Source organism: Pinus tabuliformis, chromosome 6, assembly GCF_031772625.1.
Source record: "Pinus tabuliformis cultivar Carrire ecotype Pingquan chromosome 6, CPIR1, whole genome shotgun sequence".
Classification (NCBI taxonomy): Eukaryota; Viridiplantae; Streptophyta; class Pinopsida; order Pinales; family Pinaceae; genus Pinus; species Pinus tabuliformis.
The window spans coordinates 785,029,052-785,171,789 of NC_142292.1; the positions used below are offsets into that span (position 1 = coordinate 785,029,052).

The following is a 142,738-nucleotide window of genomic DNA, read 5'->3' on the forward strand; positions in this document are numbered from 1 at the left end:
CGAAATAGGTAAATAATGGTATGAAGGTGGAGCCCAAATTCGCAAAGATTGGAGATTACTAGGATGACATGACGATAGATAAGGTCACCAAATTGCTTCGCCAATATCAGGATTTTTTCCCTACCAGGTTTATAGACCTAAAGGGGATTATAGGAGACCCGGGCATTATGAAGATCACGCTAAAACCAAACGTGAAGCTGGTTAAGCAAAGACCTTACTGTCTCAATCCGAAGTATAAGGAGAAGGTCTACTTAGAGCTAGACAGGATGCTTGTGGCAAGCATCATTGAGCCCGTAGAAGAATCTGATTGGTGAGCTGAATAGTGGTACAGGAAAAGAAGCAGAAGGATGAGATAAGGATATGTGTAGATCTCAAGAAGTTGAATGTCACTTGCGTACATGATCCTTTCCTGACTTCATTCACTGATAATATATTGCATAATGTAGGTGGTTGGGAAGCGTACTCCTTCATTGATGGGTTCTTTGGGTACCATAATATCAAAATCACACCTGATGATAGAAGCAACACAACCTTCATGACTGAGTGGGGATGTTTTTAGTACACTGTAATGCCCTTCGGATTGAAGAATGCATCTGCGATTTTTTTCCATGTAGTTATCACTACATTCAAAGAATTCATTCATAATTTTTTGGAGGTGTACTTTTATGACTATACTGTGTTTGGGTTGCTAGAACGCTAGGTGGCAAGTTTGTGCCTGATGCTAGATACTTGTCGAAGGTACCAGATGTTGCTTAATCTAAAGAAACGCCTATTTTTCATTCCTTTTGGGACTCTACTAGGTCATGTGGTTTGCTGACAGGGATTGATGGTAGATGTTGGGTGCAGGATCCCCCAAGGGTAGTTTTGGGGGTTAAAGCCCAGATTTTGGTCCAATTTTGTAATCCAAATGTAAATACTCCGCATTTTGTTGTCGCGGAGTGCGAAACTGTTAAAGAGTCATAAGGTTCTCCGCCATTATTTTGAAAATGTATTGTCGGTTGTAGAAGATCCACCCATGGTCCACGGACCATGGGATTGTATAAATAGAGCTAAGCTCTAAGTAGATAGGTAGAGAGATAGATCAATAAGATAATAGAATTATGGAATGATGTATGAGAGATAGCTCTAAATAGAAGTATAAGTGTTGGTTCATAGCATAGGTAGAGGCTCTGCAGTTGAGTGCGTAGAGGCGTAGAAGTCCGCAGCTGGGTCAATGGACCCCTGCAGCTGAGCATGCAGGTGGGTCGAGTCTACAATCATTCATAATATCAATAAAGAGAAGTATTCTACAATTTATATGTCTTTACTTCCTATTTATGCATCTATTATATTGGGTATAAATTTCGCTTATAATGCTTACATGATGCACGAATGTATATAATTGTGTTGGATAAGTGACCACAAGTAGGAACATCTGTTTATGTGAATCTAACTAAGACCTGAGAATAAAACACTTAGCCTAGTTAGGAAGATATTGTAGTTTACTACCCTGGCAACGCGAAAGGACTTCAGCCCCTAGTTAGGGTTGTGCGAAAGACGATTGTTGTTGTTGGGAAAAGTATCCAATACGGAATGACCCTATCCCACTCTAAGGGTGATAGTTCCTTAGCAACAATCAAAGCAAAGCTATCTGAGATTACTTCTTTATGAGATGTAAGAGAGGGGAGAAAGAGATCCACTAACCAATGTCTTCCACTAATGATTGATCCAATCTTCTCTCTTTGTTGCTTGCCCTCAGTTCCTTGATCTTTCACTGGCCCAGCTACACCAAGATCCTGTAAAATGGCAAGAGAGGGAAACTACAAGAAGCATACATTCATAATTGATTCAAGGATTAGAATAAATCAAATACACACGTATAACAACACACCATTGAGACACATGCATATAGAAGAACCTCAAATGCTTTATTAATGGAAGAAGTAAGGTTCAGGAAGTGATACAGCCATAAAAGGCCCAATCCAGCATCACCTTCCCAGCAGAAAGAAATCTCCTCTTCACCTCCTTCAAAGCAAATCACCCAATAGTTCTAAACTCAAACCAACAACAATTCTTTACATTCACAAGATTCCAGCCTCCCTAGACCTCATGAGAGAGATCTATATATAGGAGTTTTGGAGAAAGGATGAGTCAGCTTGAGGCTGGCATGAAGCTGACTAGTGTCCTCTCTCACTTCAGTTATTCTTCAGTTCTTGAGTCCACTTGGAGGTTCTTGCTTCCACTTGGATATCTAGAGCCTCTTACTCATCACCAGTCGAATTCCCTGATCCAAGTGTCATTTTGGAAGCTTCCTGGGCATTGACACCTTGAGGAATGACTGTGCCACATGTCCAAACTCGCCCAGCGTAGGTAGCCTTCTTTGCAGTTGACATTCAACGCAGGTAGACAGTGGAGCAGTTGACATTCAGCGCAGATACTCAGTGGAGCAGTTGACATGATCCAGAATTGCCTTGTTTTTGAGTGTTTTCAGGTGGAGAACTTTTATTCAGTGTTGTGGTTTGCTGACCTTGTTCCTCTAGGGGTAGGAACAACATGTTTGGGGACTTTGGATCCCTTAGATTATGGACATTTCATGCTTCATGATGTAAGGCACAAAAATGTCTATAACAGTTGCCCCCTAAAGTATGAGGTCGTTTATCGGGTGAAATGCTTTATCAGGAGGATCCGAAGTTCATTCAATCACTGAGAGGTGACCTGTAATAAAATACAATACAATACATTATTTTTCATTCTGCTTTCATGATCTAGCTAAGGCGGGCATTCCCATGCTCAGCTTTATAAATTCATTTTGGTACATAGAACAGATGATCGTCTGATGATAGACTGATAATTTTGGTGAAAATTATCATCCTTTGAGTAGGATGATCATCTGCTGCAATGATGTACATGTCAAATGTCTTTATATTTCCTGAATATATATCGTAGCCCGGATGGATGAAACTAGATCTGGGGTCTTCAAACTCGTTCGATCTTCACTCTAAGTACAAGTCGATCCATGTGAGAATTGCGCTGAAGTCGAACATGGAAAGACATCGCTTGATTACCGGTCAATGATGTAAACCGTTAACAAGCGCGAGAGGAATCACCGATAATGATAATGACCCTCAAGGTACGACAGTACAATCCACGTGGTGTGAATAAAGGACTTGGCGTCGAACACCACGCAAAATCTTTTGGTCGAAGGTCATTGATGTATACCTGTCACCGGAAGTGAGAAACTTGCCATTGAGGCATGCAAGCTTCAAAGTACTGAGGGGGTTGTTCCTAGATCAACTTCTTGGATAATGAGCTGAAGTCGACAAGAAGCGATCCGTCAAAGGAGGGCCTTAATGAATCCCACATCAGTGACATGGAACGGAGCTAATGATTTTAGTGGAGGTGAAAACAATCTGTGACATATGATTCAGGGTGGCGGTCATGAATGGATGAAGTATAATGTATGGCAGTGGATGGGACACGGTTGACTCTTTCTGAACAACATCTCTTGAACATATAACGGCACTGATGCGATGGATCGGTAGCATTACCCCAAATGTGGATGGTTTGGCGAGATCATGGCGATGAGACTGGTGAATGAAACAACCCAACCCGATGTAGTACGGAGGAAAAGTGTCATGTTCAAGAGCGACTTGCTACCATTAAAGCTTTGAGGTTATCCCAATTTTTCCCCAGTCATTTCTGACCAGTACCTCTTTATTTTTGTCAAGCTTGAGGAGGATAACATATGCTTGTTCTATAACCTGCCCTTCGGGCAAGCCCATCGCTATGTTTTAACGAGCCTAGCGATAGGGAAACTCGTTCTCGTCTAAAGACAAGTTTGTCACTATTTAATCATTTTAACGAGTCTAACGACAAGGAAAACTCGGTCCTTTTCATTTTTAGAGAGTCTGAAAAGGTACATAAAGTTAACTCCAAAATTCCTTTTTCGTCATCTAATCCCTTAAGTCCGAAAAAGTGTAAAACAATACAGAAGGGATGAGTTTTCGATAACTTTAACGAGCCGAATAAAACAAGCGCTCAACCTTTTTGTGCAATAATCCCTCAAGTCCAAAAAGATTAAAATCTAGAGGAGGGATAGCTCTTCCGGTCCTTTAACGAGCTGGAAGGCCAAAACTCGGCAATCTTTTCATATTTTATGAGTCAATTGAAAAGAGCTCAAAGAAGACTCGTCTTTTGAGGAACGAGTGATAAACAGGGATAGCAACTGATTCCAGGTACAGGTTGGAATTTTCCAATCACGGCAGTGTCACAAGGATGGCTAGGTGAAATCACTCTTCGCAGCTGTTCCTCAAAATGGGTAAACAATCATATGGAGGTGAATGATCGGCCAAATGACGGTGGAGGTGGCAGGTGCAAACACGACCAAGGCTTTTATGGCTGATAAATTTATGATCACAGTGGTTATTTACCGGGATAGGTTCATTTTTTATTTAAAAATGAGCTTAAACTCTGGAGGAAACATTGCTCACTGCTTATATTTATTTTTTAACGAGCATGAAGACCGCGTTAAAACTGCTCGGATCTTGCGTTTATTTTTTAACGAGCATGAACTTTATGCTAAAATTGCTCGGATATACCAGTCATAAGATAAGAATGTCTCCTGAAAGATTCCATTTTTTATAGAGCTTGCGCCTTACCAAAGCTATGCTCCCTCTCATGCCTTTTTTTATGCAAGTTCGGAAACGGCTAATCTAAAAAACAGATAAATAACCGCTCTTTCCTTGCACTCCAAAAGGGTTGCATGCCCCCAGGTATAAAATACAATTTCAAGGCTGCCCCTCCTCCTTCCCACCTCTGCTTTTCTTTGGGTGTTCACAGCTACTTGTCGTCTTGCTAGTCCAATTTTAACGATACTTGTCTTCTCGTTAATTTTAACGGGTCTATACGATACTTGTCTTCTCGTCAGCCCAACTTTTAATAGATTTTTCGAAAGATCGCAAGAGAACAACTACTTGCGACAAGAGAGCAGCTACTTGCGACAAGAGAAGAACACTACTCAAAGACAAAACATTTGTGTTATTGAGGGAGGCTTGCCTCTTTCTGGTTACCCAAAGATTGTTTCGTTAATCTTTCAAACAAAACACTTCCTCGGCACTGTCTATCGAAATAGACAAGGGTGAATGACTGGTGCCAAACACGTAACTTTGACAAAAGAATCCTATTCTAGAACAACCCCTCTTCCATCCACAGATGGGGTACGGACTAGTCATATTCTCTCGCGAAAATTCTATCTTATACCCAGGGTTTTTTTCTGCCCAAAGCAGACCAGGATGCATGCCACCTGGGTTCCAGTCCCATCTTTCCGAATCACTCGCACTCATCGGGAAGAAGGACTGGGGGTGGAGACATTTCTTGATTGAATAGACCATTCAGGGTTGGTATGTGACTATTTGCGATGCGTGATCCTGGAAATGAAAGTTGGTCTACGAGCTTGACCATTCTTCCTTCGTGTGGAAAACACATTACTCTAAAGAGTGAGGAGACTATTGCTCCCATGCAATATATATAGTCTCGTCCAAGGAGTAGGTTATAATCCAAAGGTCCTTGAACGACCATCACGTTCATTTGAACGGTCTTCCCTTTCAATGTTACAGGCACATTGGGGAGGATCCCTAATGGTCGACTGGTTCCTTTATCGAAACCCGAGAGATTTCTTATCTCAGGAAAAAGCGTCGGGGAACCCAGTGCTTTCCAAGCAACAGAGGAAAGGATACTCACAGATGCCCCTTCATCAATGATAGTGCCAGCCATTACCATTCTGTAAATTTGGACCACGATTCTGAATGGTATACTGGCTGGCAACCGGGGTCTGCCTAGTTGGTTCCAATCAAAGGATACAACCAGGTTGCTTGGTGGTGGGACCGAATACACGGCTGGATATGACCCTGACGATGTTCCTTCCTGCGATAAAGGAATGGGCGCATTGCCCTGATGCCCGTCAGAATCTGTGTTGTTGAAAAGAATCTGGATGGTGTCATCCTTATTCTCTTCACTGAGGGTGTCATTTGAAGATGAATCTTCAGTGACGGTGTCATTTGAAGATGAAACTTCTGAAGGGAGAACCGGGTCAACTGCAGTTTCGACCTTTGGACTTTCGTCCGGTCTGGATTCAGTAGGTTCATTTTCAGTGACTGACGCTTCAGCTGACCACTTGAGCGGGCCAGCTGTATTCTCAACCAACGAAGGACTTGGCACGAGTTTTTTGTATCCAGGAGGAAGTCTCAACGGTGAAACCGGACGATCTTCCAAAACTCTCTTCGCTTCGTCTAAGAAGGGACAATGGTGGATGGCGTGATCGCCTTCACACAGTCTACAGGGGAATCTTGCTCCCCCTCTTTGTCTTGAACCTTCACTTTCGCTGGTTGACGGTAAGCATTCAACATGGCTATCAGAGGTTGATGCTCCCGAACTGTGCAAATGAGGGGACCAGTCCCTTAGTATCCGGGGAATACAGGGACAATCTATATGGAAGTGGTCTCCTCTACATATGACACATGGTGATTTAGGCCCGGTCTGTGCTGTGTGTGGATTTTTGTCAGATGTCTTTTGCTTGCCCCCAGTCACCTTAGGCTCCTTCTTCTTCTTCTCCCTCTTCTTCTTCTCCTTCTTCTCCATGGGAGCTTGGCTTTTGCCGGCTCTACCTTGCGAAGATGAAGGATTGGAGGAAGAGTTATAGGAAGTAGAAGGCTGGTGGGCAGCTCTAGATTGATCTAACTGTTGACTCGACTGTTCAAGAACCATGGTGTTCTGAACTACATTGGTTGAGAATAACCATATTGGCAGGCCAATTGTCAGTCCTGGAAGCGACAATGTGGCCATGTGGGGCGCACCAACTTCTCCCCAAGAGGAGAAAGGACTAGGATTTCCATCATGGGGAATTCCTTGGTTGGTGCGTTCCATGTTCTCAACCTACAGATCAACACAGGAATAGGAGGTGATTATGTTCCGTTTAAAATAAATTTTATAACGACGCTTTAGACACAACTTGCTTTTTCACTTTTTTAAGAGTCGAGAAAAAGCTAAAGATGACTCTAGTCTCCTTCGATGTTTTAACGAGCCTGAAGTGACAAATGCTCGGATGGACTTTTTCAGTTATAGAGTTTGAAAAAGGCCAAAAGAAACTGCTCTGGAGATCTAGGTAGAGGGTGTGCCAAACCTTTCGCAAAACCACAAAATACGTTTTACGGTACGGGTGGTCGATCTTCGTGAACGTTGTGTTCACTGCATTGCGATCAGTAGGGCGGCCGACACGGCTTCCTATGGATAAAGGCTTTGTTCCTATAGGGGTCTCCCAATATATACTCGACGGTACGTGGGAGCACAAGTCCGTATTGATACTTATCGCTTCACCGTGGAGGAATCACCCAACCACTCAACGCTAAGATATCACGTTTAACGACGCCGGAACACGTCTCTAGCTTAGACCTCTATGTGTTTGCATTATGTTTCAATGCGTTGTTATGTAAATTCAATTTATTTTAGGTTGATATTGTTTAGTAGTTTTCCTTTATGGATCACCACGAGATGTATGGTACAACTCCTAAATGTAGTCTAAAGATGAGAAGCAAGCTTTTTCAATCTTTTCAACTTATGAAAATCTTAACTACTGAGGGAAAAGAAAGACATCATCTTTTCACACAGATCATCGAGCACACACTAATGCACTTTTCCTAAATCAACATGCAAGCTGTCAAAATGCACATGCACAATGCAGGTATTTCTTTTCTCTTTCTTAATGTTGGTGTATTACAAAAAGAAAGCTGTTGTATAACTTTGAATTCAATTTCAAGTGGAAGCAAACAAGCTTTTGTCCAAAATCAAAAGACACCTTAAGATTTACTTGTTTCGACACTAGAAATACATAAACTCAAACCATATGATGAAAGCAAATGCTCAATCAGCTATGAACAACAAACAAACTAACTCTTAAGATCAGAACGACACTTATCACAGGTCTAGATCTAAGAGGCCACAGCAAGACTAGTTCACTTTCGTTATGGGAAACTGCAAATGATGTAAGAAATACACAAAGAACAAATACAGTTTCTTTATACAACCGAGGCGGAATAGTGGCAAAGAAAGGTGGTTTCAGATAGGTACATTGACTGATAACAGGATGCAAAAACAAGGATGAAAACAGGGCAATAGAAAGCAGAGAACCCCAGTTGCACAAGGCAAAACTGGTTCAGCGCAGGTAGAACACTGTCAGTTTGACATTCAGCGTAGGTAGCCCCTTCAGGACCTGCGATGAAATGCAGACTGCCTTCACAGTGCCTGCAATGAATAGAGAAACTCTCGTTTCTCTTGGTTTCCCGGTTACAGATTGCTCAAAAATCAATAGTTTTTGGCCAAATCAAAAGCTATCAATCAAGTACACACTAAAGGATGAAAAGGAGGATGAAAAGCTATCACTAAGAGCTGTTCAGAGTCCTTATGGATCAGCTCTTCAAATCATAAACATGCCCAGAAACTGAGCTAGAGTAGCTGCCCTCTACTTTGCATTTGAAAGATCCAAATGCAGTTCGATTCGGTACTCCCTGTGTTTAGGAAATGAATAGCAAAAACAAAAACAACCAACAAGATACGTTCCCCAACGGAGTCGCCAATTTGTTGTTGGGAAAAGTATCCAATACAGAATGACCCTATCCCACTCTAAGGGTGATAGTTCCTTAGCAACAATCAAAGAAAAGCTATCTGAGATTACTTCTTTATGAGTTGTAAGAGAGGGGAGAAAGAGATCCACTAACCGATGTCTTCCGCTAATGATTGATCCAATCTTCTCTCTTTGCTGCTTGCCCTCAGTTCCTTGCTCTTTCACTGGCCCAGCTACACAAAGATCCTGTAAAATGGCAAGAGAGGGAAACTACAAGAAGCATACACTCATAATTGATTCAAGGATTAGAATAAATCAAATACACAAGTATAACAACACACCATTGAGACACATGCATATAGAAGAACCTCAAATGCTTTATTAATGGAATAAGTAAGGTTCAGGAAGTGATACAACCATAAAAGGCCCAATCCAGCATCACCTTCCCAGCAGAAAGAAATCTCCTCTTCACCTCCTTCAAAGCAAATCACCCAATAGTTCTAAACTCAAACCAACAACCATTCTTTACATTCACAAGATTCCAGCCTCCCTAAACCTCATGAGAGAGATCTATATATAGGAGTTTTGGAGAAAGGATGAGTCAGCTTGAGGCTGGCATGAAGCTGACTAGTGTCCTCTCTCACTTCAATTATTCTTCAGTTCTTGAGTCCACTTGGAGGTTCTTTCTTCCACTTGGAGATCTAGAGCCTCTTACTCATCACCAGTCGAATTCCCTGATCCAAGTGTCATTTTGGAAGCTTCCTGGGCATTGACACCTTGAGGAATGACTGTGCCACATGTCCAAACTCGCCCAGCGCAGGTAGCCTTCTTTGCAGTTGACATTCAACGCAGGTAGACAGTGGAGCAGTTGACATTCAGCGCAGATGCTCAGTGGAGCAGTTGACATGATCCAGAATTGCCTTGTTTTTGAGTGTTTTCAGGTGGAGAACTTTTATTCAGTGCTGTGGTTTGCTGACCTTGTTCCTCTAGGGGTAGGAACAACATGTTTGGGGACTTTGGATCCCTTAGATTATGGACATTTCATGCTTCATGCTGTAAGGCACAAAAATGTCTATAACAATTGTACCCTATCGCGAAGGTACTATAAGGTGGAACAAAGGGCTAAGAAACCTGCGTGAAGACAGGTATAGCTAGAATAAAACTACATCACACCCATCTCAAGGGTGCAGAAACATGGTTCTAGGATCACCCCATACTGCTTCGGGTGAGACTTTAGTCCACGCTCTGCGGGCTGATGCCAAAAGGGCTAGTAGTGCAGGGATTTGTTTGGCTAACTATCGCTGAACTTGGGTCAAGCCCCCACAAGCCAACAAATAGTTCCATTGTTGGGACCATAATTTGCATAAATATGTGTAATGTCGTATCACTGGAATTAAACTAAGAAAGAAATTGAAGGTTGGTTCGAGAAAAGGATTCACAAGTTCACGGCGCAGGAGAACAGAAACCTACAATTATCAAAAGAACAGTGGTTGGACCAATATCTGTATACAGAGATCCACGAAATATTTTTCGCATCCTTTCCTATTGAGCTATACAAGTGGATCGTGGAGCTAGTATATAGCTAAGGGAGGTGGAAACTTGACAGTCCTATTGTGTGGACCCCAGATCTAGTGCGAATGTTGGAAGCATTAGGGGATAAGATCGTGCATGATGTCGATCATTGGCTTGATCACATTATAGGAGGATTTGTTACTGAATTCGTGGTCGATACCTAAGTCAACTATAACGAGGCAAAGTGATGCTTTTTCAAAGGACTACCAGGTAAGTAAATAAAATCTTTGAATACTTAGATTAAAATGTTGTTGTGCAAAAAATGGGTTGTGCAGCTACTTTGATGTTTGGGACTACGTGAAGTAGAAACAGTTACAGAAATGAAGGAAATAAGGGTCTAGAGTATAGCCCTTTGATTTCACCTCTGCTAGGGGATGAATAAGGGATAGCGAAGGTCTCTCTACGAAGTGATATTCATTTGGTAATACAAGGGTTTCTATGAATACCACCTCCACCCACACCACCTCTGTCTTCACCACCATCACCTCCAACTTCACCCACACCACCTCTGCCACCACCGCGATTCAGTATGGCAAACACAGTGAAGTTTCCTTTGTTCAAAGGTTTGGGAAATCAGGATTCGAACCAATTATGGTTTGTTGTAAGGGTTGTATGGGAAGCTCAAGGTGTTACATATGACCTTATAAATAAAGCGACATTGGTTGGCACTTTGTAGGATCGTGCATTGACCTGGTATACTAAGTACTCTAATGATAACTTGAATGCAAGAGTAGCGGACATCCAAGCGGCACTAAATAGGGAATTTAGCAGGCCTAAGTCCGAGTTAGAGTCGATTGTGGGATTTAAGGAAATCACAATGTGACCAGGTGAGACACTGTGGGAATTGGATCAAATATTGAAGTGTTATATTCGCGAAGCTAATATGAATTGGACAGATGGGCAGCATCGTGAGTGGTTTGTGGCTTTGCTACTACCCCACTTAAGGAGTGCGTTGTCGTAGTAGAAGCTAACAACTCGAGCATAGGCATTGGAGATTGCCATGATACTACATGAGACTTTGATGCAAGATCCTAATCTAGGAGTTTAGTAGATCCACACGTAGCTACAGAATCTGTGCCTTGAGATGCAAAGTTTGAAGTAGTACAAAATAGTCCGACTAGAGGTGCATGAGGAGGTATGGTGTTTGAAATGCAAGAGTTAGGGTCATGACAAAGACAACTGCCCGATCTTTACAAATTACCTTGTAGGAGGAGGACCGATTCCTTTAAGGCTAGAAGCTCAAGCAAGACCTAGTGCAATGCCTACTTTATGGTGTGCTATCTATCATGTAGCCAGAAAACATGTTATGGATAACTATCACTTCATACAAAAGTATGTGAAAATGCTGCAATAGATGTTCTGTAACTTTTACAGATCAGTAGGACATGATGAGTGTACCTAGAAGAGCTATCAATTGATGATGGATATAACTCCCACCTACAGGGTTCAGGCCAAAATGTTCCCCCTTGACTAGAATGCAGGGATGGCGCAGATAAGATTTGAGGGGTGTGGATGAGGCCAAGGCAGAGGAGGACCAAGTAGAGGTTGCAGACAGCTAATTTGCTACAATTATGGAGGACTAGGACACTATGCCCTCGATTGGACTAATCCAATGCACCCATCGTGCAAGTATTTCACACTTTTTGATTAAGAAACATAATATTGTCCTACGCTGATAGCTAGGATATGTCACAAAGGGGTGCTACCACCTCCCTTGACTTAGAACCTACAGATGATGAAGTTTGAGCCACGTGAGGAAGACGCGAATGTAAATATAGTGCTCTAGAGTGGAATTATGAGAGGGGATGACAAGGGAAAACAACCGAAAGATAGTACATGGGTTCAAAAATCCCCAACGAAAGAGGGTGAGTTGGATGTAGAGCACACTCGTGATGCATTCATGGAAGCTAAGAAGAGCTTTGTTCAGGCCTCCACTTCAGGAAGCAAGGATAAGCTTCAGCCGGAGATGGACCCATCCAGGCTCACAACTTTCCTAGAAACCTGTATGAATTTATTGCGTGATAGTAAGGCTATGAAAGGGCTATAGGAACTTATCAATAGATGTGATGGGACCATGCCAGGTGAACTGCCTATAGTCCACAAGATTGGAAACAATAAAACAAGGACGGGGTGTGAAATCAGACTCACCGTGCAGATCAAAGAATATGAAATGGATCGAGCCATTCTAGATTTGGGATCAGATGCGAACGTTCTACTGAAGCAAACATAGGAGTGAATGGGGAGACCTGTGCTGCAATGGTCTCCAATTTAGCTTGGGATGACAAATCAACAGAAAGTAATACCCATGGGATGGATGCAGGGAGTGACCATGGATATTAAGTGAGTGAGCACACTGACAGATCTCGATGTAATAGAGATTGTTGATGACAACAATCCCTACCTTGCACTATTGGAAATTGACTGGTCTACTGATATGAATGGGGAAATCAATCTAAAGAAGAGAAAAATGATCTTTGAGAAGAAATCACTATGCATAATAATACCCTTGGATCCTACTGAAGGATCACGCTATATGGAACTGGTCTGCGATTATGAGAGTGATGATGACTTGGAGTGCATCTATAAGATAACAGCGTCAGACCAAGAATGGATAAATCCCACTATGGATGGGTGGATTACATGGGAACATGAGAGCTCCTGCACTTTAGATTCTAATGAGGAAATAGAACGCTGGCAAAATCGATTACATGAAGTAACTACGCTGAATTACAATATGATGACCAGGCCGTTGCGCTATGTGTCGTTAGAGGTAAGAAATCTACCTACATACAATGGACTAAATGAGGTAGATATCTTTTTGGATGCATTCGAAAGGGAAGTGCCAAAAAAAGAACGCTTCCAGGCCTTGGACTGGGTAATGCATGCTATGCCCGCAAGATGGTGGGGTATGTACAAGGGGAGTTTTGATGATTTGCGCGAATGTAGGAAAATGATGTGAACACAGTTTGGGAAGCCTAAGATGCGAATGACAGACAAGTATGATGGGAAAAATGATCTGTGTGCACATCTAGCCAAGTGGACATAGGCTTATAGAAAAAGCCACAACCTGATTGGGTTCACCTATTTTTTCATACCTTGGATGTTATCCTAATGAATTGGTATGTAGAAATAGAGCTTCGCCATGGGATAAGTGAATGGGATATCCTACACGAAGGATTCATGATGACATTTAGTTTTGAGGATGGGTTTGACAGTATTGATGAAGTGCTACAAGAGGTGAAAGTAGCCATCTTTAGGATACCATAGGATGCTTTAGACCTAACACAGCCTGAATAGGATACTCAACTGAGTCGCGTGCTGGAATGTTATAATGTAATTGCTGAAGAAGAGTACAAGGATCCACGAAAGGTTAACATTCCATAGAGAGAAGGCCACCGCCAAGTTCAGGGACCACAGATTGAGAACCTTGATATAATCGCACCAGTGAAAACTAGACAAGTGAACATTGGTACGGAGGTAGAACCCAAGTTCGCGAAGATTTGGGACTACTGGGATGATGTGACGCTGGATAAGGTCGTTAAATTACTCTACGAATATCAGGACTTATTCCCTACCAAGTTTATCGTGAAATATCGCAGCAAGAATATTCCAATTTAATTTGTCCTTGAATGACAAATTAAATTGTGAACTAAAGTGGAATGTAGTCTTAACAGCTAGGAAATAATTAATTAATTTGTTTTAAATTAGTTAGTTGGAGAAATTCAAGTTAGAAGTATTTTTGAAGTCATGTAAGAGTTATCCCTTAAATTAAGGAGATAAGATTGAGTTATATTTGAGTTGTAATTAGTTAACTCAGTTTACTGAGCTAAGTCAAGTTAAATTAGTTCCAAACTGTTTAAGGAACTAATAATGAGTTAACAGCCAGTTGATGCATTAATGCACTCAACTAGTGCTACTCTAGTTAACTGAATATTCCTTCATCAAAAACTCATGCATGTCTATTCTGAGAAAGACCCAGTTGAGATTAATGTTGAAGGATAGTCTACTAACAATTGCATTTGATTTCTCATGGAGAGAACTCATGCATGCATTTAAGAATTCATCCTTGAGAATTGTGTAGTTTTGAAGGCTTGGTTTTCCACTTGGTAATGGGAAAGCCATCCACAAGGAATAACGTAAGGTAATAGGAGCTTGGAGGGCAGAGAGGAAGGCTGGAGAGAAGCTAAGATTTCCTGTGTGCATCTGTGAGGATTGTACTGAGACCTGGCTAGCTGTGAGAGCTAAGGCTTTGTATAATTCCTATGTATTTCCACCATGTATGATAATATAATATTGTGGGTTTTTTAGCTGAGGCTTTCCCAAAAGTATTTTCATGTGTATTGTGACATTGATTCTTCTCCTTCTGGCTATATTGTTCATCTCGATCTTTAAGCTTCTGAAAATTAATAGTAGAAGTAGGTTATAGTATTATGCTTTGATTTATATTGCATTATCGGGTTAACCTATCACAAATTTTCTACATGGTATCAGAGCTATGAACATTATACTGAGAAGAGAATTCGATGTTTGAAGCTCGGTGTTGCAGGTGCAAATCGAATTCATATCATATTTCAAGGTTGGCCAATGGCATTCTATGGCTTGAGACTCGAGTATGCCTTCGAAGCTAGCTCGAATTACATACCATGGAAAGATAGAATGGAGGTTGTATTAGAATTAAATGGCTTGAAGGAATTCATTGATTAAGAAATCCCAAAGCTAGCTTCAACTAATGCCAAAGAGTTGGCTGAGTGGAAGAAGTGTGTGGTTAAGGTGAGATGGATCATCCTTGAGGGAGTTCGAGAGCATATTGTTTTTAGTCTCCATGGGAAGGATACTCCATTTTAAATGTGGAAGACATTGAAGGTCCTCTTCTAGAATAGTAGAGAACAAAGGAAATTGGCACTCAAGGATAAGATTCAAAGAATCAAGATGGAGAAGGTCGATACTATTTCCACATATCTGAACAAGCTCAACACCTATAGAGATGAGCTTGGCAGTGTGGTAATATCTACCTCTGATGATGATATGGTGAGCCTCGCTCTCCTTGGCCTTCCAAAGAGTTGGAATAGTTACTAGGACTCTATGAATAGAAGGGAGAAACTGCCTGATTGGGAACGAATGTGGTCGAATCTTATGCAGGAGGAGATCAGGAGGAACACACTGTTACCGGGAAAAGTTTCTATTTAGAATTGCTCTATCCCACTAAGGTGTGACAGCTGCCTTAGAAACAAACAGAGAAAAACTACTTGTGTATTTCCTTCATGAATTATAGATAGAGAGGAATAGAAAGAACCAACCTATCTCTTGCGCTAATCCTTTGATCCAATCCCTCTCTTCTTTGATAGTCTCCAGTTACCTGCTCCCTTGCTTGCCCAGCTTCACAAAGTACCTGTAAGATCATAGAAGAAGAGCACTATACAAAGACATGGATCTATATTCATAAACAACTTAGGATCAGATTTAGGTTAAGCATACAAAATGTAACAAGCATCAATGATACAAAAGCATGGAGGAAAACTCAAATACCTTTTATTGATAAACAAGAAAAGATCCAGGAGGAGTTACAACCAGTGGTTCCAACCCAGCATCAACCTCCCAGCAAACAAGCCCCTCTTCACCTCAAACAAAGCATAAGTCACCCAACAATCTGATGTTTGTCTCTAGAAACCAACATCAATTCCTTACAATATGCAAAATTCCAGCCTCTGGATCTCTGGGATGAGGGATCCATATATAGATATATGTAAGGAGGATTAGTTAGTTTGTGATTTTATTAGTTTCTTCTCTCTGTCAGTTCTTGCTTCCACATGGAGACTGAAGGCCTCTTACTCATCCTTGGTCGAATTCAGTGAGGCAAGTGTCACAGGAGAAGATTCTGGAAGCTTCCATTGTCTCTCCACCTCGCGGAATGACACTGCCATTTGTCATTTCTCGCCCATCGCAACCCACAGAAGGGAATTTTGAAATGCAACGCACCCTCACAGTGTATTTGGGTGCAATGCAACGCACCTAGCCAGTGGAGCAGCTAAAATGATCCTGTTTTGACCCATTTTGAGCAGTTTCTGGTGGAGAACTTCTGGGAGAAGCTGTAATCTGTTGACCTTGTTCCTTTAGGGGTTAGAACAACACTTTTAGGGACTTAGGAGCCCTTGATTTATGGAAATTTCATGCTTGGAGTTGTAGGGCCCAAAAATGTCTATAACAGTTGCCCCCTAAAGTATGAGGTCGTTAACCTTTTGGTGTCGGGTGAAATGCTTTATTATGAGGATCCGAAGTTCTTTCAATGCTGGGAGGAGACCTGCAATAAGATACAATACAATACATTATATTCATACTATTTTCATGATCTAGCTGAGGCGGGCATTCCCATGCTCAGCTTTATAAATTCATTTTCATGTACATAGGACAGACAATCGTCTTAGTGTAGACTAATGATTCTGGTAGAGCCATCATCCTTTTGAGTGGATGATTATATGTGCAGCAATGATGTACATTTAATGTATTTATTTCCCTGAATATATATTGCAGCCCGGATGGATGAAACTAGATCCGGGGTCTTCAATCTCATCTGATCTTCACTCGAAGTACAAGTCAATCCATGTGAGAAATGTTTTGAAGTCGAACATGGAAAGACATCACTTGATTACCAGTCAATGATGTAAACTGTTAACAAGCGCGAGAGGAATCACCGATATTGATAATGATCCTCAAGGTACTACAGTACAATTCACCTGGTGTGAATAAAGGACTTGGTGTCGAACACCACGCAAAATCTTTCGGTCGAAGGCCATTGACGTAAACCTGTCGCCGGAAGTGAGAAACTTGCCATTGAGGCATGCAAGCTTCAAAGTACTGAATGGGGTGTTCCTAGATCAACTTCTTGGATAATGAGCTGATGTCGACAAGAAGTGATCCATCACAGGAGGGCCTTAATGAATCCCACATCAATGACACGGAACGAAGCAAATGGTTTTGATGGAGGTGAAAACGATTTGGTGATATAAGGTTCAGGGTGGCGGTCATGAAAGAATGGAGTATAATGTATGGTAGTGGGTGAGACACAGGTGACCTATCTGGATGACTTCTCTTGAACATATTGGTGACACTGATGTGATGGATTGGTAGCATTAACCCCAAATGTGGATGGTATGGCATGACCATGGTGATGTGGCCGGTGAATGAAACAACCCAACCCGACTCGGACATGGAGTGGAAGTGTCATGTTCAAGAGCGACTTGCTACCAACAAAGTTTCTTTGAGTTTTATTCCCAATTTTTCCCCAGTCATTGCTGACCAGTACCTATTTATTTTTATCAAGCTTGAGGAGGATAACATATGCTTGTTCTATAATTTGCCCTTCGGGCAAACCCATCACTATGTTTTAACGAGCCTAGCGATAGTGAAACTCGTTCTCGTCTATAGACAAGTTTGTCACTATTAATCTTTTTAACGAGTTTAATGACAAAGATAACTCGGTTCTTTTCAATTTTAGAGAGTCTGAAGAGGAACGTAAAGGAAACTCCAGAATTCCTTTTTCGTAATCTAATCCCTTAAGTCCGAAAAAGTATAAAACAATACAGAAGGGATGAATTTTCGATACTTTTAACGAGCCGAATAAAACAAGCGCTCGATCTTTTTGTGTAATAATCCCTCAGGTTCAAAAAGATTAAAATCTAGAGGAGGGATAGCACTTCCTATCCCTTTAACGAGCTGGAAAGGCCAAGGACTCGACAATCTTTTCATATTTTACAAGTCAGTTGAAAAGAGCTTAAAGGAGACTCATATTTTGAGGAACGAGTGATAAAATGGGTAGCAGCTGATTCCAGGTAAGGTTTGGAATTTTCTAATCACAGCAGTGTCACAAGGATGGCTAGTGAAATCACTCTTCACAGTTTTTCCTCAAAATGGGTAAACAATCAAATGGAGGTGAATGATCGGACAATGAAAAGTGGAGGTGATGGTGCAAACATGACCAAGGCTTTAACGGCTGAAGTACTACATTCATGATGGTTATTTACCGAGGAATAGTTCATTTTTTAATGAGCTTAAATGCGGGTGGAAACATTTGCTCATGTCTTATGTTTATTTTTTAACGAGCTTGAACTATGTGCTAAAACTGCTCGATTAATCCAGTCGTATGATAAGAATGTCTCATATAAAAATGACAACTTTTAGAGTTTTGCCCCACATCCTTTCTTTATGCAAGTTAGGAGACGACCAATCCTACGAATTTAAAGGGTTAGAGGTCCTATAAATTTAAAAAAATAAATAGTTGCTCTTCGCTTGCACTCCAAAAGGTTTGCATGCCCCCTGGTATAAAACAGAGTTACAAGGTTACCCCTTCTTCAGTCCGTTAAAACATTTGTTTTACCGAGAGAGGCCTACCTCTTACAGGTTACCCGAATATTGTTCTATTCACATCGCAAACAAAACACTTCTTCAGCGATGTCTACCGAAATAAACAAAGGTGAGCGGATGGTATGGCGTGACCGTCCCTGACATAACTTTGACAAGAGGATCTTGTTCCAGTCCAACTCCCCCTTCCAATCACGGATGGGAGTACGGAGGTCATATTCTCTCACGGAAACCTACCTTATACCCGAAGTTTTCCTGCCGAAGCAGACCAGGATGCATGCCCCCTGGGTTTTAGATATTTCCCCCCGAATCACTCGTGTTCATCGGGTGGACGGACTGGAGATTGAGACATTTCTTGCATGAAAAAACCATTCAGGGATGGTATATGACTATTTGCTCTGCGTGATCCGGGAAATGAAAGCTGGTCTATGAGCTTGACTACTCTTCCTTCGTGTGGAAAACACATTACTCTAAAGAGTGAGGAGACGATTACTCCCATGCAATAAATATAGTCTCGTCCAGGAAGTAGATTGTAATCCAGGGGTCCTTGAACTACCATCACGTTCATGTGAACGGTTTTCCCTCTCAATGTTATAGGCACATTGGGAAGGATCCCTAACAGTCGACTGGTTCCTTTATCAAAGCCTATCAAATTTCTCATCTCAAGCAAAAGTGATGGCGAACCAAGCGCTTTCCAAGCAGTTGAGGAAAGGATACTCACAGAAGCCCCCTCATCTATGATGGTACCAACCATAACCATTCTATATATTTGAACAACAATTCGGAATGGTACACTAGCTAGTAAACGGGGTCTGCCTAGTTGATTCCAATCGAAGGAGACAACTAGGTTGCTTGGAGGTGGGACCGAATAGACGGCCGGGTACAACTCTGACGAACTTCCTTCCTATGGTAAAGGAACAGGTAAATTGCCCCCATGTTCGTTGGAGTCTGTGCTTATGAAGAGAATTTGGACAGTGTCATCCTTGTTCTCTTCAGTGATTGTATCATCTGAAGATGAAACCTCTGAAGGCAAGACCGGGTCAACTGCCGCCTCGACCTTTTGACTTTCGTCTGGTATGGATTCAGATGGTTTATCTTCAATGATAGATGCTTTAGCCGACCACCTGAGCGGGCCAGCCGAATTTTCAACTGGTGACGGACTCGGCAAGAGTTTTTTATATCCAAGAGGAAGTCATGACGGTGAAACCGGACACTCGTCCAAAACTCTTTTAGCCTCATCTAAGAAGGGACAATGGTGGACGGCATGATCGCCTTCGCACAGTTTACAAGGAAATCTATCTTTTCCTTTTTGTCCTGGGGCTTCACTTTCACTAGTTGACGGTGTGTTTTCAACATGATCATCAGAGGTTGACGACACCGGTTTGTGCAAACGAGGAGACCAGTCCCTTAATATCCGAGGGATGCAAGGACAATCTCTGTGAAAATGGTCTCCTTTGCAAATGACACATGGCGATTTAGGCCTGGTCGGTGCAGTGTGTGGATTTTCATTAGACGACACTCGTTTGCCCCCATTCGCTTTCGGCTCCTTCTTCTTCTTCTCTTTCTTCTTCTTTTCCTTCTTCTCCTTAGGAACCTGAATTTTGGCTTTACCAACCCCATCAAGCAAAGAGGAAGGAGGAGAGGAAGAATTAGAGGAAGTTGAAGGTTGGTGGGTAACTCTGGACTCGTCTAATTGCTGATTCAATTGTTCAGGAATAGTGGTGTTCTGAACGACAGAGGTTGAGAAGAGCCATACAGGAAAACCAATTGTCAGTCCTGGAAGCAACAATGTGGCCATATGGGGTGCACCAACATCTCCCCAAGAGGAGAAGGGACTAGGATTTCCTCCAAGGGGAATTCCTTGGTTGGTGGACTCCATTTTCTCAACCCAAGATCAACGTAGGAAAGGGGTAATGAATATTCCATTTAAAATAAATTTTTAGATGCTTTGACAAAACTTGTTTTTTTTCAGTTTTTAAGAGTTGAGAAAAAACAAAAGATGACTCTGGTCTCCTTCAATTTTTAATGAGCCTGAAGTGACAAGTGCTCAGATGGACCTTTTCCGTTAAGGAGTATGAAAAGGAATGAAAGGGACTACTCTGGAGATCTAGGTAGAGGGAGTACCAAACCAATCGCAAAACTGCAGAATAATTTTTATGGTACGACAGTCAATCTTCCCGAATGCTGTGTTCAGTGCATTGCAATTGATAGGGTGACAGACACGGCTTCGTAAGGATAAAGGATTTAAGCCTATAGGGGTCTCCCAAAATATACTCGACGGTACATGGGAGCATAAGTCCGTACTGGCACTTATCGTCTCAAAGTGGAGGAATCACCCAACCATCAGTGAGGACAACAGTTACCAGGCTTTACGACGCCGGAATACGTCTCTAGCCTAGACCTCTAAATGTTGTGCGTTAAGTTCCAAAGCATTGTTAGATTCATTGAATTTATTTTAAGTTGATATTGTTTATGAAGTTTGCCTTTCGGGTTCACCACGAGATGTAGATGTAATTCCTAAAATGAAATCTAAAGATGATAAACAAACTTTTATCTCTTTTGTGCAATGAAAATCCTAGCTACTAGGGGAAAAGAAAGACATAATCTTTTCACAAAGAGAAAAGAGCACACTGTAAATGCACTTTCCTAAATCAAGCCAAATAGACTGTCTATATGCAAATGCACATGCATGTATTTGTTTTTGACTTTCTTAGTATTGATGCTAAAAAGAAAGTTTATGTACAAATCTGAATTTCTTTTCAAGCGACAAATATAAACAAGCTCTTTTTTCGAAATCAAAAACAGAGATGATTACGACACCTTACGATTTTGAAATGAACACTCGTTCTTGAAACTAGAAAATTACAAATTCAGACCAAAGGCAATAGTAACAGGTTAATCAACCATCAACATCAATCAAACTTTCTCCTATGATCGAAATCGACACTTGTGAAAAATTCAAATCGAAGGACGACAGTACGACTATTCTACTTTTGCAATGGAAAACTATAAACGACTCAACAAACACACAAAAACATCTAAAGTTCTTTTGTATAAAGGAGGCAGAATAACAGCAAGGAAAAGAGGTTTCAAACAGGCATATACTGATCATAGGTAGAAAAATTCAGGGATAGAACTGGAAAGAATGAAGCACAAGAACCACAACTGCACAGAGCCAGTCTGATCAGTGCACCTGTAACACAGAGGATATGAAATGCAGCACAGGTTGCCCCTTCGGGAAGTGTGCTAAAATTCTGGATCTCTGAACAGTACCTGCGCTAGGCCAGAAATGAGACTTTGTCCGGGTTTCAGGTCACAGTTTGCAGTTCAGTCCTTGGTTTTTGGCCGAGTAAAAAGCAATCCGTAATGCAACAATCAGGGGTAGATCTAAGGAGGATCTAAGAGCTATCACAAGGGCAATCAGATAGTTTGTGAATCAGCTGTTTAAATCATAAACAGATCCAGTGAATGGATTGAAGTAGCAGTTATCTACTTTGCATTTGTTATGGCAAATGCAATTTGAAAGCTACTTATAAGTTTATGAAACAAACAAAAAAGAATGATACACAAACAAACTAATTAGACATTCCCCAGCGGAGTCGCCATTTTGTTACCAGAAAAAGTTTCTATTTAGAACTGCTCTATCCCACTAAGGTGTGATAGGTGCCTTAGAAACAAACAGAGAAAAACTACTTTTGTATTTCCTTCATGAATTATAGATAGATAGGAATAGAAAGAACCAACCTGTGTCTTGCGCTAATCCTTTGATCCAATCCCTCTCTTATTTGATAGTCTCCAGCTACCTGCTCCCTTGCTTGCCCAGCTTCACAAAGTACCTGTAAGATCACAGAAGAAGAGCACTATACAAAGACATGGATCTATATTCGTAAACAACTTAGGATCAGATTTAGGTTAACCATACAAAATGTAACAAGCATCAATGATACAAAAGCATGGAGGAAAACTCAAATAGTTTTTATTGATAAACAAGAAAAGATCCAGGAGGAGTTACAACTAGTGGTTCCGACCCAGCATCAACCTCCCAGCAAAGAAGCCCCTCTTCACCTCAAACAAAGCATAAATCACCCAACAATCTGATGTTTGTCTCTAGAAACCAATAGCAATTCCTTACAATATGCAAAATTCCAGCCTTTGGATCTCTGGGATGAGGGATCCATATATAGATATTTGTAAGGAGGATGAGTCAGCTTGTGATTTGATTAGTGTCTTCTCTCTGTCAGTTCTTGCTTCCACTTGGAGACTGAAGGCCTCTTACTCATCCTTGGTCGAATTCAGTGAGGCAAGTGTCACAGGAGAAGATTCTGGAAGCTTCCATTGTCTCTCCACCTCGCGGAATGACACTGCCATTTGTCATTTCTCGCCCATCGCACTCCACAGAGGGGACTTTTGAAATGCAACGCACCCTCACAGTGTATTTAGGTACAATGCAATGCACCTAGCCAGTGGAGCAGTTGAAATGATCTTGTTTTGACCCATTCTGAGTAGTTTCTGGTGGAGAACTTCTGGAAGAAGCTGTAATCTGTTGACCTTGTTCCTTTAGGGGTTAGAACAACACTTTTAGGGACTTAGGAGCCCTTGATTTATGGAAATTTCATGCTTGGAGTTGTAGGGCCCAAAAATGTCTATAACACACACGAGATGGTTGTTCATCCAAGAATGATGATGAAGAAAATATGGCCTTAACAAGTAAGGCAAGGAAAGGGAAGGGGAAGGCTTCCCATTTCAAATCAAATTCTTCTCATGGAGGGAAGAAGGGTGACATGTCCAAAGTAAGATGCTTTAATTGTCACAATATGGGACATTATGTGACTAACTGCCCATTGAAGAGGTACAAGAAGGGATCCTCGGAAGGATCGGAAGGTGAGGCATTAGCCTCTCAGTTCGAAATGGAATTTACTCTCATCGTGTGCATGGTGTCATTGATAATGGGTTGTGTCTTGTACCTTGACAGTGGAGCCTCATTCCACATGACCAGTGATAAAAATTTATTCAGTGCCTTGGAGGAGAAAGACCTAAATATGTGCATAGAGATGGGTGATGATGGAAGGTATAGTATTTCAGCAGTGGGCACAATTGCTTTTCAGAGGGAGCATGGAGCTCCTCTCACCTTGACAGATGTGATTTATGTGCCTGGAATGAAGAAGAACTTGGTATCAGTTGCAATGTTGGAGGACAAAGGCTACGATGTTGTCTTCAGTAAAGGAAAGGCATTCGTAAGACACATAGCCATGGGTCAGAACAAGAGGATAGGGATTCGGGTGAAGAATCTCTATAAATTAGAGGCAGCTGATTGTGTAGCATTGATTATGAAATAAGAATTGGTGCAAAGCCAAGATATTGGCGAGTTGTGGCACAGGCGGTTGGGCCATTACCATCATGGGGCTTTGAAGATAATGGAGGAGATATCTACAGGACTTCCCAAAGGTAAACTTGATCAAGTTAACACATGCAAAGGTTGAACCTTGGGAAAGTACACCAAGTCTTCCTTTCATGATCGAGACAGTCGAGCAGAGGCTATCTTAGAGTGAGTTCATAATAATTTGTGTGGACCATTCTAGATGGCATACACAGTGAAGCAAAGATATTATGTGATTTTCATTGATGACTATTCTCGTAAATGTTGGATTTATTTCATGCAGAAGAAGGACCAAAATTTCAAAAAGTTTTGTGAGTTCAAAGCTTTGGTCGAGAAAGAGTCAGGGAAGAAGATCAAGGCCTTGAGAAGTGACAATGATGGAGAATATGTCTCTAAAGAGTTTAAGGACATCTGTGTAGCAAAAGGAATTAAATGAGAGCTGACAACACCTCATAACCCACAACAGAATGGGGTGGCTAAGAGGAAGAAAAAAACTATTGTAGGGGCAACATGGGCAATGTTGCATGACCAAGGCCTACCACTTCACTTGTGGGATGAGGGATGCAACATAGTGGTCTATTTGCATAATAGAATCCCACATTGCATACTTGGGATGAAGATCCCAGATGAAGCTTTCTCCGATAAGAGACCAGATGGGGTTTGGTTCAGGATATTTGGTTCATCGGTATATTTCCATGTGACAAAGGATGCATGGAAGAAGCTTGAGCTAGTAGTAGATTTGTGGATATTTGTGGGGTACACTAATACACCTCAAAACTATTGGGTGTACTTTCCTACCAGCCGGAGGGCAGTGGTTCACATAGATCTCAAGTTTGGTGAGTAGAAGGTCATGCGAGTTTCCCTTGAGAGGGAGCTCCAACTATAGGTTGTGGAGGAACTATTGGTTCCTAAGGAGGAGGAGCCTTGGACTGATGTGGAGCAGCCACATGTAGAGGTTCCAGGAGTGGAGATATCCACTCAAGCAGAGTCTTCCAAAGATGGATGGAAGCGCAGAAGAGAAGATGACAGTTTGTTGGAGGATGCGAAAGAGAATGTGGGAGCACCATCTTCTCAGCACAGATACAGGAGGTCACTTGAGAGGTGTTATCACTCAGAATTTTCCTTAGAAGTTATGAAAAGAAGGAAGCAACCGAGGTAACCACAAACCATTCTATTAGGCTTAGGATCTAGCCAACCTAAGTCCAGAGAGGGCTCTCTCTATGTAGTTTAGCTTTGGTTTACTGGGATTTTAGGCTAGTTCTTAATGTTCATGGGGGTTTTGGTTTTGAATTTAAGGTTTGGTGGTGTAATTCTTGGAACAGATGGATAGATCAGGGTCTTTAAGCCATTGGGCTATGGAGTCAAAAAATGGATAGCAGAACCGGATGAGTTCATTAAAGGGAATGTTCACAAGGTACACTAGCAAAGTAAAGAGCAAATATGTAGGCCAAATGGGTGAAAAGATCCTAACTAGGGTGACAAAGCACGTAAGAATCCATAGACTGGGGCTAAAATGAAGAACCGCGGATAATCATGAACAAGGGGCAATTAAGAATCCTTTGCTTTAGATCACAAGGAATAACCTAAACTAAGGAGCAATCAAGAATTCCTTAACTTAGATTTGTGAAGAAAACATTCAATATGTATAATACTCAACACAGAGTGTAGTTAAGCAATTTCTGAAATATCATTCCATGTTATAGCATTTAGATTTTTAGAGATACAAATAAGATTATGGAAAACTCGAAGAAAAATAACACTGAAATGAGAAAATACTTATTTCAACTTCGCTTTGCACAAGAATCCAGTGAAATATCTGATCTTTATTCCTTGATCCAGCTAGTTGATCCAGTCATTGACACAATAGAATTTCAGACTTAAGACCAATAACTCTATAGAAATGCTTTGAATCCACACTACATACTTCGAATTGTGAATTATTTATACAAAAAAGTATTACAAAATATCTCAAAACAATATCTCAAATTGTTTTGAGATTAAATTAAGGAAATACAAATATCTTCTTGTAAGAAGATATAGACAGCTAATGAACAACTTCATTTTGTCCTTTTTATTATGGTTGTGGTGGCATTTACGGTTGAAGTGTAGACCTTTATGTTGCCTTACAGTTTGTGAAGTTTTCACGTTGGAGTCTTATTTACCTTCATCTTTCCATTGATATTCTTTAATCCTCATACTCTTTGACCCGGTTGTGTTGTTTTTACCTGTTTCACCTGGCTTCCTTCATTTTTACTGTGCAGTAACTTTCTGCTATAAATTTATCACAGTAAATTAGTTATATTTTCCCACCATTTTTCTTCTGGTAATTTTATCTTCATCATCCTTCTATAGATCTCATCAGCTTCACTATACTTGGGCTTGGAGAGGAATAAATGTTTGACCTCATGTTCTAGAAAAAACAAGTTTTCAAATGTGTCATATAACACTTTGCCTATTGGCAATGCTTTTATAGCTGAAGAGTTGGTTTGTTCATTGGCCAACTTTCTGACTTTATCACTATAGTCCAACTGTGTCATGAGTTAGTTGTTTATAACCATAGAATTGGGCAAACCTTTTTCTCTCAAAATCTAGAATTTAGCCATGAACCTATCAATGGCTACTTGCATATTGTGGCATTTTTCTTCTAAATTAAGCATAAGATTCCTCTTTTAAAGGACCCTCTTTATTTCCAAAATGGTCTCAATCCTATCCTTGATGTTTCTCTCATGGAGCTCATATCTATTCTTGCTGTTGAGGAAGTGGTTGAGTCTATTTGCATCCTCAGGCTTATCTCCCAATTCCTCGTTTACTTTCGGGATATCTTCTATAACTATATTTACCAACCCTATTTGTTCAAAAATGACTTGAATTGATGGCCAAATATCATTGACAGAGTCAATGATATTGGCCCACAGCATTTCCTTGGTTTGTCCAAGTGGTTTCTCCAGTGTTAAATTGTTCTCTAGGATTTTGATTCTCTCACCCATTCTCTATGCCTTTCGTGTTTCTTGTTTTTGCTTGAGTTGGAAAAGTTTGCAATTAGTTTCGAAACTTGCCACCTTTTCCTTTAGTCTCTTCATCTTTGTAGCCTGGATGGACATATCTTCCATGGCTTTGACTAGTTCTGCTTCTTTCTCTCCCTGTGTACCTGTTGTTGTTGTAGATTTTGTTGTTACTGGCAATGTTGTGGCAGGTGGAGTAGTAGGTGCCAGTGATGCTTCCAGTGTAGAAGGAACCTTTATAGATACTGTTGGGATTTCATCCTTGGGAGTTGTGGCCAAGTCACTTTGCTTCAATTGAATTAAAGGGTTCAACTCCTTTTCTGTCTCCTTAAGTTGATCATTTAGCTTCAAGATCGAGTCCATCAAATCCTCATGTCTGCTTTGATTCTCTAAGACTTCTAGAGTTTGAGGATGATGCAGCTGGGGTATTTTCAATTGCCTCTTAAGTGCAACAATATCATCATTTTTCTTCTTAATAAGCTTTTCTGTAGCTTTTATATCCTTCGGATCATGTCCCAATTCAATCACTAAGTCCTCTAAGCACTTGATCTTCGTATCCTCGGACTGTGAGGAGGCCTTCTCTAATTGAAATTGTGCTAAAATTTTGGTTTGAGAGTTTTGTAGCTGATGGGCAGCCATGGCTTTACCTGTTAGGGTGGAGTATATCATCTCTCCAGCCTATTTGTGTAGTTCAATTTGGTCTATGGGATGAATATCCCTTGCCAATACTTCAAAATCCATTTTCTTAAAATCTGATGTTGTCTTTGGCTACTGGGATGTAGGCTTGATAAATGACATCTATAGACTCCCCTCTTTAATGTCAAAGGTTGCCATTAGCCTTATTTGATTGGTAGGGGTGAGCTTCAAGTACTGTGCATATGTTTGGGCCTTAAGCCTATCATTTCTAGCTTTGATTTCTTTATATCTTTCCTTGATATCTTGGTCCTTGTCAGCAGGAATTCTAAACGAAGATACTTCAACACTAATTTTCATTTCCAACATCTGAGTTTGTGATTTGGAAGGCTCTTGTATGCCTCCAGATGGAGTCACAAGCCTACTTCTTTCTGCTTCTGCATTTGTGACCTCAGCTGAGTCTTCAGTACATTCTTGCTCAGAGGCTGGATTTAGTTTTTGCCTCTTGTTTGATTCCTACTGTAAATTAGAGGTGGAAATTCCTGAAGTGGAAACCCCTTCTCTATTTCTTTTTGGGATCTTCTACTCATTTTGGGGAGTCTTCATGATTGGAGGAATACTCATAGCAGTCTATGGTTCCTCTAGTACCTGCAAAAAAGAGTTGTCATCAAGTTTCTTTTCTAAATCAATTAGAGAATTCTCTACATATATTCTGGCACTGTCTTGGTCTACTAGGGTGCCTTCCACCCATTTTGTTTGATTTGCATATGCTTCTATTTCAGGTATGGGATGGTGGATGAAAGGTACTAGCTTGACGTTTTCTCTCTTCTTTGTGATGAATTCCAAAGGATCACATCTACAAACAAAACTTCTCTGGAACTTCATATTCTATATTATCAAATCTGCCCCTTTTCGAGCCTCTCTAGAGTTGCATATGAAGCAGCCTACTTGGTCTTTTATTTTGAAATTGGACTTCTTCTTGGCATTGACAAAGTTTACCCCATATGCATTGATGATTTGCCTATAGTATTCTAATGTAAACAACCTCATGGGGAGGTATCTTGGCAACTTATATGGTGCAAGAATGCAACGATGGACCATTTACCCATTTTGGTCTGCTTTGACAGTTGAAGGACTCTCTTTATTTCTGGATTGATTCTTGGAGGAAGGTTTCCATTCAAAATTGTCATAACTGGATGCACAAATAAATCAATGAAGTTTGAAGAAGAGTATGGAGACCAATACTCATGGACTAATGGGGTCCAAAAAATGACTGACCTGGGTTGACCCTTGGTGTCCAGTTTTTGGAGGGTGAATGGGAATTTTTCTGATTGATAATATAATAACATATGGTATAAAACTGACAAGTACTTGAAAACCCTTTCACTGCCCATTCTTGTGAATTGCTCATGCATTCTGTCAGCTATGAATGTGGCAAAGTCATAAATGGTTGCAGGAGGCTATCCTGGGGTATAGATGGACATGAAAGCCATTGTAATTTCATCAATGTACTCACTTGTGGAGTAACCAAAAACACAGGATATCATGGCTACAATTTTTCGACCCTGTGGGGAAAATATAGTAGCTACATATGGAGGGGGGTGTTTACAGATGTTCTTCTCTTCTTGGATGAAGGTTTGGAGCAATTGAGCCAATTTTGTAGAGTTAAGTTTGGGATATAAGTCCAACAAGTCTCCAGTTGAGAGGGGAGTTAGGTTTGGCCTTGGTTGGAGCTGTAACATCTCATTGATGGACTCAACAGTGATGGTGGAAAGGACCTTCTAGTCATGAGACATGATGGTTCTGTGATTGGGCACGTAGCAAGCATAGCACATATTCAATATCTCAAGAAAAATGTGGACTTGGGGGAACTCTTATTTGGGCAAATTTGACTCCCAAAGGCCAATTTCATCAGCATGGTTCAGGAACTTTTCCCTACATTGGCAATGTACTTTGAGCAGGAGCTATATGACAATGGTATCCTTTATATGGAAATCTTTATCAACTAGGGTAAGGTGTTCCAAGACTAAATGGGGTGTAGAGATGGACCTCACATCCATAGTAATTGGGGCAGCCATAGTCAGTTTTTGTGGATTTGAGTATGGGAGGTAAGTTTAAGTTTTTAGGGCAACAGTGTTCTTGCAGATGATTTTGGTCTAAAGTGTAAAAACAAAAATAAATCTGATTATTTTCCACTCAATTTAAAGTGTTATGAGGGCAATTTATTGGAATTGGATGGCTGAGTGGGTTTTATGCAGTTAAATACGTGGAATTACGCGAATTTGATGGTAACTAGTAGTTGACAGAGGTTTGGTGGGGTCTGTATGGCTCTGGTATGGATGGATGATTGTGTCAGACTGTCTGCAGGTTCTGTGGAGAAACTGCGGAGATTCGTGAGCTATTTCAATAGTTTGTAGGAGTCGCAACGATGTTCTGATTTCTCAAAGGTAAAATGCGTGAAAATAGTGATAAGAGGGGTAATCAGGCTTTTATAGGGAACCAATTAACTTTGGCGGGTTTTCACTAGTGGATGAATAGTGGCAGTTTTTAGTTTGAAAGGGGAAAGCAGTTTGGGAGGTTCGTTGAAATTCTTTTGTGGTGCGGGTGGTATTCGGGAGGGGTCGCTCGATTCCACTCATCGAATGACACGTAGCGTCTAGGGTCAAGGGGAAAACCATTTCATCAGGTTTATAAAGGGCGGACATCAGGTTGGCCCGATATGGATGAGATCCATTGGATGTGGAGGAGGGACGATCGAGGGTGATTGAGAGATAGGAGTTGTGCGGGGGTGATTGATTTGATTTGATGGGGAGCTCGAGGACTTAACTATGGCAATTTTGGGATTACCTTAACCTTTAATCTCATCGAGGTGCTTTAATGCAGGATTAAGGGCTAAGGCGGGGTTATTAATATATTTTTGTGGGATATGGGTAGTAATATAGTTTATAATTAAACTAAGGGGTGGGGTTAATTTATGCACGGGAATTAAATACACACATGAAATTCAGTTTTTTGGGGATTTTGTATATATTAATAAAAGTTAATATGAAGGGAAATGAGCGGGGGGGGGGGATGTGCTTGACTTAGGATAAATGTTACATTGTGGGTTTTTTTAACATAGAACATATTTGTTATGGATTTTCCATATGAAAAAGAGTGAGCCTTTAGGAAAAGGGTTTTTGTTGGGGGGATGAATGAATTGCAAGGGATTTTTAACACCTTTGTTTATTAAGTCATCAAGACGAGTGTCTAGTCCCTCAAGAAGTTAAAGAAATGCTCTTAGCGTCTTTGCCTTAAGAAGCTAAAGATATTGATCTTTTATTATGAAGGGTAAGTTAATGGGTGATGTAGGGGTTAAAATGAAAGATAGGGATGTTAAATGAATCATGTTGTGAACCATTTCCTTTTCTTTGTGTATCACTTATGCATATTTAAAAGATGAATTTGAAACAATGACATGAGTGCTTTCTGTATCAAATGACATGATATTTCTGCAAACTTTCTACTACTTACCCACTTACTCATCCTACCATTTTTTTCTCACTTTATTTGGGTGCATTTAGGCTAGCAAACCCTTATCAATATTTTCCTTTCTTTACAAAAATAAACTATCTAATTCTAACCTTACATCTTCCAAGGGCTTAGATTAAATTGATGAGCTCCTTTTATTCACTCTACCTATCTAATGATCTACCAAGATTACATTGTTTGGTCAGATTTTATTCTCTAGCTATAAATAATAAAATTGAAAGCATGAAATAACCAATTTTAAACATTTTGACTATCACGGACTGTGGCATGAGTTACAAGTTTCCTACAATCATTTATTATACATAAAAGGTAAATAATAGTGGCATTTTGACTTGCACACTTTCATGGTCTCCTTTTGTCTTTTGGGGTTCATATATTTTCATATTTTTTTACCTTTTTCATTCTTTTTGTCCTTTGATTATTCTTTTAGGACATACCCTCTTTACATTTTTTAATTTTTATAATATGGAAAACATTTGTAGAAAGCAAAGGTATGTATAATATTACAAGGCTTAATCTCAGTAATTCAAAATTATGACTCCTATTGGTATAGGAACCTAATAGTGCCTCCTCTTGGGGATGGCATTTCCTGGTGAATATCAAGAACTTTGTAGATTTGTGGCCTTTGAATTGTTATTGATGTTACTTTGCAATTTTTCTCCTATTTTTCTCTGCATTATTGATATTTATGACAGTCAATCCTTAAAGCTTAGGGCCTTCTCTTTGGGCTTCAACTTTAAAAATCACCATCCAATCCACACTAGACTGTTTGAAGGAAAATGAAATATGTACAACGGGAAATAAAAATTAGTAGTTAGGTTCAAAATAATGTTTGAGCATTCGACCATTTATTGGCCCACCTTCTGCTTCTATACCATCCATTTCTCTGAGGAAGAAAGCATTATTACCTATGAAAGCATAAATGATATATGGGCCTTTCCATAGGAAATCAAATTTCCCATGTTTACCTTTATCTTCCCTCCTTGAATCCCACTATAGGACCTTGCCACAGAGGTAGAAATATTTAGCCTTGGTTATTTTTTCAAAAATCTTTTTAATCGTTTCCTGCACCACCTGAGATCTGATGTACATTTCCTCCCTAGTTTTTTGAAGATGAATTGTTTGGTTGATCCTTCTTTGGATATTGTTTGGTTCAACTTGAATTTCTTGAAGCAACTTCATCACTGGTGTTCCCAAGGAGGATAGAAAAACAACTTCTATCCCATAGACCAGTTGATATGGTGAAGTACCAATTGATTTCTTTGTGGTTAGTCTGTTGGCCCATAAGGCATTGACTAGCTTTTTGTTCCATGTTTTCTCATTATCCTCTAACAAATTTTTGATGATGTTCACCAGACTTTTGTTTGAGGATTCTGCCAGTCCATTTCCTTGAGGATAATAGGTTGTGGAATGGCTCAGGGTTATATGATACTTGTTGTAGAAATCTACAATTCTTTTGGATTTAAAGGTTGATGCATTTTTAGTAATGAGCTTAGTTAGACATCCAAATCTTGATAGAATATTGGTTTCAAGGAAGGTTATGATAACAGTGTTAGTGGCTTGCCTTGAAGGTATGGCCTCTATCCATTTTGTGAAATAGTCTGTAGTAGTGAGGATCCATTTGTGTTGGGTAGAGGAAGGTGGGTGGATTTCACCAATGAAATCTAAACCCCATTGTTGGAAAGGTGTTTCAGCAAAGATTGGCTTGAGGGGTAAAGGTAAAAGATTTTTCTTTCCCTAAAAAATTTTACATTTGTGACAAGAGGTCACAAATTCTTTACATCAAAAAACAAGGTAGGCCAGTAGAAACCAGCACTAATAATTTTATCAGCAGTGGTTTTCCAGTAAAGGTTTCCTCCACAGTTCCCTGCATGAAATTCTTGTAATGCTTTGTTAGATTCATCCTTTAATAAATAGTTGAGAAGAATGCCTTCATGATTTCTCCAAAATAAAGCATTGTCTAATATACAAAATCTCAAGGACTTCATCTTTAAAAATCTGCTTTTGGTCTTAGATAAATTAGGAGGAGCTTGTAAGTTCAATAAGACATAAATGATATCAACATACCATGGTTATTCAATAAAGGCCTTGCTGACTACTGGAGTTGTCATCCCCTCTTCATTATCTATTTGTGCAATAAATTTTATATCTAGGGCCTAACAATTCCCTTCAACCATGAGCTTGGCTAAACCTTGGCCCTCGATTAACTTAGTTGGCTTGATTTATATACCATATTCTAGAATAGTAGCAATCCATTTTCCCCTCTTTCCATTTGGACCATCCTGAGTTAGAATGTCCTTGACTACTGAATTAGGAGCATAGGCTACTATATGACAATATAAAATGTAAACCCTAAAATCATTTATAGATTTGACCAAGGCAAAGGCTTGCTTTTCCATTATCTTATATTTTAAGGGGGCATCTGTCAGGGCTTTGCTAAAGAAAACAATAAGCTATTCATAGCCCTCGTCATTTTTCTGCAGTAAAATTGCAACAATTGTGTGCTCAGAAGCAAAGGAAAAAACGATGAAATCTCTGTCAAATTTTGGGCTCATAAAAAATGGTGTTTTAGTTAAGGCTGATATAATGTCTTCAAAGGATTTCTTAGCCTCAACAGTCCATTTCATGGTCGAATATTTGTTCAACATATTGTTCAGTGATCTAATTAATTCAGCTAAATTAGAAATAAATCTTCTAAGAAAGTTAATTTCTCCTAATAAATCTTGTAATTCTCTAATGTTCTTTGGATGTTGTATATGTAAGATGGCTTCTATTCTTGCAGGGTCTATACGGATACCATCTTTTGAGATTATATGACCTAATAACCTTCCTTCTTCTAATCCAAACAAAGACTTCTTGGGGTTCAAATAAATTCCATACTTTTTGCATTTAATAAAAACTTGGCTTAGATGATATAAATGTTGACTATCAGATTTTGAAAACATAGTAATGTCATCTAGATATATCACAAGAAAATCATGAATTTCTTTGGAAAAGGCTATATCCATAGCCATTTGGAAATTGGCTCCTGCATTCATTAGTCCAAAAGGCATTTTCACATACATGAATGTGCCCCAAGGAGTAGTGAAGGTAGTCTTGGCTTGGTCATTAGGATGAACTAAGATCTGATTGTAACCAAAAAAACCCATCCAATAATGAGATTCTGGTTGATCCAACTACCCTTTGTAAAATATGATCCATTTTTAGGAGAGGGTAATTGTCTTTGAGTGATACTTTGTTGAGGTTCCTAAGGTCCACATAGAGTCTGATCTCACCAGTTTTCTTTCTGATTGGCACCAAGTTAGAAACCCAATCAGAAAATCGGATTGGTGGAATTATGTTAGCATCATACATTCTCTGTATTTCCTTTTCAATTGGGGGTAACACGACATGATTTATCTTCTAGGTTTTTGTCTGAAAGCCTTTTGATTTTATTTTATAGGGATTGTGTGTTGTATGTTGTTGGTGTCATAGGACTTGAGGTCCTCATAACTCCAAGAAAAAACATCTTGGAATTCTTTTAATAACTCAATGTATTTTACTCTTTCAGTGGGAGGTAATGATTTCAAAAGTTTAATTAATTTCGGATTTTCCTCAGTGCCTATATTACACTCCTCTATATCAGATTTCAAGGGTTCCATTTTAGGCTTCCTAGGTACATCATTTTAATCAAACAAATCTTCCAAATGGGTTAATCCCTTAGGTAATAAATTGTCTTTGAGATTGATTACTTCAGTGTCTTCATCAATTATTTCATCAATCTCGACTTACATTAGGTTTTCTACATCTGATTTTGTAAATTTAGTGGGATGAAATCTATCTATTTCTTCACCTTCTATCTAATATATTTCTATTTTTATATTTAGTTTTAGGGTCTATTGATGTGTCAATATCTATATTGCTATTTACAAACTCTTCTTCTGTGATAAAAAAATTATTTATATGTCTGTCATTAGAAAATATTTTCCAGTTCCTCAAATTATTAGGGATTGAAGGTCTGTTCCTAACTTCAGTTATGTACTGATGGTTAGGTTGAAAAGGTAAATTACAGGTGCTGGTTAAACATTGTTAAACTATGAGCTTACATATTATGTTTCCTACGAATTACAACAAGCTTGGTTTCTAAGAAAGTGTTTACTATTTCTACAATGGTTTTTCTATAATAACTTAATCTAGGGTCTTTGGTCATATATACAACATCTATTTGTTTTATAACCAGTTCAGAGTCTCGCATGACAGAGACTCTTTTGGCTCCTAAATTCCTAACTAATTTAAGGCCTAAAATTATTGCTTCATACTCTGCCATATTGTTAGTGCATTTAAAATTCAGTCTGTATGCATGGCCTTTTGAGTGATTATTCTCTAGATTGTATACCCAAACTCTAGCTCCTGCTCAAAACTTATTTACTGATCCATCAAATTCAAGATGCCATAATATCTCATGTTCATAATTTTCATCATCTGGTGCAACAAACGTTTCCTTATTTTGACTACCTTGTTTAGTGGAAAGTTCTAAAGTTTTGATAGTTTCCTCTTGTTTTGAAACTCCAATTTCTTTTGGTTCTATATCAACACTATCTAAAAGATTTTCTTGTGTTTTATCAACATTATATAGGATAAAGTTATCAACTTCTGAATGTACGGAGTAGATAGGAAAGTTTTGAGGCTGATCTTGGCTATTTACCATATATTTCATTAAATTTTCTCGGTACAGCTTCTTGGGTTGTCCAAATATAGATATTGTCGCATATGACATATCGAGTTGTAAAGACCCCTGAAGTTTGGCTCCCCATTATCTGGATAAAACCATGCCATACTTTGGTGGGCTGTCAACAAGCATAATATCCATCAAGGTGCTCTTGGTAGGATATTGAACTAAGGTAACACACGGGTCTTTGATCAATCCTAGACACTTTACTTGACTTGAGTAAAATGAGAATAAGACCTTGTAAGGTCTTGTAATGTCTAGGTTCAATTTTTTCATTACTGATTTGGGCATTAAATTGTGGGAGGCCCCAGAATTCAACATTGCATTATGAAGAATTTTTCCATGGATGCTAAAGCTAATGTAGAGAGGTGGTATTCCTCCTTCTAGTGGTTTTCCATTAACATCAGGACCAAATAAAAGTTCTTGTTGGTCATCAAACAAGTTGACTGAATCCTCATTCTCAGCGATGTCCAGGGTCTAGTTTAGCTGTGTTTTGTACGTTTCATTCTTAATTAGTTCTATTAAAGGAATTGAAATCTTTAGTTTGGCTATCTCTACTCCTAGATTAAAAGGAAAAGGGGCTTTTTCTGTTTGAGGGTTCGGAATTTTTACAGCAGGAATTTGAGTGGGATGATCTTATTTTCCTTTATTGGGGACCTCTTCTTGTCGGTTTTCAAGTCTGGTGTTCTGAGGTGTGTCCACTAGTTTTTTAGGGGGAGTTGAAGTCGAGGGCTAATCATCAGAAGGTTGATTAGGGGTGATATCTACAATGGTGAGTCCAGAAGGATTCTGGTTTTGTCTCCGGAGAATCTGGAGGATTTTAGAAACTGGGGCTTCTTTGATTTTCTTAGGTTGATTTGGCACTGTTTTCTTGGTTTGATCAGGGGTATCCGAGTTTTGTTTACTCATTAGGTTATACTGTTTATGCACTTCAAAAATTGCAGAATCATATCCTTATTTATAATCAAATGACTCTCCGGATTGGATTTACAATTGTTGCAGCATATGCAGTTCCTGCTCATCTTGGGTTAGGAAAATAGTATCTTCATCATCTAATCGCATCAGATTAAACTGTGTATCTTTTTCTGGATCATCAGGCTGGGATGTTTCTGCATAAATTTCTTGAAAAGGAGGCCTAATATTCTGATCAGGTTCATTCTTACGAGTGTTCTAGTTTTGGTTTTTCCTAAAGTTTTGGTTTCTAACTAGTGTGGCTTGTTGGTTATCTCATTGACATTTGCTCTCCATATTCTCTATTCTATCCATTAAATTTTCTATGCCTTTCGCTAAGCTATCTATTTTGAGGTCAGAGGGTGAAGGTTCATCTTTTTCTTTTCCTCTTCTTTCATCCATAACTCTAGCTCTTTTAGCTAATAAATTAACTTCTACACTAACCGCTACACTCTGCATTTCCTCTAAGGTTTGGGGTTTTCTTTCCCTGAGCTAGTATGCCATGTCCGTGCCAAAAGCATTAAGAAAATTTATTAATGCTAAATCAAGTGGGGGTCTAAGGTTAACTAGAATCACATTTTATATATTGTTAAATCTGGTGCAATAATCCTGTACAGTTTCATTAGGTCCCCTTCAAATATTTTCATACTCTGAAAGGATCTGTAAGGGGTTCTTTTTCTTCTCCCATCTATTTAAAAATTATTGATAAAACACATCTAGACAGTCAATACTATTAGGGGTAATCCTCTAAACCATTTTCTAACATCACCATCTAAAGTCTGAGAAAATAGTCTCATTTGAACATCACCTATATCAATTTCATGTAATTTGAGGTAGTCTACCATCTTATTGACATGGTGTTGTGCAATGTAGTGTCCTATTCCATCAAATTGTACGATTTTACTCTAGTAGTCTGCTGGAATTGCACCAAGTGGGGCCTGTAAAACAAGAGGAGCATATCTATTTGCCATGGCTATAAGCTGCGAGGGGCTAATATGTGGAGTTGAGGTACTGGAAGATGATACAGTTGTGGAGGATGAACTAGGACTAGTAAATGGCAGATGAGTAGTGCTAGGTTTATAAGGGAGTGATGGTATGAATGGTGGTGGGGAATGGACTTCAGAAGTCGAAGGGAATAATGGTGAAGTAAGAGTAGTGTGTGGTTGTTCAAAAAGCTTAGGGATATTGGCTGTACTAAGAGATGACTGTGGTGAATTCAAAATGTACTCATGAATTGATTTGTTGGATTTTTGGACTTCAAGGTCTGCAATAAACTAAAGATCTAGGACAATATTGTAAATTTCACTTTCAGGCTTTGATTTAAATAACGAAAAATCAAATTTCTCATGAAAGGGAAGTTCTTCTAAAAACAACCACTCATCAGGACATGAGTTGGCTTTAACTAAAGGTATGTAACTAACTAAACTTTCTTCCTTTTTGGATTTCCTTGAAATTAGGTTAGGATTATCAAATACTAGGGTAGGGTTTGGATATGGGTTAGCCCTAGTATAATGAGTTCTCCTTGAAGCCAGATTTTCAAAAAAATTCTAACAATTTTATGCGAGATTTTTTTTTTTTAAATAACTTGTAATAAATTACCTTAAGAGGCTCAAAATTCAAATTTAATAGTTTCTTAAAATTTTTATTAGGACTGAGGATTTGAATCCTCGGTGGAGTCACCACTATTTTATTACTTAGAATTTTCATTAGAAGTTATCAGAAGAAGGAAGAAACCAAGGTAACCACAAACCAATCTTTCACGCTTAGGCTCTAGCCAACCTAAGTCCAGAGAGGGCTCTCTCTATGTAGTTTAGCTTTGTTTTACTAGGATTTTAGGCTAGTTCTTAATGTCCATGGGGGTTTTGGTTTTGAATTTAAGGTTTGGTGGTGGAATCCTTGGAACAGATTGATAGCGCAGGGTCTTTAAGCCATTAGTCTATGGAGTCAACAAATGGATAGCAGAACCAGATCAGTTCATTAAAGGGAATATTCACATGGCAGGCTAGCAAAGTAAAAAGAAAATCTATAGGCCGAATGGGTGAAATGATCCTAACCAGTGTGAGGGAGCACTTAAGAATCCTTAGATCGGGGATAAAATGAAGAACCGGGGATAACCATGAACAAAGGGCAATTAATAATCCTCTGCTATAGATCATAAGGAATAACCTAAACTAAGGAGCAATCAAGAATTCCTTAACTTAGATTTGTGAAGAAAACATTCAATATGTATAACAGTCAAGACAGAGTGTAGTTAAGCAATTTCTAAAATATCAATCCATGTTATAGCATTCAATTTTTTAGAGATACAAATAAGATTATGGAAAACTCAAAGAAAAATAACATTGAATGCGAGAAAATACTTATTTGAACTTCGCTTTGCTTAAGAATCTAGTGAAATATCTGATCTTTATTCCTTGATCCAGCTAGTCGATCCAGTCATTGACACAATAGAATTTCATACTCAAGAACAATAACTCTATAGAAATTCTTGGAATCCACACTACATACTTCGAATGGTGAAGTATTTATACAAAAAAGTATTACAAAATATCTCAAAATATCTCGAACTGTTTTGAGATTAAATTTAGGAAATACAAATATCTTCTTGCAAGAAGATAGAGACAACTAATGAACTACTTCATGTTGTCCCTTTTATTATGGTTGTGCTGGCCTTTATGGTTGAAGTGTATCCTTTTATGGTGCCTTGCAATTTGTGGAGTTTTCACACTGGAGTCTTCTTTACTTTCATCTTTCCATTGATATTCTTTAATCCTCATACTCTTTGACCATGTTGTGTTGTTTTTACCTGTTTCACTTGACTGCCTTCATTTTTACTGTGTCGTAACTTTCTGTTGTAAATTTATCATAGTAGATCAGTTATATTTTCACACCATTTTTCTTCTAGTAATTTTATCTTCATCATCCTTCTATAGATCTCGTTAGCCTTTAGTATACTTGGAAAAATTTGGCTTAGTGAGGAATAAATGTTTGACCTCATGTTTTAGAAAAAACAAGTTTTGAAATGTGACATATAACACTTTGCCTATTGGCAATGCTTTTATGGATGAAGAGTTGGTCTGTTCCTTGGCCAACTTTCTGAGTTTATCAATATAGTCCAACTATGTCATGAGTTGGTCATTGATAACCATAGGACTGGGAAAAACTTTTGCTCTCAAAATCTAGAATTTAGCTCATGAACCTCTCAATGGCTACTTGCATATTATGGCATTTTTCTTCTAAATTAAGAATAAGGTTCCTCTTGGAAAGGACCTTCCTTATCTCCAAAATGGTCTCAGTCCTATCCTAGATGTTAAGCTCATGGATCTCATATCTATTCTTGTTGTTGAAGAAGTGGATGAGTCTATTTGCATCCTCACGCTTATCTCCCAATTCCTCTTTTGCTTTTAGGATAGCTTCTGTAGCTATCTTTACCAACTCTGTTTGTTCAAAAATGACTTGATTTGATGGCCAAATATCATTGACAAAGTCATTGATATTGGCCCACAACATTTGCTTGGTTTGTCCAAGTGGTTTGTCGAGTTGTTATGCTCCTATACTAATAGGTGTCATATTTCATGATTGACTTGATGAGCTATGTAATATGTTCATACCTTTTCTTGTTGCAAAGGTTTTCCATATTTTCAAAAAAATCAAAAAATTTTAAAAAATGTAAAGAGGGTATACCCTAAAAGAAAAATCAAAGGGTAAAAAGAATAAAATGGTCAGAAAATGAGAAGAAATGAACCCCAAACAAAAATAGACCAGGAAAGTGTGCAAGTCTAAATGCCACTACTTTTTCATTTTCTGTAATAAACAATTGTGTGCAGCTTGTCATTTTTTCCACAATTCATAAAGAGTCAAACTGTTTAAACTTGGCTAATTCATTTTTCAATTTCATGTTGTAGAGATAGAGAATAAAATCCGACCAAACTGTTTAATCTTGGCAGATAAATAGATAGGTAGAGTGAATAAAAGGAGCTCAATAGTTTAATATGAGCCCTTGGATGTAATAAGGTTAGACTTATATAGATTTCTATATGTAAAAGAAAAAGTGTGATAAGGGTTTGCCAGTTCAAATGCACCCTAATTAAGAAGAAAAAATGTCAGGCTAAAGTAGGTAGGATAGGTAGATGACGTTGCAGAATGACACTTGTGATGAAAAATGCTTCTAAATGTGTTTATATTTACTTTGATCACCAATGCAAGGCGGATATTACACCTGATGCAATTCAAGAAAGATAACGTCAAATAAATAATTTCCATTCACATTTTTCCCTAACGATTTCACTAATTTCCCCCTCAAGTATTAAGGACTTTGAAAATCAAAGGGGCTCAGAGCATTTCTCTGACTTCTGGAGGGACCGAACCCTCAGCCCAATGATCTAAAAGCCTAAGTACTCAAAAATCATCCATCCATCATTCATTTCATTTCATAAAGTTTTCCTAAGTAAAAAACCTATTTTACTTAGGAAATACATAATATCACTTGAAAACCCCTTTAGCCTAAGTTTTAAATGTAAATTCTTAACATTTTAACTTGGAACTAATCATTTTATTTCATATTAACTTTAACTATTATTATATAACTCCCAAAGAAATTTTAACCCTTCCCGTATTATGTAATAATATGTAAAACCCCGACATTTTATATAATTCCTGCCCCGGTTAAATATAACCATAAAATACTGCTTAATAGGGATTAATAAATTTATTCAAAATTTATTAATAACCTTACCTGCTCCACAAAATACGGGATTAATTAACCATTTGGGTTAATTAATAACCATCCCCCGACCAATCAAAACGCCCCTGATACAATTAAAACTTTGTTTATTATGCCGGGCCCGCTGCATTAAATCCCCGCCACATCCCACGCCCGTCAGCCATCCAATCATCGCCTTTTCATCCAACGGTTGATGGCGATATCATAACCCCCTTGGTGAATGCACTTTAACTCGCGATCACCAGGAGATTTTTTGCCATACCCCCGCCATGCATCGCACTGCCAATATCTTCACTCGCCCTTAGCCCAAAACTGCCTAGCCTCAAAAGCAGTGCAATGCAAACCGCTTACCACCCTCCGAGTAACAACAAGATGTCACATCCAGCTTACGTCATCCGCCCAACAAATGTACAAAGTCCTACCAACCTGAATTTCGTTAAATACAATGATAAAATGTCATTTTCATGGTAATGCACTACATCCCAAGCTCCCATGCAAATTAATGACCGAGTCCACTATTTCAGCTTCTCAACTGCCACCTGGCCAAGAGACTACAGCATGAGCTTCGCAGCCTGTCAATCAACCTGCCATTGTACGGTTTTCCTCTTTATCACATGTATTTATCCATTTTGCCCTACAACCTTGCAATTTTAGTTTTCCATTGAGAATTCTACTAGAAAAATCCGAATCCAAGGTAAAAACATTCTGTAGCTGCCATAAAAAGACCCTAAACCTGTTGCTTAATCCATTTTTCCACAGAAAGCCTGAATTCCAGTTTGAATACACAAGAACCGAATATGGAAACTCCCATAGCCCTAAATGCCGCGCCCATGAATGCACCCCATAAAGACTTAGATTATCTACCTCTAGTTGACAAAGATTTTCAAATAAAGGATTTATCTGGTGATAGGAACCATCTTCAGGCCTTCTGCCAAGTCAGAGATAGCTATCTAAACAAGTCTAACATTTTTGGATTGTGGGAATCTAACCTTCCCATGTATTTCCTCCCCTTAGTCCGTGTTTTCCCAGACATCATTCATCAGTGATGTGCCAACTAATACCCTGTTCATAGAGAAGTTATGTCCCCATCCCAAACTATTCTTTTTCCCATAACTGCTAAGTCCATTAATGAAATGATACAGTTCCACTCCACTCAGCCCCTTTCTCCTCTTTCCATGGGGTATCTACTCGAAAAAGCATCTCAATTGCCCACATCAGAGATAAGCCATATTGCTCAGATCTTCATGCTACCAGAGTACTAGCCTAAAGGCCCACCTCCTTATCTACTAACTTTTTTACTGACGCTGGCAGACTCATTGTTGGCATGAGATCCCTGATCATGGGATTTAACTCTATTGAATATGTTGATGAGATCACCTTAGTTTTACTATCAAATTTTACTCTACGACAGCCCCCTGCTGTCAGATATGACAATGCCACTTTCATTGCCAACAAAATCCATGATCAATTCATGAATTTGGATAGGGAAGGAGTCTTCAAATATACATCTTTTATATACCATCTTTTGTTGTATCATCAACTAGACAACTTTCCTTTCCCCATCATGAATTTGGACTCAAAAGGGAATCGAAGGTCTGTGATTTTTTGGAGTTCCATATTTCATAATACATGTGAGTCCCCTTACACTTATAATGAGTTCATTGACTGGTTTGTACATCCAGTAACCACTTTATTGATAGGAATTTCCCCTCCTAGGATCACTGGTGACATGAGGAAGATTCTGCAGCTCTCTGAACAGTACAGGATAGGTGACTGGTACCTGTACAAAAATCACACAGAAATCAGAATGTATGGGTGTAAACTTTGCCCTTTCAAGTTACCTAAATATGTTCCCATGAGATTATTTGCACTAGAATATTTCAGACAGATCATAAATGCAGACTTAGTCCATTTTTGTAGTACAAAGAAAAAGGCTTAGCTAAGAATCAAGAACTAGTTAGGCCCTTTTGTCATCAATTCTAGGGATGCATGGCAAGAAGCTGAAAAGATTTTAGAAGACCACCTTAAATGGAGGAAAAGTTTTTGGTGGGTTCCATATGACCCAAATAGTTTCATATGTCATAGAAGAGCAAAAAAAAGGCTATCAGTTTATATACATTATAAGATGCCAGAAATTGAACAGTGCAAATTAGGATGAATGGGTAGAAGGGTCCCTAATAGAAGAGATTAGTGAGCAAGAAAAGATGGAAAATGCTATGAAAGATCTTGAAAAAACCCTTAACCTGGACTCTTTTGGACAGGTATCATTCAAAATGCCTCAATAATCAAAAATTGGTACATCTTCTGCCGGAACTTCCCAACAGGCTGCACAAGAAGCCAGCATACCAGTTACAGTAACTTCCAAAGGAAAAGAAGTAGATACCACAGAGCAACCCATAATGACAGATCAACCTGGAATGTCCAAATAACTGAGTCAAGTACAAATTCCTCTAGCCCAAACTAAAGCAACATAAATTCCAGCATTGCAAACTCCTCTAAATGAGGAAAGAAACAAAAAGACGGATAGAGAAACCACCACACATATCAGTGGACCTAAAGAAAAGCCTGGAGCAAAGAGACAAAGACTGAATCTTCTTTCAGAAGAGGAAATCATTGAAGAAACCACAAAAAGTCTAAGAGCTGAAAGAGCAACTAGCCAGCAAACTCCTCCATTGGGAGGAACCTCAACTAGCTCAGAAAGGCATGAGATAGAAAGACAACACAGTGTAGAAGTGTCATCCAACGGACCACAAAGTAAACATGCCTCCGACATTAAGAAGACATTTACAGAGATAAAAGCCAGGACTGATCCAGTAAGGCTTCAAATTTATAATTAGTATCTGAAGATGGCCCCCACAAACTAGCAGAGATTAATGACTTATGATATTAAAGAAGGCAAAATCTTAATGAGTTATTTTAAGCCAAAGGTGCAACAACCCCAGTCGGTAGTAGCTTACCTCAGAATAAACTCGGAGGTCCTAACTAAAGATATTCGTCCTATGGATCAAATTGAACTTCACAAGCAGACTGGGGAAATGGTTTATTCCACACTGGCTAACAAAGCAATGATGGCCCATAAGTTACAAAATTCCTTAGACAATACAACTACTCAACTACACTTGGAGAAAGCCTCTTCTTTGGCCAAGGATAACAGAATCAAATATTTAGAAGAAATCATCATTGGATTGGGACTTGACCCCAAAAATGTGAAAGGTGTAGAAGCATTAATTAAGAAAAAAGAAGAAGACATTGCTTCCTTGAGGGAATAGCTAAAGTTACCTCCTTCAAGGCATCCACAGACTATTGAGGTTATCAAACTGAAATATGAAGAAGAAATGGTGGACCTACTCTTGAAACTCAATGAAAGATTGAATGATACAGAGAAGGCATTAGAAAAGGCTCTGAAGGACAGGTAGGGAGAGTCGACCTCTCAGCCTCCTGAAGTAATTCCCATAGTCTCAACAGCAGTCCCTTCTACACTTGGAATAGCATTGGCTCCAAACATCCCAACAGCCATAACAGAGGTGATTACAGGTACATCAACAGTAGGAATAACATGAGGCAGCAGTACTAATATTAGCACTGAATAATTGATAAAGGCAATGGAAGACATGAGGCTACAAGTGTCAGAATTAAAAAAGGTAAAAGAAAAGCTAGCTAAAATGGAAATAGATAATAATATTTCAAAGATAAATGTTGTGGAAAAAACAAGGGAGATCAAAGCATTAGAAAATAAAGTAAAAACACTAGAGAAAGATCTCACTTTTGATAAACCTCTGGCAGAGATCAAGAAAATTCTTTGGGCCAACATCATTCAATCTATAAATGATGTGTGGCCATCTATCCAAGTGATTTATGAACATATTGATTTAGTGAAAGTAGCACATGGAGCAATTAAACAAACAAAAGCACAATTAGGACAGATGCCTGAACAAGCCAACTGGCTTATACATTTTTTGAATACCAAAGATAAGGAACAACTGGAAGCACTTGGCATCCCAAACAGGACAAACACTATTTTGGAAATCAAAAGGGTTCTAACTAAAAGAACTTTGATGCAGAATATAGAGAGAAGATGTCAAGATATGCAGGTGGAAATCAATTCTTTTATGGAGAAGTTTATTGTCTTACAGAATAAAGGGCTACCAAATCCGTTGGTCATCAATAAAAGGTTAGTGAAGGACATTGATTATGTAGATAAATTGAATAAGTATACTGGAGATCAAGCGAGTTCATCAACAAGTGCATCAGGAATAAAAGCAGTCCCCACACGTCGAGTTCTCTATGACAACTTAGAGAAATTATTCTATATTGAACATGAGGTAAAGCACTTGTTTCAACTCCAACCTAATTTTTTCAGATATATAGAAACTGATGAGACTCTGAAAAAACTTTACCATGAAGTATTCGAAGGCCCTTCTCTCAAATATGTCCAAGCCTTTGATGCCACAACATGGTCTTCTCTCCAGGGACCACTATATTTTCTTCTCCACTTTCAGGAACCACGGAATTTTTGCACCCATCAAAAACAGTACTACCTTGCATCTTGTACAAAGTTCCAATTCGAACTCCCCTTATCAATACCAGTGTCCCCCAAACCATCTTGCAGGTATCCTTCTCAAACACTATTTTTACAACTGCATCATCCAACTTGCTTATAGAAAGCAAATTTTTGGCTAATGTAGGAATATGCAGAACACCCGGAAGTGTTCTAACCCTTCCACCTTGCAACTCCAACTTTACTTTTCCATGACCAACCATTCTAGCCTTTCTGTCATCCCCCAAGAAAACATCACCACCATCATATTTATCATACTCACAGAACCACTCTCTATGGGGAGTGAAGTGAAAGAATGCATATGAGTCAATCAACCATGCCTCATGATCTACATGTGTACTTGAAGAATCCAAACACACATCCCCACCTTCATCTGAGGTGGTTTTCACCTCTGCAGAAGGATCATCATCAAATCCCTTTCATTTATCAGGACCTTTAGATTTACAGTCCCTTTTGTAGTGCCCTTCTTTTCCACATTTCCAGCACACCACCTTTACAGGTTTTCCTGGATATTTAGATCTCCCTCTAGATTTAGATCTACCACTCGATGACTTATTTTTGTTTGTGTTCTGGGACCATCCTCGTATAGAAAAGGCATCACCATTCTTGTTCTCCATATTTTTCCATCGCATTTCCTTCGTCAGCAAGGATGAGACTATTTCATCAAACTACAAGGAAGCTATATTGCTACCTTGCAATAACGAGACTATCCAACGAATCTGGTAGAGAACACAACAAACTGATGCACTTATCTTCATCTGAAAATTCAATATCAATAGATAATAACTGACTTACCACAGTATTAAATGCATTCAGATGCTCTGTCACCGAGTTTACATCTTTCATCCTCTGGTTATACATCATTTTCCATAGGAACAATATATTCACCAGAGACTTAGATTGGTAAAAAGTCCCTAACTTGTCCCAGAAAGACTTCATCATAGCTTCCCCTGATATATTCAACAATACAAAATTTGATACACATAATCATATTGTGATCTTTGCCTTCCGATCCAACTTCTTCCATTCTTCATTGGACACTATCGTTGGTTTAATACCCAGATCTACCATGATCCATTGATCTTTATCCACCAACAGATCCTCCATATTGAGTTTCCACAACTAAAAACTCTGACCATTAAATTTCTCGATCTCTATATTTCCACTGCTCGCCATCTTCTTTTGCCACCAGAATCGATCCGACAGATCTCCCACTGAACAGGGTCTACCACACGCCTGAGCGAAATGTCTCAGTAATAAATGTGTCCCCTTGAAGCCAAAATAGCTCTGATACCAAATGTATGTTTTAAACCCGTACAGAAATTACTTGCATACAAATTCTAAAGCACAGAAAATAAAAAATGCGAGATCATAACACATAAAACACATATACACAGAGATTTTCCCCTGGATCCTGAAACCGGGACTACCATCTTGATTTTTCATTATGCTCCTTTCAATGTTACAATACATATTTATACATGTTGAAGCATCCAATACCATGGACCGAAAATCATCACATCCAAAACCATGGACCAAAGACTGTCGCATCCAAAACCATGTGCGGAAAATCATGCACAAAACCATAGGTAGGTCCGCTCGGACCCCATAGAGTGGGGTTACCTACACCCTTCAATCCCTCTGTAAATCCCCCTGCAACGCAATCAGCGCAATGAAGGGGGGGCTCTGCCCCCCTTCTAACCCCCCAGTTAACTACATGGGCTAGTTGTGGAAAGAATATAACACAACCCAACAAGAATTAAAAGTGAAATTCATACCCAATATAACAGATGCATAAATAGGAAATAAAGGTGCAGAAATTATAGAATACTTTTCTTTATTAATAATTCTAGATGATTACAGACTCGACTCGCCTTGCGCACTTAGCTACAAGGGTCCGTGCACTCAGCTACAGACTTCTAGGCCTCTCTACACTTAGTTGCAGAGCCTCTTCCTATGCTACTACCTAAGACTTAGACTTACAGTTTAGAGATATCTCGCATACATTTTCATTTATTCTTCCTTTGATATTAGATGTCTAGATGCCTTTGACTACTTAGAGCTTTGCTCTATTTATACAATCCCATGGTCTGCAGACCATGGGTTGATCTTTTACAACCGACATTACATTATGAAAATAAGGACAGACAACCCAATGACTCTTTAACAACTATGCACTTCGTGCCCACAAAATGTGGAGTATTTACATTGGAATTACCAAACTGGACCAACATCTAGGCTCTAAGCCCCAAAACTTCCCTTGGGGGATCCCACACCCAATAGGCCCCCAACATAAACATCATGACTCTCCCTCGAGTCACTCCGTAGGTGCAGAGATCTTAGCGCGAAGACCTCCCAACTCTGTTTAAATCCCTACAACTTCAGCAGCACACTGAGCAGTTTCCCACTGGACTTCTTCCACATGCTGGTCGATGACTGCTGCTATTGAAATTCTCCCCTGAATACTCTGGTGAATAACTTGCAGTTGTGTGAAATTTTCTTCAATGGAGACTGTAATTTTATATTCCTCATCGATCCATGGCTGTAGATGTACTTTTAAGATTGCTTCCTTATGCCGAGCGACGTCCACCTATTCCTTGAGTGCCTTTGCCTTCTACATCCTTGCAAGCCTCTATGTAAGGGCAACCATCTATGTGGTCCCTTCTACTTCGTCATATTTATGTTGTATCTCGCACACCTCTATCTCTAGGCACTCTACATTCGGGTCCTCCTACGAGGTAGTTTGGACGTCGAATGACTTCTCGAACAGCCGCATCCAGTCTGCCACTGCACTGTCAACCACCGTTGTTGCCACTATAACAGAAGTAGTTTGCTATTCCTTGATTTCTAGCAGAGTTGAAGGCTGAGCCTTCAACTACAGTTCTATGATCTGCAGGTTCAGCTCCAGCTGAACCCTGGCCATCTCTTCTCTAGCATCGCGCACCCCTATGGTCAATTTTCAAACACGTGCCTCCACTGATTCTTCTGCCTGAATGTCCAACTCCGGGACCATTCGGTAGGCTTCCTATATCACCTACATAATCTACTAATTCTGCTCGGCTGCCTCATTGTGCTGCAGGACAACTATTCAATATTGATGCGCTACTCTCTCATCACCTGCAATGTGCGAAGTTTTGTTGTGCGAAGTTCCACGGTGACTCCCTCTTGCAAGAGATAGAGTGTCTCCCCAGGGAGCATGGCCATATTTAATCCGACCCCTTTCAAACCACTAATCGTGGCCTTGTTGGCCTCCTTCTTTGTAGTAAGTTCCCCATCCAGTAGCACTATCATGTTGGTCACCCTTGTGTGCAATATTTCCTCGGCATCCGAAGTGCCAATCGCAAGGCTCGTGGATGTAGAGTTGTAACAAGGGTCTCTTTCACCTCTAGTTATGCCACATTAATAAGTCAATCCGGGAACGGTTTTTTATTGCAAAGAGTATCTCAATCCGAGGCTATTCGTCAGAGTAATTCTTAGTAGTACAGTGTTCAGAAAATACAAGGGCAATTGGATGCTAGACTAGACTACTTTAAAGGCATAAAATCACACAAGGTAGCTTATCAGTCAAGGGTGCGGAAGCGATAACCCATCCCTCTAAAAACTGATGGAAAGAAAATTAGAGCATGGACCATAGGTCTGGGAGCTAAGCAGTGACAGCTGAGGCACTCTATAGCCTTAGACCTTCTCTCACACCAAAGCAGCAATTGCAAGTAAATAGAATGGCAGAAAGTAAAATGGAACAGCAAACAAGAAATGGAACAACAAGTCTGAAATAGAACAGCAGTAAATGGAACAACAGTAAATGGAACAGTAATCAAATAAACTAAGCCTCGCGAGTCAGAACTAAACTTGCTCTATTGAGCCAAACCACATTCTGCAATAAAATAGCAATCTTCTCTCTTAAAGCAAATCAGATGAAATATATTTTACTGATAAATTATGGAACAGCAAGCATCAACCATATACACACATACCACACTAATATAGCAATCTGATGGTCAGAGAAGATATGACAATGTTTCCAAATAGAACAACATTACTTCTGGATTCCAACGAGTGGGATTTCACACGAATCCAATAACAGTAATATTCAGTACAAATGCTCTGTAACAGAAATAGCTGGCTTAGACTGATAACATGCAATCAACTCTGAAAGGATTCACTCATATGATACAGAGTCACTATATTAATCTCCTGAAGAAACCATTAATGGATTAGTCGGAACAGAGCATGGAATAGCATATAAAAAGTATGTCAGATTGCTGAGCAATAGAGATAAGCAAATCACGTAGAAATCAAATTATAATGATACAAAAGCAAGTGTCCTTCGGAGCCGGGCCCTTAGCTTCCAATGGTACACTGCCTTAGATTACTCCAGACGCATAAACACCAAGTCTTTTATATTAACGCATCAACAAACGTACAACAAACCAAGTCTCAGTGAGAGTTGATGATCAAAGTTTAGTCTGAAACTTAAGATTACATAAAAAAAGCCCTTTTGCTAAACAGTGTTGTTCCTTTTTATAAAAGTAATGGCGGAGGTATCTAGGTAACAAAAATAAGCAAAACAACGATCCCTCAAGATCAAAGATCCTGAGGGATTCGCCAAGCCGTTAATCCTTTGCTTTTCTTTCCCTGTTCCGCCGAATTGGTAACCCTTCTTTCTTCCCTGGGTCATTCTGCTTCGATCTGTTCGATCTCGTTTGCATCTGGTTTCCTTCTAGAGGGACAACAGTTATTCCTCCTTTATCTTTCCTTTTTGGACGGCAGCTCTCCGTTTCCACCTTTTCCTGCATAGAAAAATGACAATTATCAGCGATTAAGCTTTCCATACTAATTCTCACACATTCTATTAAAATTATTTATTTCTTTAAGTTCATTATGCAGAAAGGGTTACAATTGTTACTGAAAAGTCACTAAATTGTTCGTCAAAAACATACCTTTCCAGTGCTCCACACACCCCCCTGCTTACCCTGTTTCATGCCCTCATGAAAACATTATAGTTGACATGCAAGGCGGTGAGTGAATAGGCTGGAGAGGGAACTTCGTGTGGAGGCCTACAACCGTGATGAGCAACTAGATCGTCAAAGAACTGATTTGTTTGACCTTCAGGAATTTCATACAAGGCCTGATATCCGGGTGCAGGATGCCAAATGACTAGACTACGAAATCGCTACCCTAACCAGGATGGTCCTACTTGCAAAATACGCTCGCCATAAAGGTTCAATCGGCTGGCAGCTAGCTCAAAATTTTCATATTTGAACGGTTCCCTGAGCTGGATGTTTGGGTTAGAAGTCCAGTATCGGAATTTTGCAGCATCGATGGCGAGGTCTTTAATAGTCAGAAAATATTCTAGATTTTGTCGGATTAGGTCCTCGTGCATGGGTCCTAATGTCTCCATAACACCCGGGGTTCTCATAAGGTTCCTATGTGCTCTCCATAACAGCACTGGGTCTCTAGGCTCAGCTCTTACCCACAAGTCTAGGCTATTTTCCTGTCTTTGAAAAGTGTTATAAGCTCTGAGCCATTTTAGCTGATTAACCCCGAATGAAACGAAGGCTTGCAACTGTATGTCCCCAACAAAAGGGCCAGGATTTAAATCAGTTTCCTGGTCTAGCACGAGGTTATGCAAGTAAAATTCACACAATAATATTTGAACCTTAATTCCATAATGCTTGCAACAATCTATAAAATCATTAACAGTATTGATTTGTATAGGGGCACCTGCCCTGACAGCTTTTATCTTTAATCGTAAATATTGTTCAAGAAAAAATAAAGCATAGTTTTTAGCAGGGGCCCTACAGACCAGAACGTCATTATACAAAGAACACACAGTGTCCATCTGCCTAACAATAATATCTAATCGACGAGTTACCTTGGCAACCTTTTCTTGCTCCTTTTTCCAGCCTTCGAAGGCCTGGCTCTCACACTGACTCATATCCCGAAGTTGCTGTTGCAAATCTTCATATTTCTCCCGAGGGACTGTTTGTTCTCTTAGCTGCTTTGCTGTTGAGTGACACTATGGATCACTATCAATCGAATCAATCCATGGTGGCTAACAACTGCTTCTACGTGCTGTGCCGTTTTCAGGCTTCGGGCCGCATCATGCAATAGTGAATTTAAAAGTGCAGGCAGATTTACAGAACATTTTTCTTTCAAAACAGCTAAGAGTTTAAGATGACGTGGTCTTACTACGTCTTTCCTTCCTTCACAAGTAATGTAGCTCTGTACTATCTTTCTTAATTCGGTCCAGGGTTCTCCTAACGTTGCTGGCAGAACTCCCTTCCCCTTCACTATCAAGCTTTGACCTTCATCCTGGAAAATCTCCATAATATTTTGTAGTCTTTCTTTCCTCAGCGTCCATACAGGTCCGGTGGTTGGTAGTCCTGAGACTTCTGCAATTACATCATCAGTGACCGCTATCCGCCTTTCTCTTACTATGGAGTAGTCCTCCTGCAAGTTTTGCAGAAATTCCAACGCCACTGTCTCGTTTGATTCTTGTAGGCGACTGAAATAATTCAGCCATCCAACCTTTTCCAGGATCTCCTGGGCAACAGCAGAGACTTTCAATTCCTAAGGTTCGCTTCGTATTGCCTTTCCTCCCATGGTTCCACTAAGAATTTCCAATGGAACAACAACTGCCTGTGCTGTTTTGAGACACAGAGAAGGTGAACGTCGCAAAAAAATAGAGTATGCAACAGAAATGGATTGTGGATGGAAACTTTGCGTAAAATAGAATTATCATACCGTTAAACCATGCCATACCTTCGTACACTATCTACCCTGAATGGTGTGCTGACACGTAACTCGTGGAGTAATGAGATTACCTTCCCCCCCCCCCGCGATGTGATAGGTTGCCCCAGACGTCAAATAGAGGAGCAGCAGCCATCGTGTAACCAGTTATAAAGGAACAGCATATAAAATTACGCCATGTTTTAGATGGACAACGAGATACCGAAATCGAATATAGTGGTGAGTATTCCCGCCTGTCACACGAGTGACCGGGGGTTCGATCCCCGGCAACGGCACCAAAATGTAGAGCTGTAACAAGGGTCTCTTTCACCTCTAGTTATGCCACATTAATAAGTCAATCCGGGAACACTTTTTTATTGCAAAAAGTATCTCAATCCGAGGCTATTCGTCAGAGTAATGCTTAGTAGTACAGTGTTCAGAAAATACAAGGGCAATTGGATGCTAGACTAGAATACTTTAAAGGCATAAAATCACACAAGGTAGCTTATCAGTCAAGGGTGCGGAAGCGATAACCCATCCCTCTAGAAACTGATGGAAAGAAAATTAGAGCATGGACCATAGTTCTGGGAGCTAAGCAGCGACAACTAAGGCTCTCTACAGCCTTAGACCTTCTCTCACACCAAAGAAACAATTGCAAGTAAATAGAACGACAGAAAGTAAAATGGAACAACAAACAGGAAATGGAACAGCAAGTCTGAAATAGAACAACAGTAAATGGAACAGTAATCAAATAAACTAAGCCTCGCGAGTCAGAACTAAACTTGCTCTATTGAACCAAACTCACATTCTGCAATCAAATAGCAATCTTCTCTCTTAAAGCAAATTGGATGAAATATACTTTACTGATAAATTATGGAACAACAAGCATCAACCATATACACACACACCACACTAATATAGCAATCTGATGGTCAAAGAAGATATGACTATGTTTCCAAATAGAACAACATTACTTCCGGATTCCAACGAGTGGGATTTCACACGAATCCAATAACAGTAATATTCAGTACAAATGCTCTGTAACAGAAATAGTTGGCTTAGACTGATAACATGCAATCAACTCTGAAAGGATTCACTCATATGATACAGAGTCACTATATTAATCTCCTGAAGAAACCATTAATGGATTAGTCGGAATAGAGCATGGAATAGCATATAAAAAGTATGTCAGATTGCTGAGCAATAGAGATAAGCAAATCACGCAGAAATCAAATTATAATGATACAAAAGCAAGTGTCCTTCGGAGCCAGGCCCTTAGCTTCAAACAGTACACCGGCTTAGATTACTCCAGACGCAGAGATGAAATAAACACCAAGTCTTTTATATTAACGCATCAACAAACGTACAACAAACCAAGTCTCAGTGAGAGTCGATGATCAAAGTTTAGTCTGAAACTTAAGATTACATAAAAAAAGTCCTTTTGCTTAACAGTGTTGTTCCTTTTTATAAAAGTAACGGCGGAGGTATCTAGGTAACAAAAATAAGCAAAACAGCGATCCCTCTTGCTTAACGGTGCTGTTCCTTTTTATAAAAGTAACGGCGGAGGTATCTAGGTAACAAAAATAAGCAAAACAACGATCCCTCAGGATCAAAGATCCCGAGGGATTCGCCAAGCCATTAATCCTTTACTTTTCTTTCCCTATTCCGCCGAATTGGTAACCCTTCTTTCTTCCCTGGGTCATTCTTCTTCGATCTGTTTGATCTCGTTTGCATCCGGTTTCCTTCTAGAGGGACAACAGTTATTCCTCCTTTGTCTTTCCTTTTTGGACGCCAGCTCTCCATTTCCACCTTTTCCTGCATAGAAAAATGACAATTATCAGCGATTAAGCTTTCCATACTAATTCTCACACATTCTATTAAAATTATTTATTTCTTTAAGTTCATTATGCAGAAAGGGTTACAATTGTTACTGAAAAGTCACTAAATTGTTCGTCAAAAACATACCTTTCCAATGCTCCACAGTGGACACTATACTAGCTTGTGGAGTGTGTACACAAAACTCCTGCAACTCGGTCCCGAGAGCCCCCAATACCAACTATTGTTGTTCCTCAAACTACTGGAGGGCCTCTCTGGTCACATGCCTAACCATTTCGTCAATATCATTCAAATCCCCCTCAGTGAGGGTGATTGGGTCGAAAGAAGTCTTTTATGTCTTTGTCTTCTTTCGCGGCACTATCTACTCTCGTGGTCGCAGGCGCTTGAGTTGGGTGGATGTTGTGTGTGGGTCCACGCCACCTTGTTCTATGTCTATCTCTAGTTTGGGCGAAGGTACTTCTATCCTTCACACTATTCTACTACTATTTTCTGCTGCTCTGCCAACTTCGCAGCATCATACACTACCTCGGCCTTAGCCACTGCTTCTTCTTTCCTCCGCTTTTCCATTAGCTGCGCCATCCGAAGTTTTTTCTCTTCCTTCTTGCACTACGTGGCGAACTTCTTTATTTCCACCACGGAGCTAGCTAGAGTGTGCCACTCCGGTGGCTAAGACTCAAGGACTATGAATATCACATCATGAGTCGACAAATACAATAAATCATGTTGCGTCTTCGTAGGGTCCTTCCACCCCCTGATGAAGACATGGTGGAAATCTTCTTTGAACTCTGAAAAGATCTACAAAATTTTGTAGAATGTGGGTGATAACAGTGGCTTACGATTGATCCCCATTCGGGTATTCATCTCCATTAGTATCCAAAATATCTTTCTCTCCTTTATCCTCTGTGCATCCCTGGTCACCCACAGTGAAGCGTACTTCGCTGCCTCTAGAAGGTCCGACGCAACTGAAGGGAACTGCCTATCTTTGAGTAGCTCCCATCCAACTAGTACGATTGACAATAGGAGCCATGTGTAATGAAAGGTTTGTCGTGCTACTGTGCCTTGCGACAATTCCCAAGAAACTCGCCGCATAGGTAGTTCACCCAGTTGAACCGGAAGCCTTCTACACATTGCACCGCTAGTGCAACCATTGGTGCAAGCACCTCATCCACATGGCACTTCCACATCACCTTCCCTACCAATATTTGTTTCACGACCTTGACTGTAGGGTTGATACTGGAGATGTCATACCCTCACTTCTTCTTCTCCAACTTAAACTTCGTTTTCATTTCGTCTACAAGGGACAACTCGCCACCTTTTCCCTCTAAAATGTTTGTTGGATCCTCCCCTGAGCAAGGTAGCCGTGTAATCCGGTGAATTAGATGGTCCATGATGGGGATGGGCTCCTCTAGCCACAAGCACCCATCATGCACCAAGTAGAGCAATTGCCTGATGACGAAAATGGTCACTAGGGTGTGGTGGTAATGTTTCACCTAGAGTAAGTTCAATAATCATGTTTTCTAGACACCTCTGAGCCATTTGCAAGCTCCGATTCAATCATTCTAGCCATCGCATCCATCTTCTGGTGCATTAGCTTCACATTCACTAAATGCGGGAACTTCTCGTGGTCTGCGAGGTCCCAATCTTAAAATTTCAACATGGGAACCCATCCCAAGTGTGCTCCGTTAAAAATAATATCATCTGGGAGTAGCGGAGTTTGCAGAGAGCTCTTTCTCTCATCTATATCCTTCGGCACCTTGGCTTTACCATTGCGCAGAGGCACATATTCAGGTAACCAAGTAATAGGGTCTGCACCCTCCGTTTCAACTTCCATCTCTACATCCTCGCCCTCCTCATCCACCAAGATTTCTTCAAACTCTTCGTTGGCCTCCAGATTAATAGCCTTCCCCTTTTCCTGCAAGGTGAGCTTGGTCCTCTGTGGATTTCTTGGGGAGATGCACACTGGGATCATGGCCTGCTTATCCTTCTTGGGTCTCAGTGTTCGTGGTGATTTAGGGACCTCAATGATTATTCTGACACTCTCTAGGGCTTCCACTTCCACAATTTCCTACGCAACTTCCTTGGCTGTCACTACTCCTATGTCCATGGCTTCTTCGGGTGCTGACATAGTGCTACTCCATAGTTCTTTCAATGTCTCTAGTAGTTTCTCAAACAACGAATTCGCTTTCAGAGTCTCGAATAAGTCTCAGTTCATGAATACTCGAGTGCACAACAACTCAGTTCTCAAATTTCCAAGTGTTGTTTGCTGGACAACCACTTGTAATTTATAGTGCCTTTTGAATTTGAATTCAACCATTTCCCCCACATTCAGTCCATTAATGCTATATTGGCAGAAAATTTCAAGAATCTAGCCCATAAAGTTCGCCTTAAATGCCTGTTACCCACTCCATTTGGCTTCAAAGCAAGCATCAAATCGTGAATAGTGACTTTAACGGTCACTTTTCAGTAGACCTTTGTGCCCCCACAACTATCTTCACACTATTGCAGACCCTGTGACACTTCATTACTACGCGCAGTCCTAACATCGCGTAGCTCTCGGGCAGTGTAGTTTATAGTCCCACGCCTCCTTTCAACTACCTAGAGCATTAACATTGTGCTACTTCCATATAGTCACATCACCGGATCACCGGTGTATGGCTTCAAGTGACTGCCAATCACCTTTCCTGGGAAGGGTTCTCCATTTAACTTGACCAGTTGTACTGCACCTCTGTTGGTAATCTCCTTAATAATATATAGCCCTAACCAATGCATCTTGAACTTCCCTGGGAATTTATCAAACTTATTATCATACAACAACACCAGATCATTTACCTTGAATTTGCATAGCTTGATGTGTCAGTTGTGCCATGATTTTTCATGATGTTTTTGACCTGTTGGTGAAATCCAGCCAAAAATCGATCTTCTTCGAGCTCATCTAGCTATGTGAGCCTCTCCTCCAGGGCTCTGTGGTCCATCATACCTGTGAGCACTGCTATGCATAGACTAGACATGATGTATTCCATAGGCATTACAGCTTCCACTCCATAGACAAGCCTAAAAGTTGTCCGTCCTGTAAGTTTCTTGCATGTCATTCAATAAGCCCATAACACTACAGGTATGCATAGCTCCCAATCACCTCATTGCACATTGCATACCTTGGTCAGCATGTTTCCAAGAACTTTGTTGAATGCCTCCAATGTCTCGTTATCCTATGGGGGATAAGGTGTGCTCCTTTCATTATACACCTGAAATTCCTTGGTTAGTGTGCTGATCGTCTCATTCAGGAAGTGTGTATCGTGATCACTCGTTAAGATCTTTGGACACCCAAATCACATCAGTACATGTTCAAATAGAAACTTAGCGGTGGTCACACCTGTGCAATCCTTCACCGTCTGTGCATCTACCCAATGGGTCAAGTACTCCGTTGCAGTGATAATATACCTCGCGCTTATCTTTCCTTGAGGTTTAATGGGTCCTACAAAATATACTAACTATTTTTCAAAAGGTTGCAATGCCATTTGTGGATTCAAAGGCATTTCATCCCTCCATGATGGCCTGCCTGTTCTTGACATACATCACATGCCTTGCAATATGCTTTTGAATCCTAATGAAGGGTTGGCCACCACAACCCTATGCATAGAATCTTCTGTGCAGTTGCTCTTCCTGCATAATGTCCTCCCGTGGCACCCTCATGAGCATTCGTGAGGTTGTTGGTTCGTTCAAACTCATGTACATACCTTCGTCGTATTTCATCATTCCCCATCTTGTATATATGCCTAGCAATGATAGAGAAGTCTGCCACGCACACCACTAATTCCTTCTTTTGTTCGATAGAGTATCCTTCGAGAGAAGTTCCAGATGTTATAAAGTGTATTATATCTTCGAAATGTCTATCTGCTATGTGCATAGGAAAGAGTTGCATGTTAGGTAATCCTCCCTCCAAACTAGTAGCTTCCTCCCCTGTCTCGATGTGCGACAGATGATCTGGTCCTGTGTTCAATCATCTAGGCTTCACAAAAACTTCAAAAGTGTACTCTTGGAACAATAAAATCCATCTGCAAATTCGCACGCCCCCCCCCCCCCCCCCAACACATGCTTATTGACCAGGTATTATAGCGCGGAGTATAGGTGCACCTGCTCAGGTTGGGGCTTTACTTCATAGACTTGCATCCATGTGTGTGAATCATTATACCTGGGTTACTTGTCTGTCAATTGCATCTTAGGCTTCCCAAATCGTGTTTGCATCATTCTCCTATACTCGCGCCAATCATCAAAGCTTCCTTTATGCATACCCCACCATCTTGTAGGCGTAGCATGCTGCACCCAGTCTAAGGCCTGGAAGTGTTGCTTTTGTAGCACCTCCCTTTCAAATGCATCCAAGAAGGTATCTACCTCACTTAGACCATTATGAGTAGGAAAAGTTCTTTCTTCTGACGACACACAACGTAGCAACTGGGTCATCATATTGAAATTTAGTGTAGTTTCCTCGTGTAACCGATTCTGCTAGCGTTCTACTTCATTATCAGAATCTGAAGTGCAAGAACTCTCGTGCTCCCATGTAATCAATCCATCCATGGTGTGATTCACCTAGTATTAGTCTCACGCTATTATCTTGTAGATGTAGTCCATATCATCATCACTCTCATAGTCACAGACAGTTTCCGTATAGCACGATCCTTCAGTAGGATCCAGAGGTATTATTACGTGCAGTGATTTCTTTTCAAAGATCATCTTTTTCTTCTTCAGATTAATTACCCCGTTCATATCAGTGGCCCAATCAATTCCTAAGAGCGTAGGGTAGGGATTGTTTTCATCAACAATCTCTATCACTTCAAAATCTTCCAGCGTGCTCACTCCCTCAATATCCATAGTTATTTCCTACAATCGCCCCATGGGTATGATTTTCTGTTGGTTCACCATTCTCAGTGGAATCGTAGACCATTAAAACGCGGGTCTTCCCATTCAATCCCTTGTCTGTTTCGATAAAACATTTGCATCTAATCCCAAATCCATGATGAATTGCTCCATTTCCTATTCTTCGTTCTATGTGGTGAGTATCATTTCACACCCCATCCTTGTTTTATGTTTTCTGATCTTTCGAACTATGTGTAGTTCACCTGGCGCAGTCCCAGCACATCTGTTGATGAGTTCCTGTAACCCTTTCACAGCCTTAATGTCACACAGTAACTTCATACAAGTTTCCATGAAGGTTGTGAGCACAGAGTGGTCCATCTATGGCTCAGGCTTATCTTTTCTTCCTGACATGGAGGCCTTAGCGAAGCTCTTCTTAGCTTCCATGAAGGTTTCTCGAGCGCACTCCCAATCAAACTCAACTTCTTTCGTCAGGGCTTTGCGAACCTAGATGTTGTCTTTTGGTTGTTTCCCTTTGTCATCTCCCATCGCGATTCCACTTCGGAGCACAATATTTACATTCAGATCTTCCTCGCACAAGTCAGACCTCATCGTCTACAGGTTCTGAGTCGAGGGAGGTGGTATCGCTCGTTTGTCACGTATCCTAGATATCAGCGCAGGAGAATATTTTGTCTCATGATCAAACAACGTGCAATACTTTCACGACATATGCATTGGATTAGTGAAATCGTGGGCATAGTGTCCTAGCCCTCTGCAATTGTAGCAAATCAACTATCTGCGACCTCTACCGGGTCCTCTTCCTCGACCTCGTCCGCGCCCCTTAAATCCTATCTGTGCCATCCCTGCATTCTGGTCAAGGGGTCGCGTTTTGGCCTCAACCCTATAGGCAAGAGTTCTATCCATCATTAATTCATAGCTCTTACAAGTACGCTCGTCATGTCCCACCGACGTACAAAAGTTACAGAACAATTGTTGCGGAGCTTGCGTATACTTCTGTAACAAGTGGCAGTTATCCATGGCATGCTTTCTGGCTACTTGACAGATAGCACACCAAAAAGCAGGAACCATGCTAGGTCCTGCTTGAGATTTCACCCTTAGAAGCATCGATCCTCCTCCTACAAGGTAATTTGTAAAGACCAGACGGTGGTCTTTTTCATGACCCTGACTCTTGCATTTCAAGCACCATACTTCTTCACGCACTTTTAGTTGAACCGTCATGTCCTGCTTCAAGCTTTGCATCTCAAGGCACAGATTCTTCAGCTATGCATGGATCTGCTAGACTCCCAGATTAGGATCTTGCATCAGGGTCTCATGTAGTCTCATAGAAATCTCTAAGGCCTCTGCCTAAGTTGTTATCTTCTACTACGACAACGCACTCCTTAGGTGTGGTAGTAGCGAAGCTACAAACCACTCGCGATGTTTTCCATCTGTCAGATTCATATTGGCTTCACGAATCATACATTTCAGCCTTTGATCTAGTTCCAAAGGTGTCTCACCTGGTAGCATCATGATTTATTTGAATCCAATAATCAACTGCACTACATATTTAGGCCCACTAAATTCCCTATTTAGTGCTGCTTCGATGTCTGCTACTCTCGTATTTGGGTTATCGTTGGAGTACTTAATATATGAGGTTAGCACACGATCCTGTAGTGTGTTAACCAATGTTTCTTTCTTTATATGGTCATCTCTAACACCTTGAGATTCCAATATAGCCTTCACTACGAACCAGAATTGTTCTAGATCCTCATTTCCCAAGACTTTGAACAAAGGTAACTTCACTGTGTTCACCATAGTGAATCATGGTGGTGGTGGAGGTGGTACGGGTGAAGATGGAGGTGATGGCAATGAAGCTGGTAGTGGTGAAGGGGCCATTTTCTGGACCCTTATTTCCTTCATTCCTGTAAATTCTTCGGCTTCAAGTAGACCCGAACATCAATGTAACTACATAACCTGCTTTTCGCACAACAACATTTTAATCCAAGTATTCAAATATTTTACGTACGTATCTCGTGGTCCTTGGAGGAAGCGTCGTTCTACCTCACTATAGCTGACTAAGGTGTCGACTACGAACTCATTAACAAATCCTCCTATAATGTGATCAAGACAATGATCGACGATGTGTGCGCTCTTATCCTATGATGCTTCCAACCTTTTCACTAGATCAGGGGTCCACACAATAGGACCGTCACGTTTCCACCTTCCTTGGCTATCTGCTAGCTTTGTGATACACTTGTATAGCTCAGTAGGGAAGGACGTGAAAAACATTTTGTGGATCTCCGTATACAGGTAGCTATCTAACCATTGTTCTTTTGAGAGTCGCTGGTTTCTGTTTTCCTACACTCTGAATCCATGAATTTTTCTGTCCAACCAGCCTTCAATTTCTTTCTTAGTTGGACTCCAATGATATGACATCACACATCCCTTATGTAGATTCTGGTCTTGGCAATGGAACCACTTGTTGGCTTGAAGGGGCCTTACCCTGGTTTAGCGTTAGTTAGCCAAACAAATCCCTATATTACTAGCCCTTTTAGCATCAGCCCATAGAGCAAGGACTGAAGTCTCACTTGATGTAGTATAGGGGGATGCTCGAAACAAGTTTCTACACCCTTGAGATGGTATGATGTCGGTTTATTCCAACTATTCCTACCTTGATGTAGCTAGCTTCACACTCTGCTTTATCATTCAGTACCTTCGTGAAGTGGTGCAATCCGCTTTTGTCCAACCCTAACCAGGGGGTGCAATCCATTCACACTACTAGAGCAGTGATCTTCTCTGTCTCTCAAATTAGGTTAGGTATCTTACTTATCTTATTAATAGATCTTAGTTAGCTTCGCAGAAACATATGTTCTTACTAGTGTTCACTTAACCAATACATTTATACACATTCGCACATCATATAAACATTAGAAGTGAAATTCATACCCAATATAACCAATGCATAAACAAGAAATAAAGATGCAAAAATGATAGAATACTTCTCTTTATTAATACTTCCAAATTGTTATAGACTTTACTTTCCCTTCACACTCAGCTACAGGGGTCCACGCATTCAGCTGTGGACTTCTAGGCCTCCATCTACTCAGCTACAGAGCCTTTTCCTACGCTACTACCCAAGACTTAGACTTACACTTCAGAGTTATCTCGCATACATTTTCATTGATTCTTCCTTCGATATTAGATGCCTAGATGCCTTTGACTACTAAGAGCTTTGCTCTATTTATACAATCCCATGGTCCGCGGACCATGGGTAGATCTTTTACAACTGACATTACATTATCTAAATAAGGGCTGACAAACCTACGATTCTTTAACAACTACATGCTCTGCGCCCACAAAATGTGGAGTCTTTACATTGGAATTACCAAATCGGACCAAAATCTAGGCTCTAAGCCCCAAAACTACCCTTGGGGGATCCCACACCCAACAAACAGTGAATCAGAATTTCAGGTATTTGTGTGTTACTAGTGATTATGGTCTTTGCTACCAAGGAAGACCAATATTAAACATAGTTTGGGACATCTGTGGCTTTGATGATGAAAGTTGGGTTGTAGTTCTAGATCAGAGAAGATATACAAGTGGGTATGTGTTCAGCCTATTTGGAGGAGCATTTAGTTGGATGAGTAAGAGACAATATGTAGTGGCACTTTCAAATATAGAGGTTGAATACATGGCAGCCACTCATGCAAGCAAGGAAGATGTTTGGTTGTAGATATTATGTTCAAGTATCAGGTTGGTACATAGAGCTATAAGGATAGATTGTGATAACCAAGTGCGATAATATTGGAAAACAAAAATTATTATCATTCAAAGAAAAAGCACATTGATATTCAATATCACTTTGTGAGGGATATAGTTGAAGATAAAAAGGTGTTGTTGGTAAAGGTGGACACTCTAAAGAATGTTATAGATCCATTGAAAAATTCTGCGAGCATTGAGAATTTTCTTGGTGTAGAGAAAAAATGGGTATTGTGTAGCCCTGGACCAATGAATAAGCTCTCATGTGACCCTCGGTGTGGAAATAAAACAACAAGTGGGAGAATGTTGGGTGTGTGTTATATTCTTTCCACATATCATGGGGTCTGGGGCACTGTCCTCAAAGAAATTTTATTTTATGTGGACCTAATAATAGTTGGGTAGACCCAAGGATGCAAAATTGACCCAAAGATGGTGGGTGGACCTACCCATGATTTTGCACATGGTTTTCATGCATAGTTTTTTGGGCACAATGGTTTTTTCCCCATGTTATTTGTAGATCTGGTCAAGGGAACTACAGTTATGTTCTAATTTAGGGTTATTTTATTGGGTTTATGAATTCCTCAACATGTATATATTTATTGTAAAATTGAAAGGAATATAATGACGAGTTAATCTGGTATTAGGTATTATGGGATCCACGAGAAAATATTTGTGTATGTTTGTTTTATGTTTTAGGAATTTGTTTGTAGGTAATTTATGTGTGAGGTTAAAACCTGTAATAAAATCCTATGATTCAAATTTCAATAAATTTGTTGAATATATCCATAGTTGAAAGAGATAAATATTGGCAGAGAGAGATGAACCATAAAAATTAAAGAAATATGCCTTTGCAAGAGCTAAGATTTTTCAAAATAATTTAAAAGACAAAAACACGAAAGCTCTTTGAAATACTTTTCATAGAAGGAAGAAATAGAGAACAAGATTAAGAAATTATAGGAAGAAATTCAGGAGGAATTTTTGTTTAGTTCCTTAATAGATTCAAGACATGTTGCTCTTAAAAGCCATATTAGATAAGTTAGTATCATTATTGTTTTAGGAAGACATCCACTTTTGGATTTCTTCATTGTTCCATCCAACAAGGCTTTCGATTTTGAATGGATTTAGATTTGTCCTTCTTTTTCAATGGATTTGGATTTCTTTCAAGAGTATCGGGAGGAAGTAAGAAATCAACTCCTGAATGCAGTGGGAGGAATCCATATTTTAAAATTTCTAACCTAAATGATTATATTAATTGCTAAAAGGAGGGAACTATTTTAGTGATCATTTCACTATAAGTTCATTGTTATTTAAAAATAATGGACTAGTAATTACAACTTAACCATGCATCTCCACTCATTTTCTTGTGAATATAAAACTCTACATCACATTGTTTTTCTTTTCCCTTGGATTTACCTAAGGATAATCAGCTGATTGTTTGGGCCAAAGTTTGTCACATATTGAATTTTGAGGTTCTCTGTCCTAGACCAACAATTAGTTTTTGAGGCTGAAAAGTCCCCAAAGAAAGAATGGGATTCTTCACTTCATTCTTGCATCTAAAATGCCAAAGAGTGATTCATGGTAATAAAAATTGCTTTCATTTTCTGAATTTTAGTAGCAACTAGAGAGTGATTGGAATTGCATCTCTTTTGTGCTTTTGCCTCCATATTGTCATTTGAGTTTCATAGTTTGTATTTTATTTAAACAAAATTCATTTCCTATTTTAATAGATTTAAACTTTGATTAAATAGAGTTTATTTTATGGAATTTAGTAAAAATAAGGTTTGATTCGTTCTCCACATTTCACTAGTTTCAATCCCACTTCTTCACCCCTGTGAGCATCACCCGATGCAATGAGTGCTAAGTGAACTATTCAAAAATCATGAGAAATTAGTCAGTTACGACTACCTCTCATGGAAATGGTCATACGTTTGAATGACTTACTTAACGCAGTTGAATCCCAAAAATGATATCTAATATAATGCACTGCGTAAATCCCCCACACTTAAATTCAAAAAGAGTCAAGGGATCTCTACTTGAATGGTTCATGAGGCACAATACTTGCTAAGGTTTTGCAAATGGGGTAGCAAGCTAAGTGGGCTTGATTGTGGGGAAAAACTCCACAGTTAAGCGCGCTTGAGCCAGAGGAGTTCTGGGATGTGTGACCTCCTGGGAAGTCCTGGTTACCGGGTGCAAGCCCCGGAAGTGATGATTGATGCTATGTGATTCGTTCTCCACATTTCACTAGTTTCAATCCCACTTCTTCACCCCTGTGAGCATCACCCGATGCAATGAGTGCTAAGTGAACTATTCAAAAATCATGAGAAATTAGTCAGTTACGACTACCTCTCATGGAAATGGTCATACGTTTGAATCACTTACTTAACGCAGTTGAATCCCAAAAATGATATCTAATATAATGCACTGCGTAAATCCCCCACACTTAAAAGGTTTAATCTTTGTAATTATTGGTGCAAAACCAACCATTATGAAAATATGTGCTTTAAATAGAGATGTGATCTTGCTAGAGTAAGCAACAAATCCTTATTTTAACAACATGTTTCTATTTATTCATATTATGTTCAACCAAGTAAATATTCTTCTCTAGAATGGATTATCTTTGGTATCAATTCATCCTTTTCTTATTATGACACTCAAAAGCACACATCACAAAAAACCACACATCACAAAAAATATATATCGATGACGGGAAACCACATTCATTACTAGACTTTGGTAATTATATTAGAATATTTTTTTCATGTTTAAGGAATTTCCATCAATTTATTTATTATTTTTTATGCATGTTAAAATGTTATATGTTTGAAGCATGATCATATATCTATGCTCTTAAAGATATCAAACATAACTTCAAAATCATTTTCTTAAGTCCTGTTGATCATGATTCTACTTTATATATGTTTATTAGTTTCCCCTCAACATAATATGGTTATCCATACTTTCAGTTAATACAAAGATTGATATTTTTAATGTAAATACTAACAATGATCTCCTTTCTAATGCACCAAGTTTTCTTCAGGAAATATTTTTAGGTCTTCCCCAACAATACATTAAATTTAGATGTTTTGGGTAAGATTCTCCCATAATAGCATATTCTATTTATAGGTGTATGTCGAATATTTACAGGGTACCTAAATTCCATTTAGTTTTAAATTTATTTTTATTTGTACAAGCAATTTATTGTGTCTTGGATGCTTCCTGTTCTGAGTATGTATCTTATGGTAAGTAACTATGGCATAAATTGATACCTGTATTTTAACATAGTTAGTAATAACCACCTGTGTTTAACTTTGTGCTAATACAAAAAAATACAAATTGTATACTATATCCTTCATTCCTATAATGGGGTTTACTCCCACCTGTGAAACTACAACTCTCGGTATTATGATACACTTATTTGGTCAATTTATTATTATGTTATAGCATCACATACACAGTTTACTTTAGACATTGTATGTTGTTTGGCATGAATTATAATAATAACTTGATTTGTTCAATACATACTAATAATTCACCTCCCTTGTATTGGGATTTTAATTGAATAAATGAATATAACCTCCTAAAATTTATCTTGTGCATATACATATTTCTATGTGCTTGAATGTATAACATATTTTCTCCACCCTTAGGTTATTTTTTGTTCTTGTTACAAATAAACATTTGCAATTTTGCAATAAATATTTAGTTTCTGTATGTGCTTATGTCTAGTTTGATTCTCCACATTGCATGTAGCCATGCATGTCTCATAATTCATGTCACTACAAGTAGATAATTTTTACTACACTTAAAATGATGTTTCCAACAATTATTCCTAGGTTGTTATAATTATGTTTATAGGTAGCCTATGTTCTACCTCTCCCATAACCTGCATGTTGTCACATTTGTTATCATATGTTCTCAGTGTTTAGTGAAAAAATTCTGACAACTAGTTGACTACCTTCTCACTAGTTAGAGCATCAGGTCCTCTAAACACAACAATTGCAGTTATTTGGTTAATATTGATTCCATTATTTAATATTTGTCTGAATAATCACATTCAACGTAACATTTTCCATAATTAAGTATTAGAAAACATTAACAATTAATCCCAACTACTTTAACAATGAGGAAATTTTCATAGGTATGCAATCATTCACTAAAATCAAAACAATTCCCAATTCAAAAGGACAGTTAGAGCAGAATAAAAGGTATACATGTAGCCTTCATTCTTTAATATAGTTAGAAATGGGAAAGAAACTAAGGTGTAGCAAAAAAAAACATTGTGACCTTTCCAAGTGAAGAGCAAAATCCTCTTCTTTCTTTTGACCCCATCCTACAACTTGCTCATCTAGTATAGCCTTCACTTCTGCAAATGTGTCTTCATTGAAAGAAATTCTTTGGAAACAAGCCCTTCTCATTATTACATCCATTTTGCTTTGGAATCAGGCCTCTCTATCCTTGGGTGTCCCTCGAATGCAATTATGTTCTCTATCTTGTATCCAACATCACTTTCATATTGTTGTCTTTGTTTACTATCCCTGGGCAGAAAAGTATCTAATGCATCAAAGGGGATTCACAGACAGTTGAAAGCATTTTTCAACCTTTAGACTAAGCTAGTTGAATTCATATTGGAATACTCATCAAACAACATTCATGATTGTGGGCTCAAAGCTCCTAATGGTTCTTCTCGTTGCCAGGATGAACATGAATAAGAGCTTTGTTGATCTCATGTTTCATCATGTATGTAGTGAAATATAAATTGAGAATTTATGAGAAGACCTTCACCTTCTCTTAAATCCAATATTGTTGGATGAAGCTTATCCAACATCAAGAATTCTTCATTAGTGTCTGGAAGGATGACCCTTAATGCCAAGAGAATGTTTCTTGATTGGAAAAATTTGGATAGCCTGATGCCTAATTCCTTCCAAGGCATATTAAGCAATGGAGGAACTAGAGGTCTAGCACAAGAAACTGTCAATATAATGTATGGAGGCCCTTACGGTATTTTGGACAAACTATCAATTAATGTAGGCCATTTCATGCAATGGGAAATATTGAAGTCTAGAATATGAAATACTGAATACCCTTCCACTACCCCTACAATGACACCATTGGATGAAGAGAATCTAAATCTGTGCCATGGAGTAAGGTCTACAAACCATACAAGCTCAATGACTGAAAGTCTCTTGGTATCATTGACATGGGATTTTCTATTTTAGGAGCCATGTCCTTGAGCATATTTGAGTTATTGATTCTTACAAATCTTGAAATAAGTGCTCTGATAAAACAAGAAGTTACCCTCTAGTTAGGGTATCCTTCAAAAAATGTTATATTGTTCAAAACCCAAATTATTTGCTATGATAATGTAACATCATTGTTTTGTAGGGAACTTCAATAGTGTAGTAGTAAATATTCCATGCAGCTAGCATTGTGGAAGACTCTTATTGTTAATTTTAGGTATGTTCTATCCTAGAGAAATTTATTTAAATTTTCCCAGTTAGAAATCACATAAGCATTAAAGTAAACTACAAATAGAACATAAATATAAATCGCAGAAGACAAGCCAAGGCAAGAGGACACAACATGTGGCGCCAGCCAGGGACAAACCCCAATGTGGGGAAACCCTTGATCAATTCTTCTTTTATGTTCTTCAAAATTCAGTAGAGAAAGTGAGAGAGATAGTACATTTACAATAGAATTCAATATCTTGACTTTTGATATCGCATGAGATTGGTTGAAGACATATTGCTTCAACTGATTTTCTAAGGTGACTCCTTCATCTATCAGAGTGTTGCCTTTCGTCCATTTGCTGCACATAACTATGTGACACCATGTTGTACTGTCACATGTGTCAAACCTTGATGACTGAGCTACTCCTGCTCTCATCATCATGTTACTCATTATTTATCATGCCCATCATGCTGCATCATACATCATAATGCTATCTCATATATCAACATGCTGTCTCATCCATCATCATGCCTCTCATTATGCTAACATGCCCATAATGCTACATCATACATCATCATGCTGTCTCATATCAACATGTTGTCTCATTCATCATCATGCTAACTCATACATCAACATGTTGTCTCATCCATCATCATGCTGCTCATTATAGAGATGGTTTCTACATATTCTTCAAGCCTTGCAACTGTACCTACTGTAGATTATGTAGCATCATGATATTAGACCATTCATTCTTGCCATCCTTTATTATGACTAAGATCACTATGTTGTGCATTTTTGTGGGATCACTGGAATCCTTCTGATCATAATTATGACGGGACTATGACTGTAGGTCGAGACAAAGAGTGTCACTTCAAGACTCTTGTCTTCGCAAGTATGCCAGAGAATGTTATGTCTCCATGACAACATATCTTCATGAATGTGTATAAGGTGTCTCCATGATAGTATATAGATGACTCCATGATCCACATATAAATGTTTCCATGGCCGCGTATGAGTTTCCATCCATGACTGCATATAAATGAGTCTTTATTGCTGCATATAAAGATTCATTGACAATGTTGTGTTTGACTGCGACTCTTCTACTGCAGCTTCATCAAATCTCCTTCAGGTATGCTGATAGCCCAGAACGTATGACTGTGTTTGATTGTGGCTACACCTCCTCACTACTGTGGCTTCTCTTCTTCGTGACTGCAGCTCCACGCCTTACCTACGACTTCACCTCCTTGTGACTGCAAATATGACTGCGACTGTTCCATATGACAGACACTGCGTGTAGGGAGTTTCTCTGTCCTACGTATATCCAGAACAACATATAACATTCACAATGACTAGTGTATAAAGACAACGCATAAGTCTTCTACGTATACGTCTCCATTATGAACAGTGTATAAGTCTCCATCACGATCTGTGTATATGGGAGCCCCCTTGACTACGTAGATTAGGGCTTGCGTATAAGACTTCTGGATAGTGTATTAGGGCCTGTGTGTTGTGTAGATCATCCTCATACGCCTGCGGTTTCTTGCGGTTAGGGCATCACCCTTTGGCTAGCATGTCTTCATTGTGTCTCTCCTTCACCAAAACCCAAAGACGTGGAGAGGAGGAGATCACATATTAAGAGGATGTGTGTATCAAATGATTTCAAGTCCTCTATATTTATACGAAAACGTAGATGATGAATAGACACGATTATTGGGCTTCTGAGCCTACATAGGATGCTGGCTGACTTGACAATATGTCTTATAATACAAATAAATTCATAACTCCATGAATACTTATCGAAATCAGATGATCTTTAGATCAATCCTACACCTCTCGATCAGAGGGATCCAATAAAAATATCATCTACCATAAATAAGATGACCCACATTGAGTTTCACCCTATTTTCCAATTTAACACTCCCTCTCAACTAGGGAGAACTCCATCTACTCATCCATATGTCTGACTGTACTATCTCTGCCATCAAAGCTCTGCTCAGCTCTGTTGGCTCTATTGGGCTCTGCTGGCTCTACTCAGCTCTACTAGCTCTGCTCTTCTCTGCTCTGCTCTGCTCAACTCTGCTCAACTCTACTAGCTCTGCTAGCTCTGCTTTGCTCTGCTAAACCATGAAGAAGGAGAATTGATTGATAATGTTTCATACCATTCTCCACTAACCCGAAGTCAATCTCAGAGTGTGTACCACTAGTCCCAGACCAGTCCTCAACCGACCCGAAGTTAGTGTCATAGTGGGTACAACTCCAACCACTGGTCCCAGACTAGTATCATTGATCCCAGATCAATGAATGTCATCCTAGCATAGGGTGTATCGTAGATAGAACGATGCATCCATCGATACTACTATGGTCCCTATCCTCATTTCCCTGCTTATTGATCAGATGAGAGGTACTTCCCATGAGTCTTGGACTACATGGGTAGGATACCTTGACAGGAGAACTAATCAATCCTATCCATAGGAGAGTGAATCATCCTATCCCACAAGAGAGTGAATCATCTTTTCCACAATCACCATGGAGAACAGATCATCCAAGCCTCACAAGAGAATTAATCATCTTGCTACACAATTGTCATGGAGAACACATCATCTAGACCTCACAGGAGAACTAATCATCCTGCTACACAAGAGAGTGAATCATATTTTCCACGGGAGAGTGAATCATCTTGTCCAGGGCACACCACCATGGGAGGGTGAGTCACCCTGTGGTCGTATTTTTCTCTACTAAGAAACATAAGCCCTCAGAGCTCCCAGAGCTCAATGTATACAACATGCAGGACCCCTGTACAAGGGTCTCTTCATGACTCCAAGTAATTCAGGAAAATCATAGATTTGATCTTTCCTCGGGGCTTAGACAAAGTGTAGCAACCTATACATCATCTCATAGTGATGGAGCTTCCTTGCTCATAGACTTACCATATCCCAAATAAGGTAGTCATCTGATGTCTATCTGCTAGAGCAATCATTGAATATAGGATTCCTCAATAATCGAATCCCACCTCTGGTTGTCACAAAGAATCACAGTGGTATTCATCATGTGTACAAACAGTTCACTTAATAGCTTCCCCAACCAAGCAGCTTCATACGAGATCATACTCGTAGATATGTATCCATTCTCGGTGGTGCTTATAACAACTGACTTCTGCTTCCTGCTCATCCATGATATGGAAGAAGAATCCAAAGAGAAACAACACTAAGAAGTGCTCCAGTGATCCTCCACACTGCCTGCCCAATCAACATTCAAATAATCCTACAGTTTCATATTTCCGGCAATGTATCTCCATTAATGAGAGATTGTGCCCTGAAGTCATCTCAGAAGATTGTTGGCACCAATCTAGTGAGGCTCAACCAAATATGAGCTCCCCGTGCTAACTGCAAAACATATGTCGGGACGGAAGTTCACCAAGAACTTTCCCAAATCTGGTCCGACGTCACTACCATATAACTTCTAAAAGTTAAGATCCTTGAGTTAGTCACAGGCTTGCAGTTTATCATTTCACATCCGGAATCCAACTCCCTCTTACTTCTACAAGTGAGAGGGTCTGCATAGGTTGTCCTTATAAGGTGCTCGTATGAGAGGTCTATCATCCACAACCTTCGGATGGTTTTGATCCATTTCACTCCTAGTGAATCTCAGCTTTATTAGACAGCTATCGATCCTCTCATACTATGCCCGAGGTGTTTTGCTTCAAGCCATAGAGGGCTTTCTTCCACCTGCATATGTGAGATTCCTGATTATCAATCTCAAACTCCTCAGGTTGTTCCAAACTTGTTGACCTGCTATATGAGGGGAATGGTCCCTTTATAAGATTTTCCTTTAGTACATCTCAGACATGTACCTTCATGCTCTTTTTGAATCTAGGCATCCCTATCACCATCTGACTCACAGGCCTTCGATGCTGTGTTAATGGACATGGTCCCCAGTGGTTTTCCTGCAACTTGATACAACCCTGAGCTCAGAAACATCTTGAAAAATCTATTTTCAAACATGTACCTTAAAATTGATGAGTGCCATCCTAAAACCTTTGACTTCCATATCCAAGATGGACACTAAGCTCTTCTTGTGATTAGGTACATAAAAGAGATTCTAGGGTTCCTTGCTTTCTTTGAAGAGTCGACAATTTCCTTGATGACCTACATTATCAGTCATTCCTTTTATCATTGAAGATTTCCATGGAATTAATGTTATCTTCATCAAGAGATGTTTCTCTATGATTCAGACACTCCTTTGCATGATGGTTGAACTTATTGCAACCAAGGCATCTGCCTATCCTTCCACCCTTAGATCTGAACTTCCCAATGAAGTGATCTTCCACTATGCCATTCTGATAATATTCTCTGCTTCCACTTCACCCTTAGTGAATGAGAAGAGGGATAATGATCCAATTGATCCTTTTGTTCTATCCCAACTATCTTCAGTGATTTCTCTTTCACTCTTGCTTGGGCATTGTCTTCACCTCATCTCTGATTCCATGTTAATTTTAGTTATGTTCTATGTTAGAGCAATTTATTTAAATTTTCCCAGTTAGGAATCACATCAGCATTAAAGTAAACAACAAATAGAACATAAATATAAGTCGTAGAAGACAAGCCAAGACAAGAGGACATGAGATGTGGTGCTAGCCAGAGACAAACCCCAACGTGGGGAAACCCTTGATCATATCTTCTTTTATCTTCTTCAAATCTCAACAGAGAAAGTGAGATAGATAGTACATTTACAATAGAACTCAATATCTTGACTTTTGATATTGCATGAGATCAGTTGAAGACATATTGCTTCAACTTATTTTCTAAGGTGACTCTTTCACCTATCAGAGTGCTACCTTTTGTCCATTCGCTGCACATAACCATGTGACACCATGCTATACTATCACATGTGTTGAACCTTGATGACTGAGCTGCTCCTGCCCTCATCCTCATGCTACTCATTATTTATCATGCCCATCATGCTACATCATACATCATCATGTTGTCTCATACATCAACATGATGTCTCATCCATCATCATGTTGCTCATTACAGAGATGGTTTCTACATATTCTTCAAGCCTTACAACTGTACCTGCTATAGATTATGTAGTATCATGATATTAGACCGTTCATTCTTGCCATCCTTTATTTTGACTAAGATCACTATGTTGTGCATTTCTGTGGGATCACTGAAATCCTTCTCATCATAATTATGACAGGACTATGATTGTAGGTCAAGACAAAGAGTGTCACTTCAAGACTCTTGTCTTCACAAGTATGTCGGAGACTATTATGTCTCCATGACAGCATATCTTCATGACTGTGTATAAGGTGTCTCCATGACAGTATATAGATGACTCCATGATCTGCATATAAATGTTTCCATGGCTGCATATGAGTTTCCATCCATGACTGCGTATAAATGAGTCTTTATTGCTGTGTATAAAGATTCATTGACGCTCTCTATTTGTCCATCTGTCTTTGGATGGTAAGTTTTTCTGAAGGCCAACTCTGTACCCAAGCCTACAAATATCTCCTTCCAAAACTGGGAAGTGAACTTTGCATCCCTATTCAGCACAATCTTCTACAGAACACTGTGCAGTCTCATTATATCTATGATGAACACATGTGCTAGCTCACTAGCTGAATATGTAGTCTTTACTGGAATGGAGTGAGCTACCTTCCTCAACTTTTTGACCACGACCCTAATAGAATCATGCTTCTTTACTGTCCTCAAAATAACTATGACTAAATCCATGGAAATGACCTCTCATTTCCATTTCGAAATCACTATAGGTTGTAGTAGACCACCTGGATGCTTACATTCCACCTTGACCTGCTGACAATCTAAACATCTACCCACAGACTCTACCACTCCCTTCTTTAGATTTAGCAAACAATAAAACTTCCTCACTACCATCAATGTCTTCTAATATCATGTATGATCTGAAAATGTCCTAGAAAGAATTTCCCCGAAGATAATCTTCTTGAGTTCAACTCAATTTGACACATAGATACTATCTATAAATCTCACCAAACCATCTACCGTAAGACAATACTCTGCATCCTGATCACCTATACATGTATCTGCATATGTACTTGCACTTGTACTTGTGCTTTTCTATAACCTGTGCGTAATCTCCATGTATTTTTCATCCCGTTGTCCTGCCTACAAGATCCTATCCTGTAACTTTATCCCATAAGAGCTCATAGATGCTATTTGATTTACCTGTACCTTTCTGCTAAGATAATCCACAACTTGGTTCTCCTTCCCTTTGATGTATCTGATCTCAAAGTTGAACTCACTAAGGGTAGCCAACCATATAACTTTCCTGGCATTTAGATTCGGTTGATCAAAGAAATATCTCAGCCCACTTTTATTGCCCATCATTGTAAACCTCTTTCCTAGAAGACAGTGTCTCCACACCTTCAATGCATGTATAATCGTTGCTAGCTCAAGATCATGCGTTGGATAGGTATGATCATTTTCATTCAATTTTTGTGACTCATAACACACTACCTACTCTTATTGCATGAGAACTCCACCAACTCCTCTCTTGCAAGAATCTATACACACGACAAACTCCTTGTTTGGATCCACAACCTTTATCACTCATGCATGTGACAACAACTGCTTAAGCTTCTCAAAACTAGCCTCACATTCTTCTGTCCATTTTAACTACTTAACTTTCCGCTGGAATGATGGGATAGGATATGCAATGCATGAGAAGTTCCCGGTGAACCTCCTGTAGTGACCTTCCAATCCCATAAATGATCTCACCTCATCCACATTATTAGGAGTTTCCCATTCCATGATAGCCCTTATATTTTTTGGATCAACTGTTATGCCATCTGTGGGGACAACATGCCCCAAATAATGTACCCCAGTATGAAAGAAGCTACACTTTCTAAGTTTAGCATACAACTAATGCTCTCTTAGAAATCTCAAAACTATTGCTAAATGATCAACATGTTCTTCCTCATTCTTAGAATAAACCATTACGTCATCAATGAATACAATAACAAACTTGTCTAGATAAGGACACAACACACTATTCATCAAACACATAAATGTAGTTCGAGCATTAGTGAAGACAAATGGAACAACAACAAACTCATAATTCCCATACCTGGTCCTGAATATAGTCTTGAAGATATCCTATAAATTTATGCGTACCTAATGGTATCCCGATCTCAAGTCGATCTTAGAGAATAGTGCTACTCCCATCAATTTATCAAACAAATCATCAATCCTTAACAACGGGTACATATTCTTGATAGTCACTTTGTTCAGTTGCTTGTAGTCAATGCACAATCTAAGAGTACCATATTTATTCTTCACGAACAACATTGGTTCACCCTAAGGCAATACACTCAGCCTAATGTACCCCTTGTCCAAAATTTCCTTCAACTACAACCTTAACTCAACCAAGTCAAGTGTGATCATCTTATAAGGTGCTTTTGATGTTAGGGCTTTCCCTGGCACCAACTCATTAGAACATTATACCTCCCTATGAGGTGGAAACTCTGTAATTTCCTCAGGGAATACATCCTAAAACTACTGCAAAAATAGGTATTTGCTTAACACTTCTTCATCCTCAACCTCCTTACCCTTGTCACTAGAAATGTGTACTACAAATGTCACACAACCTTTTTTGCAACTATGCTTAGCCTACATAGTGGTAACCATCCTCACTCATGTAGGCTTCATCTTCCCTTGAAAATTCCTCTTTTCCCCACTAACATCCTACTGACACTGTTAGACCCCCAACATTCAGAGGATCTCCCTTGTATGAAGTCCCAATTAGACCTCACGTCATTTGGTGTAGGAGTCCCATATGCTACAATGGCTCAATTTCCATTTACTTAGAGATTTATTGATCCAGGTGGATATTGGTTGCCACCCACCTATTCCACTTGGATCCCCACTATTGTTTCTTTATGTTTTTTCAGTTTCGTTAATTGTAGCACAATTTACTATTTTTGGTAGCTTTTCGGGTCCTGAAATTTTGGAGCCATTTTTAGGCCCTAAACAACATTTTTTGGGAAAATGTACTAATATTTGTATTTCTCCATTAGATATTTCTAACGAGGTATCATACATGTCAAACAGAGATTGTATGCCAAAGTTACGACCCCGAGAATTTGATGTACCAATTTACCGCAATGGGGCCCATAATTTGGTGTTTCATCTCCTACGGTTAGGATTTTGGATGTTTGGGGTTTTCCATTGCTTCTCAATAATAAATAAGCCCTCAAACCTCATTTTAACACACTTCAAAGGCATGTACCTACCACATATCTTCTTAGAGATAAGCTATTATCACCCAAGCTAGTCTTATTTCCATTATGTTTGTAAGCATATTTCAATATTTTATATTAATGAAATGAACTGTTATTTCTACTACATCTTTATATTTATGGTTATATCTGTAATTTGTTGCATTCCTATTTAAATTTGGATCATTTTCCTTACCTCTTGTTTTTCAGCACATGAGAAAGGAGAGTGAAAAGTGAGCCTCTAAGTGAGAGGTAATAGTACCACCTAGTAAGAGACACACGTGAACCATAAAGGTTTATCCGTCATCCAACGGAATACTCCACAATAGATGTGGAAGCTATTAAAACTGAAGTGAAGGGGACAACATGTACACCACCGAGCAGAAGATGAGCAAAAATATGGTCTGCCAAGTATCCCACGTAGTAGTCGACAAGGATGTGATAGCGGTGATAACCAGTACACAAAGGTAGTCTGTCTAGTATCCTGTGGAGTAGTCCACACGGATGAGATAGTGGTGATAACCAATACACAAAGGTAGTCTATCTAGTATCCTGTGCAGTAGTCCACAAGGATGAGGCAACGATGATAACCAGTACTACACATTCCAAACAATGTAAGTAATAAAACAATAGAAATAGTTCAACTATCTTAGTAGGGGTGTGTTATAGACATATTTTGGCACTGCAACCCCAATCACATATTTCCATAAACCAAGGGCTTCTAAACCTCTAAAAGTTTTGTTTCATACCCTAAAGGATCAAGGTCAACTAATTACATCATTTCCCAGAAGCTCTCCCTGAAAAACTGCTCAGAACTGGTTAGAACTGGACCATACAGACTGCTCCATGCTGAGGGTGTGATGCATCTCACTTCTTACACACAAAGGGTGCGATGCATACTGAAAAGCCCTTTTGTAGGGTGTGATGAGTGAGAGCAGACAGATGGCAGAGGCATTTTTCTAGGTGGAAACCCAAAGAATATTCTAGAAACTACTCATATGACACTTGCCTCTCTGAATTCACCCAGGGATGAGTAAGAGATCATGAAATCTCCAAGTGGAACCAAGAATTATCAGTGAAATGACACTAATAAAAATCCCAGAAGCTGACTCACCCCCTGCAAATATCTATATATGGATCCCTCATCCTAGAGATCCAAAGGCTAGAATTTTGTATTTTGTAAGGAAGTGTTGTTGGTTTCTCTATGAAGCATTGTATTGTTGGGTGATCTATCTTTTCATGAGGTGAAGAGGACTTTCATGCTAGGAGGATGGCACTGGATCAGACAGCTGGGTTGTAATCCTCTCTTCTACTACTTCTATCAATAAAGCTATTTGAGTTTTCCTCCATATACTTGTATATATCTGAATCTTGTATTTGTGTATGCATTTGTATGTTTAATGTACATTTGATTCTACATTGTTTATGGTTATAGATCTCTATGCTTTGATGGTATTTTGCTGCTTTGAGTCTACAAGTGTTCTTTGAAGTGGGACAAGTGAGAAAGGAGTGGTGAAAGCTCTATCAAGGGAGAGAGGAAACTAGCAAGGAGCTAAGCGAAAGACTGAGGTTGGTGCTCTCTGCTTCTCTCTCATCTATCTCTCATAAAGGAAAACACAAGTTACTTTGAATTGTTCGTTTCTAAGATAGCTACCTGTCTTAGTGGGACTAGAAGATCTGAATAGACACTAGTTTTCTTGGAAACAAAATGGCGACCCCGTTGCAGAGCGAATAATTTGTTTGTTTGTTATTGTTATTTGCTTTATAAACTATAGACAGAGCCTGAAGTTAAGCCACCGAGCCTTCGAACTACTTTTGCTATGCAATTGCAAAGTAGATCCATGCTGCTTCAATGAATCTCCAAGTTGGTTTATGAACTAAACATCTAACTTGCAAACATCCTAAGTGCCCTAGTGGTAGCTCAAATAACCTCATTAGATCAGCCCCTATACTTTATGTTTACTGCCTATCATAAGCTCAGCCTAAATCCCTGAACTTAGCTACAAACTGTGGGTGAAAACCAAGCTCAGTCTCATCCCTGGACCATCCCACTATCTGTCATTGGTAGTCTGGATGCATCGCACCTCTCGTGTGCTGCAGGTGATATGCATCCTTGTTTCCCTTAAGGATAGGTGCGATGAGTGAGTGAGATTGTTCCTCTCTCCAGATTTTGGTTTTTCTTCATTGTTTTCAGCTCTATTCAGTAGTTTTGTAGACTATGATCAGTATATCACTATTGAAACTCTCTTCCTTTAAATTATTCAACCTCCTTTGATAAGGAATTGTGAATGTTTTTTATGTATTTTTCATCATTTACAGTCCTCCTTTGCAAAATGTAGCTTAATTGAACTGTCGTCTTTTGATTTGAAAGTGTCGCAACTGTCGTTTTCAGTCAAGAAAAGAGTGTCGTAAAGTATTCCTCTTTTAGATAGTCGATTACACTTTTGCCATTGTATTTGATTTGGATTGTCAATTCTTTGAAGTGTCGAAAACAATTTTCCATTCGAAATTGAAAGTGTTGTCTTAGTCTTCCTTTCGTTTTTGAAAAGAAATTGCTAAAGTGTCACTTTGAAGAAAAGTAGTTCAGATCTGTACTTAGTTTTCTTTTTTGTCATTCTCACATTAAGGAACCTAAAAAAAAAAAATGCATGTTCAATTGAATTTATACTGCATGCGGAAATTGATTTAGGAAAACTGCATTTAGTGTGTGCTCTCTGCTCTAGGTTGAAATAATTATACTCTTATTTCCTTAGTAGCTATGATTTTTATTGCTAAAAAAAATAAACAACTGTTTATCATCTTAGATTGCATATTTAGGAATTGTACATCTACATCACATGGTGAACCTTGAAAGAAAAACTTCTTAAGAAAGATCAACTGTAAAATAAACCTCAATGAACATAAAAACGCTTTGGAACCTAACGCACAACATCTAGAAGTCTAGGCTAGAGACGTATTCCAGCGTCATAAAGCCTGGTAACTATCATTTTCATCATAGGTTGGGTGATTCCTCCTCTTTGATACGACATGTGCTAGTACGAACTTGTTCTCCCACGTACTGTCAAGTATATATTGGGAGACCACAATAGGCTAATATCCTTTATCCTTAGAAAGCCATGTCAGCCACCCTATTGATAGCAATGCACTGAACACAACATTCGGGAAGATTGACTGTCGTACGTAAGTCCTCAGTAATTTCTCCCTAATTTACCTTCGAGGTGTATATTGCAGTTTCGTGATTGGTTTGGTAATCCCTCTGTCTAGATTTCCAGAGTAGTCACTTTCGTTCCTTTTCAGACTCCTTAAAAGAAAAGGTCCATCTGAGCACTTGTCACTTTAGGCTCATTAAAAATCGAAGGCAACTAGATTCATCTTTAGCTTTTCCTCGACTCTTAAAAATTGAAAAAGAAAGATGTGTCAAAGAGTCATATTTTTTATTTTATTTGGAATAACATCACTATTCCCCCATTGGCCTTAGGTTGAGAAAATGGAGTCCACCGATCAAGGATTTCCACTTGGGGGGAATCCTAGTCCTTTCTCTTCTTGGGGAGATATTAGTGCTCCATACATGGCTACATTGTCCCTTCCAAGACTCACAATTGGCCTGCCTGTACGGCTATTCTCAACCTCTGTCAATCAAACACCATAATTCCTCAGCAATCAAATTAGCAACCAGAAGATACTAAAGTTTCTCCCCCACTTTCCACTTCGTTTTTTTCTCCCTCTCCTTCTTCCTCATCGCTTGGTGAAACTAGTAACACTAAAAATCAAGTAACTGAGAAGAAGAACAAAGGGAAGGAGAAGAAGAAGAAGAAGCCAACAACGAAAGGGGGAAACCATGCATCGTCTGGCAGAAATCCACACACTACACCATCCAAACCCAAATCTCCATGTGTCATTTGCAAAGGAGACCACTATCATCGAGACTGTCCTTGCATCCCATAGATCCTGAGTGACTAGTCTCCCCGCTTGCACAATCTGGTGTCTTCAACCTTTGTTGATGATGTTGAGAGTACACCGTCAACTAGTGAAAATGAAGTCAATGGACAAAAAGGAAGATATAAATTTCCTTGTAGGCTATGTGAAGGCGATCATGCCCTCCACCGTTGTCCTTTTCTGGATGAAGCTAAAAGAGTCTTGGATAACCGCCCTGCTTCACCGTAGCGACTTCCACCTGCATACAAGAAACTATTTCCAAGTCCATCACCAGTTGAAAATTTGACTGACATACCTCTGTTGTCAGTCGAAACGCTTATCATTGAAGATAAAGCCTCTAAGTCCACACTGGACCAAAGTCAATAGGTCAAGATGGCAGTCGAGCCAGTCTTGTCTTCAGAAGGTCCACCCTCAGATGATATAGTCTCCAAAGAGAATGAGAACGACACCATTCAAATTCTTTTTGTTAACACAAAATCCGATGAACATGGGGGAAATCTACCCATTCCTCTACCACAAGAGGGAAGTTCCTCATTTCAAGAGATTCATCCCACTGTTTATTCGATCCCTCCTCCAAGGAATCTAGTCGTTTTCTTTTATTGGAATCTACTAGCGAGACCTCGCCTTCCATCTAATGTGCCATTCTGAATCATAGTAAAAGTGTATATAATGATCATTTCTACCACTATCATAGATGAAGGGGCTTCCGTAGTATCCTTTCCTCAACTGCTTGGAAAGCGCTTGGTTCTCCATCACTTTTTCCTGAGATTCGAAATTTGTCAAGCTTCAATAAAGGAACCAGTCAACTGTTAGGGATCCTTCCAAATTTTCCTATAACTTTGAGAAGGAAAACAGTTCACCTGAATGTGATGGTAGTCCAAGGGCCTCTAGATTACAATCTACTCCTTGGGCGTGACTACATTTACAGCATGGGAGCTATTGTTTCCTCACTATCTCGGGTGATGGGTTTCCCATATGAAGGCAGAATGGTCCAACTCATTGACCAGCTTTAATACCCCGGTTCGAACACAACTAATAGTCAAATACCATCCCTAAATGGTCTCTTTACATAAGGAATGTCTCATCAACCTCCAGTCTATCCACCTGATGACCACGAGTGATTCGATGAATGTGACTAAACCTAGGGGGCATACACCTTGGTCTGCTTCGGGAGGAAAACCCCAGATATAAGATAGATTTCCTCATAGGATATATGACCAGTCTAACACACCCGTCAGTTTAGGATATGGGATCAGTCTGGAATAGGATTTCCTCATCGAAGGTTATGTGATTGGAAGTGGATCCATGCCTTTCACCTTTGTCTATTTCGATGGACAGAGCCAAGGAAGTGTTTTGTCTGCAACGCAGACAAAAAACCTTGCTTTAATGCAAGAACTTCCATATGGTAACCTGGAAACGCTACTTTTCTTTATACCTGGGGGCATGCAAACCTTTTTTACACAAGTGGAAAGTGACCAGCGTAACTCTAACCCTGTAGTTTTTACTAACTTCAACTACTTAAGTTAGGTGATTGCTCTGATCCACCATTCACCTTTGTAAGGGCCAACGACACCGGCAAAGTAAAGGAAATGTTTTATATGAAACTATCCTGCGTAACCTCAGTAGTTCATTAACCCTTAGGACAGTAGTTGGTCGTTCCTAACTTGCATACAAAAGACTCTAGAGCAAAGTTTCGCATGGGACAAGCTCCCTAAAAAATGAACCTACTAAAGAGAGACATCCTTAAAGGTGACTGGAACGAGTAATGTTTCCGCAAAGTTCAAGTTCGTTAAAAAATAAACCTAGCAATGAGCATAGTTTCTAAAGATTCAAGCTCATTAAAAAATGAATCCACCTTTCGGTAAATAACCTTTGTGATCGCATTACTATCAGCCTTTTAAGCCTTGGTCATGTTCTTACCGTCACCTCCACTCTTTTAGCCAATGATACGCCTCAAATTGATTGTTTACCCTTTTGAGGAACAACTATGACGAGTGATTCTACTAGCCACCCTCATTTTGCTACTGTGTTTGAGAAGTTCCAAACTTACATGGAACTAGTTGCTACCCAAATACATCACTCGTTCCTCAAAAACGAGTCTCCTTTAAGCTCTTTTTAGACTCGTAAAATATGAAAAGATAACCGAGAAATTGGCCTCTCCAGCTCGTTAAAGTGATTGGAAGTGCTATCCCTCCTCTATATTTTAATCTTTTCAGACCTGAGGGATCATTACACAAAAAGATCGAGCACTTATATTTTTCGGCTCACTAAAGTGATTGGAAAAGTCATCCCTTTCGTATTATTTTATACTTTTTCAGACTTAAGGCATAATACTATGAAAAAGGACTACTAGATTTTCCTTCCTGTCTCTCTTTAGAATCTCTAAAATTGAAAAGGACCGAGTTATCTTTGTCATTAAACTCGTTAAAACAATAGTGACAAACTTGTCTGTATGGACAAGGGCGAGTTTCACTATCACTAGGTTCACTAAAACATAGCGACAGGTTTGCCCGAAGGGCAAATTATAGAACAAGAACATGTTATCCTCCTTAAGCTTGACAAAAATAAAGAGGTACTGGTCAGCAATGACTGGGGAAAAATGGAAGAAAACTTGAAGAACTTCATTGGTAGCAGGTCGCTCTTGAACATGACACTTTCACTCCATCACCATGATTGAGTCGGGTTGGGTTATTCCGTTCACCGGTAATATCACCATTGGTCCTCCGTACCATCCATTTTTGGGGTTAATGCTACCAATCCATTTTAGTGTCGCTGATACGTTCAAGAGAAGTCGCTAAGAGAATTCACCAACCCAGCTAACGCCTCATCCACTGCAATACCTTCACGCTCCATTTTTTCATGATCGCCACCCTGAACCTTGTATCATCATATCGTTTCCACCTCCACAAAATCATTTTCTCCGTTGCATGTCATAGATGTGGGATTCATTAAGGCCCTCCTATGACGGGTCACTTCTTTTCAACATCAACTCATTATCCAAGAAGTTGACTGAAAAACAACCCTTTCAATACTTTGAAGCTTGAATGCCTCAATGGCAAGTTTCTCACTTCCAGTGACAGGTTTACATCAATGGCCTTCGACTGAAAGATTTTGCGTGGTGTTTGACATCGACTCATGTATTCACACCACATGAATTGTACTGCAGTACCTTGAGGGTCATTGTCATTATCGGCGATTCCTCTCGTGCCTGTTAATAGCATACATCATTGGCTGGTAATCAGGCAATGTCTTTCCATGTTTGACATCAGAACATATTTTCACATAGATCGACTTGTACTTCAGGCGAAGATTGAACAAGTTTGAAGACCCCGAATCTAGTTTCATCCATCTGGGCTGCGATATATTCAGGAAAATAAAGACATCAAATGTACTCCATAGCTGCACAGATAATCATCCAAGATAAGGGATGATGGCTCTACCAGAATCATTAGTTTGCCACACAGATGATTGTCTGTCCTATGTACATGAAAATGAATTTATAAAGTTGAGCGTGGGAATTCCTGCCTCAGCTAGATCATGAAAATGTTATGAAGATAATGTATTGTATTATATCTTATTACAGGTCACCTTCTAGTTCGAAAAACCTCGGGTCCTCATGATAAAGCATTTCACCTTACATCAGAAGATTTATGACCTCATGCTTTAGGGGGCAACTGTTATAGACATATTTATGCACTGCAACCCCAATCACATATGTCCATAAACCAAGGGCTCCTAAACCCCTAAGGTGTTGTTTCATACCCTAAAGGATCAAGGTCAACTGATTACATCATTCCCCATAAGTTCTCCCTTAAAAACTACTTAGAACTGGTCAAAACTGGACCATACAGATTGCTCCATGCTGAGGGTGCAATGCATCTCAACTGTTACACAAAGGGTGTAATGCATACTGAAAAACCCTTATGTAGGGTGCGATGAGAGAGAGTAGATAAATGGCAGAGGCAGTTTGCTAGGTGGAAACCCAGAGAATCTTATAGAAACAACTCATATGACACTTGCCTCTCTGAATTCGCCCAGGGATGAGTAAGAGATCATGAAATATCCGAGTGGAACCAAGAATTATCAGTGAAATGACACTAATCAAAATCCCAGAAGCTGACTCACCACCCTGCAAATATCTATATATGGATCCCTCATCCTAGAGATCCAAAGGATGGAATTTTGTATTTTGTAAGGAAGTGTTGTTGGTTTCTTTGTGAAGCATTGTATTGTTGGGTGATCTATCTTTTCATGAGGTGAAGAGGGCTTTCATGCTGGGAGGATGGCATTGGATCAGACAGCTGGGTTGTAATCCTCTCTTCTACTACTTCTATCAATAAAGCTATTTAATTTTTCTTCCATATACTTGTATATTTCTGAATCTTGTATTTGTGTATGCATTTGTGTGGTTAATGTACATTTGATTCTACATTATTTATGGTTATAGATCTCTATTCTTTGATGGTATTTTTCTGCTTTGACCCTACACGTGTTCTTTGAAGCGGGACAAGTGGGAAAGGAGTGGTGAAAGCTCTATCAAGGGAGAGAGGAAACTAGCAAGGAGCCAAGCGAAAGACTGAGGTTGGTGCTCTCTGCTTCTCTCTCATCTATCTCTCATAAAGGAAAACACAAGTTACTTTGAATTGTTTGTTTCTAAGATAGCTACCGATCTTAGTGGGACTAGCAGATCTGAATAGACAGTAGTTTTCCCGGAAACAGAGTGAAACAAAAATGCATTACAAATGTTGAAAGAATAGTCTTGCAAACATCTACAAAACAAGCATGAAAATATGCTTGCCTTAACAGGCTTATGTATTAAGAAAAAATCCCAAGCCACATTTGTACACTATACATCACTAGTCCCAATAGTGGGACATTGAAGCCACTCCTCTCTCCTCAAAGAATTGACTGTCTACTCTCAAGGTTATGGGAGGAGCCAAGGTGAAAATTCCTTGCTCATACAATGGGAGGGGTATATATAGCCAGGCGTGATGTTGAACCTTGTGACTCTCAGACTACTATCATGACCGTTGAACCTCCTATGAATTTCCAACTGAAATGACTCTTAACCCTCTTTTGTGCATCCACTGGACTTCCACATTACATTAAATTCAGTCACAACATATATGGCCCATAGTGGTGATGTGGCCAAGACAACTCATGACACAAATTGACAGGACATTGCTAACGTGTACTGGCTGAATGTGGTGTCCATGTTAAGTTGATGCACTTCTAAGTGATGGATGTACTCTTGGTGTTCTTTGTCTTCTTCTCGAAATGTCTTAGTGTTGTGGGGGCTTCAATGGTCTTGGTCTTGCAAGATGGTTCATTGAATGTGTTCCTTTCTCTTCCTTCTTGAAGTGCTTTTTTTGTCCATCCATATGCAAGTAAGTCTTGCATCATGTGTGCTCCTTCTTCATCCCGTTCGTTGTCTCTCCATGATCCATTTGTGTACCTGTTCCTGCAATTTACGCGTGACAGGATGAAATCAAATACAAAACCTCCTAGTCTAGCATGATGCATTATTTTCGTGTTCTGGGCGTGGAACAAATGATAGGTTGGGAAGAGGGCCCAACAACTATGCAATGCATAGTTCTAGATGACAGGGAGGGAGAAAAAGTCATTGTGATAGCTTAGAGTGCATCTTAGGCTGGCATGAGAAACTCCGGGGCACAATCTTCATTGTTGGGGAAAACTTCTTAGTGAACAATAGGAGGCAAAATTCCACAATGAAGGACACCAGTGGCCGCTGCAAGGTGGGACCGTAAGTGGAACTTCTTCATATTTCCTGGAGGGATGAGAAGATAGGTCTGTAGAGGGCTAGTTAGGAAATTTTGCACAGTTTTCAGGAGGAAGACATGACAATGTAGCAGGGGACCAGCTGGGCATTTCTTCGCAGTTTCGAAGGGGGAGACAGGACAAGCAATAGAGGGCTAGCTAAGAGCTTTTATGCAATTTCAGAGAGTAGTGCAGGACTAGGTCTCTATGGAATTCAAGGTTCCAATCAGTAGAAAGGAGGCTTGATGACCGTTCTTGCAGAATACACTATTTAGATCGGGCATGGGGCCAACTTTTGCATAGTTCTGGGGTAGAAGACAGGCTAGTCACCACTGGGATTACACAGTGAAATTGACCTTTATGACATCCTCAAGCACTACACAATTTTAGGTAGTATATCAGGGTCACTGAGGGTTGATACTGCACAGTGTAGCTCATTTCGGGTCCGGTGGGAGAGGGTTGTCCAGTCAGACATATTTCTATGAAAATGGCTAAGTGTGGGAGGCAAGTGAACTTGTGTAGACTTGACATTGTTATCAAACACTTAACATACTTTGAGGATGAGACAACATAGACCATCAGGACAACAATATAAAACATTCCCTCGGTGAGACTATCTTAGAGCTGAGAGTGACAAGCATGACACTTGAGATAGACCTTCGAACGACCATGATGACGCTTCTGCCATAGTTTTTACAACTTTGTGTGTGAGTAAGATAGATATTCACATAGCAAAGACAACCCAAACACAAAATTCAAACCTTCAAAATCACCAGAGTAAGATCACAAGCATGAAAAAGCAATCAATATCCCAAAATATGATCGTTGGTCAAAAATGAAAATGGGGAGAAAGACTCTACAAGATATCTTGGGATGCGCTAAATTGTTTGCAACCATCAATGGAAAAACCAAGGAAGGCTCTGAAATTTGAATGCAAGAAAAAATTTTGGAGGGTGTTGTAGCCACTACAACACATGGAGACACACTGGTTGAATACCAACTTCTCTGTTTTGGTTCATTTTTAGCACAGGGCCTTGGCATTTTAGGGAGTATTGATTCGTTGTGAAGATCACTTCGATTTCCCCACTTACCCCATGGATAGACATGGTTCACCTTGTACCAACTCATTTGAACATAGTATAAGATTCATCCAAATCATAGTGTTTCAAATTGGGAAGGGTAGTTTGGCTCGCAAGATTAATATTTTCATAGTACAAGTTTTTTCATCTCTGGTGTTGTTTTGCTACCAGCAAGCCTAAATAGTACCCTGGTGGAGTCATACAGGAACACAAGAATTGCTCCACTGCCAACAAGCCTAGATAGTACCTAGAAGGAGTTGATTTATTCACCTCTCTACGCAAGAAGCCTTTCTCTTCTTTCTCCTTTGTTATTTTTGAAAGAGGACTATGCATAGGAACTTATATATTTTTTTGAGCAGAAGAGGGATCCCAACTTATTGAGTGAAGGAGAGGTTGTTACTTCAGAGAAGAATGTAAAGACCTTTGATTTAGGTTTTCACATTTATATTTTTCCCCTTCTCCATTTCTACTAGTTGGATAAGCTTTAACGCACAAAATAAAATCACTGAGTACAAGCATGAGGTTCCTAAGCTAGACATAAGATCATGGTTGGAGCAAAGCTCCCCTTATGGACGGATTTAATTTTCCGTCAAGACTTCATCAGCTAAAAGTTACAACCAAACAAAAGGAATATGGACACAACACTACCCAAGGGCTCTAGTGTCACAAGACTCTTTTAACGTCAACCATATACACATTCAGAAGCTAGGACACAGATCTAGGCACAACACTTATTCACGTAGTGAAAACAAACGGAAAAATGAACAAGGAAAGAAACAAAGGAAAAATAAAGAAGGCATAGAACCATGAAACCAAAATCAAAAGATAAGATAGCAAAATTACTAAAGAAAACATGTTGTCGAACCACAATGAGACAATCAAGATAAACTAAGGGGAACAAGTGCAAGACGAGTGCAAGGAAAGGAAAACTAAGACATAACTAATCCTACTCCTAACCTAAGAGTTAGGAGGTCGCATTTACATGTAATGAAATTTCCAGTGAAGCCACCCTAGTCGTTCCCGATCTACATCCACAAAGATATGAATGATTAAAACTAATAAAAGGTGATGTGCAATAGAAAATAAAGAAAATTGTAAAACTTTCACATGGGAAGGAAGGTATTTCCTATGGGTAGAGAGGCACGTCATAACTACTAATTTTACCCAATGCAGATTCTTACCTCTGTGATGGATATCAATTTTCAACAATCATTAGAAGCCTCTTGTGGGTGTGTCCTTGTATGCACCGAGCTTCTTAGCAAGCACGAGGAAGGATTGAAACATGTTGTTTGCAACAGAGCTTGCCAGGTAAGATTTTTCCAGCCATTCAAGGATTGGATTGTAAAATTCATAATGGTTTCCTGGAAAGTCTCATGATCTTCAAAAATACTAATTTTTTTATTGGGGATATGGGATCATGCTAGGAATTTTATAAATAAAAATAGATCTGATCATTCTCGGTGGTCATGCCGAGATAGTGCAAACCTGTCATAGCCATCAGCGAAGGCTAAAGTGCCTCATCTGCTTAATACAAGTATGAAGAGAGAGATTTTAAATGGTGAAGATCAAAGAGAAAAGCCATTGTCATCAGATGTGTTGATGGGAAAATGATAATTTGAATGACAGTCACCCAAGATAGAGCAATGATCAGATAAGCTAAATGAGACATCAGATTCATAGTTTGCAATGAATAATCTTACGAATGCTTTGTGAAATCAAACCAAGTTTGCTGTGAGATAAATATGAATGACCGGCTCCCTGCAACTAGATTTTGGGATAGGGTCCTGTATGGTAAATTTTGGGGCAAAAGCCCAAGTTTTGTGGCAAAAAGTGCAAGTTTTGACATAAAAAGTATAAAGTATCCGCAAGTGTGGTCACGGAGCACGTAGATAGTTAAAGTGTCATAAAGGGTTTTACCCTTCTTGTATGTATGTTCAGTTGGCTTTTGAAGATCTACCCATGGTCTGTGGATCATTGGATTATATAAATGGGCATGTCTTAGGATGTCTAAGTCAAGTAAGAGAAGAAACGAATAATGAAGATGAATGTGATGGGTCAATAGAAGGAATATCGTAGACATCTTAGAGTAGAAGAAAGTCTATGCAGCTATGTGCACAAAGGCCTAGAGTAGAGTGTTTGGCTAAGTGTGTGGACCCCTACAGCGAAGTGCACAGGGAAGTCTCGAGTCTATAAGTAGAACTGAAGTATTAACTATTAATAAAGAGATTATTCCAGAAATTCCTGTGTTTTGTCTATTTACATATGTTATGAATGAATGTGCTTTTATGATGAGATGAATGATGGTTTATGAATTAATATTGTATTGATGCGTGACTTTAAACGATTTATATTGTTATATGAATGCACTTAATGTTAACTATTTACGAGAAGATTACCTTGTTGTATGTTGAAGTTATCAAACACTTAAGCTGATATGGGTAATTACTGGGTTAAGAGTAATCTTTGATGCACGTAAGTATTTGATCTGCCTATCCAGAGTCTATGAAAGAGAGTCATAGACCTTCGTGGAGGTCTAGAGGCTGATTAAGAGAGTTATATCGATAAGCCCTAAAGGCTTATCGATTTGTGGGAAGGCATATCTAGGGCATAAAATGACATCATGCCGGCCTTTAGGTGTGGAAAATTGGCTCTAGCATCCCCTCATACTGCTTCAGGTGAGAATTCAGTCTGCGCTCCACAGGTTGATACCGAAATGGCGAGTAGTGTAGGAATTTGTTTGGCGCAGTAACTCTAATCCTAGGTCAGGACCCACTAAGCCAACAAATGGTTTCATTGTTGGGACTATGATTTGCATAAAGAGATGTGTAATGTCACATCACTGGAATCCAATAAAGAAATAAATTGAGAAATGGTTGGGTAGAAAGATCCATGAATTCACAGCACAAGAAAACAGAAATCCATGCCTAACAAAAGAATTGTGGTTGGACAGATATATGTACATAGGGATACATAAAATTTTCTTTTGCACCTTCCCAATCGAACTATACGAGTGGATCGCTATATTGGCAGACGGCCAAGGAAGGTGGAGGAGTGATGGTCTGATAGTGTGGACCTCAAAGCTAGTACGGAGATTGGAATCTTATGAATATAGGATCACGCGAGTCATTGGCCATTGGATTGATCGAGTCATAGGAGGATTTGTGATAGAATTCATGGTCGATACCTCTGGCGGCTACAACAAAGCAAAACTACACTTCTTTAAAGGACCGCAAGGTAAGCATTTGAGATCTTTGAATACTTGGATTAAAATGCTCTTGTGTGAAAAGTAGGTTATGCCAATAACTTGATGTTTGGATCTATGTGTAGTGCATGAATATTTAGAAATCGAGGAAGGACAAATCCTAAATACAGCCCATTGATAGAACCTCCTTCGAGCGACGACGAGGGAGCAGTACAAGCCTCACTGCAAAGAACTATATAGTTGATAATACAGGGTTTTCCATTAATACCTCATCTTCCCACACCACCTCCACCTTCACCTCCACAGCATACACCTTTGCTCACACCACCACCACCTCTTTTTCCATCCAGCATGTCGACTACGATGAATTTTCCCATTTTCAAGAGCTTGGCAAATGAGGATGCAAACCATTTTTGGTTCGTTGCAAAGGTTGTGTGGAAAGCACAAAGTATTATAGATGATCATATGAAGAAAGAGTAGTTATTTACTTCTCTCCAAGGTCAAGCTTTGATGTGGTTCATTAACTATTGCACTGATAATCTGGTGGCATCATTAGCGGACACTCAAACTGCTTTAAATAAGGAATTTGGGAGGCCTAATTCTGAAACACAATCAGGTGGAAGAAACACAGAAGAAGTAGGCCACCCTCAAAGTCATATTGGGGCTTTGGATGGATGAGGCCTACATCATCTTTGCAAGCATTCATGAGAAATTAGTGGGCCTAAAGAGCACATAGAAAAAAATCCAGCAAGATAGCGCATGGCCAACCAAAGAGTAACTGGCAGAGCAGATCAAACAGGCATCCATGCAGAGTGCAGTTAAAGTAGCAGTAGCACAAGTAGTGTTGGGAGGTCTTCGCAGTAACATCTCCATGCCAGTAGAGTGACTCGAGGGTGAGTCATGATCTTTGTGTTGGTGACCTATTGGAATACAGTGCCCTAGGGTCAATCTTGGGGAAAAAGCCAAAGTTTTGGGGAAAAAGCCCAAGTTCTGATGTACAAAGTGTAAATTATACGCAAGTGTGGTCGTGGCATGTGTAGATAGTTAAAGTGTCATAAAGGGTTTTACCCTTCTTTTATGTAAGTTGCGTCAGCTTTTGAAGATCTACCCATGGTCCGTGGACCATGGGACTATATAAATAGGTGTGTTTTTGGATGTCTAAAGCAAGTAAGAGAAGAAACGAATAATGAAGACGAATGTAATGGGTCAATGGAAGGAAGATCAGAGAATTCTTAGAGTAGAAGAAAGGCTCTGCAGCTGTGTGCGTAGAGGCCTAGAGTAGAGTCCTCAATTGAGTGTCTGGACCCCTGTAGTTGAGTGTGTAGGGAATTCTTGAGTCTGTAAGCAGACCTGAAGTATTAATAAAGAGACTATTCCAGAAATTCTTGTGTTTTGTCTATTTACTTCTGTTATGAATGAATGTGCTTTTATGTTGAGATGAATGATGGGTTATGAATTAATATTGTATTGATGTGTGACTTTACACAATTTATATTGTGATATGAATGAACTTAATGTCAACTATTTGCAAGAAGATTACCTTGTTGTATGTTGAAGTTATCAAACACTTAAGCCGATCTGGGTAATTACTGGGTTAAGAGTAATCTTTGATGTGCGTAAGTAGTTGATCTGCCTATTCAGGGTCTGCAAAAGAGAGTCGTAGACTTCATGGAGGTCTGAAGGATGATTAAGAGAGTTAGATTGATAAGCCCTAAAGTCTTATCAATCTACGCGAAGGAAGATTTAGGGCATAAAACGACATCACACCGATATCTCGGTGTTGAAACTTGGTTCCAGCATCCCCCCATACTGCTTCAAGTGCAACTTCAGTCTGTGCTCCACGAGTTGATGCCAAAAGGGACAATGGTGTAGGGATTTGTTTTGCTCACTAACTCTTAACCTAGGTCAGGACCCACTAAGCCAACACTGGTGACCAATTGCGAAAGCATCATAGGAATCACGAGAATTTAACAAGGATGCTAGCACCATAAATGCATGAACACAGTTGAGGCATGGTTTGTTAGCCTCCTGTTGCAACAGGTGTTCATCTTTCATGATTGACATTTTTACATGCCAAATTTGTCATACTTGTCATGCGGCAATGCTCCATATTTCCTAAAAAAGAGGCCAAAGAAGAGGCCATGAAAGTGTGCCAGTCTAAATGCCACTACTGTATCCCAATTTTGATGAGTTATCCATTTTTGAAGAAGTTTCTGTTAAGGGAAGTCAAAACAGCCTAATCTTGGCTTGCCTAGGTTTCAATTTCTTGTTTTAGAATATAGAGAGTCATTATCTGTCAAAACAGTTCAATCTTGGTAGATTTATATATAGGTAGAGAAACAAAGGAGCCCAACTGCTTAATCTGGGCCCTTGGAAGAAATAAGTGCAGACTTAGATAGAGGGACAGCAAAAAGAGAAAAGGATAATCTGGGTCTGCAAGTCCAAGTGCACCTATGCAGAAAGAAGAAAAAATGCTAGGTAAGTAGGTTGGGTAGGTAGTTTTGTGGTTGCAGAATCATGCTCTGTTATCCATTTCATGTTTTCAGGTGTTATATCTTCACAGATCATAGTTATGATGTAGTTTTCCATTCGGAGGAGCTCAAGTGAGGCATGTCTAACTCCCCCTTCTTCTCATTTCCCAAATCACTCGCTAACTTCCCTGAAGGGGTCAAGATATGCTTGATAGCTCTTACTTTCATCATTTTCCATATCATTTGCCTTGGTAAAGATCTACTTTGCTCAAGGCATGTTCATACTTCCTCTATGAATCATTCTTCCCCAGAAAATAGCCTAATATTCACATACTTAGCGCTTTCTGATCACTTGTCATATAACTACTAATTTTACTATGTAGCTCCCTGTCTATCTCCCCTTCCCCTACTAAAAATGTGTTAATAACTCCCCTACGTACATATTCCCACCCCTTGGCATTTTTTAGCCACAATTATCAAGTCTCGGGAAATATTAAGTCCATCTGGGACCTATATTTAACCCATTCGTGTTCATATTTTGTGATAAAGTTGGTTCAAATCACACCCATGCCACATTAACCCAAAAACCAACTCTCCTAAAGTTCCCCCCCCTCCCCCCCCCCGCCATATGAATAAAACACATAATAAAATATGCGCGGGCTGCGTTTTTAACCCTTCACCACCTTGTCTCTCCCGTCAGCCGTCAGATCTGGTACACCACAGATCAACAGTGGGTGGGTCTTCCCATACGTCGATGTGCTGAGGGTTAACACCTGGGAGATGGGCGGTTTTCCCATCGTACTCCCACCACGCGTCACCCTCTCGGCTGTGGCGCAGCCCCCTCCTCCGAAACGACCTGCGCACAAAAGCGGTGCACCCGAAACCGGATACCACCTTCCCCCTCCTGCGTCAACGCCACGTCATGCTGACATCACCATGCCACGTCGGCCTCCTGCCGCCGTGTCCTTGCCATATCACTGCCATGTCACCTCCTCCATCGTACTGCCACGTCACCCGCCATAATTTTGACATCACCCTGATGACGTCACCCTACCACGTCACCATCATACTGGGACCCACTGCTGACATCATTCTAACATCACCATCAAAAGGCGCATAAGGCGCAAATCGCAGCCTAGGAAGCCCATAATCAAAATCTGAGGCAGTTTTTCATGCGCGCTAATCGTGCATGGCTACGGGAAATAGGCCAAAATGGAAATCCCTTTCGTGGCTCGGCTTCAGTAGGCCTGAAAGGCACAAAATGACATGAATTTCTTTGCGCAACATTCAGAAAGGGGAAAACACAGTTTTAAAAGAAAACAGAGGACCGAACAGTATCAATGAAAGGTCGATGCAACAGTTTAAAGAGTATCATATGTGAGAAAGGCGCACATTCAGTGCCAAAGCCTATCAAGGAAGCAACAAAGAGTATCAGTCAAATGTTTTAAATGAAAACCTTTATTCCCAATGTAGGTGGACATTGAATGACCTCCAACAAAGTCAAAGAAAGCAGTAAAGGCCAATCAAGGCTCTCCCATCATAGTTAATTCTCCTCAGAACCACTCAAGAGCATGGATCAAATCCCCAAGCACAGTTATGGCTAAGTGATCAGCACAGAGCCATAAAAACAACACATTAAACTCCTTTTGGTACAACTGCCCCAACGTAGCTCGAGGATATTTTCCCACATTTATTTCAGACATGTATTAGGTTAAAGAAACTTATTACAACAGATCTGTCTGAGATCTTATCTTTATAGATGTTGTACTTATAAAAACCACCCTAATTCACTATTTAAAGGGTTGGTTGGTTGTATAGGTCCAAGAGAGTCTCGCTCTGTATACCTGATGTTTTACTTAATCAAAGACTGCTAAAAAGCTTGGAGGAATGACTGTGTGCTGTGTATGAATGTTTTGAAGAATTAAATGTGGAATTCTTGTGCTGCAACATGACTCAATAAGTGTTTCTTACCTTTGTTATCCATTGATATACCATCCAAAATAGCAGAAAGAATGAATAGTTTAGAATTGGTTTAATTGCCCTGTATGCTCAATTCTGTTGTTTCTATATGTTTTCATCTGAATTAGAAATGAATATGAATTCCCTGTGGCTCATATTTCCCCTAATTCATTCATGTTTGACAGTTATCTAGGGATTCTTTACTGCTCCTAGATAGAGCTCATTCACCTTCCCTCTGTTAAGCTGAAAGAGAGATTCTTAACTGCCTCTCATTCCTAGCCTTCACTCCATCCTTTAGCTTGAATGATTGTTTCATGTGTAGCTAGCTTGCTCCACATTCCCTCTTGCGACCAAGAAAATGCACCAGCAGTCCTACTCCTTCACTCCACGCCCAATGGTTCTAAAACTTTCATGCTATCCCTGCCTCTTTACTTGAAAGCATCATCCATCCCACCAAAACTAAAACAAAACCCCTTGTACTCAATAACTATCCTAAAATCATCATCAAAAAAAGCTAAATCCTAAAGAGAGAGCCGTCTCTGACTGCTGGTGGGCTAGCACCCGCAGTCCAAATATTGGTTTGTGGTTACCTCAGCCGTATCCCTCAAGGAGCTAAGGGACAACTTGAGTGATAACATAATGGCGACTCCACTGGAGAACATCCTTGGTTAAATCTCACAAATCAAGTTGGAATGCTCCACTGGGGAAAAGCAATGACTTTTCCAATTGCTGCATATTCCTTAAAAACTACAGATGAAGCCTGAATGTCAGCCAGGAAGCCTTTGAAACTATTCTTGCTTTGCATTCACATGCGTAAGCAAATGTTGCTTCAGTCAAACTTCATTCTAGTTTTAAGTTATAGATAGCTATTCCAAAATTTGATCAGTTCCTTGCTAATTCTAAAAAAGCATTCACAGAAAATACCAAAACAAGTTCAGAATCTGGCTCCCAAAGGGAATTCAAGGTATACAAGGTCAAATCCAGACCCAAACCCCCCAGCTATTCTTGAAAATCCCAATTTCATCCCAAGGAACCTCAGGAAGCTAGAGCAAAGAGAAGATTTTGTTGACTTTAGCCCTGAAACAGTTCAGGCAAGCTGTGTTCCAACCCCTGTCAAGGTTTTATTTTGTTCAACCCCCACTTCCCCTTGTTCATCATCCACCTCTCAAAGCACTCCTCCCACACCTCCATTTACTGCACATACTCCCCTGACCGCTGTTGTTACAGTTGTTCCATCTATTCCTATTGTTCCACTTATCCCTGTAAACATGGATAATAGATATGCACCCCTGCAGTTACCTGCTAATCCAGGGGCTATGCCTCAAGATTATCAAACTAAAATCACATACTTTGATGGAACTGGTTCTTGCACAGCCCTTCAGAACACAAAGAAGATCCAAGACTATTTTGAGAACTATGAGATAGATGACGATAGTGTCAGAATGAAGATTTTCATCCAAAGTTTGACAGGTGATGTTAGAACTTGGTTTAGAGCACTCACAGCCAATTCCATAGCAGACCCAGAAGCCTTATACTAGTCATTTATCAACAGATGGGAGAAAAATAAAGACCCCTTGCACATATTATCTGAATATGACACCATCAAAAGAGGCCCTCAGGAATCTGTCTTGGACTATTATGCAAGATTTAATAATATTTATAATGAAATACCACAGAACTTGAGACCTCCACCTGATCTTTCTTTGTATAAATTCCCTGATGGTTTTGACACTGACATGTCTTATCAGTTAAGGGAAAGAGCCCCTCAAACCCTTGTAGACATGAAAAATGTTGATGTTAGCATAGAGGCAAATCTAATTGCCAAAAGAAACAGAGCTAGAACTGAGAGAAGAACCACCTTTAAAGAAGAACCCTTAGCCTTAGACCAAAAGCTGGATGCTATTATCATTGGCATGCACAGGCTGGGAGACAGAGTAGAGAGTCTTGAGAGGAAATCATCATGGGAAGGACAACAACCCAATACCATAAGGAACCCAAATTTCCGGAAAAATCAGAATACAAATGCTAGTAGGTCTAGCCCAGACCATGATGTAAGTCCTCCTTTTCACAAAAATTACACTGAAGAATCTACATCTAGTGAACAGACGGAAGATACTCACATGAACTTGGTGGATTTGAAGGCTGAGAAACAAATTTTCCTAACTCAACCAAACCAAGATGAACATGACCTTAGTCAATTTCAGACTAAGCCTGGTGAATCTTTTGATTTTAAACAAGGCTATGATACTGTTGTGTATGAGGTCCACCAACAATATAAGTTGAGGACAAGAACCATAGATGTGCCTGAAAAGGTTCAGGCAAATGATACCAAGCAGCTGAAGAAGATTAAATAAAAGGTTACCTTCATCGAAACTGCTGGTAAAAAAGTCCCTAATCCAAAGGATGTCACCATAGAGGACATAACAGAAATGCAATCTTCTAATGATCAGCCTCTGCCACCTTCTTCCTCCAAAGAGAATTTGAACAGCGTTCCAAAAAGCCCTCCTAAAACTGAAAAACCGCAAGCAATTACTTCCCTTAACACTGAAAAACAAGACCAAACTATTGATACTCCAATAGAAAAAGGGAAGCCTGCCTCCCAAAATACTAAAACCCAATCTAAAAAATCACTTGACTTAGAGGCAGAAATAGGTAAACTCAAGATTTCCATCCCCTTATTTGAACTTGCCAAACATGAAGTGTATAGGCAACAAATTCAAAGATCACTTCAAATGCCAGAGGTTAAGGATGATGTGAATGTTCTTGATGATCAGCCTGAACTGCTGTTCGGTCCTAAAGTTAATGGAAAATCAACTTATGGATCTGTTCTACCTTTTTATGTCAGTTTACACATACATGACAAAGTCTTGCACAATGCTATGTTTGACTCAGGTGCCTCACACAACCTTATACCCAAAGCTGTAATGGAAAAACTCAACCTTGACGTCACAAAACCCTACAAAGATCTATTCTCCTTCGACTCAAGTCAAGTCAAGTGTTTAGGCCTTATCAAAGACGTGTGTGTCTCCTTAGTCCAATATCCCAACAAGACTATCCTCATGGATGTGGTGGTTGCTGACATTCCATCAAAGTATGGCATGCTATTATCAAGATCTTAGGGAGAAAAACTCCAAGGATCCCTCCAATTAGACCTCTCTTATGTCACTATATCTGTCTTTGGACAACCAAAGAGGCTATATAGAGAAACACCGATGAAGTATGTGGTAACTAGTGAGGATAAGCCCCAAAATTTTCCTATACACTCAATCCATTCTGATATGGATTCTTTTTTCTATTTAATGATGAAACAAATACTCTCACTGATGACAAGCCCTTGGCTTTAGAACTGAACACACACACCGATGAAGAGTTGGTTGCCCATACTGATGAAACTGTCAAAACAATCAAGGCAACCAGCATACAAGAAAAACCTCCCCAAACAGAAATTTCAAATCTGCCCAATCCTAAAGTGACTGAAACTCTTGATACTAACCACAAGCAAGAAATCACATGGTACTTAGAGTTTGATGGCTCTGTTAACATGTTAGGAGCAGGGGCAGGTGTTTGGATTCACAATACACATAAGAATCATGCAGAAGGTCATGCCTACAGACTAAATTTCAAATGCACCAATAACATGGCAGATTATGAGGCTCTCCTTTTAGGCCTTAAACTGCTCAAAGCTCTAGGAGCTGCAAAAGTGTCTATTCTAGGTGACTCTGATTTAATCATACAACAAATGAAAGGCAACTTTGTTACCAATGACAATAGAATGAGGGCCTATAGGACTGTTGCTATTAATATACTCAATGCATTCACTGAATCCAAGCTTGCCAAGATTTCAAGAGATCATAACATTCATGCACATAGCCTAGCCACTTTTGCTAGTACATGCAGGCTTCCCTTTGAGCCAAATCACAATTTTACTGCTAAGATAAAACATAGGCCTGTTATCCCAAATAATGTTAAAGATTGGAAAATGTTTGAAAGTGATGCCCAGATTAACAACTTCCTCACTCTTGAGCATGAGTTTTCAAATATTAACATTGACATGGATGCTATGACGGATGAAAAACAGTAAACAAATGAAAATCAGCAGGCTGTAACTGCTATAACAGCCAAGCAAATCCTAAACCCAACTATTTTTGACAATGCAAACATAGAAGAGTTGAAACAGATGCATTTGGAGGATATAATAGAAACAGAGGCCGAGATCGTTGATCTGAAAGATAACTTTCTCCCTGCTCACCTCACTCCATTAGAAGATATGTTTGATGCAAATGATGTTCCAAAAAAGCCAAAAATATAGCCCCTAAACACTGTTGTAGAAGAACACAACATTGGGACAGCAGACAAGCCCAAAATGATCAAAATATCTCAAACTTTACCACCCGATCAAAAACCCAAATATATTGATTTGTTCAAAGAGTTCCAAGATGTATTTGCTTGGAGTTACGAGGACTTGAAGTCCTATGACACGTCAGTGATCCAACACACCATTCCCTTAAAACCAAACCAAAATCCCTTCAAACAGAAAGTTAGAAGAATTAATCCTGTACTCCTTCCCTTAATTGAAAAGGAAGTGAAAAAGATGTTTGAAGCAGGTATCATAGCACCCATCAGATTCTCTGAATGGGTATCCAATCTTGTTCCCACAAGAAAAAAGACAGGTGAGATTAGGCTATGTGTAGACCTAAGATATTTAAACCAAGTCTCCCTAAAAGACCACTACCCCTTGCCAAAAATGGACCACATCCTACAAAGAGTAGTGGGGTCATCTAGAATACCTTTGCTAGATGGCTTTTCAGGTTTTAATCAAATACTGGTTCACCCGGATGACCAAGACAAGACAGCCTTTACCACACCATGGGGAACATTTAAGTATGTGAAGATGCCTTTCGGACTTAAAAAGATGGTGCTACCTTTCAAAGGGCAATATATATTGCATTTGCCAAGGAAATACATGATTTCCTAGTTGTCTACCTTGATGACTTAACCCCTTTCTCCAAATCTGATCAAGAGCACCTAAAACATTTGAGGCAAATATTCATGACATGTAGGAAATATGACATTTCCTTGAACCCCAAGAAATCCCTCTTTGGCCTTGAAGAAGGAAAACTCCTTGGCCATATCATCTCAAAAGACAGTATTAGAATAGATCCGGAAAGGATCCAAGCCATCCTCCAAATCCCATATCCAAGATGCATAAAAGAATTGCAAGCATTCCTTGCAAAAATCAACTTCTTAAGAAGATTTATTCCAAACCTAGCCAAGATAATAAGACTATTAAGCAACATGTTAAAAAAGGATGCTAAGGTAAAATGGTCTCTTGAGACCAAGCAAGGCTTTGAGAGTATCAAAACTGCCTTTACCCAAGCCCCTGTCCTCACCAATCCTCAATTTGACAAATATTTCATCATATTTTCATTTTCATCTAAGCACGCCATAGCTGTTGTCCTTTTGCAAAAGGATGATCAGGGAGCTGAAAAGCCAATTGCATTTTTCAGCCGAGCCTTAAGAGATGCACAGTTGAAATACCAAATCATGGAGAAGCAAGCCTATGCCCTTGTTAAAGCAATCAAAGATTTCCGAATTTACATTTTGTATTCGCATGTGATTGCCTATGTCCCAAATGTTGTTGTAAAAGACATATTAACCCAAGAGGGGCTAGAAGGAAAAAGAGGCAAACGGATTGCTAACATCCTTGAGTATGACATAGAAATTAAACCAACCAAGCTCATAAAGGGACAAGTTTTAGCCAAACTGATGTCCGAAACAAATTTTCAAGCCTTAGACATCAACCAACTGGACAATGAATAGGAGCTGGCGACTCCACAGATCAGTGAAACCTTTTTGCAATCCCAATGGTATGTTGATATATGCTTTGTATTGTTAAACATGTTTGCTCCCCCAGGATTGTCCAGAACCAAGAAAAGATTTTTAAAAATGAAGGCTTCAAAGTTTTGTGTCGTAGATGGTGCTTTATTTTGGAAAAATCATGAAGGTATATTGCTTAATTTTTTAACCATGAATGAAACTAACAATGTCATGAAAGAATTCCATGCAGGGGACTGTGGAGGACATCTATATTGGAAGTCCACTACTGATAAAATTTTAAGGGTTGGTTTCTATTGGCCCTCTCTATTTGCATATATAAAGAAGTTTGCTATCTCATGTCATAAATGCCAAATCTTTGAGGGCAAAATAAAGTTGTTACCCTTTCCCCTTAAGCCCATCTCAACAGAGAAACCTTTTCAACAATGGGGTCTTGATTTCATTGGAGAGATCCATCCCTCTTCCTCAGGCCAGCAAAAGTGGATTTTAACAGCCACCGACTATTTCACTAAATGGATTGAAGCCATCCCATGCAGACAGGCCAATGACTCCATCATTATCTAGTTCCTTAAGTGCAATGTCCTTTCTAGATTTGGCTGCCCTGAGAAGATCATCACTGACAACGTCGCTGCTTTCAAATCCAAAAAGATGATCAGTTTTTGCCATAAATTTCACATTAACTTGGTCCACTCCACAACCTATTACCCCCAAGGTAATGTCTTGGCCGAGTCATCTAACAAGAGCCTGATTAATATTATCAAGAAGGTCTTAGAAGAAAACAAGAAGAATTGGCATAAAAAGCTCACAAATGCCCTATGGGCAGACAGACTTTCAACAAAAAAATCCATTGGTATGAGCCCTTATGAGTTGTTGTATGGCATGGAGGCCACGTTTCCATCCTCCTTGGGCACTCCTATCATGAAAATTTTGCAAGAGATCCAAGCAGAACCAAATGATATTCAAAGAAGAATCAATCAGACCATTGATTTTCAGCAAACCAGAGAGCAAGTTTATAACAGAGCTCAAATATTGCAAGAGAAACTCAAAAAGATGTTTGATAAAAGAGCTAAGGCTGAGGATTTCTACATTGGCAACAAAGTTCTAAGGTGGGACTCACGAAGAGAAGACAAGGGCAAACATGTAAAATTTGATTTTTTATGGAAAGGGCCATTTGTTATTTCTATTGTTTAGGGAAATAACACATATTTCCTCAAGTCTGTAGAGGGAAGCACTGTTGAAGAAGGCCCAGTTAACAGTCAAATGCTAAAACATTACCATGATCCCTATTAATGGGTACAATGTAGCTCTGTACATATCTCTTTGTACATTAATATTTGTATATATTAGCACTTTGTTTTATTTTTTTAGCAGTCTGAGTGTTAGAGGAGCAGCAGCAAAGTTTGCTAAGACACAGCCAGTGCAAGTACTCCATTCTTAAGGCTCTATCTCTGCATTAGTCTCAGCAAAACAGCAGGAGTAGCACTGTCATATCACAACAATTCATGATAAAAGAAAATTGGTTGCAGTTTGCAGTATCCAATCAAAAAGTATCAATAAGAGAGGAGCATTGTTTAGTTTCACATCAACAACTGTTTCTAGACTAGAAGCTAAGGGAAATACATCAGTTTGGATCCATGTTTGGCTGTAATTCAAAGGCAATGCTCAATAAATATGGTATATAATAGCAAGAACACAGAAGAAAGAAGGCAGTGCTATGTATTTCACAATATTTTAATGAAGCAGATGGCTGCTCCTATTTTAGAGTTTCACATTTTTAGCAGCCAACACAAGGAAATTCTTCAGTCAACAGAAACAATAGAATATCAAGGCAGTCTCACCTGCTGTTCTTGGCTTTTCACAAGGAGAAGCCACCCCCAAGTGGAGCCACTGTTAGCCTCCTGTTGCAACAGGTGTTCACCTTTCATGATTGACATTTTTACATGCCAAATATGTCATACTTTGCATGCTACAATGCTCCATATTTCCTGAAAAGAGGCCAAAGAAGAGGCCATGAAAGTGTGCCAGTCTAAATGCCACTATTGTATCCCAATTTTGATGAGTTATCCAATTTTGAAGAAGTTTCTGTTAAGGGAAGTCCAAACACCATAATCTTGGCTTCCCTAGGTTTCAATTTCTTGTTTTAGAATATAGAGAGTCATTATCTGTCCAAACAGTTCAATCTTGGTATATTTATATATAGGTAGAGAAACAAAGGAGCCCAACTGCTTAATCTGGGCCCTTGGAAGAAATAAGTGTAGACTTAGATAGAGGGACATCAAAAAGAGAAAAGGATAATCTGGGTCTGCAAGTCCAAGTGCACCTATGCAGAAAGAAGAAAAAATGCTAGGTAAGTAGGCTGGGTAGGTAGTTTTGTGGTTGCAAAATCATGTTCTGTAATCCATTTCATGTTTTCAGGTGTTATACCTTCACAGATCACAGTTATGATGCACTTTTCCATTCGGAGGAGCTCAAGTGAGGCATGTCTAACTCTCCCTTCTTCTCATTTCCCAAATCACTCACTAACTTCCCTGAAGGGGTCAAGATCTTCTTGATACCTCTTACTTTCATCATTTTCCATATCATTTGCCTTGGTAAAGATCTGCTTTGCTCAAGGCATGTTCATACTTCCTCTATGAATCATTTTTCCCCATAAAATAGCCTAATATTCCCATACTTAGCACTTTCTGATCACTTGTCATATTAACTACTAATTTTACTATGTAGCTCCCTATCTATCTCCCTTTCCCCTACTAAAAATGTGTTAATAACTCCCCTACATACATATTCCCAACCCTTGGAATTTTTTAGCCATAATTATCAAGTTTGGGGAAATATTAAGTCCATCTAGGACCTATATTTAACCCATCCGCGTTCATATTTTGTGATAAAGTTGGTTCAAATCACACCCATGCCGCATTAACCCAAAAACCCACTCTCCTAAAGTTTCCCCCCCACCGTATGAATAAAACACATAATAAAATATGCACGGGCCCCGTTTTTAACCCTCCGCCGCCTTGTCTCTCCCATCGGCCGTTAGATCTAGTGCGCCACAGATCAACGGTTGGCGGGTCTTCCCATACGCCGATGTGCCGAGGGTTAACGCCCGGGAGATGGGTGGTTTTCTCATCGTACTCCCGCCACGCGTCACCCTCTCGGCTGTGGTGGAGCCCCCTCCTCCGAAACCACCTGCGCAGAAAAGTGGTGCGCTCGAAACTGGATACCGCCTTCCCCCCTCCTGTGTCAATGCCACGTCATGCTGACGTCACCATGCCGCATCAGCCTACTACCGTCGTGTCATTTGAATTAGAAATGAATATGAATTCCCTGTGGCTCATATTTCCCCTAATTCACTAATGTTTGATAGTTATCTAGGGATTCTTTACTTCTCCTAGATAGAGCTCATTCACCTTCCCTCTACTAAGTTGAACGAGAGATTCTTAACTGCCTCTGATTCATAGCCTTCACTCCATCCTTTAGCTTGAATGATTGTTTCATGTGCAGCTAGCTTGCTCCACATTCCCTCTTATGACCAAGAAAATGCACCAGCAATCCTACTCCTTGACTCCACGCCCAATGGTTCTAAAACTTTCATGCTATCCCTGCCTCTTTACTTGAAAGCATCATCCATCCCACCAAAACTAAAACAAAACCCCTTGTACTCAATAACTAGCATAAAATCATCATCAACAAGAGCTAAATCCTAAAGAGAGAGCCCTCTCTGACTACTAGTGGGTAGCACCCGCAGTCCAAAGATTGGTTTGTGCTTACCTCGGCCGTATCCCTCAAGGAGCTAAGGGACAACCTGAGTGATAACATGGTTAATGGAGTGGAACTTGATTTGTGTCATAGCTAGTGCATTGATCATCACCTAGGGGTATGATGAGAGGAGATATTTGCAATAAAAGGTTCATAAGTAGACAGAGGAGTTGACCATGAGAGACAGACATTCCCAACCTAAATTTGATGTGAGAGATGTGCAAGAGGATGGATGCATTGTGATAGATTTGTGAATTCAGTGATAACTGAAATTTTGAAAATTTGAGCGATCACATCCGAAACACCAAACATTTTTTACACAAGAATTCATATCAAGTGCAACAATGCAGATAAATGGATTGTGTATGAGAAACTAGATCTGATTTGGTTTGGGGGGCTTACCAGAGTCGCAAAGTCCTAATATAACCATCAACGGGCGTTGAAGTGTCTCGAATACCTGGCACATCCTAGAACATTCCAGAATTGTAGAATCAAATTTTGAAACTCGAATCAGATCACACATGGCTTGAGAGTGGTTGCTGCTAATAATTTTAAAATTTATTTCTGGATGACAACCATCCCTGTCACAGGTTTCAAAAATAGTCATATTTCTCAATTGAGGAGGTTATTCTAATGGTACATCCAAATATGAATGAATTGGTGAGATCGCATGAGCAAGCTGATTTTATGAGTTGTCTTCATGTAATATAAGAGATGATGAGGAGTGGTAAGAGTCCTATGTGATTAGACTATTTTATATTTTATGATGGACAATGTCACTGTCTTGTGTCAAATTAGGAAATAGTTGATTGAATAAATAAGAAAGAGAACATGGAGCATCTTTGTCGTATGTGGATGCCTTGTGAATGGTAGGATACAAGGGAAAGTAGGGTGGAGAGGAATTTTTGATATGGACATCTTCTTTCACTTGAGCACATTCTAGATCTGAGTAAGAGTCTTCATGAGAAAATAGAAGATCACATGATCTACTTGGGCATTCGTCATGGCATATGAAATAATGGGAGTGATGACTTCCCAAGACTAGGGGTTGATCGAAAGAATCAATTGTATAGGACGTTCTACCAAGATTAGCACATTGAGATTCATTCAAGAATGGAAGGTCATTGTTTTAATTTGGAAAATTTTGAAACAAAGAGGGAAAATTTATATTGTCCTTGCCTTTATTATCCTCTGCCTATGTAATGTGATGGCCTTGCATCTAATTGTAATTTAAGCTAGTAGCTTCAGAATCAAGAGAATACGAATAAGTGACTGGTGAAGCGGGTTGATCAAGCGAGTCATGGTACAATAAGTCATGGCTTGTAGATGATAGAGAATGGCAGAGATGAATATTAGATTCAAGGCTTGAGTTTTGAACAATGACGTCCACTTCTGGAATGAAGGAGGGAGTCTTCATTGCAAGCTTCCTGAGCCATTCTATAATTTCCTACATTGAAGTGGGAGATGAATGAGGAGATGGGTTGAGGACATGCTACCTAGATTTCTCAACTTCATAATCACCACAAGGGGGAACCCATATGGGGACCAAAAAAGGAGGGGGGCGAAGAAAAAATGGGGTTGTGGGCTCCTCCTTTCTAATTTGAGGTGCCTCATGATTTGCAAGGGTTGGGGAGGAAGGAAAATCAGGGGGTTTAGAGTATTTGGAAACATGAACCAAGTGTCTAAACTCTTGTCTCAAGAAATCCGAGTTAAAAATTTGTTTTGAATTTCGCAGTAGAGGTGAAGGAAGCGAACAACAAAGTACTCAACTGATTTGTCCAACTCCATTCTTAGACTACATAATTTTTTACAAAGATCTTGGTGGCTATACTCATCGAACGTTTTAACCATCATCACGAAAAGCTGATCAAATGTATCGATAGAGGTAAAGGGTAATGTATGACACAAGTGTTTAACATGACCTTCAAATGTGGGGGCGAGTAGTACAACCCAGACATCTTGGGAATGTATTTGGTGATGATGGAAGAGAGTAATAACTTGAAGCACATGCATAGGAAAAGATGATTCACCCTCGCCATTGAACTTCAACTTGGATAGATCATGATTAACTTCAGCAGGGATGGTACATTTAGGATTTTTCGAAAAACATACCAGAACTATGATTTCGAGAAGATCCATTTTAAAAAAGGAGATTCAAGCTAGACTCTACGGGTATAGCCTGTCATGTGGCCCTCCTTTTAGCACCAGAAATGTTGATGGTGTTGGACCTGCCAACATTCAGGGGATCTCCCTAGTATGACATCCCAATTATACCTCACAACATTTGGTGTAGGAGGCACATCCGGTACGATGGCCCGGTTACCATCTACTTGGAGATTTGCCTTAGCTCACGTTGTTGAACACATGAGACTATTATGTTGTTGCCTTCAAAAATTGAGGTAAGTATGCCTGGTGAGTGCGTAATGTAACTTGTGTCTCGGTTCTCTTGCTGCAAAGGTAGAGAGTAAAGTGAGCCTCTAAGTGAGAGGTAATAATACCACCTAGGAAGAGACACAAACAAACCATAAATTTTTGTCCATCATGTAGTGACATAGTCCACAGCAGTTGTAGTAGCCATTAAAACTGAAGTGAAGGGGACAACACGAACACCACCCAATGAAGTAGTCCACATGGATGTGATGGTCATTGGAAGCTGAAAAAAAATATGGTCTATCGAGTATTCCCTAGAGTAGCCCACAAGCATGTGATAGTGGTGATAACCAATACACAAAGGTAGTCTATCTAGTATCCTGCGGAGTAGTCCACAGGGATGAGATAGTGGTGATAATCAGTACACAAAGGTAGTTTGTCTAGTATCCCACGTAGTAGTCCACAGGGACGAGATGATGGTGATAACTAGTACATCACATTGCCAACAATGTAAGTACTAAGAAAATTGAAATGTTCAACTATCTTAGTACATGCGAAACAAATATTCATTACAAATGTCGAAATAATAGTCTTACAAACATATAAAAAACATGCATGAAAACATGCTAGCCTTAATAGGCTTATGTATTAAGAAAATCTCCCAAGACACATTTGTACACCATACATCATTAGTCCTAGTAGTGGGATGTTAGAGCTACTCCTCACTCCTCAAAGAACTAACTTTCTACTCTTAAGGCTATGTGGGAGGAGCCATGGTGAAAATCCCTTGCTCATACAATGGGAGGGGTATAGCCAAGGGTGATGTTGACCGTTGTGACTCTTGGACTACCCCCATGACTGTTGAACTTACCATGAATTTTCAACTGATATGACTCTTCAACTTCTTTTGTGCATCCATTGGAATTCCACATTACATTATATTCAGTTACAACATATATTGCATGTAGTGGCGATGTGGCCAAGATAACTCATGACACAACATGACATGATACTGCTGACATGTACTAGTTGACTGTGGTGTCCGTGTCAATTTTTTGCGATGCTAAGTGATGGATGTACTCTTGGTGTCTTTTGTCTTCTCCTTTGCATGGCTTAGTGTTGCGGGGTCTTCATTAGTCTTGGTCTTGCAAGATGGTTCAATGCATGTGTTCCTTTTGCTTGCTACTTGATGTGCTTTGCCATTCATCCTGCTGCAAGTAAGTCTTCTAGCATGTGCACTCCTTCTTTATCTAGTTCATCATATCACCATGATCCATCTGTGTACATGTTCCTGTAATTCACTCATGCTGGGACGACATCAAATCCAAAACCTCCTAGTCTAGCATTATGCATTATTTTCATGTTCCGGGTCCGAGATAGATGACAGGCTAGGAAGAGGGCCCAAAAAATACACAATGTGCAGTTCTAGCTGACAGGGAGGGAAGAAAAGTCATTGAGATAGCACATCTTGCAGCTCAGGCTGGGTTGAGGAACTTTGAGGCATAGTCTTCATTGTCTGGGAAAAATGCATGGTGAACACTGGGAGGCAGAATTGTGTAGTGAAGGACCCAAATGACAAGTACAAGGTGGGACCCTCAGGGGCACTTCTACAAAAGACAAGACAAGGATGTAGAGGTCCATATGGGCAGTTCTACATAGTTTTCAAAAGGAAAACATCACAGGGAAGTAGGGGACCATCTTGGAATTTCTGCGCAGTTTCCAAGTAGAAGAAATAACAAGGCGGGAGAGGACCATCTAGGTATTTTTGCACAATTTCGGAGAGTAGTCCAGCAACAGGATTTTATGCAATATAGGGCTTAAGCAGCTAGAAAGGAAGCTTGATGACTATTCTTGCAGAATGCACAATTCAGATTGGGCATGTAGGCAGTTTATGCGCAGTTTTGAGGAGGAAGACAACTTTCTCACCTCCGGGATTGTGCAGTGAAACTGGCCTGGAGGACAACGTTAATAAATGCATAGTTCTGGGAAATAGAGTAGGTCACTAAGGGATGAGACTGCACAGTGTATCTTAGTTGGGGTCTAGTGGGATAGGGTTGTCTGGTGGGACTGATTTTTAGGAAAATGGGTAAGTGTGGGAGGCAAGTGAACTTGTGTAGGCTTGACATCGTGATCACACACATAGCATAATCTTGATGAGGAGACAACTTAGACCATGAGGAAAATAAGACAAAACATGCCCTCGGTGAGACTATCTTAGAGCTGAGAGAAACATGAGTGAAACTTGAGATATACCTTCACACAACAGTTATGAAACTTTTGTGATAGTGCTTACAAATTTGTGTGTGAGTATGATGTATGTTCACATACCAAAGACAACCCAAATACACAAATAAAAGCCTTCAAAATCGCTAGAAAATGATCACAATCATGACAAAGAAATCAATATGCCAAAATACAATCTTTTGTCAAACAAGCAAAACGGGTGAAAGACTCTATAAGAGGTCATGGGATGAGCTCTAGTGTTTGCAACCATCAATGGAAAAAACAAGGAAATCTCTTAAATTTGAATGCAAGAAAAAAATTTGGAGGCTGCTGCAGCTGCTACAACATATCCACACACTTAATGGCCTTGTTGAAGCAATCCACTTTGGTTTTGTGATGGTATAGCCAATCCATACCAAAACCCATACTATACGAACCCAATGGTAATACATTCAAATTTGCTAATGTAGGCATACCATTTAACTCAAATTCACAAGCTCGTACCCAATGGTGAACATGCTTCTTTGTACCTGTAACCAACTGTACTAGCCAAGATTCTACATGAACTTTTTTTCTCAAAACACACTTGTCCACGAGGTTAGGATTAATATAACTATAGTTAGATCTAAGATCAATCAAAATAGAAATGACTTGTTCAAAAATCTTACCATCCATCTTAATGACCGATGCCTTATGATTTGCCTTCCTATTTTCCACAGTTGTATAGATCAGAGGAATGTTATGACCAACATCACCAACTGTATGTGTCTCCTAAGCACTATAGATCTAGGGTCTATCACCACTCTGATACTGTGAAAAATCCCTCTTATGATGGTCCTTATGACATATCCAACACTACAATGGTTCCCTACCATCGCCTCTAGACTGCTTCTCTCCGCGTCCTTTCTCAACTGTATTGAATCTATTGTAAGGAACTAGCTTCTCTTTCTCATTTGCATAAATTTGAGGTATTCCTCTCTTTCATGCCAATTTTCCTTTAGCTTTCTCATTTCTTTTTGAGTCATCCTTAGGCTAAACTTTGCGCTTTGACTACTCATAACAATGCTTCAACTTTCGAACGACCTCCTCCAATGATTTAGGCTCATCGAACTAAATCTAGTCTCCGTATGCAACTGGAAATCCACTGATGAATCTTTGAACCTTGGCATTCTCCTCCCTGGGGTAATGCGCATATATCAACAAATCAAAAAATATGCTAGTATACTCATCATCTATCATAGAACCTATACGGAACTCATAAAAACCCTTAGCTTTGTCATCATAATACCTCTCTGAAAAGTACTTATTCTTGAAGAGTGTTTCAAATGCATGCCAAGTCAAATCCTCCTCATGTATACCTTTGACATTCTTCAAGTATTCCTACCAAATATCTTCTTTACCTATGAGACTGAAAGTGGTTATCTTTGCTTTCATGTTTTCTGAATAATCATGCAATCAGAAGAATTTCTTCATACAAAGCAACCATGCTTCTACATCTTATGATTTCTTCATCTCTCCATGAAAGGTAGGTGGATTTACCTTCTTAAACTCATTTGGAAAGTATCCCCCATCACTCCTCTTGTAAGGATGATGACGATGACAATCATGATGTCTATCAGAACCAAGACTAGAATAGTAACTGTGTCAATCACCTCTCCTATCTAAAGTGTCCAACATCCCGCCATCTATGATCATGTCAGTTCTATATGACCTATGTATACTAGGAGAGATACTTCCATATGCCCCATTAGTTTTGTCCTCATGTCCATGGCTGATCTGAAGTGTTTCGTATCGCTCCAAATCTAACAAACTTTGAAGTAGTATCACATTCAGCTCTTCTTATTTATTTTGTGCCTACATGATTTTGGCATTGTCTTATTTGCAACTCCTTCCTTCAAGCTTCTCAATGTGTATTCCAAGTTAGAAGAGTACCCCACACCACGTTGCCCATCTGATGCATAGGGAGGTTCTATGCATTTTACCACCTTTCTAACCATATAATCTCTTTCCTGCAAATCATACTATGCCAGCTAAACCAAATCACAATAAACCAACGTACCTTATCATAATTCAAGGAGGATATCTTATCTACAAGATCATATAATGAACATGATACATGTATAAAATAATCATAACAACATATAGACATACAAAAAATACGTGTATAAATGCATAAGCATCATTCTAGTTATGGTACAGTCATCAATGCAAGGCCATATCAACAATGCATGTTGTGACTCCATCCATGACAACAACCATTACTCCATTGCACACATTTCCACATGAAACTATCAACATGCATAAGAACACATGTAGTTGGCCATAAGTGATCAATTCTTGTAATCAACCTATAAGAATGATAAAGGTAATCAAATCATTCAAGAATGCACTTGACATATAAGGATGTATTCAAGCGACATATAATCAACATATAAGTGACATATAACCATATGAAACCAGTCATAAAATTCTAACGATGCATCGCACGAAATCACATCAAGCTCCTAATGACAACCTTACTACAATCATGATCCACATGATGCAATGAAACAAACACATGAAATGTAATTGTAAGAGACACACATGCAACTAAAATGCATTCATGACCAAGAACCTTCACCCAAGAAGAGTGAAACCACACTATGATACCACTCTATAACACCCCCTCCTTCCAGCTCCACCCAAGCAACCAATTAGTTGGGAAAAATGTGATGAGAGAGTTTTTTAAGGGATTCAATATCCTAGGGGACCTTAAGGAAATGGAATCAATGAAAAATATCAAACAAACCCATCCACATCAATAAAACACCCTCAAGAGACATGCCATCCACTCAGATAACATGTCCCTAAGTCCCACTGTTGATTTAATCCTTTTAACCCAGAGTTACTATCATGTTATAGGCAACACAGTGACCAGCAACACAAAGTCACTCGCATACACCTCTGTGCCAACGACTATGGAATTTTCTCAGAAGACCTATGCCAGTGACCCCGGCATTTGAGCCACCTTTCTAGCCCAAAATCTAGGCCTCTACCTATAGATTTCTACAACCTCCAGAATCATACAAAGACATGGTAACAAAACTGAATACTCAAAACCATCCTTAGGATTAGACCTGAACATCCCCAACTGGGATTGACATTTCGTCAAGCACTTGGCATCAATGCAACATACGGGTCTATGATAGAAGATAGAGCATAAATTACTAAAAGAACTTATGAAACATAATCAGAAGACCACCTCTGTTATTTTGATGGCGCATGACCCAGTTTTAGCGTTAACTGCACCAACTAAAAAAACCCTAACTGTTGGCTATTTCGGCAACAACTTGCATAGCGCAGGTTGCAGTCTCACCCAAAGTAGTATTGGGGGATGCTAGAGGTAGGTTTATTCATCCAGAGGCTTGTGTGATGTGTTCCTGAAGTCGTTATGGCTTAGATCTACCTATGTGCAACTTTATCCCTTCCGAACAAAAACCTACTACAAATCTATCTAAATGAATTCCAGATCTTCACAAAGGTACTTAATTGTACTTATCATGCATAAGAATTATAGATCTACAAGTTTCACACAGTAAATAAGAATTAATTCATATAAAACATATCACATAGAGAAGTTACATAAACTTTAACAAAAGTAAATAATAAGGCACATATGCATTAGAATCGTTTGAAAATATTCTCTATTAAGTATAAATGTTCAATTCTAGACTTCTCATCCCTGCACACTCAGCCATAGGGGCCCACACACTCAGCTAGTGTACCTACCAAGATCTTTCTACACTCAGCTGTAGGATCTTTCCCTTTTCACCTAAGTACGGGAAAAATGCCTCTCCTTCCCTAGCACCTTTCCCTTACAAATATTATTGACCAATTTATTAGTTCTTAGACTCGCTATGACTCATCTATTTATAGCATCTTCTTTACAATACCATGGTTCATGGACCATGGGCGGGTCTCAAAAAAAATCTATGACTTACCCAACTAAGGGATAAAGCCCCTTTGACTTCTATTAGCTTCGCACTCTGCTTCCACATTTCGCGAAGACTTTACATTTGCTACAAAAAGAAACTACAAAATTTAATCAAAATTGACTCAATTGACCCCATGGACCCCTTCCAACAGGCCCCCAACACAAATTGTGTGACTCGCCCTTGATTCACTCAGCTGGCACATCTATCTTGTTGGAGAGGTCACTAAACTCCATCTTCGTTACTTGTAAGTTAGTAGTACCCTGTATCGTGACCTGTTTCACTTCCTTTACCAACTTTTCTATAGTCGGGCCTTCTATCGCAAGGCACGTCATCCTTTGTGTCTACTGTAGTGTCTTCAACTTCTCTTGGACTAACATTGTGAGCTGCTTTGCTTCCTTTGTCCATGGCTATAGTCTGGCATTTAAGATAACCTTTTTTCTCTGCAGTTCTTCAATTTCTGTTCATAGCTGTTTTTCTTCTTGTAATCGAGTGAAGCGCTAGACTGACGCCAAAGTGCATGCAGTCGTTCAGAGTTCATCAAAATTTTTCTTCATCTCCCAGATATCTATGCCACGTTTCTGCAGGTTTGGATCCTCCTACAGATTCATCCATAATTCCATTTCTTGTTCGAAGATAAATGGTGTAGCCTATGACTGTTTCATCCAAAGTGGCCATGCTCTCCCTGATGACTGCTCCATGCTACTACTAGGCTCCTGGTAGAGTGATTGGCTACAATTCAACTCGAGCTCTCAGATCTGCATTTGGAACTCAAATGTTACTTGGTCTATCTCATCCTTCCATTCTATGACTGCAGCAACCAACTTTCGAATCTTTTTTGTTGCTTCTGCATCTTCTGGAATGTGAAGTTCTGGCAGTGTCTTACATGCTTGTGTAATTTTTGCCTCCAAACTATAGCTTCGAGTGGCCATTTCTTCCTCTTCCTTCAGTTCCTAAGCCTTTTCTGCAAAGATATACTCATTGCTCATATTTACCTCATTGATAACTGATAGTGTGTGTTGTTTCCCAATCTTGAGGTCGTCTAATACATCCTTGATCTGTTTGAGATGGGTGTTTGCTTCATTTGCCTTTCTGCACAATGATCCCACTAGTAAATGTATAACTCTAAGGTCCAAAGTCATGTCTGTCTCCAGCACTATCGTGCTTTCTTGCTATAGGCTCACTTGAATCCCGCTCACTTGTCTCAGGCTGGCCTGAAGCCGACCTATTTGAATATGAAACTCGTGTAGATCCTTTTGCACATTTCCTAGTGCATGCTAATATTGTTTTTCAAATTGTGTCCAAAACTCCATCGTTATATCATGGATCTTGTCTCTGATTTCATCCAAGCCCCCTTAGTGAGGACCATAGGATCTACATGTACATGCTTGTCCTATTTTTTCTTCTTCTTGGGTCTGGAAGTCGTCTCCTTAGCCCTCTTCTGTAGTTTAAAAGGATTTCTTTCCAACTCGCTCCCACCTCCTTCAATGTCAGAACCCTCCTTGTCCTTAGAGTGATGAGATGTTGACTCCTCAACCTCGAATGTGGCCTCCATCACATCGCGCTCCCTGTTAGCAGCTGCCTTGGCAGTATCATCCTTCTTGTTTTGCGATGCTTTCTCTTAAGCGACAACCTACTTAGCTTCATTTTTCTTCTACATTACTATGGCCTACAAGGAGGAACTTTCCCCCGCCTTTCTTGTTCTAGCACCAAGATTTGATGGCTGCATCCACTCACCTAAACATTTCCCCACAACTTCTTGTATATCTACATCAGTGACTCAATACGACAACTTGTACCATACTTTCTTAGGATCTTGCCTCACGCGGGTGGATACATTTTTGAAATCTTCTTTGAACTCAGTGTAGGCCTCCAACTGTTCAAATAGAGTAGGTGACGGCCTTGGCCTTTGGCTGATCATCGTGCAAAGGTCTATCTCGACCAACACCCAGAATATCTTCATTTCCATGACCCATTCAGGGTCCTTTGTTACCCACAGTGAAGAGAACTTCATTGCCTATGGTAAATCAGCATCTTGTGGAGGGACCTAACTATCTTTTGGCAGTGTCTATGCAACTAGGGAAATTAACAACAATAGACAAGCATAGTGGAATGTCTTGCCTTCATCCTGTGCTTGATGACAATTCAACAAAAACCCCTTGCACACATATTATGCCCAGTTATACTGCACCCCTTTCACGCATTGTGCAGCCAATGAAATGACTAGCACTGGAACCTCATCCACATGACACTTTCTCATGACCTTCCAAGCCAAAATCTAAGAACTTGCACCGCCTTGACTGTGATGAAACGAATAGAGTATTCATGCAACTTCTTCACTAAGCCAAACTCACTCTTCATTATTTCCGTGAGTTTATTTGCCTTAATATTGCCTCCAAATTCTGCGGTTGGATCCATCCCTAGATAGGGAAACCTTGTGATGCGGTGGATTAGCATGTCTGTAATGGGGATGGGTTCTCCTAGCTAGACACACTTATCATGAACCAATGTGAGTAATTAGTGTATTCACACTGTGTTGATATTGGTTATGCTAAAATGCGGTACCCATATCATATTCACCAATCTGGACTTCTCAACCCCCGCGATAAACTTCATAGGCTCCAGCCACGTGACCCTTATCTATTCGTAATAGATCTTGGAAAAATACTTATTTGGAACCAGCTAGGGGAATTTCTCATGATCAGCTAAATCCCAATCCTCCATCTTTAGTGCAGGAATGTGCACTAAGAGCATGACTTCAAATACCACCTTTTATGGAAATAGTAGTGTAGAGACCATGAATTTAGCATTATCGGGATCCTTTGGCACCTTCTCGTCACCTTTCCATATAGGGATATACATCAGGAGCCTAGTGATAGACTCTCCCTCCTCAACATCCAACTCTTCAACCCCTTTGCAAAGTTCCTCTTTGTCAAGATCCAGGGGTTTATGTGGATGTTTTGACTTTTCCATCTTTCCTTTTTGTCGAACTTCTGTAGGGTTCTTCCTCGGTGACTACCTCACCGGTACAACCTGTGGTTTCTTCTGTTTCTCTTTAGCAATAGATGGTTTGGCCTAGGCGACCTCGATGCCTTAGGCACATAAATTGTAGTTTCTGTTCTCGATGCGATTTCAGGGGTTGCGGCTTCAGAGACATCGACTTTAGAGACAACGACTTCAGAACTTGAGGCTCCTACAGGATTATTTGCAGTGATTCTATCTAAGAAGGCTTTACAGAAGATCTCTGACACATGATCTAGCCCTAGATATTTAAAAAAATCTTCCCAATCTTCTCGGTTCATAAAATTAAGGCAAGAAAATTCACAAGTGATTTTTAAAAGGAAAAGTGTTCTATTGCAAGCCAACATGCTAGATTTATAGGCGATTTCAAATTCAAATCTGACCGTTCCATCCAATTTCTGCTCATAAATGCATCTTTGGTGGTAGATTGCCAAAGATATGCACCATAAATGTAGCCTACTTGCTCCTCCTAACGGGATTTTTTCCATCCATTCAGCTACAGTGCATCCAACGACTATTTTTGGACTCATCTATGCAACACCATCCTCCATGGCGCATCTCTCTTGGCGCAGCTCCTCCCGGTCCACTTTTGGCTTCCCTCGCACAGCACCATTACTTCGCTTTCCCAGTCTTTGGGCAATGTAATTTATAGTCCTGCACTTCCTTGCAACTGCCCTGAGTACTAAGACTATCTGACCATCATGTAGTCATTGCATAGGGGCATGATCCCCTTGATATAACTTTAGCCGACTTCCATTGAATCTTCCTGGAAATAATTCCCCATTTAGTTTTGCAAGCTGAACTGCACCACTATTTGTAATATTATTGACTACATAAGGTCCCAACCAGTACATTTGAAACTTCCCAGGGAATTTCGTGAACTTGATATCATATAGTAGCACTAAATCATTCATCTTGAAGGTGCTCAGCTTAATATTTTGATCATGCCAGGCCTTCTCATGCTCCTTCTACATCTGTTGGTGAAATCCTAATAGAAATCAGTCTTCTTCTAATTCCATCAACTCCACGAGGTGCTCCTCCATAGTTTCATGGTCTGCTATACCATTCAATACTGCAATTCGCAAACTCAGCAAAATATACTCCATGGGAATCACAACCTCTATCCTATAGACTAGCCTGAACGGGGTTTGTCCTGTCAACTTCTTAACATCATCCTATATGCCCATAGGACCATTGGTATGCACACATCCCAATAGTTCCTCTTCGCGTTGTAGACATTCATCAATGCATTTTCTAGAATTTTATTGAATGCTTCAACTGTACCATTTTCCTAAGAATGATAGTGCATACTCTTTTGATGATAAACCTGAAATTCTTCGAGCATCATGGTAATAGTTTCATTTAGAAAGTGCATACCCATATCACTCATCAGTTTCTTAGGACACCCAAACCTTGTCAATACATAATCAAACAAGAACTTCATAGATATAGCAATGCTATAGTCCTTCACTGGTTGTGCTTCTGTCCATCTTGTCAAATACTCTGTCATAGTAATAATGTACCACATGCCTCTCTTTTTACCTGGTGGCTCTATTAGACCCACAAATTCAATCGCCCATTTTTCAAACAATTGTAATGAAGTCTGAGGATTTAAGGGCAATTCATCCCTTTGCAATGGCTTCCCTATCGTTTGACAAGCATTGCAAGCCCTGTAAAACACCTTAGAATCCTTACGTATCGTCGGCCACCACAATCATGTGCATAGAATCTTCTGCGCAGTTGCTTGGCCTACATAGTGTCCTCTCGCCACTCATTCATGTGCTTCAACGAGGATTCTCGATCATTCAAATTATGGAACATATCGGCATAATATTTCATCAGTGTCCATCTTATATATGTGTCCCCCAATCACAAAAAATTCATATGCGCGGACCACCAACTCCTTTTTGTGTTGTGTGGAGTATCCTTTTGGGACTATTCCAATAGTCAAAAACTAGATTATATCAGCAAAATGATCATCTACGATGTGTACAATGAAGAGATATGCATCCAACAATCCTTCCTCCAAATTAGAAGGTTCTTCACATGTCTCAATTCTGGATAGATTATTTGGTCCCACGTTCAATCATCTAGGCTTTACAATCACTTCAAAATCATATTCCTAAAGCAACAATAATGACCTACAGATCTTCCCCCACAACAGAAGCTTATTGACCAGGTACTTAAGAACAGAGTGATCAGTGTACATTTTGAAATTTGCACCTAACAAGTAATGTTAGAATTTCTGCAGCGCATAGAGCATCGTCAATCCTTCATGATTTGTAGTTAAATAGTTCTTCTTAACCCTTGATAGTTTCCTACTCGCGAAGGCGATAGGGTGATCTATCCCACCTTCACATGGCTAGGTCAATACTACACCCAACACAATACAAGAGGCATCCAAGCCAAAATGAAATTCTTTCTTCCAGTCTGGGAATACCAAAATGCATGCAATCACCATATTTTCCTTTAATACATATAGACTATGCTAAAATTCTTTGTCCCAACAAAAATTCGCGTCCTTCTTCCCAATATTCTCGGTTCATAAAATTAAGGAAAAAAAATTCACAAGTGATTTTCAAAAGGCAAAGTGTTCTACTGTAGGCCAACATGCTAGATTTATAGGTGATTTCAAATTCAAATCTGACTGTTCCATCCAATTTCTTCTCATAAATGCATCTTTGGCGGCAGATTTCCAAAGATATGCACCACAAATGCACCCTACCTACTCCTCCTAACATGATTTTTTCCATCCATTCAGCTATAGTGCATCCAACCATTATTTTTGGACTCATCTACGTAGCACCATCCTCTTTGCCGCATCTCTCTTCGCGCAGCTCCTCCTAGTGCACTTCTAGCTTCCATCGCGTAGCCCCATTACTTTATTTTCCCAGTCTTCGAGTAATGTAGTTTATAGTCCCGTACTTCCTTGTAGCTGCCCTGAGTACTAAGACTATCCAATCATCATGTAGTCATTGCGCAGGGGAATGATCCCCTTAATATAAATTTAGTCAACTTCCATTGACTCGTCCCATAAATATCCCCATTCAGTGTCGCAAGCTAAACTGCGCCACCATCTGTAATATCCTTGACTACATGGGGTCCCAACTAGTTCATTTGAAACTTCCCAAGGAACTTCGCTGAACTTGATATCATATAGTAGCACTAACTCATTCATCTTGAAGGTGCTCAACTTAATACGTCGATCTTTCCAAGCCTTCTCGCGCTCCTTCTGCACCTGTTGGTGAAATCCTGGCAGAAACCGGTGTTATTCTAATTCCATCAACTACACGAGGCACTCCTCCATAGTCTCATGGTCCACTATACCAGTCAATGCTACAATTAGCAAACTGAACACAATATACTCCATGGGCATCCTAGCCTCTATCCCATAGACCAGCGTGAACAGGGTTTGTCCTGTCAACTTCTTACACATCGTCCTATACGCCCATAGGACCATTGGTATGCACACATCGCAATCGTTCCTCTCCATGTTGCAGACATTTGTCAATGTGTTTCCTAGAGTTTTATTGATTGCTTCAATCGTACCATTTTCCTAAGGATGATAGGGTGTACTCTTTTGATGATAAACCTGAAATTCTTTGAGCATCGTGGCAATAGTTTCATTTAGAAAGTGCATACCCATATCACTCATCAGTTTCTTAGGACACCCAAATCTTTTCAATACATAATCAAACAAGAACTTTGTAATGGTAGCAATGCTAAACTCCTTCACCAGTTGTTCTTCTACCCATCTTGTCAGATACTTTGTCGTAGTAAGAATGTACCACATGCCTTTCTTTTTACTTGGTGGCTCTATTAGACCCACAAAGTCAATCACCCATTTTTCAAACACCTGTAATGAAGTTTGAGGATTTAAGGGAAATTAATCCCTTGGCAATGGCTTCCTTGTCCTTTGACAAGCATCACAAGCCCTGTAATACACCTTAGAATCCTTATGTATCATTGGCCACCACAATCCTACACATAGAATCTTCTGCGCAGTTTCTCAGCCTACATAGTGTCCTCCTGCCGCTCCTTCATGTGCTTCAACAAGGATGATAGATCATTCAAATTATGGAACATATCAGCATAATATTTCATCAGTGTCCATATTATATATGTGTCCCTCAATCATAGAGAAGTCATATGCATGGACCACCAATTCCTTTTTCTCTTGTGTAGAGTATCCTTCTGAGGCTATTCCAATAGTCAAAAACTCGATTATATCAGCAAAATGATTATCTACGATGCGTACAATGAAGAGATATGCATCTGACAATCCTTCCTCCAAATTAGTAGGTTCTTCACCTCTCTCAATTTTAGATAGATGATCTAGACGTGCATTCAATCATCCAGGCTTTACAATCACTTCAAAATCATATTCCTGAAATAACAATAACGACCTACAGATCTTCCCCCCCCAACACAAGATTATTGACCAGGTACTTAAGAGCGGAGTGATTTGTGTACATTTTGAAATGTGTGCCTAATAGGTAATGTCAGAATTTTTGTAGCGCATAGACCATCATCAATCTTTGTGCTATGTTGTTAAATAGTTCTTCTCAGCTCTTGATAGTTTCTTGCTCGCGAATGAAATAGGGTGATCTATCTCATCTTCACCTAGTTGGGTCAATACTACACCCAACGCAATAGAAGAGGCATCCATGTCAACATGAAATTATTTCTTCCAGTCTGGGAATACCAAAATGGGTGCAATCACCATCTTTTCCTTTAATACATCTAGACTATGTTGAAATTGTTCATCCCAGCAGAAAGTCGTGTGCTTCTTCAGTATTGTGCATAAACCTTGTTAAACTTTCTATAGTAGCCTGTATGGCCCAACATTGTGCACAACTGCTTTACATTCTTTCAAGCTTCTAAATTGATAATCACTAATATCTTTGCACAGTATGCCATTAATCCTTTCTTACATACCACATGGCCTAGTAGTATCTCATAAGGCACACAAAAGATACATTTCTTCAAGTTTAGAGAAATTTGGTATCTATGACAAGTATCCAACATAAGGCACATACTTGCAACGTGGAGGTTTACCAATCCAAGCGCAATCCATGCATCAAAATATACTTCTAAGAATTTATGGATGAATTCTTTAAATGTTCTAATTACAACTCTTGAAAAAATCGCGAGTGCATTTTTTAGTTCGAATGGCATCACTATTTACTGGAAGAATCCCCACTTCATCGTGAAGGTTGTCTTCTTGCGATCCTCCAACACAATCTTAATCTGATGGTACCCTTAGAAGCCATCAGTGAACAAATAAGCTTCATGTCCGCCAACATTCTCCAGAACTTCATCTGTAAATGGTGTTGGAAATGGGTCATGAATGCATGCATCATTGCACTTTCTCAGGTCTATGCATATTCTGATTTCACCCTGTTTCTTCTACTCTTGAACAACAATAGGGCTTAGCCAATTAAACTCCTCTATAGACTTAAAGACTCTAACTTCCAGCATTTTTTCCAGTTCTTTCCGCACCTTCTCCTTATACTTAGGATTTAGATGTAAGGTCTATGTTTCACAGGCTTCACATCAGACTTTAAGCTCATATTCATCACTCCCAGATCCCCTAATGTTCCTTTCAGGTTCAAGAACTTGGTAGGAAACAAGTCCTGGTATTTGTGCACCATTTTTTCCACTTTATCAACTGTATTTTCATCCCAATAATCACATATCTTCGCGAACTCAGGCTACGCCTCAAACCCAATTTTTCCTTGCCTAGTCTTCAATAGCTTTTTTATATCAATTTTTGCTTCTTTGGGTCCTTCAACTTCCTACCGTCCTTTGCTTTCTGCACTATTGATCTTCCTGGGATCCTTTTCTTCTTCTTTTGCAGTCACATTGTAGCATTCGAGCGCATGGTGTAGCTAGGTATTATAGTATTGTTGAACCCATTCTATTGGATCTTCAAGTGCTCAAAATATAATGGCCTTAATTTCCTCGAGTGCTTAATCAATGCACTAAAATCCATCCTAAAAGCTAAAGGTTAATAATAAACTCTCCCTCAATATGTCCCTTTTGTTCATCCCATGGTGTAGATCTGTTTCCAAGTACCAATTCATTGGAATAGTATCTAGGATATGACAAAATATACGTACCCATTCTGGTTGTGTCTTTTCTCCCCAATCTTTAGTCCACTAGTGTTCATGCGGATCATCCTTTCCATTGTATTTCTCATTCATATGGGTATTAGCGTATCCAAACCTTAGATTCATCATTCTCCTATATTCCTTTTAGTCGGTGAAGCTATCCTTATGCGTACCCCACCAATGGGCAGACTTAGCGTGCAGAGCCAGATCAAGTGCCTATAATCGATGTTCCTCAGGAACCTCCCTTTCAAAATCACACAAAAATAGATTAACATCATTCAAACCATCATAATGTGAAATATTCCTTACCTCCATAGATACGCATCGCAACGAATTTTTCATCATATTGCAATGTAGTGTGAGGACTTCATGAAACCTATTCAACCAGTGTTCGAGCTCTTCATATGAGTCTCAGGTGTAGGAGTTGTCCCTATCCCATGTGATCTCACCATCTGCAGTAGGATTGATCCAATCTTCATCGCACGTAGTAATATTGTATATTTGATCTAAGTCATCATCCTCCACATAGTCGCAGACCAGTTCAGTGTAGCATGCTCCTTTAGTGGGTCCAATGACATAATAAACCTAAGCTCATTCTTCTCAAATGTCATCCTTCACTTCTTCAGATTAATGCATCGATGTCAAAGGCCCAATCAATTCCTAGTAGCATAGGGTAAGGGTTGTTATCATCCACTATTTCAATTAATTCAAAATCAACTAGATAACTTGCTCCTTCAATGTCTACTATTACCCCATACAGGCACTCCATAGGAATGATCTTCTATTGATTGCCCATGTGTAGCTGTATAGGATACCATTGTAGTGTAGGTCTCCCCATCCTTTCCCAGGTCCCCTTAGGCAGTATGCTTGCATCTGACCCTAGGTCTAGGATGAATTCATCCATTTCATATTCTCCAATGTACGTAGTTAGCCTCATCATTTTCCATGTCCGCTTCTTATGTTTACCCAACTTTCTTATAGTGCGATGCTCTAAAGGAATCTTAATTTTTCCTGTATAATTATCAAAGTATCTAATAACAAGGGATCCACATCCTGTATTAAAACTCTTTCCAACCAGTTTTTCTTGACTTTGTGACGTAGAAGCCTCAACGAAGTTCATCTTAGCTTCCATATAAGTTTCTCTAGCCCAGTTGATGTCAAACCCGATTTCCTTTTCAGTAGCCTTGCGCACCCATCCTTTGATTTCTAGCAACTTTCCTTTATCTTCTCCTATGGCTATACTACTTTATGTCAGGATATTAATGCTATGGTCCTCTTGAAGAGGCTCCACCCTCATCATCTGTATGTTTTACATAGGTTGTTGTGTATTTTTCTCTTGCATCTTGGAAATTAGCACTGGGCAATCTTGTATTACATGATCAAACTATCTGTAATATTGACAAGATGGATGCATAGGGTTCTAACAGTCACGTGCAAAAGGTCCTGCTTCACCACAGCTATAACAGATGATTTGTCATCAACCTCTACCAACCCCTCCTCATCTTCCTCTCCCACGACCTTGAAATCCTCCACATGTTGTACCTATGCCCTGATCCTAAGGCAGAGTTTCTGCCCACATCCAATACGTATGGGTTCGTTCCATCACCAATTGATAGCTTTGAAATTTTGGCTTGTCATGTTCAACAAATTTACAGTAGGTGCAAAACAATTGTTATGGTGTCTGTACAAACTTTTGCAAAAGGTGACAACTATCAGTCACATTCTCCCTAACTATCTAGCAGATAGTGCACCATAATGGTACTCCCATTCTCGGCCCTGCAATGTTTTTTGGCTTCAGAGCCATAAGACCTCCTGCAATTAGGTAATTATAGTAAACAGGGCAATGATACTTTTCATGTCCATTATATTTACTTTTTATACACCATAATTCCGCGTGCACCTCAGTCTAAGAATTCTTCCCTATCTTCAAACCATGCAAATCCATGTGCATACTTTCCAGCTGCGACTAAATCTGTTGTGCTCGAACATTCGTATCTTGTACTGGTGAGGCTTCTAACCTCATTGTGATCTCCACAACCTCAGTTTTCATTCCTATCTTCTGTTGTGATAATGGTAATCTCAAATGAGGCAACAACGAAGCAATTTACCAGTCTCTGTGTTGATCATCCATGATATTCATATTAGCCTGTCGAATTAGGCACTTTAGCCTCTGATCAAAATCCCATGAGGAATCATTTACCCTCGTTGTATTTCCTTAAACTTGGTTACAGACTGCTATTGAGACTTAGGCTTCTTAAACTCATTTTTCAACACTTCCTAAGTCTCTTCCATTGTCGTGTCAGAGATATCTTGACCAAACTTGATATACCAAGTCATCAACCTATCCTGTAGTGCTGTCACTAGCTGTTCTTTCTTTATATTATCATCAGTAATTTGCTGCGATGTCCACACAACATTTGCAACAAACCATAATTATTCGGGGTCTTCACTTCCCACCCTTTTCAACATCGACATCTTGATTGCATTTTCCATGTTGAAGGGTTGGTGCGGAGGTGGAGGTCGAGGTGAGGGCATAGGTGTATGTGGCAGAGGTGGAGGTGGAGGTGGGGTGGATGGATGAGGTATCCTCAGGATACCCTGACTTACTATCTGCAACGCACTTCGCGGTGTACTCAGAATAGTTCCTTCGTTGTCACTAGAAGAGGATCCTAACATTGGATTGTACTTAGAGCCTGATTCTTCTTTCTTTCTAAAGGGTTTTCTACTATGCGTAGCCCCAAAAATCAAGGTAATGGCATAACCCATTTCTCACACAAAAATGCCTTAATCCAAATTTTTAGTGATTTTAAATTCCTACATCGCGGTCCCTTGAAGAACATACACTCTACTTTGCTACAGCTAATGGTGATGTCAATCACAAGCTCAGTGATGAATCCTCCTAAGATACGATCAATCCAGTGATCAACAACCCACACAATGTTATTTTCTAAAGATTCCAGGTGATTCACCAACTTTGGAATCCACATAATAGGGCCGTGGAGCCTCCGCGTACCCTAACTTTCCACTAATCTAGACATCCACTCATGTAATTCATAAGGGAAGAAAGATAAAAAGGCTTCAGTTTCATCTGTGTATAGGTATCTATTGAACCACTGTTCCTTGGATAACTACGGGTCCCTGTTCTCCTGAGATACAAATGTGTGCAACTTCCAATCGCTTCACTTTTCAATTTCCTTCTTAGTAGGAAACCATTTATTCGACATCACACATTCCTCAGATACACCCTGGTCCCTGTTAGCTCTGCCATGTTCTTCAACTTTTGATGGATAAAACAGGTTGGGCAATGCTGGTTTTGGTTGCAAAGGAGGTCGCAACAGTTCATTGTATTCTTTCTCCTTCATTTGCATTATTCCCTTATAACCCTACTACCTCCATTTCCTTCTTTCCTTTCATTCTCCTTATTCTACTAACTCCATTATTTATGTTGTCTTCTATAAACCATATAAACCCCGTTTAACCCCTTTTCCCTTCGGTCCTGGGTGCAAGGTTAACACATCAAATTGTGGTCTTATAACCTCGGCACTAAGGTCTAAACCCACAACACCGTATGTATTTAAGCACGCACATGTATCGCCCCTGTCCCGTCAAATCAATGTGGACTAGTGCATTCACTATGCGCCATCCGATCTTACCCCACCAGGATCCAATGACAGACGCTCCTCTCGACGCCAGAACCTGCGTACGCCATAACCCGTGGGGAAAGCAGTTTCCCCACCATCCCCTCTAGCCATGTGTCATAATTCTATGGGATCACGGCATCACGCACGTAAACCACCTTTTCCCGTGAGCAGTGTGGTGAAAGCACTTATTGCCATCGAGTACGGTCCCTGCTCGCTAACCTCTCGCATCTCTATCGCCCGTCAGCATTCGGATCTGCCCAACCATGATTCGACTGTCCATGTTCTTCCCGCGCATATGCCTTCCAATAGCCCACATACTCCGATCTTCGCCGTTCAATTTTTCAGATCCAACGGCTTATATTCAATCACGCTTCCGTTTCCTCCCAACGCTACCCACCAAAATATCTCGACCATCCGTCTGAGCCATCCAATGACTAATATTCATTCCAAGCCCATCGTCCTTTTTTCCATGCATTTTCCATGTTTTGGGCCCATCCTGTGCACGCGAAGAAGAAAGGGAGCCATGATCTGGTACTCTGCACATTGAATCCCCAGCAACCACATTTAAAGAGCAACACGGCCAAGGATGAGAAGGACAGCCTTGAGCATATAAACATGGCATTTCACCTGTTCGTGAAGTACAGCAAAGCAGCAGAAAGGTCATTTTGTCCATTAAAACAATCAAATTGTATCAAATACCATATCTGATAGTAAATGTGGTTGGTGGTCCATTATGACCCCTCCGCGCTGTGAACGACGGAGCAATTTTGTAAACAAACTCTATATATGCCCACAAATGAGATGTAATGAGGGTTGATGAATGTTATCTTGATGTAAGCTTCAACTTCTAGAGACTATAACTACTGCGATACCTGCAGCTTTTGGTCTAATGCAAGCTTCTTTTGCTATTAATTGCTCACTTTCCACTTCTTCTTCTTTGTTCCAGGCTGTGCCTGTTATACATTTATTCATGTGCTATGGATGTTTAGCATTAGAGGGGCTGTCATCCCACCTCTGTGTTAGAATCTAGCTTGTATCATTAAGTTTGTATGTAGGTTTATGTTATTTTAATGCCAGAGAGCTGTCATCCTGTCTGTGCATTAGGAAATAGATTTACAGACCTTTTAACTGGTTGCAGCTGGCCATCATAGGGTCCTGTGCATCTGCTGGTGTGATCAATATTCTCCATCATCACATTTTCCTTAAATTATGAGTAATTGGTGGTCTAAAGCCTTGTAGTCTGGGGGTGCTCACCTATGTGTGGGGTTAAGCATAGTAGAAGTGGTTATCTGGCTTGAATATGCATCATTCCTTTCATTCATCCTCCATTTTTCCAACATTTTTGTTGAGTTTGTAATATTCCCGAGCATCTCTGATACACAACCTAGGAGAGTTTCTTGGGGTGATAACATTAATTGGCGTCGTTGCTGGGGAGAGGAGAATTGAAGCTCAGCTTCCCTACGAGAATGACACATTGAAATTTTGGCTCAGTTTGTGAGACATACTCGAAGAAATCCTCAGAAATCACCAACTGAACCAGTGCCTGACCCTAAGAGGACTGTCAAATCGAAGAAAGCTTCATGTATCTCTAAAAGATAAAGTTGTAGCTGAAGATATACAGTTTGAAGATTTAGAGCCTAGCATTGTTGATAAGGAAATTCCTTCGGAGATTAATATAGCCCCTTGTGTAGTTAGTTCCCATTTGAATCTCAATCCAAAGAAAGTTTCCCATTCAGTCCAAAACATCCCTTTGTCTCTGCCATCCGTCACATCACTTCCTACCATTCAAACTGCTAGTATTCTTCCACATCTCCCAATCATGGCAGGCCAGCAAACACCCACGAAGATAGAAAGAATTTTTTCTACTAGACATGGACCTTTAGTCTTGCCTGTTCCTTTAAATCCTATGCTTGTGGGAGAATATCATAAATATATCCCTAAATTCACTAGCACAGAGGGAGTAACAGTAGAAGAACACCTAGAAGATTTTTACAGTTATGCTGATAATTTAGATATAAGTGAAAATGATGTGTGGATCAGAGTTTTTGTTCAGAGCCTTGATGGAGAGGCCAAGAAGTGGTTCAGAGAACTAGCCCCTAGATCTATTGTTGATATTGAAGCCTTAGATGAAACATTTTTGAAGCACTGAGGAGATAAAAAAGACTTGATGTATTAGCATACAAAGTTTGGTAACCTAAAGAGGGAAAATGGGGAATCATTGCTGAATTTTAATAAAAGATTCAATCGTATGTATAGTAAGATACCAGCTGAGGTAAAGCCTACCCCCACCTCTGCCAAACTCACTTATTCCAATGCTTTTGACTCTGATTTTTGCCTGTTGTTGAGAGAAAGAAGATGTGCTACGCTAGCAGACATGCAGGATGTAGCCCTAGAAGTAGAGTCAAATATCATGGCTGCAGAAAAAATAAAAGGTCAAGCTGATAGAAGGAGGCGGAGAGGTCAGGCTTCTACTTGCTCTGCTTCATCTGTAGAGCCTAAGTTAGACAAAATGACTAAGATGATAGAGCCATTAGCTGCTGAAATTTCTAACCTAAAGGTTGAGCAAAATTCGGGGAAAACAAGGCAACATAACACATTTGCTCCAAGAAATTCCAATCCATTCAGAAGAGAAAATGAGCAATTACAAATAGTGCAGAGGGGTGAAGAATCAAAAGAAGAACAAAAAGTTAAAGCTCCTTTCCAAAATGTAGTCATGGAGGAGGAACAATTTGAAGATGAGGATGAAATTCACTGCATGGAAGATAAAGGCAATGCTGCATTCTTGACATTGGTTGCTTATGAAGAATCATTGTTGCAAGAACAAGATGGTCAGGAGTGGGACAGAGAAGCGGTTCTACAAACTAAGGACCAACAAAGATACAATTTGAGGTCAAATGCAAAAATTGTCAAAGAGAATCCTGCCCATAGAGTTGTTGTCCAAACAGAATCACAGAATAACAGATAGAGAAGGCCAGCAACTGATCCAGTCATCCTCAAAGCTCTAGTTCAAGAGGTAAAAGGTTCTCATAAGTTACTGTCTTCTTTAATATTTGAGTCAAAAGTCCAAAAATTGAAAATATTTGTGCCTTTGGTAGAGTTGGTAAAGAGTGAAGTATTCAGAAAGCCTATCCTTGATGCCTTTGAGCTAGAGACCACACAAACCTCCACCGACTCTGTCAATTTGCAAGATGACAAGCCTTCCATTGTGCTTAGACCCATGATTGAGCCTGCTAATAATAATTCTCCATCCTTTTATGTCTCATTGACCATTCAAGACAAAATCCTTCACAACTGCCTCCTAGATACAGGGGCCAGACACAATTTAATGCCTAAAGCTGTCATGGAAGAGTTAGGCCTTAATATCACCGGACCCTATCATGATTTATTCTCTTTTGATTCAAGGAAAGTGAAATGACTAAGATTAATCAAATACCTGGCCATTACCTTAACGCAGCTGCACATGAAGAGTATGATGATGGATATTGTGGTAGCAGATGTCCCTCCCAAGTTTGGCATGCTGCTATCTAGAGGTTGGATTAAGAGACTAGGTGGGACATTACAGAATGATCTATCTTATGCTACTGTCCTAGTTTTTGGAGGAGAAAGCGGAAGATTATACAGAGAAGCACAGTTGGCATACATCATCAGTGATGAGAAAAATCCTACCAATCATCCCATATATACTGTGGACACTGATTTTGGAGCATGTATTCTCCAAATAGAAGAATTTTTGAAGGCCTCAATTCATATCTGGAAACCAACTGTTTAGGCCAAAGAAGAGCAAGGTAGTCAAGTTTGGGAGATGTTCTTTGATGGAGCATGTTCCAGAGAGGCTGCAGGAGCAGGGGTGGTGCTAGTATCTCTAGAACAAGAAAGTATTCAGCTATCCTTTAAGCTGGTTTTTCAAGTCACAAAAAACATAGCAGAATATGAAGCTCTATGATTGGGCCTTAATGCAGCAAAAGATAGAGGAATCAGGAACATAAAGGTGTTTGGAGATGTTGATCTGATTATTCAGTAAGTAAATAAAACATTTCAGGCAAAGCACCCAAGGCTGAAAGCATACAGAGATGAGGTATGGAGAATCAAAGATTCTTTTGATTATTTCTGTAGTTCATACATTCCTAGAGCCCAAAATCATCTCGTTGATTCCCTTGTTGTTTCTGCTAGTCTAGTTATCCCTCCAATGCCTCCCAGACTAGTTTATGAAGTCCAAATGAAGTATAGACCATCCTTGCCTGGCAATGTCCAGCATTGGAATGTTTTTGATGATGATGATGTGATAAATAGGTTTCTGGAAGTCATTGATGAGTTTTCTGAAATGAAAATTGACCAGGATAATGAAGTCTTGGAAGAAAACCCCCAATCCCAACTTAGAAATAAAATTGGTAAATACAGCATTGTCCAGCTTCCTAGTAATCCTATTCCAAAGGGTCTAATTCCTCTTGAAAGAATGTTTGACCAAAATGATGTGCCTTGTAAGTTTGCCCAAAAAGAAGACCAATCTGTAGTCTATAAGCATGATATAGGAAGTCCAGGTCAGCCTAGATATGTAAATATGTCCACTCATTTGTCAACTGATCAAAGTTTTGAATACTGCAAATTAATGAAGCAATTTCCTTATGTGTTTGCCTGGGAATGTAGTGACCTAAAAACTTATGATAAGAAGATCATTCAGCATAAAATCCCTCTGGAGAAAGATACCATTCCTTTCAAGAAGAATCTGAGACCAATAAATCCTATGCTTCTACCTCTAATTGAAAAAGAAATTAAAAAATTGCTGGCTGCCAAGATCATAGTCCCTCTCAGATATTCAAAATGGGTGGCCAATTTGGTGGTGGTGAGGAAGAAGAGTGGAGAAATTAGACTGTGTGTTGATTTCCGAAATTTAAATAAATGCTCCAAGAAAGACAACTATCCTTTACCAAAGATGGAGCATTTGTTGCAAAAAGTCTCAGGAGCTAAAGTAATGTCCTTTTTGGATGGATTTTCAGGCTTTAATCATATTTTTGTTCACCCAGATGACCAAGAGAAGACTGCATTCACCACTCCTTGGGGCACCTTCATGTATGCCAACATGCCTTTTGGATTGATGAATGCTAGAGCAACCTTTCAGAGAGCTATGGATATAGCATTTGTGGGACATAAGGATAAATTTGTCCTTATCTACCTTGATGACATAACAGTACACTCTAGAAGCCATCAAAATCATTTGTAGCATTTGAAAAAATGTTTCTGAAGTGCAAAAGGTTTGGAATTTCAGTCAATCCTAAAAAATCTCAATTTTCTTTAGAAGAAGGCAAGCTGTTAGGACATGTGGTGTCTGCTACAGGTGTCTGAATTGACCCAGAAAGAGTAAAGGCAATACAGACTTTGTCTGTCCCAAGATCGAAGAGAGATATTTAGTCCTTTCTGGGCAAGATTAACTTTGTAAGGAGGTTTATTCCAAATTTTACTGAATATGTGAAGCACATTACCTCCATTTTGAAGAAAGGGGCAGAAATCAAATGGACTGATACAACAAGACAATCTTTTGAGTCCATTAAAAAAGCTATTATGGAGGCTCCCACATTAATAAGTCCAGATTATAGCGAGTTCCATATATTCTCATTTGCCTCTGAAGACACCATTGCAACAGTTTTATTGTAGGCAGTTTAAGAAGGTTCATAACATCCAGTATCATTTTTCAGCAAAAACTTGAGGGATGTTGAACTGAGGTATGATATTATTGAAAAACAAGCATATGATCTTATCAAATCCTTGAAAGCTTTCAGAGTCTATATCTTACATTCTAATATAATTGTATATATACCATCTGCTGCAATAAAAGATGTCTTAACACAACCTGATGTTGATGGAAGAAGGACAAAATGGATTGCGAAATTGATTGAGTTTAATATAGAGCTGAAGCCCACCATGCTAGTCAGAGGTCAAGGTCTTGCCAGATTGTTAGATGAAGAAAATTGTAGATCATTGGATATTGATTTACTATGCACAATTGCAGAAAATGGTCAAACAGATAAAGAAAAGGAACCAGCTGAACCGAACAGAAAGCAGTCAATGGCCGAGAATCTAGCTTCTTGTAATTCGTATTCTGCAATAGTTAATTTCTTGTTGAAGCTAGAAATCCCTTCATAATTTACTCAAATTCAAGCCAGAACTATAAAGCTTAGGGTAGCTAAATATTGCTTCAATGAAAATCTGCTTTACTAGAGGGATCCATTTAGAATACTTTTAAGGTGTTTAGACAAACAACAGTCAAAGGAAATTATGCAGCAATTTCATTCCAGCATGTGTGGAGGGCACCATTATTGGAAAACTACAACCTATAAGATTCTCAGAGCTGGGTACTATTGGCCCTTCTTTATTTTCTGATGTATTTTCTTTCGTTAAATCTTGTGACAGGTGCCAAAGACTTGAAGGAAAACAACAGTTGAAGTCCCTGCCCCTAAAACCAATACATGCAAAAGGACCTTTTCAGCAGTGGGGCTTGGAATTTATTGGAGAAATCAATCCACATTCCAGTGGCCAGCACAAATGGATATTAGTAGCCACTGATTATTTCACTAAGTGGATTGAAGCAATCCCTACCAGGAAGGCTGATCACAGTGTGGTTATGAAGTTTTTAATTGAAAATATCTTTACCAAATTTGGTTGTCCACACAATTGGTCATAGAAAATGCAGCAGCCTTTAGGGAAAAAGAGTTGGTGGAAATGTGTGATTCAATGGGAGTTAAACTTGTTCATTCCACCTCATATTATCCACAAGGAAATGGTCTGGAAAAATCCTCTAATAAAAGCCTGATAAGGATAATTAAGAAGCTGCTGGAAGATAATAAAAAGAATTGGGATTCTAAGCTCAAGTATGCACTGTGGGCTGACAGAGTGACCATTAAAACATCCATAGGGAATTCTCCTTTAAATCTGGTATATGGTACTGAGGTTGTATTTCCAATTCAGCTAATTCTCCCTGTGGCAAAATTCCTTCAAACAGAACAGAGTGAAGAAGAAGAAATGGCAAAGAGGATCACTGATTTAGCAGAGGTACATCAGATTAGAGAACAACTGGTTGAAAAGGCTGCAGCACATCAAGAAAAGATCAAGGAAGCCGTTGACAAGAAGGCAACAACAGATAATTTTTAGATTGGAGATATGGATCTGAAATGGGATGCACTAAAGGAAAAGAAAGGAAATCATGGGAATTTTGATGCTTTCTGGACAGGCCCTTTCATTATTTCACAGATTCAAGGGAACAACACCTTCATACTAAAAAGTATGGGAGGAGAAGCAGTTTTTGATGTCCCAGTTAATGGGCAGGTTTTGAAAGTTTATGTTGTTTAAGGTCCTTGGCCTTGATGGTTGTAAATATTTTGTTTTTATCAGTTTTGTGCAGGCAAAGTAGACTCCATACGCAATGGAACACTAAGAATTTTGGCTAATTTGTTTTCTGCTGGAAAGGCAGTGGTCTACAGGTTCTTGAGACCTCACAAGGAGGATCTCATCCCCAGAAGGAGCTAGTGTTAGCTTTGCCATGTTCTTCAAATTTTTATGGATAAAACAGGTTGGGAAATGCTGGTTTTGGTTGCAAAGGAGCTCATAGCAGTTCATTGTATTCTTTCTCCTTCATTTGCATTATTCCCTTATAACCCCGCTACCTCCATTTCCTTCTTTCCTTTCATTCTCCTTATTCTCCTAACTCCATTATTTCTATTGTCTTCTATAAACCCTATAAACCCTATTTAACCCCTTTTCCCTTCAGTCCTGGGTGCAAGGTTAACACATCAAACCATGGTCTTATAACCCCAGCGCTAAGGTCTAAACCCACATCACCGTATGTATTTAACCACATGCCTGTACTGCTCCTGTCCCATCAAATCAATGTGGACTAGTGCATTCACTAGGTGCTGTCCGATCTTACCCCGCCAGGATCCAACGACAGACGCTCCTCCCGCCACCAGAACATGCGCACACCATAACCCGCGGGGAAAGCGATTTCCCCACCATCCCCTCCAGCCACGTGTCATAATTCTATGGGATCGCGCCATCACGCACGTAAACCACCTTTTCCCGTGGGTGGTGTGGGGAAACTTCTTACCGCCATCCAGTACGGTCCCTGCTCGCTAACCCTCTCACATCTTTTCCGCCTGTTAGCCGTTGGATCTGCCCAACCATAACCCGACGGTCCACATTCTTCCCATGCGTATGCCTTCTGATAGCCTGCATACTCTGATCTCCACCATCCAATTTGTCATATCCAACAACCTATATTTAATCGCGCTTTCGTTTCCTACCGACACTACCTGCCAAAAGATCTCAGATGTCCATCTGAGCCATCCAATGACTAATATTCATTAAGCCCATCGTCCTTTTTCCATGCATTTTCCGTGTTTTGGGCCCATCCTATGCACGCAAAGAAGAAAGGGAGCCATGATCTCGTACTTTGTGCATTGAATCCCAGCAACCACATTTAAAGAGCAGCACAACCAAGGATGAGAAGGACAACCTTGAGCAGATAAGCATGGCATTTCACCTATTCGTGAAGTACAACATAGTAGCAGAAAGGTCATTTTGTCCATTAAAACAATCAAATTGTATCAAAGACCATATCTGATAGTAAATGTGGTTGGTGGTCCATTATGACCCCTCCACACTGTGAACAACAGAGCAATTTTGTAAACAAACTCTATATATGCCCACAAGCAAGATGTGATGAGGGTTGATGAATGTTATCTTGATGTAAGCTTCAACTTCTGGAGACTGTAACTACTGTGATACCTACAGCTTCTGGTCTTCATTTTCAGCTAATGCAAGCTTCTTTTGCTGTTAATTGCTCAATTTCCACTTCTTCTTCTTTGTTCCAGGCTATCCCTGTTATACTTTTATTCATGTGATGTGGATGTTTAGCATTAGAGGGGATGTCATCCCACCTCTGTGTTAGAATCTAGCTTGTATCATTGAACTTGTATGCAGGTTTCTGTTGTTTTAATGCCAGAGAGATGTCATCCTGTCTGTTCATTAGGAAATAAATTTACAGACCTTTTAATTGGTTGCAGCTGGCCATAATAGGGTCCTGTGCATCTGCTGGTGTGATCAATATTCTCCATCATCACATTTTCCTTAAACTGTGAGTAATTGGTGGCCTAAAGCGTTGTAGTCTGGGGGTGCTCACCCATGTTTGGGGTTAAGCATAGCAGAAGTGGTTATCTTGCTTGAATATGCATCATTCCTTTCATTCATCCTCCATTTTTCCAAAAATTTTGTTGAGTTTGTAATGTTCACGAGCATCTCTGATATACAACCTAGAAGAGTTTCTTGGGGTGATAATAGTCCCAACAATGGAAACATTTGTTGGCTTGATGGGGCTTGACCCAGGTTCAACATTAACTGCACCAACCAACAAAACCCTACCTGCTGGCCCTTTTGCTAACAACCCAAGTAGCGGAGGTTACAGTCTCACCCGAAGAAGTATTGTGGGATGCTAGAACTAGGTTTCTAAATCCAAAGTCCTGTGTGATGTTTTCCTAAAGTCCCTATGACTTAGATCTACCTTTGCGCAACTTTATCCCTTTCGAACAGGCAACTACTTCAAATCTATCTAAACGACTTCTAGATCTTCACAAAGGCACTTAATCAAAATTTGCATGCATAAGCATTATAGATCTATTAGTTTCATGCAGTAAATAAGAATTAATTTATATAAAACATATCATAAAGCGAATATACATAAACTTTAGAAGAAGTAAATAACAACCAACAAATGCATTAGAATCGTCTCAAAACAGACTTTCTTAAGTATAAACGTTCAATTACAGATTTCTTATCCCTGTGCACTCATCTACAGGGGTCCACAAACTTAGCCTACAGACTTAACAAGGTCTCGGCGCACTCAGCTGCATGAGCCTTCCCCTTTTGCGTAAGTACAACAAATAGAACTTTCGTGCCTTAGCCCCTTTTCCTTACAAATAATTTATTGGTTGTTAGACTCTCTATGACTCATCTATTTATAACATTTTCTTTACAGTACCATGGTCTGCAGACCATGGGCGGCTCTCAAAATAACTCTATCACGCACCTAACTAAGGGACTAAAGCCCCTTTGACTTATAATAGCTTCGCGCTCCACTTCCACATTTTGCGGATACTTTACATTCGTTACAGAAAGAAACTACAAATTTACTCAAAATTGACTCAATTAACCCTAGGGACCCCTTCGCAACAACCTCCTTATCCATTGAGCTATTATATCATCAATTAGGTCTTGCATCCATCCATTTAAAAATTACAAGTAAATACATGAAATAACCATGACATGAACCATTCATTTAACTATGCTTATAAGCAGCATAAAACCATATAAATATTAGATATATGACATCCATTAAATCCACATATAAATTAGTGAAAAAGTAAGGGAACTTAGCTTTTATTAATCATAGGCAAATCCGACCAGCTTCGAGACTTCTACATACCACCTGACTATAGATATGGTTGAACCAAATCTCTCTTTCAGCCAGTCACCCGTGTGCCATATTCTAAGCAGGAATGTGGGATCTCATAGAAAACCAAACCAAGAATAATCAATGGAATCTAGAGGTTAAACCACCTCCACCCTGACCAAACCATGATCAAACCAAAACCAATTCTCGGATCACAACCAAACCAAACTTGGAATTCCATCTAAAATCCATCACTGTCCTTGAGGAATTTTCCATATCCTTGTCCCTTAGGCTTTACTGCAATTCAATCCCAGATCACTAGGCCCTAAGCTGAGACCAATCTCTCAGGCTTTACCGCAATCCAAACCCAGATCACTAGGCCTTAAACTGAGACTTATCCCTCAGGCTTTACAATGTATCCCACCAAAACCAGTTAAGGGATTCCTAGGCCTTTGAGAATGAACCTTGAGACCACCTCTGCCCTGGATTCTGAAATCCATCTAGAAAACCAAAGCTCAAAACCGAAATGAACATCCCAGCACCATGGAATATAGAAAAAGGAAAGAATAGGCTAAAAACCACTGTCATAACCCAACAAAACCATGCCACTGACCATACACCAACATGCAAAGTCATGCATGTCCAAACCATCTATGAAGTCACACATGCAAAATGTTACATGTAAGTGTTCCTGCTAAAGCTTCCTAATCTTGCTTTCCTTTCCTTGATCCTTTCTTTCATTCCTTCCCTTTGCATTCTTTTCCTTCCTTGATCCAAAGCTAGAGTGCTCCAAGAAACTCTAAGTGACCAAGAATGAGAGAGAGAGAATAATGAGAGAGGTCCAAAATTGAACTAATAAATGGTTATCAAAAAGCTTCCACTGATCCTCGAAAGCCTTTTTATTAATGAGGCCTCTAATTTATTCATTTTCTATTATTTTCCTTCAATTTTCTCCTCACATGCAACTTGTGACCTTTCATGTTACTTTTCTCCTAATTTGCTTTATTTTCACAAAAAAATGTGTTAAAAATTCCTTTTTTCCTTTTAATGCCTTTGCCAATTTTCCTTAGCCAAAACACACATCCAATGATGCCCACTATGATATCTTTTCCAAACATTCATCTTGGAATAAATGTCCCTTAACCATGGTATTATTTTTCCTTTATTAACTTTTATTACATGAAATTTTCACAAGGGTTGTTACTTTAACTAATGGTAGCTTTGTCCATATGATCCTCGGAGGGAATATCTGAGTGAGGGATACTCCTAGAATATGAGGTCAAAAGAAGGAAACTATGGATAGATCTTTGGCCACTCTTGTGGAAAATGGGAGGTAATTGGAATGGTTGGGGGTGCCCAAGAATCAACTGATAAAGTATGTTGTGATTTGCTACCAACTATTATATATACTTACCTTTATTATCAACTTTATAATCAAGTGATTGTCATATTGTTAAGAATGTCAAATGTAGCCTAAAGGTCTGAAATTTTAGAAACAATTCATCTCTATGCCCTTTAGAGGTCAACCATTTCACATGGTATACCTCTGTTAGAATTCTCGTGATATTCAATACTAAGCATACAAAATATATATGGTTAAAAGTATCAAACACAAGCCAAACAAAAGGATTCTAAAGTAGAATCTTTCCTTTGAGTTGATGGTATCACTAGAAGGGGCCGCAACACCAAAAGTATGATGACACATCCAAACTAAGATATGAACAAAGAAAAAACCATACTAGAAAAGACATCAAAAGGGACCACGAAAAATTATTAGAATTATCTGAACTACACTAAATGTTGAAGGCCCTCCAAACTTAAGAGTTGTCCCACTAGATTTCTTAGAGTAATCAGATAGGGGAAACATTGGGGAGACCTAAATTAATTCCATTTGCACTGGTTTAAGCTTTTAGTGCATGCCTCTTCCAAAGTTTAATGATCATTTCTAGGGAGGTAAAACATAGAGGAAACCCCCCAATTCTGAGATAACATGCTATAATTGAACGAGGTTATGATAATGGATTTGAGACTTCTGCGATCTGCATTATGTGTGGTTATATCTTCCGGATCCATCGCATTTTGTTATTTTATGCATCGACGTTTCGAACCATCCTCTGTGGTTCATCATCAGGATTTAGATTTGTGAAGAAGTCAGAGACAGATGAAGATAAATAAATAAAGGTTAAGGTGGGTAGTATAAGGAGCCGACAAGTTTTGATGAAGGTGAGGTTTTTTAATTAATTTATAATTAATTTAATTTTAGTTTAAATTTACATTTAAATTTAATTATGATCTTTGTTTTAATTTAATATGTTTTCATTTAATTTAATTTGGATTTAATATAATTTACTAATTTAATTTAATTTAATTTAATTTAATTTAATTTAACTTAATTTAGTTTAATTTTAATTTAAATAAATTTTTTATTATGATTTAATTCAGTTTATATTTATTTGGTTTTAATCTAATTTAATTTTGATATAATGTAATGTATTTTTAAATAATTTAATATAATTCAATAAGTTGTTATTATTATTATTATTATTATTATTATTATTATTATTATTATTATTATTATTAATGATATTTTCTAGATTCTACTTGTCTGTTTAGAGATTTAGGCACCTAAAAAACTTGACAGAATCAAAAGTGTTCATCAGAATTTGTATTCTAAGGACTATTCATGATATATTGAATGATAAATTGGAGCTTTGCGAAGGTGAGAGATTTTTCATCTGCAAACTATGATAGTGGAGTTTTGATTACAATATTATTTTAAAGTAGAAGCATATAAAAAGATTACAAAAATATTTTGAAGTAGAACCTTTCCTCTCAGCCAATGGTACACTTGGAAGGGGCTACAACCCCCAAAGTATCATGACACATCCAAACTCAGAGATGAAGTAAGCGAAAACCATATGAGAGAAGGCTCTGAAAGAGACCATGAGAAATTATTGGAATTATCCCACCTGTATTGAATGTTGATGCTCCTCCAAACTTAAGAGTTGTCCCACTGCCTTGCTTAGAGTAATGAGAAAGGGGCGTGATGAGGGAGGACTAAATTAATTCCCTTTTCATTGGCATTAAAGCCCAATGCCACTTCTCCATAAGCTTTTACTACATGCCTCTTCCAAAATTTCCAAATTATTTCTAGGGAGGTAAACCATAGAGGGGATTACCCAATTTTGAGACAACATGCTACAATTTAACAAGGTTACAATATTTTACAGATTCTATGTGTCTATTTAGGGATTGGAGCACCTAAAAAATTGATAGAATCAGAAGTGTTCATCGCACCTTGACTAATAGATTAGAGATTTTTTGTTATGCAACCATCTTACAAAATAGAAGAAAAGATAGATCAATGACTTAAAATTATCCTCTTCGAGGGGGAAACTTTCTTTACATTAACATAAATGAACAATTCTTGGATGATACAAATAACAAGACCTCCTTCATATATATATAGGAGTCTAAGAGGTCACAATATAATCATAGCCTACATAACAATAATAATGTAATGGCATAAAAATAACAATAGTGGGCTTCTATGTGGCACAACAATAACAATATGGGGGCTACATGGGCACAACAATAAAAATAAGGGGGATACACTAACAATAACCATAAAGGGCTACACTAGTATTATAGGGACCTAACATGCCCCTTTCCTTCAAGAAAGTGTTTTCCTCAACACTTGATTAGTTTTCGATGCTTCTGTATACAAGTTGTCATCCTCCCATGTGGAATCTTGAATGGGTAAGTTCTTCCAGTTAATGAGATACTATGAGATTGATTGATTCTGTATTTTTTGGGCTCTTGTTTCCATGACTTCTCTACACTCAAATATGTTTTTTTTTCTTTGTCAAATTCTTGCAACATTGTTTGAACTAGAATCTTGTCACCAATAACCTTCTTCAAGCGTGAAACATGGAAAATTTGGTGTACTCGAGAAGATGTAGGTTGATCCAATTTGTATGCCATAGTACCAATATTTTGCAACACCTTGTAAGGACCATAGTAATTGGGTGATAATTTATTATCCTTCTTGGCTTACTTGAGAGATATTTGTTTGTATGGTTTTAGCCATAAGAATACCCAGTCACCTACATCAAAAAATGTTTCAATGAGATGCTAATTTGCATGTTTTTACATTCGGTTATGTGCCAGAGAGAAGTTATCCTTTAAGAGTTGGAGGACATGTTTCTGATGCTCAATGTGATATTCCACTGATTGAACCTTAGAATTTTATCTTAAATATGATGTGATGGATGGTGGATGATATCCATAAAGTGCCATAAATGGGGTCACTTTTGCTGCAGTATGGAAGAAAGTGTTATATCGCCTTTCAGCTAGAGGTAACCACCTGACCATTGTGTTTGTTTATTAGATACAAAGATACCCTTCCAAACATTTGTTCACTATCTAAGTTTTCCCATCAGATCGAGCATGATAAGATGAGCTATGAGCTAATTAAGTGCCAAGACAAGAAAATAATTTCATCCAAAAAATTCCAGTGAAAATGGGATCTTTGTCACTTACCATAATCTTTGGGTTTCCATGATGTTATATAGGAAAATGACCTCCTCATTAGCTCAGAGGAGAAAGACAGTTTGGTTAAAGACATGACCTAATTCACATTCCTATTTTCCAAGGTAACGCCCCCGAGAAACAAATAAGAGGAGTTAGAAAGATCTCCATGCACTAGCCAAGGGAATTAGTCCCTTGGTTAACTCACTATTTTTCCTAAATGAAATTCTTACCCAAGATTTGTGAGATTTTGGAGGTCAAAGAGTAGGTTGACTAGATGAAACTCCCCTTTTCACTCAAATGTCAAACTGAAAAGAAGGAAACATCTACCTCCGACCTAACTAAGGACATTTCTATTTCTAACAGAGTCTCATGGAAAGGGAAAGATCAATAAATAAATTAAACATCCTAGCTTTTGCCTCAATCAAACCCATGAGATAATTGGCAAGGATGAGCCTCTCATCATCTGTATATTGGAGGCTTGGGAATTGTGATCGGGGTTGAATAGTTGTCAAATGATTGTTGAAACTTTATATGAGATATAGTTGTTATGATGCCAAGAGGTTGAGAGAGAGAGAGAGAGAGAGAGGCACTTGAATACTAGAGGAAGATTGATCCAGCCAAGATGGTTGCGATCATTATTTTTTAATCTAATAATATAGATTTAATGTTGTGTTGTCTACTTGGTGCTGATGTAGTTTTTATTTACATGTTGATTCAATACCATAACTTATAAGTAGCTTAGATGCATGTTGTTTCATATCTTTATGTATTAATGCTTTAATTACCATATTTTATATGCTATAGAATTACTCTCCATCTTGTTTATGTGCAGGTGCTAATCTAGGAGCTAGTAAAGGGGTCTTCCACTTTACTACATTGGGTTCTCTAGCAGTGCTGCACCAAGAACTGAGGTAATCTCTCTTATTTTATTTGATTATTATGCATTGATATAGATATCTATATGCTTCTTTGTGACAGCTACAATTAATAAGAAACAATCTGCCTTGGATCCCGGGAAGGTCCTTGAGGGTATTCCAGCCACAACCACCCATGCATTAATCACTATAGAAGAATTGGCGAATCCACTGGGGAATTTACTTAGTTCTTTTTTTACCTCCCAAGTTCCCAGACATCTCTTTATTTCCAAGCCTTCTGTTCTTCTTGGCTCCCATTCTAACCACATAGGATAGTCCACAACCTTCTTTAGTGTGCTTAGCCTTTGATCAAACCCTGAATGACATTATTTGCATCCTCTACTTATGTACCAAACCCTAGCTATGAAAAATAGTGAGTTATAATGCTCTAACGCTTTATAGCCTCTCTTGAAGTGTGTCAGCCAACCATTATCTTGATAAAAAACTTGTTGGGTGAATTCCTGGTTTGGGAAGCTACTTATAGTTTGTTTCAAGGATCCGCAGTTGTGCACTGTGTTTGGTTGCCTATTTCCTGATCATTTTTTTATTTTTAGATAAAAAGCTTAAGTGCATTTGTTTTTTTTTCTGAAAAAAAAAAGAAAAGAAAAGAAAAGA

At 39.5% G+C, this 142,738-nt stretch overlaps 1 pseudogene; it reads right to left on the minus strand.

Annotated features, from left to right (window-relative positions):
- Window positions 1-54,373: 54,373 nt before the first annotated feature.
- LOC149261094 (scarecrow-like protein 32 pseudogene) lies at window positions 54,374-114,398 on the minus strand (annotated as a pseudogene).
- Window positions 114,399-142,738: the final 28,340 nt, after the last annotated feature.